This window comes from Phytophthora cinnamomi (assembly GCF_018691715.1).
Source record: "Phytophthora cinnamomi strain GKB4 chromosome Unknown Contig120, whole genome shotgun sequence".
Classification (NCBI taxonomy): domain Eukaryota; phylum Oomycota; class Peronosporomycetes; order Peronosporales; family Peronosporaceae; genus Phytophthora; species Phytophthora cinnamomi.
Genome location: NW_027151053.1, coordinates 563514 through 696974, shown reverse-complemented (window position 1 = coordinate 696974; position 133461 = coordinate 563514). Strand labels below are relative to the sequence as shown.

Genomic DNA, 133461 nt, shown 5'->3' with positions numbered 1-133461 from the left:
CACGAACGCCCCCCCCCAAGTAACGAAAAGTATGTTGATATGATTATCATCTACTCTAGAACGCAGAACAAAATCTCCGATCGACAAATTCACCAATGTTTTTATTCACCAATGTTTTTATACACGGGCGTTCTTTTTGTTCTGCAAAGTATGTTTTTCTCTGGCACTAGTGACAGCTCGATGCATGTTTTAAACGCTAGCACCCAGTTGAGCAAGTGAGCCCTCATTTTTTTCAGAACTACCAGCCTCAATTAACGCGTCTTGCCCCGGTCGGTGTACAAATCCATGAGCAAATGGTGACGGTGACGATAGTTCCGTAAATAATTCCAGTGGGGACTTGTAGGCTAGTGAGTGCAGGGGAGTGCGGTTCAAGCTAGACTGAACTACTGATATTAGCGATACCCAGTCGCGATAATCTTGTTTATTCGGCTCGAAAAACTTGTAAAATGTCTCTGATAATCCGCTGATTGACCCGTTAATCCACTGACAATGTGCCAGGTAAAAATCACGATCGCACTTCCCTTAGCGTAGGGTGTCAATCACTTCACTTATAAAATGAATACTCTTGTCACTAATACATAGTTTAGGTACACAAAAACATAAATGGCATTGTAGAATTGCTTCAACAACTACGACACTAGTCGGTAACTCGCAAACGACTAATTCACAAACATGGTTTGCGTCATCTCTCAACGCTAAGAGATGCTGGCTCTCTCCAAAATATTCACCGAGATACACAAAGTCAAAACGCGTCATTTCGCGTCTTGCTTCTGTATGTTTCACCCCAGGGACTCGGAATATTGTTCACTCCGTTTAGCTGCATACAAAACAAGCACATGGCAAGAAAACGGTCGACGTGTATTTGTAAACGTTCAATTGAGAACACGTTAGCAAGTTTGGTCATCATCGCGTGTCCGCCGCGACTTAAATGAGGTCCACAACACGATATAATCAACAGCCGACGGAGTAATGACTGCTCTTCTGTTTAGGAATCCATAGTAGGTCATCCTGAAGTACAAACGATAAAGTCACGGCTAGATCATGACCCAAAGACCTGTATTTCGAGATACCAGCCGACTTTTGGCGTGTTACCTGCAGATACCAGCCGTTGGGTCATGACCTAAATACTGCGCAGCCATTGTCGAATTGCTGCAGGACAGGGTTGTTAATCGCGCCATTCGTTGCGTTCGTCGCCGTTTTATGGTGCTCAAGCTGACGTTGTTGCCCTAGTACACGAGCGCGGACATCGGTGTGTACCCCAACTGCATCGTCCTCACGCAAGGGCTGTTGCGGCGTCAGTACACGAACGAGTGGATGCTGGACGGCCCGCCACTGCTTCCGCTCAGTCACGTCGCTGTCACTGTGGACAGCGATGTGCTCATGACCAGCATCGCGCCCATGTTCTCGCCTTCAGTGATGCTCGGTGATGCTCTTTCAGAGACTCAGCGGCTCCGCAACCGGTGTGCGCTGCACGTCTACTTTTCATTGTGGCCGAATGTAACTACGACGGAGTGGACCTTCTCGATGACGACGTGGTTCGCCGCCATGCTGTACCGATGCAACGTTGCTGTTCGTGGACCACATCCACTTCCTGTACAACATCGTGCCGATCGTGCGGAGCATCCTGTCTACGACCAAGTTCCGCCCGCAGGAGAATCGGCACAGCGCTGAATTCTAGGGGATGTCGATAAGGCGACTGTGTGTGTGGCTCATCGATTGCAAATGAGAGCTTGTCTCTGGTATGTTGAAGATGAGAGTACGCCGCGGCGACTGAAACACTAACTGGTTTTGTTTGGATGTTGTGATTTCTTCGAAATAGATCATTACCAGCAAGACCAACAACAGTAGCGTGAAAATGGTAATGGACAAGAAGGTGGCATAATTTAATCCTGATGTTATTATATGTATATGCATTGAACATTTGATTAATATTGGTTCTTGCTACTTAATTTCTGCGAGAATGCGTCGATGCTTCTACTTGCTCTCTCTGTTTCGACTTTGTCGAGCGCTCGGTGGACACACCTCTGCTCGTCGAATATTAAAATATATCACTACCGTTAGAAGACCGAAGACCTTCAGAAACCAAGCGAACCAGATTGTTCGTCCACAGGCACCGAGGTGAAGTCGCTCCTGGTAGCATTTTCCACAGGTGTAAGACGAAATGACATTTCCCCGCTTAACAGTGATGTGAGACTGTTGTTATCCCCAGTCAAAAGCTCCACAATCTTAGTGTGGCGTGTGTGCAACCCTTGTGTAATCTCTGCGTGTTGGTTAGCTATTTGCTCAGACAACATGGACATTGCCACCTGTAGTTGCATTTCAATCGGGGACTTCACATGTGCAGCTCCAGTTAGTGCTTGCGCACAGAGCGTTGAAACAATTCGCCAATATCTGGTGGTGGCGACAGCGAGTGGGGAGGCAGTCAAATAAAGCTGCACAGTCGTGCAGAGGTACTACACGAAGGTACAAAAATAAATCTAGAAATCCACGTGGAGCCACCCCCCCCCCCAGGTGGAAATATGTTCTTGACAATTTTCAATTTCAGGAAAGACTAGGCGTTGTAACTCAGGAAGTGGATCGACCGACGCACGCTCTAGAAAATAAGATCGTAAAAGAGGTGGGTGTCCAGATAGTGCACGCATCACGCCATTGCTTCACGGGCAGGGGGAGCTGAGTATACGGCTTCGCATGCATCCATTCCCCATCTACCGTGACGGCAAATCGGTGATATGTCGACGTCCGCGCTCTCCAACTGTCGAACGCCTTGTCGGCGATTGATGTGAGTATTTTGTTGAACGTATGACCACAATGACAGCTTCGTTGCTCTTCTTCAGCGAATATGATTTCATTGGACAAAGGAGGATCCGAAGTGATGTGCTTTTTGTCGCAGAAAAACTGACTCCGTTTCGCCCCCTCAATCAGATAGTGTAACGTGCTGTGCGCCCAAACGATTGGCACCGGTGCGAAGGAGGCCACGAGCTAGAGGTGTGCCATGCGTTCTCGCACCAACATCTTTCGGCCAGTTCTAGAAGTAGAACTAGAACTAGAATAGAACTTGGCCGAAAGGTTGTGCGAGAACGTTTGCGAGATAAGTCTTATGCAATAACATTTCTAAGGTATCCCACATAGCTAACATGTTTCTCTTCTTCTTAGTCTGTGCTGTATTTCCTTTTGCGAAGGCAGATCCTATGCTTCATGTGGGCTGGAATGGCAGTACCGTTCACCCAGGTGTCATGCAATATCTGGTCACCCGTGGACTTGTTTCCGGTCTCCTTCTGACGAACGCAGTTGCAGAGCGGCACATACCCGCCGTGGACGTCGGTACAGCGCTGACAATAATGCCTGTTTCAAATCATTTAGTTTAAGGTAGCGCCAAGGCGGAGTACACCTTGCATAGGTGCTGGCGACGTTTGTGCTAGCCGTTACTGTTGTAGTTTTCCTGGGTTTTCAGCTGGTGTTCGCTTGTAGCAATTGGTGTGGATAGTAAGTCTTCAGCGTTCATATTGCTGCGTAAACTCTTGTACGTGACACTCATGAGCTCGGTGTGGAGTCGGCGCATGTACTCCGCGTGTGTTTGTACCCGCTTGCCCTCCTTCATGATCAATTTGTGGAAAATAAAGCCGTTTACGACGGCCATGTCGAGGAAGCCGAGAAATAGTTGCCGATAATACTTTTTGAATGCCACGCAACGCTGGATTGAGTACCTATGCAACCTGAGTTGATCATGGTATGCTACACCTCCCATGCCGCCACGATAGTCTGGTACCAACTGTGGACACGGCACTCGGTGAGGAACTGTGGATCCCTTCTCCTTTCTGGTGACTAATGCACCTGTAGTACCACATCCAGTAGCCATCATGATAACCGGCTTTGAGTCCATCCACGAAAGTGAAATCAGCGACGTGTGCGCTCTGTTTTGCGCGATACGGTGGGTTCCACGCGCTATTCTCTTGGGTCGTTTTGCATGGGTGACGGCAAATTGTGCCGGCCAGCCAAGCCGGTCAGTGCGATCCGTACCAACATAGTAGAAGCCTTGACCCACAAGTGGAATTGTACACATGACGTACCAGCAATAATCACTCGCTTTCCTGGCTGTCCGGGTAATGCTTTTGATACGTTGCGAATCACTGCCTTCTGAGCAACCCCCTTAGCTTTTGAGTTGGCCATTTTTCGTTGAGCACTGATTTGTCCTGTCTTGGAGTCCTGGGATACACCCATATACACCTCAATTCTGTATCGTACAGAACACGATACAGAATAAAGTAGACACTACTTAGATTTGTCTGTAGGAGACAGAATATCCTATTCAACACTATACACAATAAAGCAATTTACCGTGAACAGTATCCGGAATCAGCGCAGCACATCATGTACACCTTCGTTCCGTACTTGTGTGGCTTGTCCTCATTGTACGCACTGACAGGATTGTACTTACTTCGGTTTGGGAGGGTTCCCTCGTCGAAGCTAATGCGTGCTCCCATGCGATATCCACGCCGATATGTTGCCTCCAGTGCTGGAAGAACTGGGCGTAGTTTCCAGGCCTTGTCTTCAGTCGATGCTCCGTTGGAATTGCTGTAAAAGTGAAGATACCGCGAGATAGTGTTGAATCTGTCGCGGCCCATATATCGATCAAAGGTGCCACAAGGAATCGCTCCATCTTCTTGGGTCTGCCAGTGCTTGTCAAAGTCGTCCGTGTGGCAGCACAGCGATCGAGCTATCAAAAAGCCGATTGCATGCCGTATCTCGTGTGCTCAGGTAGGCTTGGTTTTCTTCAGCTTTGTAGTCAGTTCCTCAAGTGTTTGCACAGTTATCATCTCGTCTTTCGCTTGCACTTCAAGCTGATTTGCACGCTGCTTCTCGGCAACACTCGTGATACACTCCAGCCAGTAACCTTCTGACTCCTTCGCAATATGATATCATCGTTTCTTTGGTAGGAAGTAAAAGAGCATGCCCAGCGGCGACTCAGCATACGCTGCTGCTGATCTGGTTTCACTCCCTGTTCCACTGTACAGATCATCAGCTCCTCGGAGTTGTAGATCACCTAAACTCAAGATAATAATAATAGTTTTATGTTAGGATTGTCCTTATTCCGACCTACAGAATACACCAAATGCGACCATGTCTATTCTGTAGACTACAGACTTGTCAGAATGGTTTTCATCATATACATCCCAGCCAGCGTTTGCTGTGAGACGCATTACATCATCGTCCTGCTCGAACAGATTGCTGTCGTCCTCGAACTCGCTATCGGAAGACGTCATTATCATAGTCGTCTGGCGGACCTGTAGCAGTATCGACAGGATCGCTGAGGGACTCAGCTGCGTCTTCTGGGTGCAGCGGATACCCTCATATGTTCACATCTTCTACTGGAGCAGCGCCAAGTAGTGTTTCAGACACCACTGCATCCATGAGCGCCTCGGGATCGAAAACGTCGATGCCCAACTCGAGGGCGTCGGATGTTGCTATGACGACAGGATCCTCATCCTTCTCTTCATCGGACCCTCGTTGAAGTCGCTGTCGATGCAGCACAAGGTGTATCGGATTGATCAACGTCTACGTCATGATCATGCTCGATCTCAGGTTCAGCAGCACGAGATGGAGTCAATGCACTTGGCGCAGTAGGAGGAAGAGATGTAGAGGCTGCAGCAGATGATCGAGGTCTTCTGCTGAAGATGTTGGAGTTGCATCTGAAGCTGGCGGGCTAGTCCGTCGAGCCGGTTTGTGAGACGGAACCGGCACTATTACCAGAGCTAGAATCGGAGGGCAGATGCAGATACTGGTTGAGGTTGTGCTGGCGATGATGGAGGGGGCGTGGGGGCGTTGGCCAAACTTACGCCCAATAGCCATCAATTCTCCCTCTCCTATTTTACAACAGTGTTAGTTATTGCAAACAAATTCACCGTTGAGAACGCAAAACGCACCAACAAAGAAATCAATCCCTTGGCGCGAGTTGTCCAGGCGGCCTTTCACGCTCGGTTTCACATAGCGGTAATGACGGCACATGCCATAGGGCAGGCGTGACTTCCTTCCAGCAGCCCTCAGCTCGCGCAAAAACTGCGCGAAGGTCTTCTTGTCCGGTGCGTTCATCGTCCTCGTTTCGAAATGAACGGTGGGGAAGGCGGGAAAATATGGACCTCTCGCTGATGTATAATGCATTTTCTCGCAACACACGGTTATCCCTGCCTATCTTCCCCTAACGGATCCTGCACGAGGAAAACCCCAATCCCCTCTCAATACAATTTCTTATGCGGTGTTTAGAAGAACTGACAAGTAAGGCTGGATATTATATCCTGTTAGATCATTTATTCTGTATGATACAGAATCTCGTTCTACGAGGGTTAAGAGCACGAGGGCTATACATGGTGGATAGCTTTCACCAATCCAACTTCTGTTAAAACATGTCAGCAAACTTGAAGTCCCGAACGTTTTCACCACAAAAGTCCAAAGTGAGAAAGCAGGAAAGCAGCATGTCCTCGTAGGTTGTCAAGTGTTAAAGTTTTTCTCAAATTTACTGGAATTGTTATGTGGAGTTGGAGCCATCCAGCAAAGATGTCTTCGTAGCTTTTTTCTTGGCTTCGGTATGGATGGTCTTGATAAGTTGTTTCACTGCAGTCTTTCGCGGGTGCGGGTTTGAATTTGTACGAAGGGTGACCTGCTTGTTGTATAAATCGACAAGTGCGTTCAACTATCCGCACAGAGTGGAACCACCAACTGTCTTTTCGCTGTTCTTCTTTGCTTGTGCCGTATCACCGTACTAAAGAGAACGAGATGAAGTTTTTCCACCTGCCACAGTATCGCGGTCGCGAAACGCACGAGCTGCATACCAGGCAACAAATTCTCGTTGATAGCCTACATATTTCCGCTTCGTGTTAGCCGGTCGTGAGATGAGTGTTGATTGTATCGTTGATCGCGCATTTTCGTTAATCTCATTCTGCATATCAACTCCACTAGCTTCGAACCTCTCACCCACCAATTCAGCCGACATAGCGGCTGCGCATGAGCGAATGGACATCCCCGAGCGTCGTCCCATGTTGTTGCCTTCGACGCATCTCCAGTCGACGCTTGACGCAAATCGGTTAATGTTATCTTCGCAACAAAAGCAGATTTTTGGTTAGGTCCGAAAATTGGCGTTGACTCGGGTAAGGACCCATACCAGACACTACATGATACTCATTAACTAACAAGCCATCGCCACGCTCTGTCAGCCAAGACGGCAAAGTCTGCGGTGCTTGTCGCTTCTGGGCGCGTGCCACTTTCTCAAGTGTTGGCCACATAAAATCTCTATCATCAAGAGGGCGCGGCATGATCTGCTGTTGTTATTGTTTGTAGCGGGGTACTATACGTCGAATCTGAATAGGCCCCGAGGGCTGACAGGCCCACCGACTTAACATATTCGCCCCTTGCATTGGCTGTTCCCGCAATATGATTGATAGCATATCGAAACCGGCTTAGCTTCAGTGCCCATCGTAGCAACTTCCCTCGAATATGCTTCTTTACACTTTCCCCAGGGGTGAAAACGTGAATTAGATTCCTTTAATCGCAAATCATGCAAATTACCCTTCGTCGCATTAGTACATATGACAGCTTCTCACATGCTGAGACGAGAGAAAACGCCTCTTTTACGAGCACACTCCTGCTCGTGTAAAAGAGCCACTTAAACAGGACAAGAGTCAGTGAGACTGCTCACCAACGGTCTTAGTAGGATCATATATCTCTACTTCAGTCACTATAATGCTCCAGCCTTTGTCAGAGGCATCAGTCACCAACATCATTTCTCCATCCGGGCTGGGATGATACAGCGTGGCTGAAGTAGTCAACGAATCTTGGGCTTTGTCGGAAGTTGCCACTGTGGGGTAAATGCTACCAGGACAGCTGCTGTGGCTCACGTCGACTTTCTTTTGAGTGTCAGCGCGCTGTCTGAGCAGTCCTGTAAGGGATTCACCGCCTCCGCATAGCCTATTATACTCTCGCGTGGCCAGTTGATCGAACACAGAAACTGCTGTAGATCTGCAGCTGTGTTTGGGCATGGCATCTCACGTAGAGATCTAATTCGCTCAGGATCATATGCTACTCCATTACTGTTGATAAGCTTCCCACACCACTGCACACTCTCCTGATAAAAACGTGACTTCATCACACGGAGCTTCAAGCCAAACTCATCCACCAAACAGAAAAATATTTGCTGTTTCTCGAGGCACTCATCAATATTGCTAGTATAAAGGAGGAGGTTATCTACACGCACTACAAAATGCTTGTACAACATTTCCTCAAAATAATTTTCCATGATACGTCGGATGTGGATTGGGGAATCGCTGCATCCTTGCGGCACACGCGTAGGAGTGTACGCTTTGCTATCGGTCATGTACATCAAAAATGCTTGGTACTCCTTCGCCAACGGGAGCTGCCCGAATCCCTTCAAAAAAAGCAATTAGTCCAAAACGTGGTATGCCACGAACATGTTCAGCAACAACACGTAGGATAGGCATTACCCCCAGATGCGGCTTTTGTTTCCGCTTTCACCGCGGGATAACCACGTGTCTGCCTGTATTCTCCTGAGCCTGGCTTGCGCATGTGGCTGACCCCACCGATGTTGTGGGGTTTCATATACCCGCCCCATGCACTCTAGTTCAGCATTAAAATCCCATAAAAACGCTCCGTGTGTGGTGGATACTGACGCGCCTTGCACTTCTGAGGTTTAATACCACCCCTCAGCTTAACGAGAAGTGGGGTTACCTGGGCGGGTGAGTCTCAGTCGCCAGATGTCATACATCAAAGCAATCTTAAGTAGTTCCTCGCGTCGCCCACACGGGAGCCCAGCTTCGATCGCCTTATCCAATGCTTCTGAACTGTTGCTCTATATCAACAGCGCACTCCACACCAAAATCAGTATCATCGTCGCAATCGATAGGGTCTTCGTCCTCAGTGACCCCACGTGCCACAAGCTGGTCTAGCTGACGATCAACATAAAATCATAGAATAGCCCATACATCCTTGCCAATGATAAACACATCTTCGTGTTCACCAATTGTCAGGTACTTCACAGGTACCGTGAGACACGCAGGTCCTGTCGCTGAATTCATGTGCGACATCACTTCAACGTAGGCTCTAGTGCTGAGGATATGTCCACCTGCTGTCTCCACACCCACCTCCTCATCTAATTCCACCGGTCTTAGCACCGCATCCTTCGCCGCCAGCACTGCAAGCTTCGCATTGCTCACAACGATTATGTCTGCTCCTGAATCAGCGCAATAGGGCATTGAGTGCACCCCATTTAGCTCATCCATTTCACAGGTCCAGGTAAACACGTTTTCATGCGATTCAGTCTTCAAACTGCTCGATCGTTTTACGCTCATCCTTCTCGCGACTACGGTGCTCGTACTGCTGTGTGAGCAAGTTCGTCTTCTCCTCATGTGTCGCGACCAGGTCTCTTGCAATCCAGTAGTCGCCCTTGCACGCCAAACACCTGCCGTCAGGTATGACCGAGACTGTCCTCGATTTTTCATGCTGGGGCTGTCTGTGATGTTTTCCACCACTACTGGTACCAGGTGGTGAGCTGGTCTTCGTGTAGAGAATTCCTTTTTGCCCGCATCTCTTTCTTCGATTGTTCAAGGTCTTGCACGTTTTCACTACTCTCAACAGTGCCGGTCTGATTCCGCTGCCGCTTTCGCCACTGAATGTCCCTTTCATGCTCAAGGTCTTTCTCCAAAGTAATGTTGAAGAGCACGTTTCATCAGAAGGAGCAACATGATTCTGATACGCAAAGATACCTCGTTCTCTTCGCGCAATGCCTGCGACTCGATCGAAGCAACGGACAATTGCACATCAATGGCGACCAACCATGTGCCTCTACCACCTGTCTGCCTGACCTGAGAAATTGCACCATTCGCTCACGCACATCACCCTTCTGCAGGTTCATCCGGACAGTCACCTTGAACTCCACCTCCACGTTGTGAACTGCATTGTTCTTGTGGCGGAGCCCTTCAGATAAAAACTAGTGAACTACCACACGTGTCCTGCCACACTACTACGGGGTGGGGGTGGGTGGGTGGTGGGGGGCTCTGCACGCCAACACACCAAACTCCCAGAGATCCTCTGGAACTCCGGGCTTCACCTTGAGTACCCTTGTAGCAAGACGCGGATCTTTATCTAGCGTAATTCCTAGAAGATGTGCCATATAAGGTGGTGAGTATGGTGTGTTTGTGTACTCGCGGGCAGAGACTTAAGTCACTATGTCGCGGGCACTCTTGTAAAGTCAGGTAAATCTCTCCACTGCACGAGAACTTGTTGTGCAATATGTACGAGATCTACTAGAAATCTCCTACCGCAGCTACTCCGCGGGACCAAACCAAAGTGCGAGACGCATGCCAATACCTTACTAAACCGTTTAGAGTGTCCTACCGTCAAACACTGATAACTGATCTCTTGAGGCCAGACAATATGACACACTACGCTTCCGGGGAGACCAAATAAATACAAAGCCCCAAGTACACGTCACAGGTAGATAGGAAACCGTCACAATGCACACACAGGCGCTAACCGCACAACACAAAGATTGATATGAGGAAGCACCTTGTCTTGATGTCGGAAATTCTGAACTGAATTGTCCTGTCTGTCTGCGGCTCTTCCACCGCCCAACCACTCCTAAACTGCCTCGCATGTACGTTATGACGTCATTTTGATGACCTGTGTGACATCATCACCTTGTTTATGGTCCTCCGATTGTGTATCTCCGCAAATACCACGCTGATCTCCACATTTCTTCTCAGCACGGGACACTTGATCTGGGATCTCCGTAAATATTGGAACCCATATTCGTGCAACCTTCGTACAACCTTACGATCGGTTTCTTTCGATTTTCGACCCACAATACCACATTCTTCATCATCGAGATGATCGATTTTGCCCAGTATGAGCTCGTTAATCAGGTGGTATTGCAAATTCCCCACACCTGGTCGCACAGAACTTCAAGCAAGCCCGGCTCGAGCGAGCCGCGGATGTCCGTTGTCGTCGCCAAAATCTTCTCTGGGTCATGGGAGCAGCGCAAGGTTACTTCCTGCTCGTACTCCTTACGACGCCGCGTCCACCCGCCAACGCTGCGTGCGAGGTGTCCTCAATCATGGGCGCGACGAGCGGAACGAACAGAGATATGGCAGCCGATGCCTTTGTTTTGACCTTGGTAGCATGCTTGTCCAGTTATTAAAGTTGTCGTTGTGGTGGCTTTCTTACAAGAACACCAATTGGGGGAGCCGGTGCTCTTTAAAGCTTCTTGCCTGGTGTATTTGCTGGTAAAACTGAAATTGACTCTTACTATTGCTACTTACTCTACTGTCAGCTCGGGCAACAAGCCTACGATCGTCGTGCCATCAACTCGATGGTAGGCAGTGGCAAGCCGCCACTGCCAATCTGAAGATCAGCCTGCCGCTCGCTGCAGGGTCAACCTAAAACCCACGGCACCATTGTGGCGTGATCTATTACATCTACGAGCTGCGAACGCGTATGGGCTTAACGAAAGGGGTCAAGTGTGAACGCTTCATGCCAAAGGGGATCACAGGTGGGTATGCGGCTGCATTTGAGTTCTTACTCTTGCTCTACAGATATCGGCGGACATGCTGGGCAGACAGTGAATGGTGGGCAACAACAAATTGTTGAAGCGATTTGCAAAGGGAAATAACAGAGACCACTTCAGTGGGCAGTGCAGCACAGAATGCGATGGAGTGCATTTTAGAATGCAATGGAGGTGCGAAAGACGACATGTAGGACCTGAGAAATACTATGGAGATACCATCCAGTGTCGGACATTTTGGGGCGGTAAACGAGAAGAGTGATGGAAGGATATCACTTGGCCAGCGGTTTGCTTTAGGAAACGCAGTTCAGCGAGACCACATGGAGATCGCTAAGTATTTGTAAACTTAGAACAGATGGGATGTTTATTTCCTCTACTGGATCTTTGTAAAAGCAGCCGGACTGAAGTTACTTGAAATGGTCGAGTGTTTTTACGATGAAAAATAGCTAACGGATGATTCGTTAGGAGATGCATTTTTATCCGCTGCAAGCGAAGGCCACCTGCGCACATGAAATTCATCCAAGCGACGCCTGGTTTAATCGCCGACGCTGCTAACATGGATAGGGCCTTTTCGAAGCGAAACCATTCGGAATTTCTGCAGTTTATGTATGCAATTGAAAGGTAGTAAACTACTCCTGAAGTATTTGACACCAGATGCAGGTACCCAGACAAATAGATATTAAAAACAATCTATTTATATAATTTGGTGATAAATATTTTATTTTAGTTTGAACAATAAAATCATTTAATATTTCCTGGTAGCCAACAGCTTCAAACCGACCACTTTACCCAGATACTCTCGGCTCCAAACGACCAGCGCTCTCACCTTACGGCTTCACCTGCTGGCCTCAGCTCCAAACGACCAATACTTTCCTTAAAATTAGTATTTTCTTGAGGCGTTGCTATTAATACTATGGATGCTTGCTTTAGGACAACTACATACTATAATACTACACCATTTCCCAATCAAGTTGCCAAGTTTCCCAGCCAGGCTGCAAAATGGCCCGTCCGTGGGGTACCTAATTCAAGGCTGTGTGGCGACATACAAATTTGGAGACATGTTTTTGTTTTATTGATCAACCGCGGGACACGTCAACTTTTGGATCAACTTTTTAATCAAGGAATTAGAGTAATATGTAGCGAATACTCTAATTCCCAGATAGGTTTTGATCCAAAAGTTGATCCATTTCGCGGGACTTCTACGTTTAGAATATTATAAAAATGATAACTTATATTATTTTTTAAGCTCAGTTGAGAAAAAAATGGCTCGCCGCTCCAAGACTTGCCCCAAATGGAGGGAGCGTTTCGCGGCGCATGGAAACATGAAACGCCACCACAGCAAGGTGCTCGCGTGCGGTGCGCTGTTTGTTAAGCAGCGCAAAGAAATGGCTAAACAAAAGACAGCCTACCGTAATTCCTCAAGCACTTGGGCCGTCTACACGAGTACCAAGGTCCCCTCCCACCCTTCGACGCTCCCCAACCAGCTAAGACACCGGCCCCTCGGTGGTCGGCACGTCGCGCAACCACCACCGTGGAACCTTCGGGTAACGTGTCGACAAGCGTCGGCCCCACAACTGTGCATGTCCATTATTACACGGACCGCCACATTGGCGAAGATTTCTACGATTAGAATTACTTTTCTAAGCGATAGCCTTTAGAAATAAATTTCTAAATCCAAATACAGGATTTTCTCAACATTTCTTCACTGAACAGATGCCGAATTGTTCCATCTGTATGCTTAATTTTGCCAAAATGTATCTGAAACTTATCGATTCGAGTCTTAATTGCCGTTTTGGTGCTGACCAACGTAGCTATACTCAGCTGCGGTAAGGAAAGAGTTACACCAATTGAAGCGAAAGTGGATATATTGTTAAAAATCACGTAATGCGTACTAAATTCCCTGCTGGGCACATGATTTAGTACTCAGGTGATAGCGACCTGTCCGATGCCACTTTTTCCTCGTCGCTGGGACTGCCTTCATCCCTCTCGGCTGGGGTCGAGGTTAGGCTTGGCCTTACGCGCCGAGGTGTACGCACCCTGCGGTTGGCCACATCCGACAACGTGTCGACAAACCTCTGCCTTCTCTCGAGAGAGCAACAACAAACTTACCAATGTTCGGATTAGCCTCACCCATGGCGCGATTCAAGGTGCGATTGTACCGTTACAAAGGATTGTTGATGCGGTTCACGACATCTTCTTGCACTCCGTAAACATTCCAGTCCTCAGGGTAGTACTTTTTAATCCACGTATTGACGAAATATTTCCAAAATGCGCGCCAACTCTCAGTAGAGTACGCAACATTCTTGTAACGAGGTTACACGCACAAGTGGCTTGTAGCCACTTGTGATTTTTAACAGATAAAATATCTGTTAAAAGTTTTAGATACTTCCTCACCTTGGTGTAAGTCACACCAATGGATACATTGAAGTGGACCACCACAATGAATGGTCCAGACCTACCCAACAACCCTATTGGTAGAAGCAGCATCTTTCTACCAATTAGAGACGTGCATATTGGCGGGGCTCTGACAGCCAGCCGCTGTCAACCCCTTTCATAGATGATAAACAGTTTTAGCAGATTTAGGAGGAAGATCAATTTACAAACAATACAGTTCTCATTTTACCTAAACTGAGTCACTTGGAGTCTTTATTTGATTTATATTATACTTGTGTACTCAAGTATAATTAACTCAAGTTATTACTAAGTACCTACGCTTCCTCATACACGTAGTGCAACGTGTAAGCTAAAGTAGTGAGTCAAGTTAGACCTACTACAGACGTGGATGCCGCATGGCATTCACATAAAACGGTGTATGCCCGATCGAAGCATGCACTGAGTAGTTGATGGCAAACTTTGCCATCGATAAACACTCGCTCCAGTATTGGAACGAGTGAGCGTAGGTCTTCAAAATGGCGACGAGCACGCGATTCACGCGCTCGGTTTTACCGTCCGTCTGCGGATGATCCGCAGTCGACATGGAAAGCTGGCTCCCAAGAAGTGTAAACACTTCTTGCCACAGGTGCGCTGTGTAGCGCGGGTCTCTGTCCGACAAGATGTCGGTTGGCATGCCGTGGTGTTTGAACAACACCATGTCGACGAACAGACGGGCCGTCTGCTTCGCGGTCACCTCTGCCGGCACCGCAGCAAGATGGTACATCTTGCTGAAGCGGTCGACGAAGACCACAACACCGGTATTCCCTCCGCTGTCCGGGGGAAGACCAAAGATGAAGTCCAAAGACATGGACTTCCAACACTCCGACGGAGTCGATAGTGATTTCAAAGGAGCCTGCACGAATGGTGCAGGCGTTACGCGTTGGCATACCTCGCAAGCACGGATGTACTTGCGCACCCACTTCTACTGGTGGTGCCAGTAGAAGTCGCGCGTGAGAAGGACGTATGTCTTCTCACGTCCGAGATGTCCCGCAGTCGGGGCATCATGATACTAATACATGATCCTGAGTCGCAGGTCATGATCGTTCGGTACGACAACGCGATCCGCGTTGTCGTCGACTGCATTATAAAGCAGTAGTCCGTCGTGCACCCGATAGCGGTGTGCACGCGCACGGAGATGTTTTGGCAACTTCTGACGAGCCTTGTCAGAAGGTGTTGTGCCATAGGCCAGCAAGAGCTTCGTGTCCGCGTCGTGCGCGTACGCGGCCTTCCGGTCGTCCAACAGAGACGACGTGGGTGTGCGAAGAATGAGAGCCACCTCGCCACACTTTGTGATATGTGTGGTGACTTACTGCAGTGCGCAGTGATGCATGGTCGGTGTAGACCACAAACGGTCTACTTCCAAGCAAATACAGTCGGGACTTTGCGAGTGCGTACTTCATGGCAAGGCGTTCCTTGCTATGCACCGGGTAGTTGCGCTCAGCTGGCTTCAGCTGACGCGATTGGTAGTAGACGACACGATCACGGCCCTCGTGATCGTGCTGCATTAACGCGCATCCGATCGCGAAATCGGATGCGTCACACACTACGTGAAATGGGCGATCTTGGTCAGCCACTGCCAAGACCGGCGCCTCAGTCAAGCCCCGCTTGACTGCATCGAATGCCTTTTGACAATCGGCTGTCCAATTCCACACAGCTTCCTTCTTGAGGATCTGTGACAACGGGCGAATCTTGCCCGCGTAGTCCTCCACATACTTGTGCAAGTATGTGGCCAAGCCAAGGAACTGCCTCAGTTCCTTGACACTTGAAGGCGTTGGCCATTCATTGATCACTCTGACCTTTTCCGGGTCAGGATGAACACCATTCTTTCCTGCGAGACACCCGAGGACGGGTATCTCGCTCGCCCCGAATATGCACTTCTTCATGTTCGCGTAGAGCTTATGCTTTCGCATAAGCTCAAGTAGCTTCCGGAGATGCACCCTGGGCATCTCTACGTCGGTCTTCCCGTCCACAGCCCGGCTGTGGATGAATACATCATCGAAGTAGCTCGGCGCGGAGTCGAGCACCGAGTGCAACAAGTGCGTCACGCGCCTGTTGAAAGTCGCAGGGGCGTTCTTGAGTCCCTGTGGCATTACCAGCCACTCCCAGAGCATGCCGCTTGGCGTGCTCACTGCCGTGAGAGGGATATCGCTCCCACGCATTAGGATTTGATAGAATCCATCTCGCAAGTCGAGAGCACTGTAAACGGTGCTCCCGGCCATCGAATCGATGATGACATCTTTTCGCGGTATCGGCGTCTGCGCCGGTACCGTCGCATCGTTCAGCTTGTTGTAGGCATGAACGATGCGCCATCCGCCCTGTGGCTTCTTGACACAGAACGTCGGAGCACTGTGCGGGGACTTTGATTCCCGCACTTGTCCCGCTTTGCGACGACTTTCAAAGAAGTCGTCGATTGCTTTTACTTGCTCTCGCGGCAGTGGCCACTGCCGCGTGACACAGTACTTCGTGCCCGGCACGAGATCTATCTCGTGCTGAATGCCCTTATCCTTCGGAAGCTCCGCAGGAATGTCTTCCGGGAGTACGTCTTTGTACGCCCTGAACAATTCGTAATAGGGACTCGACTTCAGCGAGTCCCAACCTTGTTCCTCGAAGCGCTCTCGCTTCGTCTTCGCACTGAGAGTGCCTTCACCCTCAGTGGTACTTCCTATGAAGAGCTGCCTCAGCTCTTCGCTCTCCGTTCTTTCGCTGTTCGAAAGAACGCAGACCTGCTCGATTCGTCCATCGTGCAAGTCGCGCGTAAAGCGCTTCCAGCTCATGACTGGAAGCGAAGTCAACTCCGACGCCGTCTTCGGAGGATTAGCGAGCTCCATTTCGTGACACTGGAATCCAGTATCGGTGCGCGTCAAGACGCTTAGCGTCTCGACGTCCGGCGTCACCGCTTCCGTCTGCCCAGCAGACTTTTCTCGTGGCGTCTCGGTCTCGGACAGAGACTTGCGCAGCGTTCTTCGCATGCGCCGTCTTCTTGTTGTGCGGAGCCCAGCTCCGCACAGTTGTTCTTCTGGTCCAGGCCCGGCCGTGGACAGTTGTTCGCCGGCAGACCCTGTCTGCGGGCGGGCGATATCAAGCCCGGCTTGATCGCATGGCGCTTCGTTGTGCAGCCCAGCTGCACGACAGCATGCAAATTGCGTCAGTGCGGTACGTTTGCAACCGTCCGCACTGTTTGCAGCGTCACCTCCTGGAGTTGACACGCCTTCGTCACCTCGACGCCATTCATTGGCAGAGCCCCTCATCACCGAGGGTGCGTCGACTCCCGGAGCCGATGCGTCGCCGTCGACCTGACCTCTTCGGGTCAGGGACTGTCCTTTACACACTTGAACGTGGGCGTTGGTTCCCGGAACCAGCACATCTTTTTCTTCTGACGTTGGCTGCATTGCCGACGTTGGTCTCACTTGTGCGCGCCCTCGCGCAATTCCTGGGCACTCCGGGACAGCACCATTAAGCGCTGTCTCGACTAGCGAACCACGCGCACCTGCTGGTGCGTGCGCTACGGTAACAGGGCCATCGCTCTCTGTTCCGCTGTCGTGACCGAAGCGCACGAGGGTGCGCTTCTTCCAGTCTATCACCGGATCATGCCGTGCAAGCCACGGCATGCCCATTACCACGTCGAACTTATCGTCCAGGTCCAGGACGATAAAGTGTTCGACAAACACTCGTTGTTTGTACGAGAAGAGCACGTTCACGACGCGCTTCTCGGTCTTCACGATGGCACCTGTTGCCAATCGAACTTCCAGAAGACTTCGAGGTACATTTACCTCCTCGAAGTCAAGTCTCGGCAGGCTCCGTAGTCGAACAAAGTTGTTCGACGCGCCTGAATCTACCAAATCTCGAAGAGAGTCACTCGCTCTCTTCGAGTAAACCTTCAAGATGACTAGGTTCGGCCTGTCATCTTGTTTCTTGCAGCGAGAGCTAGTCTCACTGGGGGCTGCAGTCCTTAGTGTCGCGTGCCCGATGTCGGCACGCGTGACTGCATTACCAGTAGGGCGCCCCGCACCTACTGGATGTTTGCGTTTTTTGTTGGTCCGCGGCGATGCCTAGCATCGCCACGACGGCCACCTCCAGGGGGCATGGGAGCTGTGCACTCCCGTGCAAAGTGACCGATTCTTCCGCAACGGAAGCATCGCACGTTGCCTCCCTGCTGCTGGTAGCCAGCAGCTGTTGCGTTCGAGAGGTCCATTGGCTCTGGACCTCCCGTCCTCACTACCGGACGCGGTTGCGGCCTCGGCACGTTCCCATGGAGTTTAGCCTGCCGCAGGCTAAACTCATCTTGCATGTTGCAGCTTCGAGAGTACTCGGGTGTTCTCGGAAGAGATAGGTTTTCACGGGCCCATCGCTAAGTCCCTTCATGACCGTGACGACCTTGGTCGCCTCGTCAATTGGATTCGTCACGATATTTGATACCAAGTATCGTGCGCGCTGCGCGTAAGCATGGACGTCATGCTTACCCAGCCGAAGGTCGAGGAACTCCGCCCTCGACCGGAACTCGTTTTGCGGGGGCTCAAACGCTTGTCTGAGCTCCTATTTGAATACTTCGTACGTGCTGAAGCACGTAGGTTCGGAGAGTCGGCGCCCATACGCCCAACTTCTTGGGTGTCCGCCAAGGCAGGACATGGCGAATGCGATCTTCGACAGCGGGTCGACGATGCGTCAAGCCGCTATGGCTGTATCGAGCTCGACCGAGCCACCGGAGGAGAGGCTCGCCCTGTCTTCCCACGTAATTGCTTACGCTCAATTTCAATGATTGAGCACGCGGTGTCGTCCCTGACGACGCCGTCACTGAGGAAGCAGCATCACGCTGCTCCTTCATGATGAATCCTAGAGCGACACCACGTTGCTCCGTCGGCGATAGCATACGCAGCATCGTAGCTATCGCCACTTCTCCAATGACTGTTGACAGTCGTTGGAGGGCTTCCCACTCTGGATCAGACAGGTGGGGGCAGTCAGCGCGTGCAACATGCGTTGCAGGCGTGTTGGAGCTCTCCATGGGTACCTCCGTGCTCATGTCGTTCTCGGCTCCGCGTTCGTACACCTCCTACGAACGTCAAGTAGTCGGTCGTTGGACGGACTACAAAGTGCTAATAGGTGTAGTGGGTCTATTTTGGCCTACTACTTTAGCTTGCACGTAGCACTACGTGTATGAGGAAGCGTAGGTACTTAGTAATGACTTGGGTTAATTATACTTGAGTACACAAGTATAATATAAATCAAATAAAGACTCCAAGTGATTCAGTTTAGGTAAAATGAGAACTGTATTGTTTGTAAATTGATCTTCCTCCTAAATCTGCTAAAACGCTTTATCATCTATGAGAAGGGTTGACAGCGGCTGCCCCGCCAACATGCACGTCTCTAATTGGTAGAAAGATGCTGCTTTCTACCAATAGGGTCTTTGGGTAGGTCTGGACCACTCATTGTGGTGGTCCACTTCAATGTATCCATTGGTGTGACTTACACCAAGGTGAGGAAGTATCTAAAACTTTAACAGATATTATATCTGTTAAAATCACAAGTGGCTACAAGCCACTTGTGCGTGTAACCCCGTTACAACGTCTGCCGAGTTTACTCGGAGTGGTGGCTGCCACTTTAAGTGGGGGGGGATCTGCGACTGCAATGCAGCAGCCGCAGAAAACCGCTGACACTGCACAGTGTCAGCTGCAACAACGAACAAAACGCATGAGTCTGCGCAGGGCACAGACTCCTCTAGCAACCAGGACAAAGACCACGGGTCTGCGTAGGGCGCAGACACCGCGAAGAACCACGCAGAGGCCGGGCCTCTGGCGGAGAGCGAACTGAATGACTTCAGCTCGGATGCAATCGACTTCCTTACCAAAAGACAAGCCGTGGTTCGGTTTGTCCAAGATGCAATAGCAGCTTCTGCTGATCAACGGAAGCTGAACGCAGACAATGTGGGCAGAGGCAACACAAATGAATTCAAAGTTAGTTCATTGGTTTTGTTAGCTACTCAAAACCTGCCTAAACATGCAGTTTCGGATTTCGGAGCAAGTCAGCTTGCTCCGCGCTTCATCGGGCCGTTCACTGTGTTGGCACGGCACGGCAACGCTTACACGCTAGACATACCGTCTAACATGCGCCTCCATCCGACCTTTTACGTCGGACGGCTGAAGCCGTACCTGCAGCACGAGCCAAGTAGCTCGGCTGACCTGAAGCCTCGGCAGGAGCCGAGGCAGAAGCGGAGGACTTGGCCTCGGCAACGAGCAGCCTCTCCTCCAGCGCGCGGACGCGCTGGAGCAACTTTTTCATCCGGGTCCCCAACTCGACCTGGATATCCGAGGCGGTCTGCGAGACCGCCGCGACCTGAGCCTTCTGGTTCGCCAGCTCCTGGTTCAGGGCGGCGAACTCAGTGCCCTGCAAACGCTCCACGGCGGTCACCCGGTCGTGGAGAGGCGCGAACTGATCAGCCCGGGACCGATCATACCCGGGGCGTGTTCCCACCCCCGCCACCGCCGATCCGTGACGCCCGCGGCTCAACCCGCTGGATTGTTGAGCGGATTGTTGACCATAGTATCCCGAAAAGAACCCTCAAGGGGCTCGTTTTCGTATTCGTTGGAGAGGATTTCCTCCCCATCAAGATACATGGGAGCCGCGGAACGTCTTGCTAGAGGACGTTCCGGAAATGGTGAGGGCGTACGAGGAGCAGTACGCGCTGGCGCAGCGGAAGTAACGCGAGCGCTGCGATCATCGCCAGCGCCCGAACCCTCACGTGCTAAGAACTTAGCACGGAGCTCTTTGAGACTCTCGGGCACACGGAACGACGTGTACCCGTTCAGGTCGCGGTCGCTCAAGCGCACCGCGCCTGGGAAACACTTCGCGCACTGAAAGCCCTCGGGCACAGCGCACGGCACGTTAGCCTCCTCCGCAGCAACATGGAGTTGCTCCAGCTTTCCACGCTTTGAGTACCTCTCGAAGCGATCACGCGCTTGCTTAATCCGATCACGGTAAGCGTTCGGCTTCTTGTTGAAGTTCTCAACAAAAGCATTCCAACCTTGACAAAGTGCCTGCCACTCGGGCACTTTGCTGCGAGAAGAGGTCTTCTTGCTTTGAAACCATCGGAGCTCATGAAAGAGTCCGATGTAGTAATCGCGCCTTTGATGCGTCTCCGCATTAAAGTGCAGTTCGGCAGCCACAGCGTCATCCTTGATGGCGCTGCATACGTACAACGGCACCTCATTCGGAGGTACCGAGTTCCCATACCGGTCCGAGACCTCGGACGCGGACGGCATCCACGGAGAGCCTTGAGCTTTGGAATCACGCGGAGAACTGAGAGTCCCAGCGGAAGCGAGTAGGGTATCACTCTCAGTTCGCGAACGCTTCGAACTCGAAGCGTCCGATTCGTCCCCTTCACGCGGGCGAACGTTCTTGGCGTGAGGGTCGAGCGATTCGCTCGACACTGAGTCTTTACGCTTTGAGGACGAGTCCTTCTCGTCCTCCATGCCTTCATCATCGTCGCCGAAGTCGACGACGTCGCCATACTTCGCCTTCTGGTGCTCGAAGTAGTCATCGATGGAGAGATGACTCTCCACCGCCTTCGGGTTCTTCTTATCTTGGGGCGCGCTCATCGTTGTATGAGCGCGGGCTTCTTCTCCAAACGTGGAGAATTGACGAATGGTCAATTCAGAGATTGACGTGCGGGGACCCCGCGCGTCTAACCTTAAGGGGGGATGGTGTAACGGGGTTACACGCACAAGTGGCTACAAGCCACTTGTGATTTTAACAGATAAAATATCTGTTAAAAGTTTTAGATACTTCCTCACCTTGGTGTAAGTCACACCAATGGATACATTGAAGTGGACCACCACAATGAGTGGTCCAGACCTACCCAAAGATCCTATTGGTAGAAAGCAGCATCTTTCTACCAATTAGAGACGTGCATATTGGCGGGGCAGCCGCTGTCAACCTTTTCATAGATGATAAAGAGTTTTAGCAGATTTAGGAGGAAGATCAATTTACAAACAATACAGTTCTCATTTTACCTAAACTGAGTCACTTGGAGTCTTTATTTGATTTATATTATACTTGTGTACTCAAGTATAATTAACTCAAGTCCAATAATCTTCGAGCGCGGAAACTGGTGATTGACTGCGTTCATGATTGCTTGTTCATAGTCACACGAAACATACACCGGATCCATACAAATGTCGACCGTAGCGTTGGTGTGGTGCAGCACGAAATCGTAAAATTTTGTCGTTTTACCAGTTGTTAGTGCATAGCAACTGTGAATGTACAAATTCGAGATCGCGTCATAGACCATGACGATAACCAGCTGGTAGAATATTGACGGCACAGACCTGAACGTGCCATCAACAAAAAGCGAAGTTTGCCGAGACTTTAGTCGATCCAGCTAAGCGGGATGTCCCCAAATAATGAAATTGTGAAGCACCGGTCCTTCATAGTATGAGCCGTGATACTGGAAAAACTTGAGGTCATTGTTTTCCAGACCATTGCACAATGGTTCGGTCTTTATCGCAACGAAAATGTCGTTTCCGAAGCTTTTCATCTTCGTACGGTAAAACCGGTCTTGAACTTGAGGCTTGTTGATACAACTTGCCAATGCGTTTGTGTTTCTGTAGAATCTACCCCGGATAATCTCCCAAACTGCAGTCAGTTGGAGAGTCAGTTGGCAAACAGCGAGCTCGTTAATTGCTTCCAGAATATCTGCCGCTAAAATTGACGTATTTGGAATTAAGTGGCGCGTACTATGTTTCGGTTACAGGTCGCCTTGTGAGTACCTTTCTGAGTGACAACCCCGTCTGCCCGTACGTAGAGCTTGGCCTTGCACTTGGTCCGCTTGTAAGATCTAGTGCGGAAGTTTGTGGTCGTTGTCGTCGTGTAATATTTTGCGTAGAAAACCCCTCTGAAAACAACCGGACCGGAACTTGGTATGTACTCTTCGTTCAATCTTGACTCGACGTACTCTTCTTCCTTCGTTTTATCTTCCTCATGCTTCGTTTCTTCTTCGTCTATGTTGCGGTTGTAGTGGTCTGTTGAAGTGCCTGTACTATCGCTTGAACAATCCGACCAGACTTCCGTGTCTCCAGACTCTTGAGATGAACGCGACGACGCGGGGCGTAGAAACTCCACAGCAGACGAGGTTGGACGGAAGGAAGGATAGTTTGTAGTTTGATAGAAACAGTGAAAGTGTGTGCACGAAAGTGAAATAAACACCACGAGAACAGGCGCCTCTGACAATATTGATGCAACTAGTAATAAAGATACGAATGGCGACATTAAACTGGTTTTATTGACTTCAGTGATGTTATTAGCACAATATACAAGCTCCCATATTTGCATATTCACTATATATAATTTGTCTGGGATAAGAACAACAGCCCATAATGTACACGTCCATGAATAGACCTTTCTTTAAAAACGATTTTCTTGGATTCCAATTTTGATCCAAAAAACATTTTTGATCCTATTTTGATCCCCAAAACTTGATCCAAAATTTGATCCGTCTCGCGACAAAATTTGATCCAAATTTGACCTGTCCCTCGGTTGATCCGAAAAAAGATATATCACAAATTTTAATTCTAGGCTACAGAAAGTGGCTATTTTCAAGAAAACGGCGCTTTTCCCAGTCTTGCAAAAATCGCCCGATCGTCATCCCACCAAGTTGCAAAACTCACCAAAAGCATGACCGCCTTGTGGTATTGCATACATACTCCACTGGCATGTGGTTGCTGGCCAAACGATTGGTATATATGCTAAAAACAGCTAATATGCCGTAATACGGTAATGTCTACAGCAACGGACAGAATGCAACTGCCGACAACCTAACTGCCACCTGTCACTGCTATGAACAGAGCCGTAGTAGAATCGATAGACTCCCACGCCTTGATGGCACGCTTGATGGTCCTCTCGTACGCGAAGATGCTCTCCTAGTCCTTCCTCCAGTCGTTCAGAGTCCAGCGCGGGATTCCCTCGGACCGAGCAGCCTCTCGTTCAGTCTTGCCCTTTGTTGCCTGCAGTACAGCCCGTTTCTTCTTGATGGTGTAGTGCTTACGATGTCGCTTCGTCAGCACTACACCTGCCGATATCAGTTCCGATACAGCTACAAGCTGCGAGGGCGAGGCATTAGCCGTGTCCGGGGCTCCTCCGTCGTGCTGGCTGCCTCCATTTTACTGACTGGTCTCCACAAATTTACATTTTTCAAGACCAACGACTATTGGTTAAAAATATTATTTAGGAATCATTTCATTGGCTAAATATTTTGTTGCGCTGTATCTTACGAGGGCTTTTAACCCCTTAAACGCGACAGCCTGGACCGTACATGTTACCAGAAAATCCTTAACGTGTACGGTCCACGTTAAGGATTTTTGACTTGAAATTAGTAAGCCCGTATACAAATTTTAAGTCAATGTGGGGTAGGTGGCGTACCCTTTCCCTCCCGACGAGTACTTACGGTTTGGCATAGATAGTACGAACTTCAAGTATAAGAAACAACAGGTACAGTGATGGTGCATGCTCATCTTTATTTCTTCTCAGAGGTGAGTGCAGCCGCCACTCATTTGTATCCCTCAGTTTCAGAATCGCCGGCTGCAGCACAGATGGCATTTCAGGCACGATGGCGCCAGCTCACCAAAGCTGGCTGGAGAAGCAGCAAGGCCACCGGCTTATCGGACAGCTTCACGTACGTCGTGTCTGGGAAGAAGAAAAAGGGGGGCGTGCGCGGGCAGGACTACGTCGTGGGCGAGGAGGAACTAATGAATTATCTCGACCGTATTGACTGGGGTAAGTTTGCGCGGCCCTGCATATTACAGCGCTTCCTAACGTCCTCCCTGTCGTGCATGTCCTAGAACTAACTGCAAAGGCCCAAGATGTTGCTTCACCCACGGGACTTCCTCATGGCTCGAGTGATACTTCAGCGACCACGGCGACCAACACGAAAAGCCCACCCCCGAAAAAGTCCAGGAGAAGCACCGGGAAACGAAAGCGGATCAAAAGAAGCAAGCAACAGCGGCGGGCAAGCGTCGAAGCAAGCAGCTCTGAAGCCAGCGAAGGTCCGACAACGGCATTGTATGATACACGTTTTGATTATCGCTTAACCTGTACTACGCTAGTATCTTGTACTGATTCGGCGGAGCCTGATGGAGATGCAGCAACGATGACACTCAGTGTGTCTAATTATCTTGTATTTCTTTGTTATCGTGTAGCCGCATCGCTTCAAACCCGCCGCCGCTTGGACGACGAATTCGTTGGTGCAGTCGCGACTGTTGCTGAGAGTGATGTTACTCCTCGCTTCGATGAACGAGCGATGATACTTGATGAGGAAATGAAAGAAGAAGTTGAGGTTGAGCGAGGTGAGCCGAAGATGTATATACACGATAAGTGACGTTGCTAATATGTATATACATGCTAACAAACCGACAGAGAGCGAAACAGACGGCAATGTGAAGTACTCAACACTCGACTCGGACGGTGAAAACGACGAAGGCACTGGCTGGGGTGATGATGCGCTTACTGAAGACGGCGAACCGTGTGTGAATCTTGACGAGGACGGCCCTGCACAACCAGAACTGCGGTACGACCCAGCTATCATGTTTGACCCGGAGCTACTTATAGCTGCCGGAGGTGCTGATCAGCTTGCTGGTAGTAATGTGCCCAAGGAGCTGCTCGAGACGATTACCAAACGTGGCCGGAAGCCGCTCATCCAGCAAACCCCGTACGACTATCTCATGGAGCCATACGAGCCCCGCCCAGCCAACTCAATGCAGACATACTACCCTAGGCTGTATGATGGAGAATATGGACCTACTTCTCGATCGTTGATAGCTGCATCTACACCGTCTGGTGCGTTCTTTTTCTTTGCTCAGCCAACGCTTTGGGAGGACATAGCAACTACGAGCAACGGCAACTTTAGGGAGAAGATGGAGGAAAGGATTGAAGGCAAATGCGCTAAGCAGGAAGCCCGCAAGAAGAAGCACCCCGACTTCAAGCCGAAGACACAAGACCAGATAAGAGAAGAGCTCCAAAAGACTGAAGACATCACTGCCCGAGACCTGTGTGTGACAAACTATCTGGCCAACAATCCGATGTTGCTTGTCCACGAGTGCTGAAGGATTACCAAACACTAATGGGCGGCGTGGACGTGCACGATCAACTTCGTCTGCAGCGGCAACTACTGATATCCTGTATGTACATCTTATCAAATATGCTAATCATGTATGTACATGCCAAACAGGTATTCATTGCAGCTTGCCATCAAATACAAGAAGTATTACAAGTTTCTTTTCTTGGGGCTCGTAGATCTCGCTATAATCAACGCCTACATTGTGTACAACGCGCGGCGAGCGGCGGACGGATTGAAGAAGATGAGCCACGTCAAGTTCCGGAAGAAGCTGCACTTGGAACTCTGTCAGCTGACGGAGGACGACTGGGAGGGGGTGTTGAGTGCTGAGGACGCCCAAGCAACGCCGTCGAAGGCCCCAGCGCAGCCACGAAATGGAGGACATGTTCCTGTTCCAAATGACGAGTGGCGCCCAGGCAACAACCAAGCAGGCCGAAAGCGGCGGACGCGAGCTTGCAAGGTGTGCTCGTTGCTGAAGGGCACCGATGACGCAAAAGGCGGCGACTCGTCGCTCTATTGCAGCGACTGCAAGTTGAAGACCTCCTCGAAGAAGCCGATGGCTTGGCGCGTGTTCCTCTGCGATAAAGTTCGCCACAAGCACAACGGAGCAGCCATGTCGTGCTTCGAGATATGGCATAAAGCGTGGCGGAACGGAACCCTTCTGTCGAAGAGAGCGAGGAAGCGCAACATTCGAGCTCGGACGCCGGCGGTGCTGTCTGTTGAGGGCGCTGCAGAAGAAGAGGATGCGGCTTCCGACGAAGGGTCGACAACGGGCGGCCCCCGCCAGTAAAAGCGAGCACGCACTGCTAGCACCGCGGAGTAAGCAAAGAGTATGTCCTTGATTCTGTCCCTTTTCAATACATATTGCTCTGTCACAACGTCCGGTGCAAACATCTGGGTATTTTTATTGCGACTTTGCACAGCTTTGGTACAGCTTTGTTCCTGTCCATCCTGGTTTTATCGCCGAAATGGACTTATTTTGTCTTGGTACATACAAGTTACACGTTAAACGCGTATCATTAGCGGGGCGATACATGATAAGCGAGGAGCCGGATTTGTAGGAGTAGGTTTACGGTGTGCCTATCCAATATACACGATACCAAAACATCTTGGTTTCATTATAGTAACCGCACCCCTTGACATGCACGATAATTCGACCGATGGGGGCGCTGAAAAGGCTTCGCGTTCAAGGGGTTAACAAAGCCCTTCTAACTAACTTTTAGCAAAATATAGCTGCCTCCTTATTTTGCTTTAATTCGAATCATAATTTTTAGGATTGTCAAATCTTGAAAGAAACATTTTAACCAATAGGGTTCAATGCACTTTCGTCACTGTTCAACCAAGGCTGGCAGTTACATTCTGTCCGTTGCTGTACGTGAATTAACCACGATTTACACGATTCAGGGTCATTATGCTGAGCAAGTGCCCTCCACCAATGTATGCAATATCACAGGTCGATCATGCATCTGGTGAGTTTTGCAATTTGGTGGGATGACGATAGGGAAGTCTGGGAAAACCGCCGTTTTCCCACTTTCTGTCGCCTAAATTAAAATTTGTGTGTCGTTGAATTAGGTACCCCACAAACGGCAGCCTGGCTGGGAAACTTGGCATCTTGATTGGGAAATAGTGTACAGTAGCGCATAGTAACCTTGACTTGAGGTGTTTTTTATTGTAGCATGTTATCTTATTCAGTTATTTATTTTTTCACCACGAAGTAGGTCAAACACTAAATATTTTCCTTGATCAGTTTCTGTTGATTTATATTGTATTTTCGTGATCCCTGGCTGGATGTCTTGCGGCTGCCAAAACTGGGAACCTGGGGGTTGTTGATCCTAGATGGAAAAATCGTTAAATCTCCGGATTTATTCGTCAAAGCTTTTATAAACGTGCAGCGTCAAGTGTGTGGTCGACGACAACCAAGTCGGAGTGTTACAGTTCTTGTATTCGAAGGAATGCTTCGGCCCCGAGTTGTTCAGCCATGATTTCCTGGAAACCGCGGTCTGCAGCTCCGCTGAAGCGGTGGAATTTCTGTACGAGAAGGCGGCATATCACCCGATTTTGTTGACGCAGTATTTCAGTGCGCGTTACGTGGGAACAGTGCGGATATCCTCGACTTTCTCTATAAGACTGGGCCGAATCGGTCGAGGGTGCTTTACTGCGTGCAGCGAATCTCGGAGATGTGTATTGCATGCTTAGCTGCGGCTGTACCAGTCGGTCTGTGCTGAAATTCCTTCATTAGGGCAAACAGACTTTTGTCGCGTGCTTACAAGTCGCTGCACCGAAGGAAGGCTAGATAGGACCGCTTCACTATCAGCAGCGCGGTCAGAAGCGTGGCTTCGTTTGCACACTGTATGCTTCAAAGTTAACTTTTTTATTTTTCGTCACGAGCAACCCGATGTTCGGTCGTTTGCAAACGCGTGACGCAACCGAAGACCGAGCTGCCGACGGTCGCAACGGAGACCGCCACGCAGCGTCGCGTCGCGCCAACCACCATTGTCGTCGATAATGTGCGGTGTTACATAAGTAGTTGAAGTGCTCGTGACCATCGTGACGGAACTCTGTCGACGGTAGCACTGTGCCCCATCGTGACCTTTAGGTACCGTACACTCATCAGAGCCCCCAGCATCCATCGATCTCGGGCGTGCTTTTTGTTGGTACCACTAAGAAAAGCAAGCGAAATACTGTAAACAAATGAAAAATACCAGCACGAGACTCTAGCCGCTTCCAGCCGGCACCTGCACGCCGAACACCGCAGCAGCACTAGAGAGGTTGACTCACCACCAGACCACCGACGGGATAGGCACTTGCATGCGTGCCTTCTATGCTGAATTCCGCCCATCCCCGCTAAGTCCGATTTAATTCCTTCGTGAGACAGGGGACTCCCTGCTCTGTCCAGTATCAAGCGCCCCAAAAGTTGACAACCTCCGACTTGACTTCACTTTCTAATTCGCCACCTCGAGCGCACGTGGCTTCCTGCAGTCCCCTGCCACCGCCCAAGTCCAAGCTTAGCAGCCCAGCGCCTGCCCCCTCCACCCCCGCCGCGTTCTCACCCGCTTATGGCCTCCGAAGCATGCGAGTACCTGTCGCCATCATGTGACCCCACGTCGTTCTGGATGTACCTCTGCGTCTGCCTGCTGCTCGTGTGCGCGGCAGGCCTGATGGCCGGCCTGACCATGGGCCTCGTGTCGCTCGACATGCTCAACGTGCGCATCCTGGAACTGGAGGGCTCGGAGCTCGAGAAGCAGTGCGCGCGCAAGGTGCGCCCCGTGCTGGAGCGCCACCACCTGCTGCTGGTCACGCTGCTGGTCGTGAATGCCACCGCCAACGAGGCACTGCCCATCTTCCTGGACAAGCTCGTGCCCGAGGGCGTGTCCATCGTGCTGTCGGTCACGTGCGTGCTCATGTTCGGCGAGATCATCCCGTCCGCCATCTTCACGGGCCCCAGCCAGCTGCGCATCGCCGCGGCGCTCACGCCCGGCGTCAAGGTGCTCATGGCCGTGGTGTTCCCCATCGCCTACCCCATCAGCAAGCTGCTGGACTGGTGGATTGGCGCCGACCACAACGCCGCGCAGTACAAGCGCAACGAGCTCAAGGCGCTCGTGGCGCTGCAGAGAGAGAGCGAGGCCATGCGCCAGAGCTTCGTCGAATCGCGCCTCTGCGACTACGAGATGGAGTCGTCCCGCACCAGCAGCGCTCGCAGCAGCGTGCTCATGTCGCCGAACTCTATGCGCCAGCAGCCGCTTCTCAACCCCGAGCCGGAGGCGGAGATCGACGTGGATGTCCAAGTCGAGACGCCGAATCAGCGCAAGCGCCGTCGCCAACAGGCCATGGCCACGGGCACCAAGCTGAACGTGGACGAAGTGACTATCATCCACGGCGCCCTGGATCTGTCGTCCAAGACCGTGACGGAGGTCATGTTGCCCATGAGCCAGATCTACATGCTCGAGATCGACACCAGGCTCGACCGGGATACTCTGGCGGACATTTTGGCCTCTGGCCACAGCCGTATCCCTGTGTACGAGACCCGCAAATCCAATATCGTGGGTCTGCTGATTGTTAAGAAGCTCATCGTGCTGGACCCGGACGATGCTCGCCCGATTAGGGACCTGGTGCTCCGTAAGCCCATCCTGGTGTCGCCTAGTGGTTCATGCTACTCGATCCTGAACGAGTTTCAGAAGGGCCGCTCCCATATCGCACTGGTCACCAAGGAGACGGAGCTGGTGGCCTCCTGCTGGCGTAATAGCCAACCCATTCCGCCGCACGTCGTGTTTGAGGGCATCGCCTCGCTTGAAGACGTTTTGGAGGAGCTCCTACAGGAAGAAATTGAAGACGAGAGCGACAAGTACGTGCACGACATCGTCGACGTTTGGAACTCGAAGGCCCAGCAGTCGCGTCTTCAAGCCGTGGCAGCCAAGGCCTTCATCACCAAGAAGCTCAAAATGCTCGCGGACCGTGCTCGTCAGCGAGTCAGGAATCGCCACGAGGCCCAACAGCAAGCACCCATCCAAATCACTGTTGTCCCCAGCAGTCCGTCTATGGCGAACTAAAAGCCTCGTATCGCCTGCTTTAGGTAGTTTTGATTCGACGATGACCGTGAAAGACCATTCACCAGTTAATGACATTGAATATCGACTAACTACCGTACTTCACTACAAGAATGCTTTTGGACATTTGAAAACCGCACTCGTCTTTTAACATTTTTAAATGTTAAGATGAGTAAAGACTGCGTTTAAAAACGCAGTCTTTTACAGCTAGCGGCAGGTATGGCTGCTGGAGTGCCCTCAAACGATTAAACTGGGAACACCAGAAGAATGATACTCCCATCTCGCAGCAGATGTGCGTGGGTGCGCTGGAACAATGGGCATCTACTTGGACAACTGAATCTTGGTTAGCAACTTAAATGTGATCTTGCAACACGAGTTACAAAAAACTAGGCGCGCTACCCCGCGAAGCCCTAGCTTTGCTTAAAAATGATACAGAAGAAGCGGCTGAACGATGCTGGAATCTCGCAGGATGACTCGGCTACTCTTGGAATTTACCTGTCGTGTGAAGTTGGAAATTGTCCGGTCCCTAAACTGCTCGGCTAAATGGTCAGGCGAACAGGTCTTAATGCCACATCAACCACCTCACGAAATTATTCATCAATGTATGTATACTTGCAAATTCATATCTCTTCCATTTCCTCCGCGAGTGAGAACTAAAACGGGACGTAGTTAGTGTCAATCGCCTTCCGCAGACGCTCCAACGGCACTGAAATGGGCGGCAGGTCATCCGAGAACGAGTGGCGACTTGTCTTGGGCGGGAAAAGTTCATCGGACAGCGACATGTCGATCACCTCCTGCTTCGTGAGCGAGTCTCGGCCGCACTTCGGCCAGACGTCCACTGTAATCGTGTCGTCCTCCAGGTAGTCCACCAATACCACCGGTACGCATTCCAGCTCGAGCTGCAGCCCCACATTGTAGCGGTGGTGGCCGTCCAGGATGGCACCCGTTGCTCTGTCGACAAGCAGCGGTTCTAGGTAAGCATTCCAGCGCACAGTAGCGCGACGCAGCCCATCGACGCGGTCCCAGCTCACGACATGCTCGTGCGCCTTCAGCCAGCGCAGCGACGCAACATGCACCACCAGCTTCTTCGGCTGACGCTGCGGACGAGCGTCGAAATGATACTTGTAGAAGTACGACGTGGGGTCTGCAATACGGGTCAAGAAAAACTTTTGGCGCCGCTCCTTATCGTCCGACAGAAGGTCCTCCAACGTTGCGGCCTTCTGTCGGCAGAAGCTCGACGTCGGGTCGTTTTCACGGATAGCATTGAAGAAGTCCTTCGGGTCGTATGATGGTCGCCTCATCAAGTCCATCTGGGTCGACTCGCGGACGCGGTCAATGGAGCGCAGCCGTCCCCGGAAAAGGCTCTTAGTCACCGACGTCGCCAGGTTCTGCGCGCCACAGATCAAGCGGATCGACACTTGCTGCAGACTGGGTTTGCGCTGCAGCGAGCGCAGTGTCTCCGTCTGCATCGCATCGCTGGACACGGGTGCGGTAGCCTGCGTGATCTCCTCGATCGGAGTAGGCGGCTGACGCAGCACCGAGAGCGGGATGGAAATGGGCGGCAGGCTCTCCGTGAACCTGTGGCGACTCGTCTTGGGCGGGAACACGTCGGGCGACAGCGACATGGCGATCACCTCCTCCTTGGTCAGCTGCGAGCGTCCACATCCGGGCCAGACGTCCACGTGAATGGTGTTGTCGCCCAAGTAGTCCACCAGCACAGCAGGCACCTGTTTGAGACGCAGCTGCAACGCCACATTGTAGCGGTGGTGGCCGTCCAGGATGGCGCCGGTCTTGACGTCCACCAGCAGCGGCTCCGTGTACGCGTCCCAGGACAGCGTGGCCTTGCGCAGGCCGTTGACGCGCTCCCAGCTCACGATCTGCTCGTGCGGCTTGAGCCACTGCACGTCCACGAGCTGCACCTCGGCCTTCTGCGGGGCCAGGTGGTGGTAGTCGTCGTAGTGGAAGCGGTAGAAGTACGAGGTGGGGTCCGTGACGCGCGAGAGGAAGAACTCCTGCACGGCCGACTGGTCCCGGCCGCTCTGCGCCGCCCCCTTGTGCGGGCTCGTGGTGGAGACCAGCAGCGCCGAGTCGTCCTGCGTCTTGGGCAGCCACAGGTGCTTGCGCGTCTTGCGCGAGTTGCGGATCTCGTGCTCCAGACTCGACTGCGCGTGGCCGCAGACCTGCTCGGCGTCGGCCAGACGCGCGGGCGCCACGTTGCGCAGCACGTCGTCGGCCACGTGCTTGCCCTTGAGGTACAGGCGCATGGACACCTGGCGCAGCACGTCGCGCTTGCGCCGCAGCGCGGGCGACGGCGCCACGGCCACGGCCTGCGCGGCCGCCGCGGGCTTGTCCGGGTGGTCCACCACGTAGCGCTCGGCGGAGCGCAGCGCCAGCGCCGCGCCCGGGTCCGTGTCCACGTGCAGCAGCAGCGGGCCGCCCTTGGCCGCCACGCGCAGCAGCACGTCGTCCTCGTGGGGGGCGGGCTGCTCCGCGTCAGACGCGCGCTTCATCGTCGCTTCCTGTCTGCACACACACACAAATTAAGCGTCAGTTATGGTACGTGGCGGGGGGAGAAACGCCGGCGCAAAACGGCCGTGCGCCTACCCGAAGTGCGGGGGCATCGCTCGCTTGAGGCAGGAAGAGGCAGGAAGGAGGAGGCTTGCTCACCACGCGGCGGTTCTGAGACTGAGCCGCGTGGGCGTCCGGTCTTTGGCGAAACAGCCGCGAAAAAAAAGAACCGCGGCGGGTGTGAATGAGCACTTGGGTGAGCTGCACCGGCAAGATATCGGTCGCCGCTGACCTCTCGGGAGTCTGCCGCGGAGGCTTGCCCGCCCTCCGTTGACCGCGCTGCTCTGCGCCTCGGATCTGGTGGTGTATGGGTTTTGGATGGATCGGCTTATTTATACTAGTAGCTGCCATCTATTTGCGATGGATGGCTACGGAGTGCGGGCGTGTTCAAGCTGTTCGTCTACGGGGCAAGCACCTACCTACATGCGCGTACAGTACCGCGCGGACCTGTTTCTACCGAACACGCGCGGCAACTACAGCACGCTGCTGGCGTCCTTGTCGCTGGTGTCCTCGGAGGTGGAGCCGAACACGGGGCCGACCAGGAAGTGCAGCACCAAGCCCAGACACGCAGGCCCCACGCACTGCAGCGTCGGCTGCGCGGCGTCCAAGACGAACATGGCTGCCATCGCAGCCGCCAGACCAAAGAGATAGAGCAGCAGGTTCAAGCGGAAGGATGGAGTGGGGAACGCGGCCACACTGCTGACCACGTTGGCGTGGTGCGCGTCGTACCGGATCGAGAGCGACAAGATGGCGCTGGGGAGCAAGACTGAGAGCGCTGGCTCGCTGTAGCTCAGCAACACGTTGCAGACCAGCACGACACTCGTCTCGAGGCTGCCGACAGCCAGCAACATCGTGCACTTGGCGATCAGCAGGATCAAGAAGGCATTGTCCAGCAGATAGTGCTTGGTCGACAACCAGGCGACTGCGAAGACTGAGGCCAGTGCGAACGAAAGCATCCAGGCCGTGGATAGCTCCAGCTTGTACACGCCGTAGAACGGCAGCTTGACGATGTGCGTGTACGCGTTGGTACTGCCTTTGAAGAGCAGATTGGCCAGCAGTGGGCTCGCGGCTTCCGCGATTGTGTAGACGCCGACGATCGCGAGGTATGGCGTGGATACTAGCTTCACCGGATCCTTGTCAAGCAACGTGAAGAAAGCGCAGAGCAGCAGCTGGAGGCCCGCAACCTGCAGCGGGAACAGGAAGGTGCCCTTGCCCTTGATGATCACGGTATCCTCGCCGGTTGCCAATTTCAGCTTGACCGCCAGGCTTAGCGTTGAAGTGATGAACATGACCACGACAGCAGCCGAGACGACTTGCACAGACACTGGCACTACGACCAGCTGGGGGGCCAGTATGAACGCAAGCAAAGCTGCGTAGCAACCATTCTGCACGAAGTTAGCCATGGTGAGCGACTTGGCGGGTGGAGGTTAATTCGACTGTGAGAGACCTGACCTGCAAGCACTACGTGCTTGTTGGAGCGGGAAATGTACCCACATCGCATGGATACATGCCCAACACCGCAGTTCTATGGCTCACAGCTGATCGACACAAAGTAGCTTCACTGCAAACATGGATTCTTCATCAGAGCAGGCTTGCATCTTGCAGGCCTTCCTGCCTGAGATATCCCGATATCATCGCCAAAAATCGGCTGACCCAAAGCCGACATCAGCATCCGAAATGGGAGATATTTCCGATCCGAAGTCAAGGTGAATCGCTTACCTGTACGTATGCCGCAAAGGGCATACCGGTAAGCGAGAGTTCGACGTATTCGTCTACCAACTGCAAGCGGAACATGTATATGTACCGCGAAGACCTTTTTCTGCCGTGCCAAACACGTACAGCACCGGAATGTAAACTGAAGCGGAATCAAGACGATCACATTACGATAGCTCTACCAAATGTCGGTTCGACTGTCTTATTTGGACTTCTTGTCCTCCTTGTCGTCCTTCTTGTCGTCCTTGTCACTGTCCTCCTCCTCCTCTTCCTCCTCCGAGTACGCGAGTAGCTCCTTGAACTCGCCGCGCACAAGCGCAGTCACGAGCGCCGAGCCCAGACACGCTGGCACCAGGTACAGCAGCGCCGGCTGCGCGGCGTTGAAGATAAACATGACGGCGACCGTAGCCACCAGGCCCAGGACGTAGAACACCAGGTTCACGTGGAAGAACGGCTTGGGGAAGCTCTGCTCGCTGCTGGTCACGTTGGCGCGGTGCGCGTCGTAGCGCAGCAGCAGCGCCACGAAGATGCCGGGGATGACAATGTCACCCAGACCGAGGATCGAGTTCTTTTGCTTCTCCGTCTCTGTGGCGAACTCGCGCGGGAAGATGAGCTTAATGGGGGCGTCGAAGGACGTGGCCACCGTGACCATGACGTCCGTGCCGAAGACCCAGAAGATGTCGTAGAAGAAGAGGCCGCAGAGCAGGATGGCGCCCACCTTGAAGCTGCCGAGTGACAGCGACTCAATGCCCTTGATGGACAGCGAGATGCCGAAGATGTTGTTGAGCAGGTAGTGCTTCGTCTGGAACCAGGCAGCGGCGAAGGCGGCGGCGAACACGAAGGTGAGCATCCAGGCCGTGGACAGCTCCAGCTTGTACACGCCGTAGAACGGCACCTTCATGTTGTGCGTGAAGACCTTGGGGCTGCCCTTGAAGAGCAGGCGCGAGATCAGCGGGCTGAAGGCCTCCGTGAGGCTGTAGGCGCCGATGAGCGCGAAGTACGAGGTCAGCAGCAGGTTCACCAGGTCCTTGTCGAACACCTTGAAGAGGATGTAGAGCCCCAGCAGCACGCCAGACCCCAGCAGCGGGAACATGTAGGCGTCCTCGGCCTTCATCACCTCCTCGTTCTTCTCGCCGCTGGCCTCGCGCGCGTGCTTGAGCTTGAGCGACAGCGTCGAGCCGATGTACACGATGGCGGCGGCCGACGTGATGAGCTGCACGGGCACGGGGATCAGCACGAAGTTGGACGCCAGCATGAGCGAGATCAGCGCCGCGTAGCAGCCGCTCTGCACCGAGTCGATCATGGTCACGCGCGCGGTGGAAGGCAGCTCGGAAGCTCGGACCGAAGAGGAAATGACGCGGCACTGGTGCAAGCAAGCCCAAGGTTGAACTGCCACGTGGTGGACTCCGTACCGCGGATAGTGCCAGGTCATTGAATCGGGGAGATAGGTTTCGACCAATGACGGACGGGAAGCGACGCGGTTGGACGAAAAAGAGAGGGCTATGTTTAGTGCATCGGGACCAAATTTAGTCCTGTTTTAGTCCCCGTTGTTGCTGTCGTCAATGCGCTTTCTCGGCGTTAGCGCGGCACGGTGTCGCCAGTAACGGGGATGACCGCGCTGGCGACATGTCCGGCGAGGAATATCAGCGCCCGTGAACACACGAAAGTTTTCGGGGCTAACGCTCGCGTTGGTTGCTGTTGGCAACCACCGGCGTGAGTAAGTGAGCTGTTGCCCTGCCGCCCGCGACGGGCGCGCTGGCGTCGTCGTTGGCGCGGCACGCGGCCGGGATTGGAGCGGTGAGAAAAATCGTTCTCGCCGCCTGGAGCACTGCTTCGTCTGGGGCCCAGCCCGAGGAGAGGCATCGCCGGCGGCGTCGTCAACAACAACAACGCTGGCGCTGGCTCGACGGCGCGCTAGCCAAGCAACGCGCCCTATTCTTATGCACGCTGTTGCAGCTGCAACGGGTCGGTAATCACCACTCGGCGCAGGCAGCGGAAAGACGCGGCGCTGAGGCTGGTCCTGCCCATCCGAGGCTAGCCGCAGGTGAAGGTGGCCGTGGGCTCCCACCAGTGTTGGATAAAGCCGCGGCTTTATTTTCGGCTTTTCGGCTTTATCGATTTTTTAGCCGATCGGCTTTATAATTTAGCCGCGGCTTTATCGATAAAGCCGCGGCTTTATTTGTGGGGCAAGTGGCGGCCAATATCCGGACATTACCGGACAAATCGTACCTAATTGGGCTTGTTATATTTTGTAGATTACACAGCGGAAAGAAGGAGAATCGCGCCACCACCGAGCTCTTGCGGGAGGCCGGCGGCTCCTACGCGGGCCACACCGCGCTGGAGAACAAGTTCCACCTGGTGCTCTCGGGCATCCTGAACCCGAACGTTTTCTGAATCATCGGCAACGGACGGCCTCCAACTCAAACCACGGCCACGGTGTCTCAAGCGTGTTGCGCTCCATCTCGTTGAGCGCTGCTCGACCTCATTTCTCATTTCCACCTCGCGGGACTAACTCTGGCGCACTTGCTCAGGCGTCTGAGTGTGACGTTCAAGAGGGGGCACATCTTGAACTAGCTCTTGGGTCGGAGTTGCTCCCGTGTGGACTCGCTGACGGTTTCTGCCGGCATCACGCTGGGCCTGCCCAAGACCGGCGCCACCATCGAGTTCGTGAGCACCTCGAGGTTCAGCACACTGGAGTGGGAGGGTCCGCTGGTGCGCGTGAGCGGCGCGGACCTGACGGTCAAGGGCTCCGGCGTCCTGGATGGCCAGGGCTCGTGGTACTGGGAGCAGGGTTAGTCGATCGCGCGGCCGGTGTTATTCAAACTGAAGAACGCCATCAGCTCGATGGTGTCGGGCTTCACCACCGAGAAGATGCCGTTCCGCACATCCAGCATCGTGACATCCAAGGACATGATGTTGAGGGGCTTGACCATCGACAACCGCACCGGCAACGGCATCTCTAAGAACACGGACAGCTTCGACCTGACCAAGAACACCCACGTCACCATCACAGGAAACAAGATCTACAACCAGGACGACTACCTGGCCATGCAGTCGAGCGCTAACACGGTCTTCAGCAACAGCTACTGTTGCGTCGGCACGGCATCTCCATCGGCTCGCTGGGCGGCAACGCTGTGGACCAGTCTACGACCGTGCAGGTCCTGTCGGTGCAGATCGAGAACAGCGACAACGGCATTCGCATCAAGACCATCATCGGCCTGAAGGGGCTGGTGCCGGACGCCAAGTACGTGCAGAACACGTTGTCGAACGTGAAGAACGCCACCGTGATACACTCGGACTCCAGCAAGGCTAAGGGCGGCTACACGGACTCCCCCACGACCCGGATGGCGATCAAGGGCGTGGATGTGAACGAATTCAGATTGCTGCACTACTACTGGACAGTTCTCCGTTTTGTGGCGTTGATCAAGTACTGCTTTTATTCAAATCTAGTTACGTAAGGGGCTAACCCAAATGTTTTCTCTGTGGGAAACAATGTTGACAGGCTAAACGTTTGCCCCCTAAGGCCAGTCAACTTTGTTTCGGACGGGAACGTCTTCACATTCGTATTAGGGAACTCTGTTGTATCTGCCTCCGGAATGTCCTCTTCATATCCATTGTATACGGTTTGTTCAATATCCTTAGGAGGTGTTAGTGGGTCCTCACCCGCCGTAGATTCTTCATTGCCGGCATCAGGTCTTCTGGTGATTTCTTCCGAATCCAGAACATCGAAGATGTCCTGCCAATACTCTGGTGTCTCTGAACTGGGCGTTTCCTGGTGCTGAATCACCTGACTTTCCTCTATCTCCGCCAACGTCAATGCAGGAACAGAGTCACAGTTGCCGATACGTTTTCTCTCTGCTGCAACAACAATGCGTTTGATAGTCATGAACTCATTCACCGCATCTTCAGCTTTGTCGAGTTCCCTAACTGCTTTCCGCACAAGCGACAGCTTGCGTGCCTTGTCAACTTTCATCCTATTCTTGATAGCAGTATGTATACTTGCAAGTTCGCTAAAATACCGCTCGCAGGTAGCTGTATTTACAGCAATTGAGAGAATGACTGCTGCTAGGTCGGGCAGCTTCGAAGTAGGTCTCAAATCAGATGCAAAGCTCCAGTACTGTGCAACATCGCCGTTGAAGCGGACAATAGCTTCATCAACGAATTTGCCGCGGTACCACGCATGCAAATCTGCAGCCAAGTATTTTATTTCATCAAGACCATCAATTTCGAAGTACCGTCGATAGTAATAAATACCATAGCCACACAGCCGCTCAAGAAAGCGTAGTGGAGGGGCTTCCTTATGAATTGCCACAGCCAATCGTACATGCCGCGGGTGTAGGAATAATGCAAGCAGCATTAATGGCTGCTCACATCGGTTCCACCTTTTCTCTAGAAGGGAAACCAGACCCAGGTTATCAAAATCATTCAAAAACCCGCGATAAATATCACGATAGGATTCAACAACGTCGGCGAGCGTATTTTCATCACGCTGCAATTTGTAGGAGACATTTGAGAGCGGACGAATGACCTCTTCTGCAGCAGTCAGGTTACTCCAAAAGCTTGATTCGCGAAAAATTTTCAGTGGCTCCGGAAATTCTACATCATCAATGTATCTAAGTGTAAATTGCTGTAGTGCATTTCGAACACGCAAAAGCGATGCGAAGCATCCTTGCATACTGTTCCAACGAGTTTCACAAAGGTTTATAAAACCGAGAGGTTTTCCGTACGTTTCTGTAACTATAGCTTGTGCGCGAACCAACCACTTAGACGACGATGCGTTTAGCGTTACTGTAGCTAATGATGCCTGCTTGGTGAGCTTGCGGTATGCTGAATTCAAGACTGCCTTTACCAAGTTATTAATGTCGTGAGCAAAGCAGTGAATAAACGCCACTCGAGGGTGACGAAGCGCTAAAATGCGTCGCGCGCGGCCGCATTGACCCGCATCATCTGTCACGACTCCTCCAATTTTCCAGCCCTTAGCCTCCACAGTTTTCATCACTTTCTCCATTTCCTGGGCAATCGCAATACCATCGTGTCGTGCTCCAGTTGGATACAGTCCAAACGTAGCTACAATTCCAAACAATGCGAGCTGACATCCTAACAAATGAGCTTTGGCAATGTTTTGCCACACATCAGATAAAAAATTAACTCGCCCCCCACTGTACTTTTGTCTTGTCCGTAGCTTGCTGAGTTCATCTTCTTCTGCAACCGTGCTGTATTTATCCAGAATACGCCCTCCCAATTCACGCCGCTTTGGAAGAGCTTTGAGACAGGCCTTGTTTAGAAAGATGAACAGACGGCGCGTGGACTTTCGTTCAATGAAACGGTCGGGTAAGCAGTTGTCCGCTTGAAAATGGATAAGTAGTCGTTCAAACTCAGCAAGATCATCATCTGTAAATACATTGTCAAAAAACTCGCGAATATAGCGCTGACGTTTGTCGGAGCTGGCCGTGGAAACTCCAGCCGTCGAAACACTATCACTGACGTCATCCCCCCGATGTCGGGTCCTCGCCACATTGGGTCTGGGTATAGGCCGCAGGGCGCTGCGCATCAACGCTTCGTGAAGAGTAACACATTCAAAGGGAGGAGGGGCAACCTTGCTCAGTGTGACTGCCTCAAGGAAGTACTCACAACGCTTGAGGTGGCTCACATAGTTGGTATCTCGCCCTATGACGATCTTGGGCGCGGGTGCAGGATCAGATCTTTGTTCGTCGCCGTAAGCTACATGACAATGCTTGCACCAAAGCTGGAGCCTGTCGCCCTTCTTCGGTAAGCCCGTCTCAATGAACTGCTGCCGCTCGTAGCCCTGGAGGCGCCCCATCGTGCCAGGGTAGGCTTGTATGAGTAGGCTGGCTGTATACTGATTTGGACGGGAACTTGAGCAGTGTGGATAAAGCCGCACCCTTGCGGCTTTATTTCGTCCAGGGCTCTGTCGCGATTTGCTAGATAAAGCCGCAAGCAAATTCAAAAAGCCGAATAGAGCCGGCCCTATAAAGCCGAAGATAACTCCGCGAGATTGGCTATACAACGGTATACGAGAGGCTATACCTACTTGTATACTCGGCTAATTTGTGTGGGGTTTGTGTTTCGGAAAGTTCCTGCTCAGGTGAGCACCACAAGACAACCCCCCTCAAGTTCCCGTCCAAATCAGTATACAGCCAGCCTACTCATACAACAAGCCTACCCTGGCACGATGGGGCGCCTCCAGGGCTACGAGCGGCAGCAGTTCATTGAGACGGGCTTACCGAAGAAGGGCGACAGGCTCCAGCTTTGGTGCAAGCATTGTCATGTAGCTTACGGCGACGAACAAAGATCTGATCCTGCACCCGCGCCCAAGATCGTCATAGGGCGAGATACCAACTATGTGAGCCACCTCAAGCGTTGTGAGTACTTCCTTGAGGCAGTCACACTGAGCAAGGTTGCCCCTCCTCCCTTTGAATGTGTTACTCTTCACGAAGCGTTGATGCGCAGCGCCCTGCGGCCTATACCCAGGCCCAATGTGGCGAGGACCCGACATCGGGGGGATGACGTCAGTGATAGTGTTTCGACGGCTGGAGTTTCCACGGCCAGCTCCGACAGCCCAATTAGGTACGATTTGTCCGGTAATGTCCGGATATTGGCCGCCACTTGCCCCACAAATAAAGCCGCGGCTTTATCGATAAAGCCGCGGCTAAATTATAAAGCCGATCGGCTAAAAAATCGATAAAGCCGAAAAGCCGAAAATAAAGCCGCGGCTTTATCCAACACTGACTTGAGGGGGGGTTGTGTTGTGGTGCTCACCTGAGCAGGAACTTTCCGAAACACAAACCTCACACAAATTAGCCGAGTATACAAGTAGGTATAGCCTCTCGTATACCGTTGTATAGCCAATCTCGCGGAGTTATCTTCGGCTTTATAGGGTCGGCTCTATTCGGCTTTTTGAATTTGCTTGCGGCTTTATCTAGCAAATCGCGACAGAGCCCTGGACGAAATAAAGCCGCAAGAGTGCGGCTTTATCCACACTGCTCCCACCGCAGTGCGCAGCGCAGCGCAGTGCAGCCCCATCGGGCGCATCAGGCTCGTTCCGCCCCAAGGGCCCAACATGCCATTTACAGGTCAACCGCCGATACCGAGAAAGACCGGCCAGCCGTTACGCGGGAAGTACCGGATTCGTGGTACTTCCCTAGCCCTGGTCTGCTCACTTCAAACGCGGTCGCCAGAAGCGGGGGGCCACACTCGGTCTCTCTATAGCGTGACAGGCGCAGGCGCCCCGTCTCGCGCACACAGGTGCACCTGCGATCAAAAACTGACCCGACCGCGTACCCATCCTGGCAGACTGCAGGCAGGACGCCATGCATACCGGTATTCCCTCTCGAGAGACCCGCGCACCTCCGTCCATGGGGGTCACGAAGATGCCGCCGCCGCCCCCGCGGCCGACGCGGCGCCTGCCCGTGAACGAGGAGAGCAGCGACGACAACCAGAGCGCCGAGGACTGGGCGCTGGGCGACGCGGACAGCGACTGGCGCACGTCCAGCTCGTCCGAGCCGCGCTTCTCGCTGCTGGCGCTGCCCGCCAAGGTGCGCAGCTCCGTGTTCCGCAGGCCCAAGCCCAAGACCAAGGCGCGCTCGGGCACGGCCGACACCACCCGCACGTCCTCCGCGTCCTCCACGCCCAGAGACTCGGCGGCGCTGCTGGTGGCGAGCAGCCCGCAGCCGCCGCCAGACTGCGAGAAGTTCCGCGTGTTCTGGGACGAGAAGCTGCGCAGCGCCATGGACCGCCTCGCAGGCAGCAGAGGCTCAGCACAGACAGCAGACGACCACAGACGCGAGCAGGAGGACGCGTTCCACCTGCTGCTCAAGCTCTACGCGCACCAGGACGTGGTGGCGCAGCTCTACAGCAGCTACGACGCCAACGCGGCCGAGCTCGAGTTCTACATCCCGCAGCTCTGCACCTTCCTGCTGCACGGCAACTACGCCAAGCAGCACCAGCTCGAGTGCTTCCTCATGTCGCGCAGCGGCGACTCGCTGCCGTTTGCCCACCGGCTCACGTGGTTCCTCCGCTCCTTCTGCGACGACGCCAGGGAGTACCAGTCCGAGTACCTGAGCGTCACGGCGGCGCAGGACCAGGAGAACTCCGACCTGCTCACGGCCATCGGCAGGCGCGCGGGCGTGCCGGCGCTGCTGATGAACAGTGGACTTTGCGTAGAGGAGGTGTCGGCCGCCAAGCCCGACAACTTGCAGCGCAGGAGATCCACCGTCTTCCCGTCGGACAACGAGCTGGACTCGGCCGCGCTCGACACGGACGAGTCGTTTGCGGGACACCTGCTCAGCAAGAGGAACTCGATCCAGGACGAGGCCCGCACGGACGAGGGGAACTTACAGCAGATCGAGCTCTACAGACAGACGCCCAAGTTCGTCGAGGCACTCACGGATCTGGCGGAGCAGCTCATCCCCGCGCCCAGGCCGCAGAGGAACGCAGAGCTACGCAAGGGATTGAGCGAGATTCAGGAGCAGATGCTGCCGTCCGACGTGATTTATCTACCGATCGGCAACTCCTACCACCGCGTAAAGGGCATCCAGGTGGACGAATGCTTCACGTTTTCCACCAAGGAGCGCGTGCCCTACTTCCTCTGTGTAGAGGTGCTGGACTACTCGGCCCAGTCGCCTAAGGCAGGGTCGAAGAAGCAGCGGAAGCGGAGGAAGTCGAAGGCCAGCCGCAACCAGTCCCGAGTCTTCTCGCTCAAGCTTCCGTTCACAAACTCCGACGCGGATCTGCATTTGCCACTGGATGATTCTCCCATGTCAAGCAGCACGTCGCCTGAAAGCGAGTTGAGCTTCGTGCCGTCGCCGAGCGTGGCATCCCCGCTACCTGAAATCGAAGAGGAAATCGCCCCAACACCTGTGGAATCGTCGATTGCACTACAAGAAGATGGCGACGTACCAACGGATGATGTATTGGATGGTGAAGATGGTGACGACGAGAAAGAGGAAGCCGGTCGAAAACCCAGAAAGAGCGTTCAGGAAGACGAGGATCTGCACAGAGCAGAAGAAGAGCAGCAGGATCGGCTGGGTCAATGGAACTTGCCGAGGCCCCGCCGCCGCAGCATCAAAGACTATTCTTCGAGCGCGTCGGCTCGATCTGGTGGACAGTTTGACAGCTTTTACTCATCGTGGTTCTCGAAGAAGGCACAATATGAGGCTGATGAAGAGTGCAATACTGTTCAGGCCCAGGAGCTCACGTCAGCGAAAGTTGCGGAAAAGGGTGGGCTGGAGCAAACCAAGGACAGGGCTAAGAAAGAAGCTGTTGCAGATGAGGCCGAGGACGGTGAACCAACTAGCATTGATACTCATACTGAGGCGGCTGCTGAAGTTAGCAAAGTGGTACCGACACTGGAGAGCGATGAAGTGGAATGGCATGAATGCAGCGATGATATCGAACAGAATGCAGGGAGCAAATTGGAAGCCGACGAGACTGAGTCTACGGAGTCAGCGGACTCAGCGGACTCAGCCTTACCGACATCAGAAGCAGCTGTTGTACCCAGTGCAAATGGTGGTATCTTTTCGTCGATCTTTTCCAGGAAGCCGAAGGCCGAACTCGATACTCCCCAGGTTCAGATGCCCGCTTCTTCAGGATCAAGTGAAAAGCAGGATGGATCGGCTGCAGATACCGAGGGTGCACCTGCTAGCTCTGAGGAACGCAAGGATTTGATATCGGAAAAGTCTGCTCCTTCATCAGTTCCTGCTCAGAGCAGCGGAATATTCTCCTCATTGTTTTCGAAAAAGCCTGCTGATGCGTCAGAGCCAGCTAAGCTCTCAGTAACGGTTAAGGACGACCTGAAACTGAGCGAGGCCACCGAATTGAACAGCGAAGAATGTGCAGGAACAATTGAGGGTGGAGCGGCAAAGCCTGTGGCTACTGAATCAGTTGGTATTTTCGGGTCTCTCTTTGCGAAGAAACCTCAATCCAACATCGAAGCGGATACTGTAAATGTCGATGGATCGACTTCCTCGCTTGAGCCTAGCGAAGATGGAACTTCAGACGATCTTGAGGCTGATGAAGCCGACGGAGAAGAGTCGGAGTCGAAGGAGGCGCTTCCTTCCGACGACGACCCCGCAGATGGAACGACTGAGTCTGTGTCTTCGCTTGAGTCAAGTGAAGGGGGCCTCACGGATGACCCTGTTGCTGAGGACGCCGATGGCGAGGATACAGACTCCAACGATGGACTCTTTTCTGACAACGAAAGTGTTGTATACGAGCCTGAACGTTCGCCTGTGGAGAAGCCGACAGAAAAACCGACCTCGTTTGTGTCTTGGTTCTCTCGCAAGCCCACCACTGCACCGGTAGAGCAGCCTCCTGTGGATCAGGAGGAGAATGTCTTGAACCCTACTGCTGCCAGCAATGACAACCCTTTGTTTCCCGCCAATGACAGCGCCGAAGTTGCAGGAATTCCAGAACCCTTAGCCATTTCTGTCAACGAGAGTGAAGTCATCTCTCAGGAAGAGGTTCTACCTCAGCAACGACCGCGTGATTTGAGTGTAAGCCTCGACTTTGCCGACCCTACCGCTTGGAAAGAAAAGTTCGATCTTGAAGATGGTCTCACTGATGACGAGCCTGATGCGGAAGCGGCTGACACGGATGCACTAGAGGCAGATGCCGAGGAGGAATTAGAGGTGTCTGATGACGATGAAAAACCGATGATCGTGTTCCGTGAGCGCTGGAGCGAGAAGGAAGCGCGCATTCGTCGTGAATCACCATTCGGTGATCACCCTGGCTGGAGACTTCTATCCGTGATCGTCAAGAGCAACGACGACCTGCGCCAGGAGCAGTTTGCAGCGCAACTCATTGCGCAGTGCGACCGGATTTTCCGCGAGTACTCCCTTCCTCTTTCGCTGAGGTGAGTTTCAGTTCGCACTTGCAGTTTATTTGAGCAGCTAAGCATTGACTTTTGTTCATCGCACGTAGGCCATATAACGTGATCGCCACGTCAGCTAAGACTGGTCTCATCGAAGCAGTTCCTGACACCGTGTCACTCGACTCTCTCAAGCGCAACGACCCTGGATATACTACACTCCTGTAAGTCGTTCAATGATCGCGACTTTGCTATGAATGCTGGACTAATTATGCTTCATGTTATCACTTTAGGGACTTCTACACCCGTCTTCATGGTGAAAAGGAAACCACGGGCTTTGCTCGAGCACAGCGAAACTTTATCGAAAGCCTTGCAGCCTATTCGATCGTCTGCTACGTTTTCCAGATCAAGGATCGCCACAACGGCAACATCTTGGTGGACACGGACGGTCATGTGATCCACATCGACTTTGGCTTCTTGCTCACCAACAGCCCTGGCAGCAACTGGAACTTCGAGCGGGCACCGTTCAAGCTCACGGACGAGTTCGTTGAGCTGATGGGCGGTCCGCGCAGTTCGTCGTTCCGCTACTTCCGGACTCTGTGCATCCGTGCATACCTGGCCTTGCGTCGCAATATGGACCAGATCGTGCTGCTAGTGGAGATGATGCTTGTGGGCAACGCTGACTTACCATGCTTTGCTGGCGGGAAGAAGGCGGTGATCGAGGGTCTTCGCGCGCGACTCAAGCCTGGCGCCCGTACGAGCACCTGCCAAGTGTTCGTGAACCAGCTGATCGACCAATCCATTAACAATTGGCGGACGCGCTGGTACGACAAGTATCAACGAGCTTGTCTCGGAATCCTCTAGGTGGTGTGACGTTCGACAAAGAAGCCTCCGATTTTGGTTTTGGTAGCTATAGCGTAGGTAGCGTAGTAAAGATTTGATTTATAAACGAGTTAGCTGCGGAGGCATTTAAACCCTGCTCTCTTGACGAAGTCCATTGATCATGAACACTCTCCAAAACATTGTTGGACACTTACCGGCGTGAATATAGGCGTGATAAAGTAGAATTTGCAGAAGAATGCCATTACATGTACATGCAATTACCGAATTTGACTATGGTGTCCCGCCAAGTATCTACTCTCATGGTGCTAAGTCCCTGCGGTGAATCGATATTTTATATAGTGCCTGGGGTGCACCAAATCAACAGGTTAAACGACAGTGCCGGCGGTGCCCTTCAACACAACTTGCTCTGACGGCGAGCAAGTGTCCACGGCGTGATCTTCTCGAATTGTGCCGGAGTGTTCATCATCATCGTCATCCTCCTGCTCAGTATGAGCTGGCGTGCTGAAGTCCAGCTTGTCGATAATCTCTTGAGGATCCGTGGATGGGATCAGGAAGAGGAAGAAGATCGGCACGACCTTGAGCACGCTGCGGATTACAATTGCCAGCCACAACATCTCGTACTTGTCTTGGGTGATGCCCATCCAGTCACACACAAATGCGCCCCAAAACTCGCTCACACTGTAGGAAAGATTGGAAATGGACATCAGCAGTGCAAACAGCGTGCCCTCGATTCCCCTGGGGCACAGTTTGGCGCACAGAACCATGATCGGCATCGTTTTCAGACGGCCAATAACGTCTGCGACCACGTGGTCACCCAGCACGAAAGCCTTGTCCGGAATACCAAGCTTCAGGTTGGTCCGAGTCACCAACACGACGTCTACCAGCGAGATAAGAGCGAGACAGAGCTGCGCGGCCATGAAGATCCGCCGGAACGACACGTTGGTGAAGAACATGTTGTACATCATCGTCCCGACCATCAGGAAAATGAAGCCGATGGCCGCCACGGTTCCCAAAAACTCCGGTGTGAAGTGCAGCACATCCGTCGCGAAGAAAAACAGAACCTGCGTGTACGCAGGACTGATGGCGTGCGAGATAAACACCCACAGCGCACACATCCAGACCACGGGAGTACAAATGGCAGTTTTGAGCTGTCGAAGCTGCTTGGACGCTGAAGATACGAAGTCGCGCTTGCTCAGCGTGCTCTTGGATTCCTCCATGGTCATGGAGAACAGCAACGTAGTAACCGGACCCAAGGCGGCAGCCAAGAAAACCCCACGCACGCCTAGATCGTCCGTCGCGGGCCCAGACAGGAAGGCACCGAGCATGCCACCCAACGATGTTGCTATCCACGACAAGGACTGGAGATCATTTGGGCCGTTGATCGGGTCCAGTCTCGAGATCTCCACAACTCGAGCATCGATGACCACATCGATAACAGCTACCGACAAGCTTTGCAGCATGAGCATTAACACTGCAATCGCTGGCGTCGTGACCAGATCCGGCACCGCCATAGTAAGTGTAGCGGCCGTTTGTAAGACACTACACAGCATCATGTAGGACTTGCGGTGGTAGCCGAAGAGCGGCAAACTGTCCGAGAGAATGCCATACACAGGCTTGACTCTCCACGGCACCTTGATCAGCATCTGTAACAACTGCGACTCGGTCGGCCGCAGGTGCAAATGGTCCTTGAAGAAATAGTTGACGGCCAGCGCCGTGAAGCTCGAGAAGCCTTGCACCACGTACACGACGGTGATCAGCACCAGAAACGCAGTACCGAAGGTGTCGCGCAGGTGCTGCACCCAGTTCAGGAACTGTCGACCTTTGGACAGCTCTCGGTTGTCCACTGGTTCTTCCTGGACATGAAGTTTCTCGTCGAGCTGCTTTGGAGATGATTGCGCCTGGGTCTTGGTCGTGTCCTGTGTGTCTGACGTGGCACCATTCCGAGCGGAAGAGTTGACGGTCGGCTCGATGTGTTCGTCCAAGTTGAGCCGAGGCAAACGCTCGGAGGGGGAACAGGCGCGCTCGAGCGCCATCGTGTACGTGTTCGGGTGGGGTAGAGCTCAACGGCGGCGCGAAACGTACAACTAAACAGCCGAGTAGGCCACATGTCACCACCATGATAGCAAAGCGGATAGGAAGACCTGCTTTGGCCAATCATCGATTCTGGCTTGTTCGTTCGTAGCTGAAGCTGCAGTCACCGAGGCGATTCTTCTAGCGCTGCGGGCATGCTGAGGATGAGTGTCTTTACCTGAACGAACGGCCATGCTTAGCGTTGGAGCCATTTGCCTTAAAACTACAGTACCACTTCAACTAGAACATGCAAAAAAACGCTATCCTAGAACCTCGATTTGGTAAGTGGCTTCTTATTATCTTGCTCGGCCAATGATGCGAGTACACGATAGGGAAAACACTCGAGTTTGAGAATTGTCTTCGACAACATTTAGGAACTCCACGCTTGACTCGCTCTATAATGCATTCTTGTCATACTTCGATTCAAGATGGCGAGGACTACTCGCAATGAAGATGCTTCCAATTTGCCTTCGGCGAAGCGCAGCAGGACGAACAACGATCCGTCACCGTTCCACGTGTCCTTCACGTTACCCAGCAGCCAGCACCAGCAAGGCGGAGATGGCGACCGGTTGGCTTTGTAGCGCGAAAAACTGCAGCTGGGCAAGCAGCGTATCGAGATGGAGAAGGAGAAGCATCGCATGAAAAAGAAGAAGCATCAGACTGAGCAGCAGGTCCATAAGGCTAAGCTGGCGAAAGCGCAGACGGAGACGGCCTTCGCGAGGGCATCACTTGCTGCCTCCAAGTTCCAAACGATATGGATCATGCTGGAACGCAAAATATCTCGTGACGACCTACCGATTATGTACGAGCACTTTGCACAGGTTGAGGACAAGCAGTGCTGCTGCGTGCAACGAGAACAGTATAACTAGCCAGCCCCCGTTCAACGGATAGTATCATAGGAGGTACGATCTCTCACTTGGATTGCCTACAGCATGTTTTTGTTTGAATGAAGCTCATTTAGAACAACACCCTCCTAGCAGTTGACTACCTGTCCATGTACTCGTATCTTAGCTATGGTCGGCTTGGGTGAGAACTCCACTCTGCATTTCTCTCTCTCTAAACTCAAGTGCCGACATTCTATCAAGATTTTCTTTAGTACCTCATCTGTTGGATCTTGGATCTCAAGTAATAGCACCTATGGTGATGCTAGAAGATATGTACATGGAGATGCCGGTCGTGAACGACCCATGCTGTTCCAGTGAGCATGGGGAAGGGGGCCCCTCAAGCGAAGTCGACAGACCAAGAAGCACCCCGATAACGCTTGAAATGGCCTTCGACGTTCTTTGGCACGACGACAAGCACGCGACAGACATGAAGAAGATCATCTTCTCCATCATTTCCTTCGTCTTCTTCGCCATTGTGATGTTCCTTCACATCCCGACCTCGAGAATGCATTACCAACACCACGGGATTTCTGCGGCTCTTTCAACGTCAGGCGGTGACAGCTCTACGGACAATTCGTTTTTCGAAATTGAGACCATCCCCGACATCTTCAACTGGTTGAACGATATTTTCATCCCGCAGATTTTCGTGTCCACCGACTACAACGGAGATACATTGTCCGAGCAACAGAAGGGCCGCATCGCAGCCTTCAACAAGGTGCTTGGTGCTGTTCACTTCGAAGTGACCAGTATGGAGGAAACACCGTGTGACACCCCAGCATTCCTCACCAATATATACTCAAGCTGCTACGATTCTTCAAGAACGACGACGGATAATCTGCTCATCGGCTTGGACACGAATGCCTCTTACGCGCTTGCAATACTTAATGCCAAGAAAGAAGTGGAGCTTGGCTCGATTTATCAACACAGCGACTGACCATCGAGATTATTACTGTGAACGGCGAGCTCCGTGGATATGCTGTCACGAGGTTGCTGTTTGACTTCAATGCTGGTGGCTATGTTAAGCCTAGTGCGTCTACCACATCAGCGCCATTGAACCAGTTTTCGTCGGTGACTCCGATTGTGGTAGATGCTCTCGCGGTTTTATGGTTCTCTCCACTGGTTTTCATTTTCAACGTGGTATCGTATGTTAGAGCATACATGTCCGCGAAAACGAAAGGAGGCACAGCCACTGACGATTGGAAAATGGTTGCCAAGCCACTTGCGAATATCAAAGCGCGAGTATTTCCAGACATCTGGTTCGTGGTCGACTTTTTCAGAGGGCCGATGGTAGTATGTTTTTACGTTGTAGTGCTTATCACGCAGCGTGCTACAATGGATTTCGCTTTCCAGCAGAAGCTCATCGCGTTAGGACAAGGGGGTCAATCTGACGAAGAGACAAGAAACGATCTTGCGTGTGTGAGTAAATCGTTGCGCCGAGTTACCAACCTTACTGTGCTGCTTCGTCTGGTCGCCGCTGCTGCAATTCTGATCCTCGGGCTTCGAATCCTCAACACGTTTCGCCACCACGTTGGCTTGAGTATTTTGACACGAACAATGAAGAGTGCTTTTCGATCGTTCAGGGCCTTCGCCGTCATATTTGTTGTGGCCTTCGTAGCATTCGCAATCGCAGGTACAGTACTTTTCGGGTACAGCGTGGAGGAGTTTTCGACGTTTCTCAATTCCATGAAGAGCTGCGCCAGCATGATATATGGCGACTTTGATTTTGACTGTCTCAAGGATATTGACTACTCTGTTGCCTATTACTGGGTTTTCATGGGGATGGAAACGTTCGTGTTGTTAAATCTCGTGCTTGCAATTGTGGTGGATGCTTACGGGGACGAAAAAAACTTGAAAGACCAAAACAACTGCTGGCACTTTCGCCGAGTAGCAAATAACGTTGTTCGACAATGTCTAGCGAGGGTGCACGACGTGTTATGGTTTCGATGTTGCCGTAGTCGAAATTGCCGCCATCACGTTGTGTTCTGGGGACGAATACGACCACTTGTTTTGTGTGAAGCGCTGGAGCAGCTCAAGGATACTGAGACCATGCATGCCCTGCTTACAGTCTCTTACCTCAAGGAGCTCTTTCCTATGGCGCGCGAGGAAGAATGTGAGGCCATATTGGAGTACCTGGTGGTCGAGCATCAACACAAATCGTCTCATATTGTACAGGAGGAAGGAACCCAGATCACTACCGCTTACTCGAGAGACACGATGAAAGAAGACAGCTTTCGATCAACCGAACTATCATCGATTTATGACAGCGACCGCTCTCTGACAAACTACGAAGCACAACGTAGAGACGGTCTTCCTCACATGCTGGAGATTGTAGCGCGCCTTGATATGCTAGAGAGCAGATTGGATATACTGGGCACCATTGAGCAGAAGTTGGACGTTCTGACCGATAAAAACAAAAACGCAGGTCGTGCACGACATTAGGGAGACATTAATGAGCAGACTGAGATCCATGTTTTGTTTTACAACTCGCTCCCCGAGATACGTGAAGCTAAGGAAAATGTTGGCAATTTGCAAATCCATGATATATAATTTATCATTCGGTGTTTCCACCTCTTACTGTTCGCTGTTTTTTACCAGACCCTGTGCGAATTGCTCATAGAAGTTGGTGACTCGGCTCTTCTGGAATTGTTCTTCACTATTTTTTCGCCAAGACGAAGGGGAAGGACCCCCTTGCCAACTCCATCGTTGCGATTATCGCTCGAATGGGAATATACCAGCCAAATAGTGCGCAGTGCGATAGGAAAAACGGATGAATATGGTGGCGTTGTATTCCCCCTACGAGTGCTAGGTGGGCTGGGCGTTGGGGTGGCTCAAAACGCCCTGCTGTAATTCGTCGTTGATAAAGCTTCGGTGAGGACGAACGAGAAGTTGCTGAGTTCACCGGATCTTATGCAAATACGAAGAAGTAGTTTGGAAGCGGGTCATCAATGCCAACATCAATGGTCTTTTCGATACTGTGTCAACCGTGTTTAAGAAAGTAGATCCGGGCTTGCTAGGACCTACCGTGAAATCATTGATGCAGAATGTGGAAGCTCTGAGGGGGATGGTGACAAATTTGATGTTCTTGCATGTCTTGTTGGTATGAGGATCCAGTGGCTGAGAATCAAGATTTTCGCACACAAGACAAACCGTTTAGATGCCCCGCGCTGAGTTTCGGAATGTGAGGCGATCCAGACATTTCTGCGAGGTCCTGATACCACCATTGCCACTCAGGGTATCTGTGGTTCAGGACGCGCAAAACTTCGCGGCAAAATGGAAGCGAAAGGATGCCATTAATCAGTCCACAGAGGCTATAGCCGCAACCGGTAACAGCAACAACAGCACTGCGACACTGTGTGAACCTGAAACTTCCAGTCAACCGCCAGGATACCGAAGTTCAAGTCTTCGAGAGCCGTACTGCATGTTGAGAGTTTAAGCATCCTCTATATGTGCTACTTTCCATGTCGAAATGGTCCATGCTGAGGTGGCCAAAAATCAATCACGGGACCAGTGAACCCAAGCAGTGCCCACAACTCGCATCTCCATGTCGCTCCAACACAAACCTGACTTCAAAAAACCAGTGAATGAACGCTCTCTCTTCCTCGGTTCGTTTACAAAACACCTCGGCAGAAAGTTGCAGTCCTAAACGCACGACCGATTACAACCCCCTAAAAACATCCGATCGCGAAAAAGAAAAAACCGATACAGAACAACCCTTCCGTAGTCATGGCGTCTGAAACCCACTTTTTATTCGTAGATGAGGGTATCCCTGTCATGGGGTGTGGAGTCATCGCGATGTCCATGCGGGAGCAATTAATATTCACTCCAACACAGTGAAGTGTGATGGGCGAGCCCACCGATAAAGTATATGGTGGTAAACCTTGACTGTGTAAGTTCTACAACGTAGTACGGATTCTGAGCAAGGACGTTGCGGTTCAAACTGGAATTTGGCCCTGATGACGTTCACCCATGTCTGCAGAGGGCTTCTTGTGGTCGACAACCTCCTAAGTACTTGATCGGATGCTGCAGCATGTCATACTAGCCCGTTTTAAATAATATAGTGAGTATTACAAGAAAAATCGAAGGGGAAATCGGGGACATCTACATAAAATGAGATTTTGCCATAGTTAAGCACCCCATAAACGTCATATAGTGATTCTTATGACAATTAAGGAGTGCGTCCCCGTTTGTATGCCTGTTGTGAGGTTTTTCCACCTCGGGATTCCTCCCGAGGGGATCGTCTGTATCGGTTTTTTCTCTACCTCCCGTCTCCTCTGGCTTTAAACCTCCGGCCCGCCGCTTCTTCCGCCACTTTCAAAACCTCCCGTGAAGCTCCGAAGCCATGGCGTCCATCGCGGCCTCCCCAGGTAGAATCCCCCCCCTCCCCTCCCCCCTGCCCTCCACGCCCCCGTTCTAACGTGTATCCCCCTCCTCCCTCCCCCCTGCAGCAGTGTACCCCGAGGGCCTCAAGAAGCGCTCGCGCCTGGGCGAGTCGTTCGAGCTGTCGCGCAAGAAGCGCCAGCGCCGCGTGGGCGAGCCCGGCGGCGGCGCGGACGACGGCGCGGACGAGGCCGACGTGGCCAAGTACAGCCAGCGCCACGTGGAGTACTTCGAGCAGGTGAAGCAGGCCGAGATGGCGCGGATACGCGCCGAGTACGAGCAGCTGCTGCTGCGCAAGGAGGCCGACTTCCAGCGGCTCGGCCAGGAGCTGCAGCTCGCGCAGCAGCGCGCGGCCCAGCAGGCCGGCGACGTGGCCCGCCTGCAGGGCGAGAACAAGCTGCTGAAGCGCGCCGTGGCCATCCAGAACCAGCAGAAGGAGGACGTGGCGCGCGAGAACGACGCGCTCAAGCTGCTGGCCACGCAGGCCGCCGAGCACATGAAGCGCCTCGAGCAGGCCAACTACACGCTGCGCGTGCACCTGCAGACCAGCACGAGCGCCGGCCTGGGCCACCAGCAGCAGCCGCCCGACGTGTACTAGGCCGCTGCATAGACAACCCAGGCACAGAGCTACTATTCATTATTCTATGGGCTGGCGGCGGAGCGTCGGGAAGACACGAGCGCCAAGGGGGACGCGGCGCCAGGACGGAGGCCTCTCCTGCTTGTCTCGCCGCCCGCCGGCACTGCGTATTCTGCGTATCGACCGATTTTCCTGCTGTTTGGTGGACGCCCTCGACTCGATGTAGGAGTTCCTGCTGCGTGGACTTGGAGACGTGAGGGACTGCACAGGTGAGGTGGACGTCCGTCGCTCGCCTGTGCTGTTTGTTAGCAAGATCTACGGGACGCTCGGGGACCGACACGAGCTACGGCTCTCTGACCGCAGAGGAGAACAAGCTGCCAGCGCTTCCTTGCTTACATTATTCCGCACCAACAGCATAAAACGCCACAAACATGCCATCTCGACTCGGAAGTGTGCTGATGCATTTTCCATTGCATTCATTTCGTGTTGTGCTGTGTTTCTCTAGGCCGACGCCTTCCGCGTGCGTCGTTTGTTCTTTGGTGAGCTCGGCGTTGGCAACGCGCCGTTGGCTTCGTTCGCCTTGGGGGTTTCGTCACCGTCCTCCTCGTCCTGTGCTTGCTGGAAGTCGTGTGTAAGCTGCGAGGCCGACGCCGCGCGCGCCCGAGCGATGTCCTGGAAGCCGAACAGCGCGCGGAGCTCAGCACGGAACACAAACGCGATCAGCAGCAGGATCACGACGGCGATGCCAGCAGCGATCTGGCGGCGTTCTTGAGCGGCGTTGTACTCGTCGATGTGAGCGTAGCGGTTCTTGAGGTGGTACGGCAGCTCGAACTGCGAGCGCTTGGGCCAAATGGACAGGAACAGCTCGTGCAGGATCTGACTCACCGCCGTCGACGGGAACTTCATGTCGTCGTTGATGCACACGAACTTGGTGCGGCGAGCACGCGTGCCCATCATCTGCTTCCACGCGAAGTTGTAGTTGTCGCTCAACATGTGGAACGTCACCTCCGTCTCCGGCATGAGCTCCACCTTCGTCTCGTACCGAACATTCTTCACCAGGGCGTCTCGCACCGAGGGGCATCGCTCGAGGTTCTCCAGCGTAATGTAGGGCGTCAACGTCTCGCTCAGGCGCAGCGTGCCCTCAGCCGTCGGGATCTCACGCACCTTCTCGCGCTTCTCAGGCTGCACACACTCGCGGACTTCTTTAACGAAATCCTCCGGCGGCGCATCACCATGAGCAAGACTCGCAGCCGTCAGAACCTCGTTCTCATCCAGAATGCCATTGCGGTTTGCGTCCAGATACTCGCGCCAGATCTCTTCCAGCGTGTGCGGGTGGATTTTCGCGCGGTTGATCAAGTAGTGGAAGTAAGAAAAACTGAACTGCATGTCTTCTGGGTGTCGGAAGCGGTGGGTCGACGTATCTTGCACCTCCTTTGCCCAGTGATCCTTGATCTCACGAATAATCGACTTCTGCAGCAAGAACGGCATGTGCGACGGCACACGACGTCGATCCGTAGTCTTGGGCTTGCCAAATGCGCGGTTGTACAGTTTATTCACGAAACGCAACGAATCACCGAACGTGTCCTTTGACAGGTGAGCCTGTGCACTCTTCAGTGTCACCGGAGGCTTCTCCTTCTCTTCCTCGGCAGGTCCACACACGTCTGCATACTTGATGTCATCCAGAGTTTCATTCGTTGGGACTACATGTCCAAGCCCCACGGTGGATTTAACGTTTGTGAAGAAACGACTGAGCTTGCCCAGAATCCCCCCACGCGCTTGAGCTTCCAGCTCCTCCTTTTCGCGCTCCTTGCGCTGAGCCAATCGCCGTTTCTGGGCTTCACAAGCCAGTCGACGACCCTCTTCCTCCTTCTTCGCCTTCTCGTCAACATCTTCCTTGACCGGGGGGCGTGGGACTGGGGCTTCATTCGGGTAACAAATCCGTGGCCGAATTCCAATTAGCCGTCTCGATGTATCAATGCAGCGGTCAAGCAGTTCAAGCAGTGCCGGATGGTCTCCCATGTATGGGGTGTAGACGACCTTCGGCTTAGGCGGATGCAGCAACGCCCAAAGAGTCGGCTTGTGCACCACCTCCACCTCTCTCGAGTGGTAGTGGCCCAAGGCTAGAGCGAAGCAATAACGGTATCGCCATGGATCGGAACGGTCCGAGTCGTAGAAGCAGACTTGGCCGTCAGTCACCTGCGGACTTGTTCTCCACTCCGCCATCAGCTTGTTCACTTCGATGCTATCAATACCAGACTCATCGTCCTTCGCAGGTGGGCTGCTTGCCTGGGGTGTTGCGGGGGCTCCAGCCTCGCTCTCTTCTTCCTCGTCAAGGGCTCCAGCAGCCGAAAACACCGTGTGGGCGTGATTCGTCAGAACACGCACGGTAACGATAATGCCGCGGTTATTTTCTGCAAGACGGCACTTGGTGACTCCGGTGTCCTCTTCAGCATCTTCAGCCTTCGTGCTTTCAGTGTTCTGAATCTTATCTTGCACATTATCCTGTTCGTTGCTGGCCGCCTCGACAGTTGCCTTCTCAGTAGAATCTGCGCCGTCCTCAGCAATTGTTTCTCCACTCGAAGAACCTTGGCTGTTGACGTTATCTTTTGTTTCGGTCTCAGCTGCTGGCTCCACCGGTTTCTTCTTTGGAACGTGCAGTTGGCAAACATCATGGTCACTCCAGTCGATATCCTTTTCGTCGTTGTGGAGCGTTAGGTCCAGCCGCCAACCGAGATTTAGAATATCTCCATCCTCGAGCTTCTTTCCAGTAACATTGAAAGGCAAGAAGATCTCAACAACCGGCACCTTTGCAGATAGTTTCTCCGCAAGAGCAGCAATTTGTTCCTCCTTCGATAAGCCCGAAGGAGCCTCCTCAGAATCTTCTGAGCTCTGCTCCACGCCCTCTCTTCTATCGTTGGTTGGGAAGGCATTGCGGAAGGTAGCTTGTCGGAAACCGAAAGGCAGTCGAATGCGGTTCGGCCGGACACTCGTGTTCTGGAACGTAGACACGCCACCAGAAATCTCTTCGATGCCTTCATCCAGTGCAGGACTCGAAGCCGCCTCGATCGTCTTTCTTCCTCTTACCATCGAGAAATCAAGCTGGATGGGAGTTCCCTCAGCATCTTCACCAGTAACTGTGATTTGCACACTGCTCGTCATCGGTCGCGCCTCCGAGTCGCGGCCAAACACGAGCAGCAGCACCATTTCCGTCTCATAGACCGAGGCGAAGCGAATGAGCTCTTCATTGTCGTGTGCGGCGCTCAAGATGCTCCCATTAACGCCAAACGCCTCCGTCAGGTTCAGGTACGTCGCGTTCACATCCAGCGGCACGTGCACGAACGTGTGGTTCGCTTCCACGTCCGCCGACCACAAATCCTTCACCAGCGGCGACATCCCTTCCTCTTCCTCGTCATCATGAACGTACGGGCGGTGTCTGTCGTAGGGCTTCTGCACTCTGCAGTCTCCTCCATCAAAGCCGCAGTTGCTGATATTGCACGAGCGGTCACACACGCCATTGCCCAGGAACGAGTAATGGCACGTCCCGAGACACAAGTGGTTGGCGATCTTCGGGGGTTTGGGCGAGTGCTCCAAGATGTTGGCGATCTTCTCCTGGTCGCAGGTCACGGCCCCGTCCAGCGGGTTCACGTCGCACCCGCAGTCGCCCATGTCGAAGTCGCAGGCCGTGACGTTGCACTCCTTGTCGCAGCGGCCGTTGGCCAGGCTGGACTCCCAGCAGCGGTTGGAGCAGAGCGGGATCTCCCAGGCGAAGTAGGCCTTCTGCACGCCGGCCTGGCTCACGAAGTCCTCGGGCCGCACGGGCGAGCCGAGGAACACGTCGTCGTTGAAGTACAGGAACATGTCGCTCAGGCCCGGGACGTTGTCCAGGCTCCACTCGATGGCCGGGGACGAGAAGACGGGCAGGTGGCTCTCGTTGGCGAAGATGTCGCGGTGCTTGACGATGCTGATGCGCGGCGACTCGATGTCGAGCCACGACGGGATCTGGCCGTCCGTCACCACGAAGATGTGGCGCACCCACGGGGCGTATTTCTCCAGCGAGCGCAGCGAGTAGCGCAGCTCCTCGTTGTCCCGGAAGCGGTTGTCCGAGTTCGAGTCGTCCTTGCCCTTCACGTCGGCCTCCTGGCCCCACACGGGCAGCGGCTGGCCCGTGAGCGACGCGATCCAGTGCTTGTGCCAGAACTCCTTCTCCTGCTTCCAGCGCGGGTCCGTGCCGTTCACCCACGTGTACACGACGTCGATGGGCCCGTACGAGAGGTAGTCCGAGGCCTTCACGCCGCCGATGTTGCTGCGCTCCGCGGGCGTCCCGGACAGCAGGAAGAGCGCGCAGCAGCTGGCCACGACGCCCACAGACAAGAGGGCGGAGAGCAGGCCGCCCGCGCGACCCGCGTCTTCGCGGGCCACGGGCTCCGGCGCGGCGCGTCGAGACCGCGACGACGCCATTACGTGTCGGCTGTTGTGTATCTGAAATGCCATGCATCATGAGAGGTACTTGTGGCGGACTTAATCGGGTACGTGGCGGACGTAAAGTGTACATTGGTGCTATACTGTAGAGGACAGCATAACGGATAAAAGCGTAGGCTGAACAGCTAGATTTCAGGCGCGTTACTCCGTCGAGTTGCTTAATTAAGGGGTCGACACCCAGCAGTGGATCATCCTTCAGCGTTGGGAACAAGAACTGCATCGTGCAATTTTTGACGAAAACGAAATCAGGAGCGGCAGTGGTTGCTTTATAACAGCGCATGGGTCGGTGATTTCGGCGTGGTTGCCTGCTGCTGCGCGTCAGTTCGGCAAAAGTCGCGTGAGTGTTGATAGCAGACTTGTCGGCGTTCTCTAATGCAATAGTTGAAAATCTACATCGCCTACGCGTCCTTGGGCTTGGGCACAGGCTTGAGCTCGAAGTCGTCGAGCTGCAGCTTCTTGGACATCCTCTGCAGTACAGCAACCACACAGCAAACATTAAATTAACAGCTAAGTACAATATAGCAGCGCGTTATCGTCTGCAAACGGCCGCCGCACCTTGTGCTCCTCCTCCAAGTTGAACATGTGCTCCGATTGACTCTTGACCAGGTGGTCTCTCGCCTCGTATTTGCCGCCGACGAACTGTCAGCACCACCATCATCCAAAACGTCAGTCACCTTCCCTATTGCAGTAACTCATCTCCGTTCTACGCTGCTCTACCTGCGTCAGCGCCACGTATCCGCCCACAATGAAGAGCACGAGCGGGAGCCCTGCCGTCGCGAAGTGGTTCTTCTTCTTGCCGTGCTTCTTCGGCCGCGCGGACGGCGGATGCTGCTTGGACGCCGCGGCGGAGAAGCGGCGCACTGCGGTCCGGAGCATGTTTCGCCACTGGTAGGGTAGAACAGGCTGGTAGAGCGGGTAGAGCACTTTGCTATTGCTGCGCGTGTGCAGAAATGCATCAAAAATGCTTCAGCCCCAGGTTTTGCGGTGATCTGATTGGGTGCTGAGATTATTAACCAATCACAAGAGATAGTACAAGTCGAGCATGGCACGGTATCACTCGTGAACGAACGGCGCAGCACACATGGCCAAGGTGACACCCAAGCAGTACTTCGTCCTGTTCAGCGCGACGCTGGGCTCGCTCTTCGCGGGTTCCAGCGCCATGCACGCCGTGCTGCAGCCCGACCTGGTGAGCGGTTAACTAACACCCAAGTTTTACAGTATCGCAGCGGAAAAAAAACTCATTCCGTGGGGTTCTGCATTGCACCAGACCATCCCGGACTTGAGCGACGACGGAGCCAAGCCGCCCAAGAAGAAGTAGACAGAACGGGGACAGACACAGTGATGGAGACAGGAGACACCACGGTGAAGCTTCTAAATAGTAAATTTACCGAATACGCATTTGGGCGATGGCCGCGACAAAACTCAACGATGCTGGTGCTGCTGTCGACGCTGCTTCTGCTGAAGGCGTCGCTCCTGTCAAGTTATAGCAGAAAACACAAGGATGCCAGTGGTTAGTTGTCAGACTAGGGTGGTAGGTTGCAGCCCGGACGCACCTTTTCCTGCTCGCGCAGCTCATTGAGTCGCTCGCGTCGTCTGCGCATGACTTCCTCCTGACGCTTGCGCTCCACAACCTCGGGGAGTTGGTGGTACAGTCGGCGACTGCGCTCCTTCATTTCTCGGTTGGAAATCTTGGCGCGGCTGCCTCTAGCCAAGCGATCAAGAATTTGCTGCTTCTCGGGGGGCAGCGGGTCGGTAGCACCGCGCGAACGAGCGCCTTCTGCGGTGGCGCCACTATCGCGTTTTGTAGCAGCTGGCCTGGACTCAGATTCATGCTGGTTCTGTTGCTGCTTGAGCTCCTGTTCTGGTTTTTGTTGTCGGCCCCTCTGACGCTTCAGCTTATCCCGATAACTTTCGGCGCGTCGGCCGAAGCCTGGGTGGCGTCGTTGAAAAGCTTCTGCAAGTGATATTTCCTTGTCACCTTGATCATCGTCGCTGTCGCCATCGTTGTTATTCTTCTTCACCGGGATAACGATCTTCGCAGCTTTCTGCATGCTTTGGCGCCGCGAACTTACGGAAAAGCTGCTCAGCGACGACGAGGCATCACTGTCGCTGAGAGAATCGCCCAGCTTTCGCTCTTCCTTGCCTTCGTAAGGACGTCGGTCAGGGCGGCGACGCACTTGACTTTGTTCACAGACCTCGTGCTCGGACGACTCAGAGCCTGTTGTGCTTCGATTGAAATTCTGCAGAGGTGCTGGAGGTTGGCTCATGTCGAAGGAGCCAATTGGAGGAGGTGGCAACCTCGATGCCGTTTTTATCAAATCGAATGTCAGCTTTTGCTCTTCCCTACCTTCGCGATGACGCACTTCACTCCGCTCAGAGACCTGGAAACTCGACTCGGACGACGACTCAGATCCTGCTATGCTTCGGTTGAGATTCTGTAGAGGTATTGGAGGCTGGTTCATCTTCAGGGAGTCTAATGGAGGTGGCGGCAGTCTTGACACCCTTTCTTTCATATCGTCGAATGTGAAGTGTATCGCCCGTTGGTCTCCAACGTGTCTTGGCCTCTCGCTGTCGCTGCTGGCACTAGACGCTTTGCTTTGGCAACTGGAAGCAGGAGACTGCTGGTGGGGACTAATTTGTTGAACCGCACTTCGCTCCACGGGTGGCGGAATATGCTGCTCTTCCAGGAGAGATTCGCTCATACTCGAGCTCGAGCGAGCTATGCTTCTTCTATCAGAATGAGAATGTATTTCGAGGTCTTCGTTTGGATCCGCGTCGCTCGCGCTCGCAGCCGAAGACACCCAGTCTAGTGGAGATGGGTGCAGCTTTGATACCCTTTCTTTCATATCGTCGAATGTGAAGTGTATCGCCCGTTGGTCTCCAACGTGTCTTGGCCTCTCACTGTCGCTGCTGGCACTAGACGCTTTGCTTTGGTAACTGGAAGCAGGAGACTGCTGGTGGGGACTAATTTGTTGATCCGCACTTCGCTCCACGGGTGGCGGAATATGCTGCTCTTCCAGGAGAGACTCGCTCATACTCGAGCTCGAGCGAGCTATGCTTCTTCTATCAGAATGAGAATGTATTTCGAGGTCTTCGTTTGGATCTACATCGCCCGCGCTCGCAGCCGAGGACACAGACGATGCTGACCAAGCAATTGGAGCCGGTGGCTTGGTCATATCCTTCTTGCCGTATATCATAGCAGGTAGTCGGAGATGCAGTGGCAACGACTTCCCCACTGCTGACGTCATGTTGACGAGGTAGTTGAAATGAGCATCCATCGAAATGCTTGAACTTGAGGCAAAACTCCGTTCGGAAACGTTGCTCTGATCGTCACGTCCATCATCAGATGCAATCGTTGGAGGTCCTTGTTGGGGAATGCTACGCCTTGACATTGCTCGTTGATCTTGCTCACGATTCTGCTTCCGAGAAATGCCAGCTGCAAGGTTCAGCTGGACCGTAAACCCGAGACTAGAAACACCGGATTCACTTGAGATGTCTGACCGATCATCCACTGCGTTGTTATCGGCCAAGTCGGGCTTGCTCTCTTCTGGTACTTGATGGGCAGACGGTCGTGAACCTGCAGTCGACACTCGTCGATTCTGTTCGATAGTGTCGCGTTGGTGCCGTGTCGACGATTCCTCCACCAAAATATCGGCACTCTTTTCGTCCATGTCATAGTCGAAGGATTCCGAACTACTCGAGCTACTCCACCTCCGTGAAGATGATAACACTCTTTTTTCAGAGCGAGTTGACACAGCACTATCCTTACCGCTCCTGGCTGTGGTTGATTCAGCCTGACTTCGTGAGTGCTCCGTTGCAGAAGCTTGGTGAGCTAAGTGCTGTCTACTTCTACCAAAAGAACTTCGCTGGTCTGCAGTCAACATTCTGCTCATGTTTGGTGCCACCAGTTGAACGTCATACTCCTCCAACGCCTGACTGTCGTCTGCCAAAGATCGTGACGGTTGAGGTTGCGCACCCTTAGGGAATATCGGTACCAGTTCATTCACGAAGCTATCGTCATCGTAGCCAGGGCGCAGCCGATCCAAGCTGTCATCGAATGAAGTTTGCGTGTCCGAAGGTGGAAGGGAATATTGGGCAATGGAAACAGCAGAAATGCTACTTCTCCGTGCTTGATGGTCAATTTGCTGGCGGTACGGGTCATAGTGATTGACGTTCACCGACGGGTGTGCATCGTTACTCCCGATAGATGGACGGTGCAAGTGAGTATCGTCGTCTTCCTCTTCATCACTCTGTCCCTCCGATGAGGACAGCATGTTTTGGTCGATATATCGCTGCTCAAGCGACTTCACTTTAGGAAAACCACCGCTAGCCTTTATAGACGGCTCATCGCCTTTCGAAGTCATGCCATTTTCACCACTACCCCTCGCTGTCTTCAGGTTTTTGAGGTTTTCGCGCTCCAAATCTCTGAATGACGTTGTTTTAGCCGTCTTCTCCAGTGAAACACTATCCATGGAGCCGACACTAGGACGGACGGGTTCAAAATCTTGAAGCGAGTCAAAAGAGTCGTCATGTCTAGCTGTTTTAAGCTTCACTCTCTTGTCTACATCCGCTGCAGCAACCGTGTCCCCACCACCACCCCTCGCTGTCTTCTGTTTTTCGTATTCTTCGCGCTCCAAAACTTTGAATGACGTTGTTTTGGCCGTCTTCTTCAGTGAAACATTATCCTTGGAGCCGGCACTAGGACGGACGGGTTCAAAATCTTGAAGCGGGTCAAAAGAGTCGTCATGTCTAGCTGTTTTAAGCTTCACTCTCTTATCTACGTCCGCTTCAGCAACCGTGTCCCCGTCCGAGTGTTCGTGATCTGTATCTGCTAATCCAACCGACCGGTCATCATCCGTCTCAATCGAAAAAGCCGACAGCTCCACCGAATGTTCGTCTAGTCCAAGCATCCGTGCGAACGCGCTCTCCACCATTCTCTCGCGGTCCCCCTCTGCTCCATCCACATCTCCCGCATCCAACGCAACCTGCTCCTCTCCAAAATCCTGTCCCCGCGCCCGTCGCTCCATCTTATCCACGAGTGCGAGCCACTCCAGCGCCTGTTGTCCTCTCTGTCTCGACGCCACATCTTCCAGCGCATCGTTCCCTCTCTGCGCGGCCATTTCCCCCTGCCGCTCCAGCACCACCCTGTCCCTTTCCCGCCTCCTGTCCATCTCGTCCCTGTACTTCTCAGCCTCCTTCTCTCCACACACAGCCGCCGGGTGCTTGCTGTTGTGCCGAATCACCGTCACCGTCGGCCTGTCCGCCGGCGTCTCCCCCGACGGCGCAACGCAGTGCGTGCGCGTGAACCTGTAGGCCAGCACGTCCTTCGCGCTCGGGCGCGGCGTGACAAACGCCTCCTCGGGGCTCTGCTCCCGTCTGAGCCTCTCGGCCTCCTTCCTGTCCTTGGCTCGCTGCGTCGCCAGCTGCTGCTCCTGGCGCGCACGGGCGCTGGCCTGTTGTCTCTGCTGGGCGGTCATCTCCTTCAGCCTCTGCACGCTCTGCTGCACCTGTCGTTGCCTGCGCGTCCGCTCCTGCTCCTGTATCTGCAGCTGCTCGCGTGCCTCCAGGACTCGCTGCTGGCCTGCCACGTGCGTGTTGAACGCCCACTTGTCGCGCTCGTCGTGCGCCGCCTCCATGAGCTCCAGCAGCTTCCGCCGCGCGCCGCGCTGCGCCGCGCCCATGCTCTGCAGCGAGCTCTGATAGCGTGCGTGCAGCTCCGTGAGCAGCGCACGCTGCTCCGTGCTCAGCTGCGCCCGCGCGCGCCCGCTCTTGCCGCGCTGCAGCCGCTGCAGGTTCTGGCGGTAGCGCTGCGTCACCTGCTGCGCCAGACGCCGCTCCTGGTCGCGCACGGCCAGCAGCCGCCGCCGCCGACGCGCCGCCTCGTCCTGCCGAGAGTACAGCTCGATCTCCCCGGAGCTCAGCGGGATCCGCCCCAGGGACGCGTCGCGCCGCCGCCGCGAAGGAGCGCGCACCGCCATGCTGCTGCTCATGTGGTGGCGGTTCGCGATTTGAATTTTTTAGGAGAGCGGATTGGTGGAAATTGGGGGAGAGAGTTTCGACCAATGGGAGGGCGCGAGTGGGACGACTTCAACAAGTCTTGCTGAAGTCGTCCCACTCGTGTTGAACAAGTACGTCTGGTGGCAACTGCTGATGCTGGTCGGCGATGGATGTGGAGGATCGGTTCCCGCAATTAATCAGGGATCGTGCAGTGTTGCGTCATTACACTTATAGTGTGTGTGTGTGTGTGTGTAGGCAGCCATCTCCGGCTCTACAGTCCGAATCGGAGCGTTTGGTGTTCATTCGGCGATTTTGCCTCTAGGCACCAAGAGCTCAATAGCGACAGTCTGGTGTCCGACGGACCATGCGTCTTCATCTCGTGCTCGTGGTTGTCGGCGCGCTACTTGCGGTTACCAAGGGGGTGGAGGGATCGCCTGACGTGCCGAACTTGAGGGCGCTTGCACCCACTGGACGGTTCTTGGTAAGCGGCGATGATGTGAGCGAGGAGGAACGAAGCAACAGAAGCCGCCGCCGACGTCGCCGCCGACGTTGGTGGTTTGGGCACGACGACGACGACGGAAGCAATGACGATGACGATGATGACGACTCCAGGTAGTCACCATTGACTTGGACGAGGAGTCTTAAGTCGTTTCGAAGACAGCTTTCCTAAAAGTCAGAAAAATGAACGATCACATATTGAGACCCATCAAACATGAGAAATCGAAATCTCAATTTATTTTGCCAAGTTGGCCTACTGCACCATTTAGAATTAGGTATCGACAATAACTCAACAGCAGTAAAGCTGATCTCGTACTAAACCAGACAACAAAGCTACATGTACGTCTCAATTTTGAGCGTCTGAAAATTGAGATAATGTTTTGGAGAAGCGGCCACCGCCCCAATATTTGACATCTCGGAGCTGATAGGGGGAACATGAAAACGCTAAAAGACACTTCTACGGGTATGTGAAATCCGCTGGGAGTGTCGTTCACTGACATTATTTGGCGCCTTTGCGTGGATCGTGGCGCAAAAGCATGTGCCGCTTACAAATTTGTAACAGTGATGCGTGGTTGTCGTCACCACTGTCCGCAAACGTGTTGAAAAAACATAACTTTGTTGTGAACGAAATTCTGCCACAAAAATGCATTTCGAAGAGCTGCTGCCAAGTTTTCTGCGAACGCTTATCCACTAGTTGAAATTCTTAAAGGTTGTATACTCAGGAGAGGGACAGATGCAAACGAAATCCGGTATTCAGTCAGAGACTACGCCGTCGGTGATAGACTCCCGTACCGGAATGGGGGTTGGCTTTGCGGTTGCGTTCGCTGCAGGGGTCGGCGTTGGCGTGTCCTCCTCCTCTTCCTGCTCTTCTCGCGTTTTCTTCCTCCTCTTCTTGCCGAAAAAAGTGAATCTCTCCTCGTCATCTTCGCCTTCGTCAGCTGTGGTCTCAAGGGCACGATCACCCTCATCAACAAGTTTGGCCCGGCCTTCATCGACCGCTAAGATGCGGCTAGTCGACACGATGTTGTCGATCACCTCCGTCGCAGCTCCCTTCAACGCAGACTTCTTGATGGCAAGTCCGTCGATACTCGATAGTAAAGTGGCCGCGATGGCAATTGTTAAAACGACTCGGTAGAGGCGCATTGATATGGCCTGCTGATGAATTTGTTGAGTTGGGACGGACTGTTTTGCTAGGGAGCTAAATGCCAAGTGAAATGCTAGGAAGCAAAGCAAATCGGGCTTCCTGCCTTCCTGAGGGTTGTTCCCGAGACCAGAACCATCGAGCCGGAGACTCCAGCTGACTTTGGAGCCATCACTCCGCGATTCATTGAGGCACACATACTGTACATGTATGGATTCATCGTGCTTCGGATCCTCTCGTTTCCCAACCTTGGGTGAAATTGCTGGAAAACCATCACTTGATGTGGCAACAAAACGCTTCACAAATACTACCGACCATGGCGTGTATATTGTTACATGTAGCTTTCGTTGGCGGCACGCGTTATGCCCGTCCTCGGAATCACATACTTACGTCGTTCTCAACTCCATCCCTGCATCTGGATGTCTGCCTACCTATTTGCTTCAGCCAGCGTACTTCTTGTCATGGATGTTGATAAACTCCATGGACGCCGATAAACTCTGTATCGAGGCTTACAGCGACTTTCCAACCAGAGCCGAACGCATGGCGCTGATCAACACGGGCACAACCTCCGGCTCGGCCAGCGTTGACATGTCGCCCAGAGAGTCCTCCTCGCCGTGCGAGATCTTGCGCAGCACACGACGCACGATCTTGCCACTGCGGGTCTTGGGCAGCTCCGGGACCATGACAATGATATCAGGTGCCGCGAACGCGCCGATCTTCGAGCGGACCTCCAGCACAAGCTGCTTCTCAATTTCCGGGGTAGGCTCGACACCGTCCACCAGCGTAATGTAGCAACAGATACCCTCACCCTTGATGCGGTGCGGGATGCCGATCACAGCAGCTTCAGCAACAGCGCTGTGGCCTACAAGCGTGCTCTCCAGCTCAGCCGTGCCGATACGGTGGCCGGACGTGCACAGCACGTCGTCAATACGGCCCGTGATGAAGTAGTAGCCGTCCTTGTCGCGGCGGCAGCCATCACCCGTGAAGTACAGGCCCTTGTGCGAGGCGGTGTAGACTTGCAAATAGCGGTTGTGGTCGCCGTACACCGTACGGGCCATGCCGGGCCACGGCGAACGGATGCACAACTGACCCTCGATACCATTGCCCTCGATCTCGTTACCGTTCTCATCCGTCACCACGAAGTCAATACCGAAGAACGGCTTCGAGCACGAACCAGGCTTCATGGGAATAGCACCCGGCAGACCCACGCCAATGTGGCCGCCAGTCTCCGTCTGCCAGTACGTGTCCACAATGTAACACTCGCGGTTGCCCACAACCTCGTAGTACCATTTCCATGCCTCGGGGTTGATAGGCTCACCGACACTGCCTAGCACCTTGAGGCTCGACAAGTCGTACTCGCGGATCTTATCATCGCCACGAGCCATAAGCGCACGGATTGCCGTCGGGGCCGTGTAGAACTTGGTCACCTTGTGGCGCTGCACCAAGTCCCAGTAGCGACCGTGGTCCGGGTACATCGGCGTGCTCTCGAACATCACGGTGGTGACACCGTTGGCCAGCGGGCCGTAAACGATGTAGCTGTGGCCCGTGATCCAGCCGCAGTCGGCAACACACGCGAAGACGTCGTCGTCGTGGATGTCGAACGCATACTTGGCCGTCATCATAGCATACAGCAGATATCCCGCCGTGGTGTGGGCGATACCCTTGGGCGTTCCCGTAGATCCCGACGTGTACAGAATGAACATGAGGTCCTCCGCGTTCATGAACTCGGCGGGGCAGTACGGCCGGTGAAGCAGCAGTTCAGCGTCCATGTCCACGTCAATGCTCGGGTTCATGTTCACCTCGGGGTTGTGCGTGCGCTTGAACACGAACACCTTCTTGACGAAGTCCAGGCCGTTGAGGGCGACATCGACCGTCTTCTTGAGCGGCAGCGTGCGGCCACCGCGACGGCCCTCGTCCGCGGTGAACACCCACTTGGTCTTGGCGTCCACGACACGGTCACGGAGAGCGTCAGCGGACAGACCCGCGAAGACCATGCTGTGCGCTGCACCGATACGCGTACAGGCCAGCATGACGAAGATGGTCTCCGGGATCATGGGCATGTAGAGAGCGACGGTGTCGCCCTTCTTGACGCCGGCGTGCTTCATGGCGTTGGCCACGCGGCAGGTCTCCTCCAGCAGCTCCGTGTACGAGATGTTGCGGCCCTCGCCGATCTCGTCGGCCTCCCAGATGATGGCCGTTTTGTTCGGGTGCTTCTTGACATGACGGTCGATGCAGTTGACGCTCACGTTGATCTGGCCGTTGAGGAACCAGGCCACGTCGCCCTTGGCCACGGTGCCCACGACGGTCTGGTCGAAGTCGCGGAACCAGTCGAGGTTCTCGCGGGCCAGCTCGCCCCAGAAGCTCTCCGGGTCCTCGAGCGAGCGCTTGTGCATGGCCTCATACTGCTCGAGGCTGCCGACGTGCGCCGTCTTGGCCAGCTCCGGGTTCACCGGGTACACGCCGTTGAAACTGATGCCTGCGATGTCGCCCATGGTGCTCTTCCGTTTGTGAGGGCCTGCGAGAGCGCAGCGCCGCCGCTCGCCGCGAGGCGATCGCAGCCAGCCACGCCCTTCTTTATTCGGACCTGCACATGCAAAGCCCACCTCGCAGGCCTCCTGTCTATGGCGTCCTGCGTCATCTCGCGCGGCAGTTCCAGTCGGCCGTTCCCAGCCCCAGGACGGCGCCGCCGTCGCGTCACCTCGGCCGGCGTCCATGACGTTGGGCCACCACAGCCCCACACATCGCATCAGGAGGCTGCAGCCGTTGCGTTTCAGCCTGAACAGGGCGCTGCCGTGCAAGCTCTGAACGCCCGCCAAACCTGGAACCTGGACTTTCGCGCGTATCCTCGACCATCAGATCCTGTTAAACGCTGCGGCGGCCAGGACCAGCCCCTCGAAGCTGGAGCCATGCAAACCAGCGCTCGCCGCGGCCTTGTCCAGCCGGGGAAGTGTCTCGCGCGCGTACGACAGGCCCGCGCGATAGAGCGAGGACGCGCGGGCTCGGAAGCCAAGCTCGGAACCACGTCAAACTTGCTGGCTCGGGCCCCCGTGAACCGGAGCCGCACTCATCCAATCCAGCCAGGAAGTGCGATCCTTGCCGCAAGGCGCTCCGTGCCATAGCTTACACATGCAGCATGCATTGCCATGCAATGGCGCATGAGATCGTGTTTCCTCGTCCAGCGTGGCGCTCGATGTCGGGCCGTCACGTTGAGCAGCGAGGGGCACCAATGCTGCTTGGACGCGTCAATTCCGGCTCGCTTCTGAACTTGTGCGACACGCATGACGCCCGATCTTGCAGAGACCGGGCGCAGAGTGACGCGCACTTCAACTTCAGCTTCCAGAGTGCACTTTCAGGCGCGAACTTCCGCCCTGGACCCGCAGAACCGCGAGGTGAGGCAACACGAGGCGAATGGGGCAAACGATCAATTCATTATCGAAAAAGTACGTGCACCAACTCGGTGAGGAGCGGTGCGTTGGTGACGACTACCAATACACAGACGAGCGGGGATTAAAAATTGAGGCGGGCGCGGAGCAATGCGGACACCTTAGAACGACTTGCCCACGAGCGCCGCCTTCGTGTTGGTGATCAGGATCGGCACCACCGACGGATCCGCCAGCGTCGACACGTCGCCCAGCGAGTCCTCCTCGCCGTGCGAGATCTTGCGCAGCACACGACGCATGATCTTGCCACTGCGGGTCTTCGGCAGGCCAGGAACCAGCACGATCAGGTCGGGAGACGCGAACGCGCCGATGTGCGCGCGCACCTGCTGCACCAGCTCCTTCTCGACATCCTTCGAGGGCTTCACGCCTTCGACAAGCGTCACGAAGCAGCAGATACCCTCGCCCTTGATGCGGTGCGGAATGCCGATCACAGCAGCCTCAGCGACGACGCTGTGCGCCACCAGGGTGTTCTCCACTTCGGCCGTGCCGATACGGTGTCCGGAGGTGCAAAGCACGTCGTCGATACGGCCCGTGATGAAGTAGTAGCCGTCCTTGTCGCGACGGCAACCATCGCCCGTGAAATACAGGCCCTTGTGCGTCGCCATGTACGTGAGCAGGTAACGGTTGTGGTTGCCGTACACGGTGCGTGCCATGCCCGGCCAAGGTTTGCGGATACACAGTTGACCTTCAATGTCGTTGCCCTTGATCTCATTGCCGTTCTCATCGGTGACGACAAAGTCGATTCCGAAGAACGGTTTGGTGCACGATCCAGGCTTCATGGGCGTAGCACCGGGGAGACCAACACCAATGTGTCCACCAGTCTCCGTCTGCCAGTACGTGTCGGCGATGTAGCACTGGCGGTTGCCGACAACTTCATAGTACCATTTCCACGCCTCCGGGTTGATCGGCTCACCGACGCTACCAAGGATCTTCAGGGTAGACAGGTCGTACTCCTTGATCTTGTCGTTGCCGCGAGCCATCAGCGCTCGAATAGCAGTCGGAGCGGTGTAGAACTTGGTCACCTTGTGGCGCTGGATCAGATCCCAGTAGCGGCCGTGGTCCGGGTACATCGGCGTGCTCTCGAACATCACGGTAGTGACACCATTCGCCAACGGGCCGTAGAGAATGTAGCTGTGCCCGGTGATCCACCCGGCATCTGCGACGCAGGCGTACACATCATCGTGCTGCAAGTCGAACGTGTACTTGCAGGTGATCATGGCGTACAACAGGTACCCCGCCGTGGTGTGGGCAATGCCCTTGGGTGCACCCGTGGATCCCGACGTGTACAGGATGAACATCAAATCCTCCGCGTTCATGAACTCCGCGGCGCAGTAGGGGCGGTGGCGCTTGATCTCTTCGTCCATGTCGATGTCGATCTTGGGGTTCATCTTCACCTCGGGGTTGTGCGTGCGCTTGAACACGAACACGTTCCTCACAAAGTCCAGGCCGTCCACGGCCACGTCCACGATCTGCTTGAGCGGCAGCGTGCGGCCGCCGCGCTTGCCCTCGTCGGACGTGAACACCCACTGGGTGTTGGCGTCAATGAGGCGGTCGCGCAGCGCATCGGCCGAGAAGCCGGCGAAGACCACGCTGTGCACGGCGCCGATGCGCGTGCAGGCCAGCATGACGAAGGCGATCTCCGGGATCATGGGCATGTAGATGGCCACGGTGTCGCCCTTCTTGACACCCGCGTGCTTCATGGCGTTGGCCACGCGGCAGGTCTCCTCCAGCAGCTCCGTGTAGGTGATCTCTCGGCCCTGGCCGATCTCGTCGGCCTCCCAGATGATGGCCACCTTGTCGGCGTGCTTCTTGACGTGGCGGTCGATGCAGTTGACGCTCACGTTGATCTGGCCGTTGAGGAACCAGGCCACGTCGCCCTTGTTCACGGTGCCCACGACGCTCTGGTCGAAGTCGCGGAACCAGTCGAGGTTCTCGCGGGCCAGCTCGCCCCAGAAGTTCTCCGGGTCCTCGAGCGAGCGCTTGTACATGGCCTCGTACTGCTCGAAGTTCTTGACGTGCGCCGTCTTGGCCAGCTCTTGCAGCGGCGGGTACTCTCCGTTGACGCTCACGCCGGCACTGTCGCCCATGGCTGTGGTGTGTGTGAGAGGGGGTGGGAGGCTTTGGGGCGCTGTGCGCTCGACGGGGCAAATTGAATTGTGAGGCGTGTGCGGAGCGGCGGCACGGAACTGGTGGCCCTCCTTCAGAATCTTGGGGTGACTACTTGCACCCGTTGCAGTTGCAGGTGCCACCGCGAAGAGTGATAGCAGATGTGGAGAGGGTCTGGAAAAAATAATAAACGTTGGTGACGAGATGAATGGTGTCATACTCGAGTTTAGTCATTCCTGGCTTTATTTGCATCTTTGATATATGATGAGCATGACAACGGCGATCAAATTATAGTATGGTTTTATGCAGGAAATTCGTGCGGTTCACACTGACGGCTGCCGATAAGAAGCGGGGGGCGCCAAGTTGAACTTTACGATGAACCCATCTCACTGGATTCAATAAGGACATTGCCAATACAGACTTTTACACTGATTGTGATTCAGCCACCTTGTGATAAGGACGCCCTCATAAAACACGCAGCGCCACCGCCGAAACTTGCGTTTCCAACCCGCTGTTAAAACCAAACAGCTTGGTCTCAGTATGGGCAACCGATTAAGTGCGATTGTGCCTCGCACAGTATTCGACCGACACGCAAGACACATTGCGTCGCTCTGAAAGACCGCCGAAAACAGCAAGTTGCCCTCCGCTTCAACTTGACCCTGGCCCGGCCGGCCGAGTTCCCAGGCTGGAACTCTCTTTTTGCCGGGCTTGCTAGTGCCGCCACTATTGCAATGCAAACTTCAGGGCTGAAGCAGAACACCTGCTGGTGCGCTTCAGGTTCGCTTCAGGCTCATACGGAGGTCGTCATCCTCCGCTGCGGCGGACTGAGGACGGACACGTTGAAGTTCTTGCATTGCGGCCCGCCCAGGCGGCATCGCCATCAGCACAGCCAGCCATCTGACAGCCAGCCTCCTGCTGTGATTATTTTGCGAGCCGTAGACCCACGTTGAAGCCGTTTGACTGGCGCCGTGGGGTATTCACATGAAATGCATGGTAAACCAGCACGACCAATCGACGGGATTATGACTGCCGTGCACGTCGAAGTCAAGTGCAGCTCCAGGCGGCCGACGTTCGTGCATCGGACTGCTTCCTCCGCCGCAAGGATGTTCTCGCGGTCCGCGGATGAGTGACCGAGACTGTCGGCTAGGCCAACACTGCCCAGCCAGCGTTTCACGTGATGACCCGGGCGATGGCCCCGACCAGCGGAAGTTGAAGTTGATCGGGTTTAACACTCGCCCTGGGCTGGCGGCCGGCTGGTGTACCAGCATATCGGCAGCAAGACCCCACCGAGGCCAGCTCGGTCTCCGAGTCTCGGACTGTGGGCCTCGGGCCCCAACCTGTGTGCAGCCATCTGCCCCTGCGATGCTCACGTTGAACTAAACCGTAGACGGGCACAAACGGAGACTCGGCAGAAGGAATCGTCAACGGCCGTACCTGGGTGCTCTGCTGCTCTGCTGGTGCTCGCTCAGAGCGAGCGAAATGAACGAGTCGTTCATTTCGGAATTCGCATCGGCCAGCGCAAGCGTCTCGACTTCCTTCCAACCCTCCGACCAGACCAAGCATGGGAGACAGCGCCGGCGTGAGCTTCAACGGGGTGTACCCGGTGCCCGAGGGTTTCTCCAAGACGGCCCACGTGCAGAGCATGCAGCAGTACGAGACCATGTACGCGCGCTCGCTCGAGGACCCCGAGGGCTTCTGGGGCGACATGGGCCGCCAGCACCTGGACTGGTTCCGCGACTTCGACCAGGCCGTGGTGGGCACCGTGAACAAGGGCGACACGGCCTGGTTCCTCAACGGCGAGACCAACGTGAGCGTCAACTGCATCGACCGCCACGTCAAGAAGCACCCGCACAAGACGGCCATCATCTGGGAGGCCGACGAGATCGGCCAGGGCCGAGAGATCTCGTACACGGAGCTGCTGGAGGAGACCTGCCGCATCGCCAATGCTATGAAGCACGCAGGCGTGCGGCGCGGCGACACCGTGGCCATCTACATGCCCATGATCCCGGAGATCGCCTTCGTCATGCTGGCCTGCACGCGCATCGGGGCCGTGCACAGCGTGGTCTTCGCCGGCTTCTCGGCCGATGCACTGCGCGACCGCGTGGTGGACGCGCGCTCGCAGTGGGTGTTCACGTCCGACGAGGGCAAGCGCGGCGGCCGCACGCTGCCGCTCAAGCAGATCGTGGACGTGGCCGTGGACGGCCTCGACTTTGTGAGGAACGTGTTCGTGTTCAAGCGCACGCACAACCCCGAGGTGAAGATGAACCCCAAGATCGACGTGGACATGGATCAGGAGCTGCTGCGCCACCGGCCCTACTGCCCCGCCGAGTTCATGAACTCGGAGGATTTGATGTTCATCCTGTACACGTCCGGGTCCACTGGAACGCCTAAGGGTATCGCCCACACCACGGCGGGCTATCTGCTGTACGCCATGCTGACGGCCAGATACTCGTTCGACCTGCACGACGACGACATCTTCGCGTGCGTGGCCGACGCGGGCTGGATCACCGGACACAGCTACATCATCTACGGGCCGCTGGCGAATGGTGTCACCACCGTGATGTTCGAGAGTACTCCCATGTACCCGGACCACGGTCGCTACTGGGACTTGGTGCAGCGCCACAAGGTGACCAAGTTCTACACGGCCCCGACGGCCATCCGTGCGCTGATGGCCCGCGGTAACGACAAAATTCGCGAGTATGACCTGTCCAGTCTGAAGATCCTCGGTAGTGTGGGGGAGCCGATCAACCCCGAGGCGTGGAAATGGTACTACGAGATTGTGGGCAATCGCCAATGCTACATCGCCGACACGTACTGGCAGACGGAGACTGGCGGCCACATTGGCGTGGGTCTGCCTGGAGCGACGCCGATGAAGCCTGGTTCGTGCTCGAAGCCGTTCTTCGGTATTGACTTTGTGGTGACGGACGAGCATGGCAATGAGATCAACGGCAATGACATTGAAGGTCAGCTGTGTATCCGTTCGCCGTGGCCCGGCATGGCCCGTACGGTGTACGGCGACCACAACAGGTACTTGAAGGTGTACATGTCGTCGCACAAGGGCTTGTACTTCACGGGTGATGGCTGCCGCCGCGACAAGGACGGCTACTACTTCATCACGGGCCGCATCGACGACGTGCTTTGCACGTCTGGCCACCGTATCGGCACGGCCGAAGTAGAGAGCTCGCTGGTGGCGCACAATTTGGTGGCGGAGGCCGCTGTGATCGGAATCCCGCACCGCATCAAGGGTGAGGGTATCTGCTGCTTCGTGACGCTGGTGGACGGTGTGAAGCCGAGCGTGGAGGTGCAGAAGGAGCTGGTGCAGCAGGTGCGCGCACACATTGGTGCGTTTGCGACGCCCGACTTGATCGTGCTGGTTCCTGGCCTGCCGAAGACCCGTAGTGGCAAGATCATGCGTCGTGTGCTGCGCAAGATCTCGCACGGCGAAGAGGACTCGCTGGGCGACGTGTCGACGCTGGCAGACCCGTCGGTGGTGCCGACTTTGATCAAGAACACGAAGGCGGCCCTCGTGGGCAAGTCCTTCTAAGGAGGCAGTGGCTGCGAATGTGGCGAGACGTCGGCACGGTGTGGATGTCGCCGTTTACGATCTGCATACATTTGAGTGTAGTGGCGTGTAGCATATTTTAATTGCCGTCGACACGATGTCGGCTATCTAATTACTTGAAATTGGAAGTGTGAAGTTTGTTTTCAACTTTCAGTGCTGCATGAGTGCACAGGTGAGCTGATTGAAGCTGTACTGATGAGCTAGTCGATGTGTCATGGACATGATCACTGCACCAAGCAGAAATGCATGTTCAAGTTGTATGTTTACACAACCAGCACACGTCGACCATCAAAACGTCAAATCGGCCGACACGCAACACGAACTTTGCGCAATGGATCATTGCCAATGATGGGAGTTCTTGCGGCGAGTAACTCGACAACGCGGGCAGTGCCCGCCGGGCACACGCCTCGAGGCATCACCAAAGGAGCTGAAAGACCGCCAAAACAGGATGTTGCTGTCGACTTCAACTTCAACTTACTCTGGCGGGCGGTTTAGCTTTCACTTGCTCTGCCAGTGCGACCAGCGCGATGCAAGCAAATTCACAACTGAAATTGAACCATGCTGGCGAGGACGTGACACCGTGTAACTGTATCCATTGTGTCTGCCTCGTGCTTGCCGCGCATCCGACGAAGGCAGGCTGCAGGGGTTGAGTAGCACCGTGGCGAATTCACGTGAAATGCATGCCAAGCCAGCGCATGCTGTTGTTTTCACGTCAGCCAGCGTTTCACGTGATGACCCGGTTGAAGTTGACCGAGTTTAATACACTCTTCTGATGTACATGCATCACTGGAACCTCTGAAGCAAAGTTACGTCCGTCTACCAAACAGCAAGGTACAAGTACACTACACGACAAAAAAGCTAGCGTATTACACGAAATGGTAAAGTGAAGTTGATTCAAGCAAATACGAACATGGAACAGGTACTGTGACGGTAACCGTACGCGTTGGCTACGTGGTGGCGCAGCAAAATCACCTGCGCACCACTACATGTGCATTAGATTCACAGAGACTGCCCAATTAACACCCGACAATTGTGCAAGCACAACCAGCTTGTCGATATGCTCTCACACACGCTCACCAGCACATTCAGCATTGCTGGAGTTGTTTGTCACATGATCAATCGCCACTCTCTCAACCTTGGATCATGATCTGGGTTTTTCGAAGGTGACACGATTGATGCGGCACGGAGCAATCACTGGCAAGCCCGTGTATCATCGTCGGACCGCTTCTTACCGACACTCTTTCGACCGCGCTATCACTTTTTAAAGTACACGTAGGTATGCAAAGTTTGCATGTCGGTACACCTCGGTTGCAGCGAGCCACCAGATCATCATTTGTAAGCGCTCACTGGCTGAGATTGCGATCATACCGGCTTGCAGGCAAAATTCATTGTCAGAGATACCAGCATGTTTGCAAGACCCTAGGTTCGACGCTATGGTGGAAAGAAACTCGGTTCACTCGACAGTAGGCGGCGCCAGGAACGGTGCCATCACCGAATATGTAAGCTCCGCCACTTTCTTTGGAAGTTCAACGCGAGCATCACGCTCCAGTAGGATACCCAACTTGTGCAGCAAAGCAGAAATAAAACGTGGAAATGGCAACCCACCGAGACCACTCCAACCGCAAGTGCACCAGCGACGAGTACGGCCATCGTGGGTTTGCCGATCGTTTCGAAGGTAAGAGCCTGGCGAAACGAAATCGGTCTAACCTCTCTGTTCATGAAGACGTGGATACCATCCATGCAAAGATGTAGGAGAATATCGTCAAAATGCTGTTCCACCGCCACGGTTCAGCCCCATTTTCAACTTTTACGGGGTAATCGAAGCCAGAACTGGAACACCTCCGTTTCATCAAGACGAGAAAAACCTTCGATAGGAGCAGCACACGTATCTCTGTATTCACGGTAGGTCTTCCGGTAGCTAGAAGCGAGAAAAAGTTGCACTGAGTTTGGTTGAAGCATTCAGGAATATATATCCCCCAAAAGCCAAATCTCGAGCCAGGGTTTCAAGCATTTCGTCCAGGTACTTCCATGTCTTCGTCAAATGGGTGTAAATTCACGTATCCCATCGCCGGCTTTGCGATCAAAGGTCTGCTGCTGGTAATAACCTTTTGTAATTCGCTCGGTAAAAATCTTCAACGACGGATCTTCGAAGCGTGGAAGTAGCGGGAACTCAACACACTACAATTCATCGCGTGCTTGTGTCTTCACAGCCGTCGCCAGAAGGCTTTTGGCCGCTCTGTTGGGAGCACTCATAATAACAACTAGCCCGAACGAGCGGAAGACATTTCGCATGAATCTCATCGTTCGAATCCACAAATTATTTTTCCTTCGTCCATGTTGTCTTCGACATGTGGATACTCATCGAGAAAAGAAAAAACAAAGCGTCTGCCATTTGCTTGACGAGTATTTATCGATTCCACAACTTCAGCTCTCGTTCGCGGTCCGGCAAAACAGAGGATGGTTCTCAAATGTGTCCAAATGAACGCGAAGGTATATTTCTCCGAATGCTTTGAGATACCGGTAACTCACGCATCCCCGACATCACGGATTTCTTTCTCGACGCATTGAATGAATGCGAAGAGCGGTAACAAAATGCCTAGGGCACGTCTTGCAGGCCATCTACACACGCGATACAAAATATGTCGATCCTTTCTCAGCCTCACCTGTAGGTCTTGGCCACGAGCAAGCTTCTTGATAATTACAGAGAAAGTCATGCTGCCGTCCCCAACAACCAAATCCCACAGCTTGACCTCGTCGTCTCGCACTTCCTGGCTGCGTCGGAGTTGCTCTTCACAAGTCATTTGGTTGCAAATATTGACGAGAACGTGGGTTTTCCTCTGTCTCAACTTGGCCGCGTCGAAGTGCAGAGAGAGAGAGCTTGTCAACAGGACTAAGCAGCGTCACGCACAGTTTGCCGATCATATCGTCATCCCCTTTCTCAGTGCCTCCACTTCTTCCGTGTCGTAAAGGAGCCAATCTTCGATCAGAGATATAGTTCCAACTAGTCCAGGTCGACATCATCTAGGCAAAGACTAACCTCTCTGACAGCTAGCACGAGAGCTGCAACGTCCTCATTCGGCTTGATGAAGACACCGAACTAGGATCCCACGATCACATACGCTCTTCTCTCTCCGTCTTTGTTTCGCGTACTGAAGAAATATCAATGTGAAGACTGGTGCGTCAGAAAACATCGCAATTTTAAGAAATTATGATGCCTAGTTGTGCTCCTCACAGCCCTTGCTGTTTGCGCGCGAGAGCCGCAAGTCTCCACGTGAAGAACTCGTGGTAATCCTGATACTTGTAGAAGATGATGCGGTAGATCGGGTGCGACTCAACCTGCAGCTTGTTGTAAATGTCCTCTTGGGAGTACCTCCTCTTGAAGAACCAGCGATAGAACTTCTGGTTGCGGTAGGTCGCGTCGTCCAGCATCAAGTCGAATTTCGCAGCGTTGAATTTCCTCTCTTCCTCGTCGACCTTGGCAATATCACGCGACCGCAAGCTTCGCTCAACCTCCTTGCTGTCCTGGCCACCGGCTGCTTCACCGTTCACGAATAAGCCGGCGGCAGTTGCAATCACGAGCAGGAACACGTAGGATCGACGCATACTCCGCTAGTCGTGTCAGGCGGCGGCAAAACTCTGAAATGAAAGCCAGATCTCTCTACACGCACACGCGAGCCAGACAAATCCCGCGCTTCTGTCAGCCTGACTGCCAGTGACTGGCACACTGTCATCGGCAGCAATGTCATTGAGCTGCCGGCGTCAGGCACCAAACACATCTTGGAGTAGGATCCCAGCCCCAAACAAGCAGACGACATGTATCTCCCCTATCGCCCGCACCACAAAGCAATGCATACATGTACAGCACCACGCACGCACATGCCATACATACAAACCATAATGCACTTCACACATTAGTACAGTTATGTACCCGTGTACACGAAATGTCTTGGCCAAACGTGACCTTCACGTGACCTTCAAACGGCAGAAAGTCTCCCCCCACCTCAACTTTCGACCATCGAAACGATGTCCCCCACACCAGCTGTGCTGTACCACTGCTGATGGTACACCCCATCCATCACGCTGGACTTCTACGGTAGGGTCTCCAGTGCCAAGTGCACTGTGTATTATCCGCTCCAGTGACCGCAGCAGGAGCATTGGCCCGATGCTGGCGTCCGCCCCGAAGCGCTGCCGCGCGCCCAGCAGCGACAGCGACGAGTACCTCCCGGCGGCGCACAACTACCAGCTGGCGCCCATGAAGGCGCTGCTTCGCTCGGCGCGGCGCGACTTTTACCTGCAGAGTCTCATCAAGGCGGAGGAGCAGCAGCAGCAGCAACAGGAATTAGCCTCTGTCTCGGTCAAAACGGAGGCTAATTCGGACCCGGAGCTGGACGAGAAGTGCCGCAAACTGGCGGAATTAATCGCCAACTCGAGGCATTTAGTGGCCTTCACGGGCGCGGGCATCAGCACGTCCGTGGGCATCCCGGACTACCGCGGCGAGCACGGAATTCGCACCAAAAACTTTGACAAATCCAAGCTCAAGGCCAAGAAACGGCGTAAAACGGACGATGAGAACGGTGAAGAGGGGAGTGAGGGGGACGAAAATGACGTTAAAAATGAGGCCGCCCGCATTAAAATCCCGGATTTCAACTCGCTCGTGCCGTCCACGACCCACATGGCGCTCTACGAGCTGCACCGCCTCGGGTACTTGAAGCACGTGGTGTCCCAAAACGTCGACAACTTGCACCTAAAAAGCGGCGTGCCGGCCAGCGCGCTCACTGAGGTGCACGGCAATGCCACGCAGGCCAAGTGCGAGACATGCGAGAAGATTTACACCAAGGACTTCCCGTGGACGGGGCTGTGCGACGACCCGGAGTGTGTGAGCACCAAACGGTCGGTGGAGCAGAGGCTCAGAGCACGCACAAGACACGGCAACGGCAGGTTGAAACGGAACGTGGTGGGGTTTGACGAGCCCCTCGGGGACATTGATTTGGCTATTGACGAGTGTGAAGCTGCGGACGTAGCTCTGGTGCTCGGCACCTCACTGCGCGTGGAACCCTTTTCGGAGATGGCGGGCGATTACGCTGGATCGTTGTGCATTGTTAACTTGCAGCCGACTACGACCAAACTGGACCGCCGCGCGGAGGAAACGGGCGTGCGGTTCTTTGAGAAGACGGACGTGGTGATGGAGAAGACCATGCAGTTTTTGATGAAGGACCCTGCGTATCGCGTCCCCAAGTGGGCGGGTGAACACCCGACCTCAGTGTTTGTCCCCGAGCATGAGAGCTCGAATCTCGTGAACGTGCTGGCTGGGCGGATTCTATCATGACAGCCTGCAGGGGGCTAGTGGTTGAGGCCTTTCCTCCCTGCAGTATGAAGGTGAAGGAAACCTCGAAGCTGTTCTGGGCTGTTAATTTATATCGCGAGTTTTCACTTCTTCCCCTACCATGATGACTGTACCGGTAGCACCAGCGCAGGCATCTGCGAAGAAGCACGAAAAAGAAATGAATATATCGACATTCTATGCGTTAAAACATTCTGCATACCATACCAAACTATCTAAGACTCGTTCATGAGTGCCGTGATTTCCTTGTAGTCGGCGATGAGTGCATCCAGTTCTTCCGAGTACTTGGTTGTGACGACGATGTCCTCCATGGGGGCGGCCATGTCGGACGCCTTCTTCAGGCTAATCTTGTACTGCGGGTACGCGCCACTGCAGTACGCAATGTCGGTGTATTCGCAGAAAGCGATCATGGTGCCGTCCCGGCTGAGGAAGTGCATGCCGTAGCCATTGACAGCGATCACGAAGTAGTTCGGCAGCTCGATACCCAGACAGTAGTTCACGCCGTTGCCAGAGCCGTCGCGTTTCGAGCCGCGATTCACCAGCTTCGAAGGGAAGAAGCAGGCACCGTACAACCGGTGGCGCGTCACCTCTTCGATGTAAATGCGCTGCAGTTCGCTCACTGGGAATAGCGCATCTTGCTCGTCCAGAAGGTTGTCCGTGATCATATCCAGTACAAGCTCGGCCCACTCTTCTTCGTCATGCGCCGGACGCCACTCCTGCGGGAGGTAGTCCAATACACCCATCTCGATAACTTCCTCCACAGACAGCGGTGGAACCTCTTCGCAGTCAACGGCGATAGCTAGCGCAGTAAGTCGGAGCAGTGCTTCCTCTTCCAATACAGGCAGGTTGCCCTTCACGATTTCGTCCTGCACCTGGATATACACGAGGCGGTCGTACATTTCGTCCGTGTACTGCAACATGTAAACGGGGTTCAGACGGATCTTGAGCACGAACCGCACGTCACGTCCGCGGATAAGCTCCTTTTCGAAGATATCACCAAGAAACATGTCTGCGTTCAGGAAGGAAGGAGCCGCAATGAACTTGTGGAAATAACTGGACGGGGACGACGAAGAAGTCGTAGATGACGTTGACGTACTAACAGTGAGTACTGGAGGGGGCGGGATCTCTTTTATACCGCCATTCTCGTTGCCATCCGCCGTTGGGTCGTTGCCGTCGTTGTTAGCCGACACGAAAGAGCTGCCAGACGTCGTTGCAGCCGAGCCCGATTGTCCATTCTTACCCATAACCACGCGCTCGGTCATCGACGTCAAGCCTAAGAAATTGACGACGTGGTCTTCCAAACCGAGGAAATTCGAGCAAATTTCAACAAGCTGGGACACTGTAAGCTCTGGCGTGATGGGGAAGGCGTCTGCCAAAGGAGTGCCGTCCAGCAGCTCAATCGTGGCAAGGAATGGAGGTCGTGCTTCGTAGCCTCGGATTTCATCGATACTGGGAATAAAGCCCGTTGCTCCGTTTTCCAGCAAATTCTCCAGTTTCTTGAGCGAGTAGGCCGCAAAGTTGCGCACGAGCCGCCAAAAGCTGTTGGACTCAGCAACTTGAGCCTTGAGGAACATGATCACATATCTCTGGAGAGCTACCGATGGTGGGAAGGATGTAGCACACATCGCAAACAAAGACCAACCTCGAATACTGCTGTCTCTCTTCGGGTTCTTCGTGAGCTGCTTCATGAGCTGTAGGTAGATTTCGTCCACAAGAGACGGCTTCATCAAACCGATCTGAAGAATATACTGCGCTAACATCTCGCGATAGAAAACAATGCGGTCTCGCATATACCCCAGAATACACCGGTTGATGGAGAGCGCCATTTGCCCGGCGGATGCTGAAGAAGCGAGAGATGACACTTCGTCCGGACTGTCATCCAGCACGGAAAGGCTTTGCGAGATGGCACGGCTCTCCCAACACAACTTCTTGGCCAGTGCCCGCTCTGACTGAGCATTAAACCCACGCAGGTTTTCGAAATGATTGAATGCTAGTGCATCTTTTTCGACTCCTTGCTTCGACTTCTTATCACTCGAATTTTCCGCGCCGTCATCCTCACCCATTCCTGGCCACTCCGTCGTATCACAACGTGGTCGCTCGCCTTCATAAAAGCTAGGTTGACTGCTGCTGTCGCTATCGTTGCGAGTGAGCGTACCAGGCCCACGTAGTCGGTCACCAGAAATGACAGACCTCCTTCGTGCCGTCACCATTTTGTCTTCAGCTTTCATCAGAAGTCGCTCATGGACGCCAGCCTCCCTTGCCGCCTGAATGCTAAGCTCCAATGCACCTACTGATGACGCGTCGGTCGGTAGAGCAAGAGTAGCCTCCAGGCGGGCAGCAGCCGCTATTCGAGATTCCAAACTCCGTCGTAAATTTCCTGCTGTAAGAAGAACTTTTTCGCGCTCTGCTTCATCGTATACCACTTCGCTTTCAGAGTTTGACGGAGAAGAAAACTCTTCGATCTCGGTAGATAAGAGCTGCACCGCATCCTCACGGATCTCGGCATTTTCCTCCACTCGACGAGTCAAAAAGTGTATAGCGGCATGTAAGCCGTCCATGATAGCACTGGGATCTGAAGCATCTTCGCCATTAGCGCCATTTCGAAGTTTTGAGTAGCGGTCGAATAGATCGCCAAACAGCGGCGAGCAAAACCCTATGCTAATGGACTGTCCGAGCTCTTGTTCGACGACCTTCGGGTCGTCCGTGTCAAGGGCCTGGCTTAAAGCATTTTCGACGCTAGTCACTTGCTGAAGTCGGGCCGCCTTAGCTTCCAGCACCCCTACCAACTCAGAGGGGACTGACGAACGCAGCTCGTCCAGATCACTGACGCGCTGGGCCTCCCAAATCTGCAAAAATAGTTTAATCGGTGCTGGCTCTGGGACTTTCTTCTCTTTCTTCACTTTCTTCACAGGGGACTTCGGCTTGGGTGATGGTGGCTTCACAGCTGCAACCGGGGCGGGGGGAGGAGGGCTATCCCCAGATTCAGCAGCGGCGAGCAACTTCTCGCGCTCTCTCTCAGCATTTTTAAGATTAAAATCCCATTTCGCCAGACCAACACCAACAGCAGCCTCGATCGCTTCAGTCAGTAACTCGATATCTTGAGACAGCTTGGCCACCGCTAGGAATTTTACCATTTGCTTGCGCTCAGAATGTGTGCTCGCGGGAACGGTTTGTGCTGCCAGCGCACGTTCAGCTTCCACTGTCCGCGGATCGCCTTCGGGAACACCAAGGACTTTCAGTCGGACCAATACTCTCTCCACCGCAATAAAGTTTTCATCGTCCAGAGCTTTCTGGAGAGCTGCCTCTAAGTTTGTGGTGTTAATAGAACCAGACGCAGTTGGAGCAACAGCGTCTTCTTCAATAACTTCCTCTACTTGTTCCTCCTCGTCCTCTTCGTCGTCCTCCTCGTCATCATTATCAAACGAAGAAAGGTCAGCAGGAATCGTGCCGAGTGTATCCACAAGTGTTGGCAGTTTAGCTTCAACACCCAAACTAATGGCTTTAGTTGCAGGTGCCAGCAACTTCTTCAAAATAGCAGTGTCATCATCATCTTCCCCGATAGTGGATAGAGCATGTGTCACAGACTCCACAGCACTTTTCTCCTCTAAAGCACGAATGATCATCATGGTAGCAAGCTTCCTTTCCAAAGACTCTACTGAAGGCTCCTCCAGCGTCGCCAACGATCCCATGAGTGCTTCTGGGTCGTTGGCAATCATCGAAGCACGAAGTTTCTTGTTAACCGCTGCAATCTTCTCCGTTTTCTGCTTTTGAAGAGCAACAATGCTTTTGCTTTTTCTCCGCAAGTGGTCGACGGCTAGCCATGGAGAACTCTTTTCGGCGACACGCACAGCATACTCGATCAAGGCAGGGTGGCCGATTCTGGTCGCATCAGCAATGATGGAATTGACGTATTCTTCCTCATCAAGGCGTGCGATCAGCTGCCGACCTTCGTTCAACACGCGAATATCCTCCGACGCGCGCTTTCCTAAAATTTGTGTACAGTTTGCAAGGTGTTGGATAATATCGTTCTGGTCACGCTGCGCCATAGCTTCACGTAAGCCCCGAATCACATACAACAAGCGGGCAGATTTCTTTCGGAAACCGCCACGAAGCATATTACGCTGGATCATGGTCGCGCAGGCATTGAGGTACAAGAAGCGTGCTTTCTCCAGCTTTTTCCACTGATGGCTCGTCAAATACACTTTCGTTTTTCCAACCACAAACTTCTCTTCTTCCAATACACCGATAGCAGACAGCGAACGTAGTAGTGACTCTAGCGTTCCACGATGACCACATACATTTTTGTAGCGCCGGAAAAAGTGACCGTACGTCAAGTGTACAGTGAAGATAGATCGGCTTGCTTGCATCAGCTCTACCAAGTGGTTATCACGGATTTGCTTCATCACGTAGGCCGAGTCGAATACGCCTTCTTCAAGCTCTTCGTTCGGCTTAATACACACCAGGAAGTTCTTCCCTGTGTGATTCAACGCATGGAGCAAGGCATCAGCTTGGTTGAAAACATCTGTTGCTGCGCTATCACCGGAAGATTTTGATTCCTTGGCGGAGCTCATCGAGTTTCGGAACTTTGATGATGTACTTCTGCGAGCTGCCTGTTTTGCAGCCTTTTCACTGGATGCCGCTGCCATTTGGGCCGCCCCGACGGCATGCAAAACAGCATTCTTGGACGACTGCATGATAGCCGCACATGTTGAAGAAATGCTCAGCGAATTCTTCGACGAAAGCCCCTTGCCGTTGTATGTCACCTTGCCACAGTGATGCTGAACGATGAACAGTAGTCTCCAGTCCTTTGACGGCGCTAGGTATTCATTTGTTGTATCGGCACCCATGTTGGGCCGTGATAGCCCACCTACGGCCTCGTTACCTGAGAACAGTTTATTCACGAAATCCTCGTCGTTGGGAGAGCGAACCTTCCCGTTTTCAGTCAAAAGATCGAAGATGCCGAAGGGTTTGTCCTCGAACAACTGTAGACACTTTTCCTGCTCGCTAGTAATGTCCACATTGGAATGGACGGTCAGGCGGTTCTCCACTTGTTGCGACTCATCTTCGAGATCTGAAAAGTTGATCGCTAATGTGTTTTGCACGTAAAAGTGATGAACCTTTTCACTCCAGTAGTTGAAGCAGAGCTGGTCAAAGCTGTTCTGCGATGGGTCCAAGTTCTCAAAACCAACCATGTCCAGCACGTGGACGCCCTGCGAATTGATTACAATGTTCGATTTCTCGTAGCGGTCGAAAATACCACCCAAAATGCCGTTCAGCGTCTCCACGAGGAAGTTGAAGAGCGATTCGTACAAACTTCGAATAAAGGTGTCCCTTGCCTTGCGTGCTTGGTGCACGGTCACCACTTTCAGTGACGACACTGTCTTGCCGCCATCCTTAGAGAAAAACTGGCGGGTGCGGAAGTAATTGTCAAGCACGACAGGTTCAACCTCAAGAAGTTTAGCCGCAAGCAGGATCTGAGCAGGGTCCTTCAATGCGCACGATTGAGCATCACTGACAGTGGTAGAGTTCGCACCACTAACAGACTTGCCGCCTTCAGGATCTTGAATGAAGTCCACATTTCCTAAATGCAATAATGCTGCCACAATGCGCACAATTTCCACACGCTGGTTCTTTCGGATCCGCAAAGCCGAGAAGCTGGACATCAGGTCTCGGTAGTCGCGAGCATCGAGGGCAAGATTTGTAAGATCTGGGTTTGCTTGTTTCAGCAGGACGAATTCATCCACGCCCTTGTTCATTTCGAGTGAATCACGGAGAGTAGGGTCATGCTGCACGCCTGCAAGAACCTGGTAGAATACTTGGAAGTTCCGCTCATGACTCCGACAGTCAATCACGCGAGATTTCTCGAAATAATGTGTCGTAAATCCACCTCCAATAACGTGGCCATGTTTACTGAACTCCACTGAAATCATCTTTGCGAAGCGAGAAGAGTTTGGATTCTGGGGAGTAGCTGCGTTTCCGAACGCCTCCAGGATCGTGAACGCGTGCAGAATCTGTTGGCCAATGGGGTGCAGCACACCCGAATCACCCTCCGAATCATGTCGAGGCGCGGCGCCGTCTCCGATTTCGCACAAATACTGGACAATCAGCTTGGCCGCCTCGGATTTGCCCGAGCCCATGCCGCCGAGCAGAATCACGGCCTGGTCCTCGCCCGCATCCTGCATGCACCTCAGCGCGTTCTGCGCGAGCGCGAACACGTGCGGCGGCGCGTCGTTCACTGTGTCCTTCTCGTAGAACGGCGTCTGCTCCCTGCTCTTGTTGTACGCCTGCATATGGTCGGGCGTGTAGATCGGCAGCGGCGTGACCGGGTTCACCCCAACCAGCACGCGATCCACCCACGTGTACACCTGCTCCATGCGATACCTGGCGCGTAGCGTGTAGAGCGCCACATTCTCCAACTGCTCCGACGTAAAAATCTCCGTGCGTCCTGTATCGCCCTGTAAAATAAAAATAAAAAACAATCCAAAAAATAAATTACCAAAAAAACAAATTACAAACTATGAAAGAACCCCGACCGCAACATCAAAGGTCTCTCACATTTGTTGCCATGAGCGGCACATTGCTGAGGTCGTGCAGCTCTAGCGGCAGCAGCTGCTTGGGGTGATGACACGTCGGCAGCTTGACCAATGGGCGCCCGCGGATGGCGCGCTCCTCGCCGTCCTCCGTGTGCACCACCGTCACGTGCTGCTCCTGCTCCGACTCCTCGTCGAAGAGGAAGCCCGTGCGCACCACCACGGCGGACGTGCACACGCCGCTCTCGTCGCTCACCCACACGAAGTCGCCCTCTTCGATGGGCGCGGGGCCCGTGGAGGAGGACGACGTGGTGCTGGCGGGGGCAGGCGGCGCCGTCTTCTTGACGCTGGGGCGCGGGGCCTGGCGCGCCGGCTGCGGAGACGCCTGGGCCGCCGCGTACTCGTCGCTGCTGAGGCGCTGGCTGCCGGGCCGCGCCGGGCCGTTGCTGCGGTAGCTGCGGCGCGGTTCCGCGCTCATGGAGCCCCCGTCACTGAGTGCTGCGCTGCGGAGCTCTTGCGCTTTGTCCGGGGAGTGAGTGTCGCCTCGTTGAAGCACGCGATTGGCAGAAAAGGATGAGGTATAAGGTTTGAGGAGGCGCCGGGACAAGATAAGATTTGACGTTCACATGGCTACAGCGAGTAACACGTCGCAGCTTGCTGAGCCAGAGAACATCCCCCATGCTGCCGCGAATGTGGCTGTAACAACCCCGCTGTTCGAACATGGATACAAACACCAACTGACTCAGGCTGACTGTGAACTGAACCCGTGATGTGAAGCAAACAGATCAACAAGTTGAACATATCTCGTCGTCGCAAGCGCGGCATTAGGTATGCCTATCACAATAGTAGCGTTGCATTGCACCGATCCATCCACCCTTGTCCTGCCCTCCATTTTTCCTCTGCGGTATTGATGGCACGCAGCGAAAAGTGCTGCGTTGTGTGGTGCCGACCCAGTCGGAGGTTGCACTTGGGTCGCTGCGATACGTGCCGGTCAATGGTCATCTCGGCGATTGCGCCGACGCCGCGGATTCGCCTAAATTTTGGATCATTTTTTCAGCGAATGGGCAGCCGCAGCGGACGTGCAGGCAGCCAATGGCGGAGCGACCCCGTCTTCGCTCTTTGTCCTACCTGCCCCCATGTCTGACGTGGCCACCCAAACTGAAGCAGCAGAGCTCGACGGACGCCAGTCGCCACGTACTTCAGAATTGCATTTGCAAGCAAGAGCCCAAGCGAGTCCCAAGCGACCAAAGCACATCACTCCACACTACTCCACTACTAGCAGAGCATGCCGATCGAGATCCAGACCCCCGAGGAGTTCAACGCTGCCATCGGCGAGAAGCAGCTGACGGTGGTGCAGTTCTCTGCGCCGTGGTGCGGCGGCTGCAAGATGGTGGCCCCCAAGGTGAATAAGCTGATGGAGAGCGAGTTCTCTGGCGTCAAGTTCCTCAAGGTGAGCGCGGAGGAGCTGGAGGACTTCTGCGAGGAGATCGACGTGGACAGCTTCCCGACGTTCCGCGTGTACAAGAACGGCGAGGTGGCCGCGTCGTACGTGAGCTCCAAGTTCGAGAAGGTGGAGGCGTTCATCCGCGAGAACGTCAACTAAGCGGCGGCTTCTGTTAGCTATCTGCCACTGGTGCTAGCTGCCACTGGTGGTGGCTGAGTCGTGACTGAGTCCGACGATACGCGCGTGGCCGTTTGCGCGTGCGTGCTGCACTTCGCTTGCTGTCGCCATGAAGACGGTTGGAGCGCAGCAGCGTGTGTGCGTGCAACGGATCGAGCGTGTCCTTGGCACCCCGTTTTGACGATGAAGAGGCAAGAGCACCTAAAGTATTGAAATATAAAGCCTTTGCACGATAATGAAAAGACGAGTTTAACTGAAGTGACATATCCAGACACCGATGTTCCTGCGTTAGTGAGTGTACTCGGGGTCACTACATCCAGCCGCCTCCATGAATTTGCTATTGCAATAATGTTCTCGTAGAGTGAAAGATTAAAGTAGCGTTGGTGCCTTCAGTAATCTATATTCCGGAGTTATAGCGCGAGGAACGAGCTCCCTGTTACGCAGTTTAAAGTTGACACGGAAATAGAGGTTATCCTGGAAAAACTCTAAGACGAGTCATTTTCCTCACATAATGAAGGCTTTGTGTCTACCTAACTTGTTTCGTTGACGTGGAGTATGAAGCTCAGTTTGCTTCTATTGCACTGAGTTCTCTTTGGGCCAGAGGCATATACATCTCGTCTTTGTTCTTATCCCCGTCATTTCGAAATAACAAAAGTTGTTCAAGATCTACGAAGACGCGCCTTGATACCTTACTAAACCTGTCGTGGTTATTAGTTTTTCGAGATACCTAGGCTCATCGTAAAAAGGATGGCGATAGACAAGTCCACGATGCCGCACAGTGTCTTCAATTACGAACTAAGCCGTGGTAACACCTCGTATGGAAAGAACAGCAACATTAAAGGCTGATCAACAACCTCCTCGAAAACTACCTTCATTATCGTGCAAAGGCTTTATATTTCAATACATTAGGTGCTCTTGCCTTTTCATCGTCAAAACCGGGTGCCAAGGACACGCTCGATCCGTTGCACGCACACACGCTGCTGCGCTCCAACCGTCTTCATGGCGACAGCAAGCGAAGTGCAGCACGCACGCGCAAACGGCCACGTGCGTATCCTCGGACTCAGTCACGACTCAGCCACCACCAGTGGCAGCTAGCACCAGTGGCAGCTAGCACCAGTGGCAGCTAGCTAACAGAAGCCGCCGCTTAGTTGACGTTCTCGCGGATGAACGCCTCCACCTTCTCGAACTTGGAGCTCACGTACGACGCGGCCACCTCGCCGTTCTTGTACACGCGGAACGTCGGGAAGCTGTCCACGTCGATCTCCTCGCAGAAGTCCTCCAGCTCCTCCGCGCTCACCTTGAGGAACTTGACGCCAGAGAACTCGCTCTCCATCAGCTTATTCACCTTGGGGGCCACCATCTTGCAGCCGCCGCACCACGGCGCAGAGAATTGCACCACCGTCAGCTGCTTCTCGCCGATGGCGGCGTTGAACTCCTCGGGGGTCTGGATCTCGATCGGCATGCTCTGCTAGTAGTGGAGTAGTGTGGAGTGATGTGCTTTGGTCGCTTGGGACTCGCTTGGGCTCTTGCTTGCAAATGCAATTCTGAAGTACGTGGCGACTGGTGTCCGTCGAGCTCTGCTGCTTCAGTTTGGGTGGCCACGTCAGACATGGGGGCAGGTAGGACAAAGAGCGAAGACGGGGTCGCTCCGCCATTGGCTGCCTGCACGTCCGCTGCGGCTGCCCATTCGCTGAAAAAATGATCCAAAATTTAGACGAATCCGCGGCGTCGGCGCAATCGCCGAGATGACCATTGACCGGCACGTATCGCAGCGACCCAAGTGCAACCTTCGACTGGGTCGGCACCGCACAACGCAGCACTTTTCGCTGCGTGCCATCAATACCGCAGAGGGAAAATGGAGGGCAGGACAAGGGTGGATGGGTCGGTGCAATGCAACGCTGCTTTTGTGATAGGCCTACTTAATGTGCAGTTGCCATGCTTGCGACGACGAGAAATACTTTCAACTTGTTGATACTTTGCGGTGTTCCTAGCTTCAAGGGGCTGCGGCACCGTGACCAGCTTGGAGGATGGCCACGAGGTCGTGAAACCCCTTCTGCGCTGCCACTTTGGCCGGCGTGAGGCCATCCTTGTCGGTAGCTTCCATCGCAGCGCCGTGTTGGAGCATCAGCAGCACGCATTCGACGCGGTGCCATTCGACTGCGCAGTGCAGCGGCGATCGGCGGATAGACGCAATGTTTGGGTTTCCGCCGAAGCGCAGCAACACTTGCAGGACGTCAACGTGGCCGTTCGCAGCGGCGTAGTAGAGCGCAGTGCAGCCGTCGATATCCACGAAGTTGACGTCCACGAGCTTCTTCTCCAGCAGCGCTTGCACGAAGTCGGCCTTGCCCTCCACAGCTGCGTAGTGGAACGGGTGTCGTGCCATGACCTTGTCCACCTGCTCCTGTCCGTTTGGATGCAGCGACACGTCGTGCTGGACGAGCAGCTCCAGCATCTCCACGGACCCGTTGCCCGCCGCCTCGTGCCACACCGTGACGCCCATCTTGTCCACGACGTACTTGTTCGCCCCATTGCGCAGCATAAAGTCCACCACGGCCGTAAACCCTCCAGCCACCGCTTCATGGAGCGGCGCATGGTTGGTGCGGTTGCTCAGGTTCACATCTGCCTGCGCCTCTTGCGCCAGAAACCTCAGCATGTCCTCGTGTCCGTCCTGACAGGCAATGTACACCGCCGTGACCCCCATCTCGTTCTGCTCGTCCACGTTGGCGCCCGCCTCCTTCACGAGGTAGCGCGCCAGCTCCACGTAGTTGCCCTTCACGGCGTACATGAGCGGCGTGCGTCCTCTCGTGGTGTGGCAGTCCACCAGCAGTCCGAAGTCCACGAGCAGCCGACAGACCTCCAGGTGCCCGTTGATTGCAGCCTCGTGCAGCGGCGTGCGCGCGTATTTCCTGCGTCCGCCGCCTAGATGCACCTCCCCAGCGCCGAGCTGCAGCAGCGTCCGCACCATTTCACAGTGGCCTTCGCTGGCCGCCAGGTGCAGCGCCGTCGAGCCATTGTGGTCCTGCGTGAGCTGCAAGAATTCCTGCTGCGACTCGAGCTCCGACTCCTCCAGCAGCGCCGCCAACGCGCTGCAATCGCCGGCCTTGGCGTGGTGCAGCAGCTGACTGCCGCGGTCCAGCCGCTTGTTGTCCTTCCACTTGGAGCGGCGCCGTCCCATACGTTAACTGAGCTCCTCGCGCGTGATTGGGTAATCGGAGGACGGGCTCAGATAGTTTTGACTCGGGTCAACGGGATGGCAGGCGGAGCTGGAGCTGGGGTTGGCAACGCCAGACTACTGCGGTTGCAGCAACTGCAACATGTAAGGAGGAGTCGAGGAGTTGTTGAGAGCTGTATACCGGTATTGAAGCGGTGGTTGGGGGTTGGTCGTTGGTTGCAACGCAGGCGATTGCGAACATCAGCGACGGGTTCTTCCAGCTGCGCACTGTGCTGTGCGTTCGGAGTACTGTGCAATACAGTGGTGCAGTATCATTTTACGGACTGGGGGTGTTGCTGCAGTATTCTAGGCCTGGGCAATGCTGCCGATGCTATTGAGATCCTCGCTATTGGGTATATTCTGGCGGTGTACGAAGACAAGGAGGGCATCGTGCTCACTCGAGCCCAGCAGAGTAAGATATGCACTGCTCGACCGTAGCAATTGAGACTAACCCTGAGTTTGCGGCTTTTACAGGTTTGCTGGCGGCTGCTATCTTCGCGGGGATGTTCACTGGAGGACTGCTGTTCGGCGCACTGAGTGACTACATCGGTCGTCGGAAGAGCTTGCTGTACTCGCTGCTGCTGAACGGCGTCTTTGGACTCTTGTCGGCATTGTCGCCGAATGTCTACGCACTGATTGTCTTTCGGACTTGTTCTGGCGTCGGCATTGGAGGCACCGTGCCAGCAATGTTCACTCTGTGCTCGGAACACGTACCCGCGCACCGTCGAGGTTACTACGTCACAATAGTCGCTGCCTACTGGATGGTGGTGAGTCGCGCTTTTGGGACAACGTCGTAGTCTCAACACATCTCTAATGCTTTGTTGCGCTGGTGTTGAGTACAGGGGGCTGTGTGTACAGCGGGGTTAGCATGGTTCATGCTGGGTCGCCCAGAAGCCGTGTACTCGTGGCGTGAATTTGCTGCAATCGTGTCGCTGCCGAGTTTTGCGTGCTGGATTCTCATGTACCGATACGTGCCTGAAAGCGCTCAATTCTTCGTTCGACACCGGTTGCTAACTGCTGCAGAAATGGTGGTTGATACCATTAGAGCTACCAACGGAAACGCCGATGGCCATCTTACGGAGTCTACGTCTCTACTAGCACACCATAACGTTTCGGCTATCAGTAGTCAACCTGAGGCGGATCCTGAAATTGTAGAGGCATCGAGCACAGGGATCCAGATCGAGCAAAGCACGTTGAGCACTTTTGGCCTGCTGTTCGATCGAGTGCTGCGCGGAACGACGATTTCATTGCTGCTATCGTGGTTTTGTTTGAGCTTCGGATCGTATGGCCTCGCAACTTGGATTACGATGCTCTTCAAGCGTATCGGTCTCGAGAATCCGTTTGCGAACGCATTTATCTATGCCGCTGCGAATCTCCCGGGAAACGTGATGACCGCTTTGCTCATGGACCGCCTCGGTGGGCGTCGGATTCTTGCTATTTCCATGTTGCTTTCCGCTGGTTGTGCGACTGGATTCGCTTATGCGAACTCATCTGCTTCGGGTGCGGCAGCTATTGTGCTGCTAGCAAGTGGGTTTAACGCCTTTAGCACGGCCGGCTGGAATGCGATTGATCTCATGTCTGCTGAGTCGTTCCCGACGGACGTGCGCACGACTGGTATGGGTATGCTGTCGGCCGCTGGGAGAGCAGGCTCCGTCACTGCGCAGTTTGTCAATGGTTACCTCATCGGGCCACCTGTTCATGTGACGTTATTATTGGCCATTACGGCCACTATGATGCTTCTCGGCAGTGTGAGCTCGGTGTTTGTCGGCGACTTCAGCAACAAAACGCTTCCGGAATCGGTGGAAGCGATGCGAATCAAAGAGCGCGAAAAGAAAAACAACGTTTAATTGTTCATATACAAAATGAGATGGCGATTAAAGTTTGATGCTGAGATTACATGTATTGCGCGTGCACACGCCGATAGCAGTCCGCTCGGGTGCATATAAAATTCCTGGTTAGCGACAACGAGCGAAGTGTATTGTGCTTAATAAGTCTGAAACCCATCGAAGCGCCGTGTCCCACAATTGATCCGCAAGAAGTTTGCACGTGAAAGCAATACTACATGCACTTGTTTTATCTCATTCCTTTATCGTCCGCGCCCAGCGCAAACGAAACAATCTAGAATCCAGGTTTTACCAAAACATTTCTATCATGCGCCTCATCCATCTCTTTCTGCTCTACGGTGTGGTAACAACACTTCCGAGCACGAGAACTTCTCGAGGAAACGACGGGGATTTCACAAGCTGCGGCCTCTTTCCCAGAAATCGCCTTAGGGTCGAACTCCATCATGCTAGTCCCAGTCCGCTTCAACTTGAAGCTTTTTGCCCCTCTTGACCGACAGTTTGGCGACTAACTGGCAGCTAGATCTCGGATCCCACAACGCAACGAGCCTGAACGAGAACAAGCGCATCGCCAAGACCATGAAGCTCGCAACGCTCGCTGTCGTCGCTGCAGTTGCTGTCGGGACCGTGGCTGCTGCCGATCAACCCGCCCTGCGCACGGCGGACAAGCCGGTCGAAGCGGGTCCTGCTGCTGGAGCCAAGACTCTGGGAGACAAGAAGGAGCAGTGTGGAGGCTGGGGATGGGGAGGAGGCTGTGGCGGAGGCTGGGGCTGGGGAGGTGGCTGTGGCAACGGAATTGGCTGTGGTGGCTGGGGAGGCTGGGGTGGCTGGGGTGGCTGGGGTCGTCCTTGGGGTGGCTGGGGCTGGTAAACGCTGACCAAGAGCGACCAGTGAAGCGTGCATTCGCTTTTCATGACCTGAAATGCTCCGACCTCGAGCAGCAGCTCCAGCTTATTCGGGCGATCATCTATTGAGTTCTAACGATTCAACACGGAACAGTTTGTTGATGACATTGCACGTAGTACTGAAAACATGTTTTTGGACAGGTGATACATGTAGGCTTTTGACTCTCAAAACTATTAAGGCAGAGAGATGTCACGACCCTCAACCAACTTCGCGCAAGCTTCCAGAAGGCATACTTAAGCATCCCGAGTTCGTTTTGCGGGTACGATACCCACCCTTTACTTCCTCGGCCAACTGCAGAGTTTGCCTATTGTTATATGGGTTGGCCTCCATGCGCATTCTTTCCCGCTTCAGATATTTATTGACAATCTTCTTCTTGCCGAGCTTCTTTCGGAAAGCGTTGATTTGCTTGATGATAGGAGACGACCATGATACTTGGGGGACTTGAAAGAAAAACTGTGAGCAAGCTAAACAGGAGGATTTTGGAACTATATGCGTATTTGATCACAGTGCGAAGTTCGAAAGATCGAGCTCCCAATGAACTAGCGCGGGGCTACTCGGAATACGGGGTGAATCTGGGGATACCGCTGGCGCAGGGGCTTTATCTACCTGGATTTCAATGGCTAACGTGTCGGGTAGCATCTGCGTTGACACTGGGACTAGCTGGTGCGGTTCACCACATCTCGTCTGAGGCTCATTGATTGGACCGTCGTGATTGCTCCCTGTGCTGACCGACGTCGCATTTCTTCCGATTCTTTTACTTTTGCCACTGCTGCTTCCTCTACTTCGACTGCTTTTGCTGCTCTTGTCACTAGCTCTGCTACTGCTACTAGAGCTGTTGCTGGCGCTGGAACTGCTGGCACTACTTCGTTTGCTTGTAAATGATGACTGCAATTGCGAAGACCTTTGGCTAGTGATTGAAAGGGGTGAAGACGAGCTCCATGAGGATTCAGATTCAGGTAGTGATCGAGAAGTCATTCGATTTCTTTCGTTTCCCCGATGACTGGCAGCGAGGTCAGCAAGTGTAGGACCAATTGTAATCGGTAGCTCGTTTGGGGTTTCCATATACCACTGATGAGTACTTTGCGGTGGTGAGTGTGCAGGAGTTTGAAAATCAGCGACTCCGAAAGATGCCTCGAGTCTTGGGTATTGAAAGTATTCCTCGGTTTCTGTCGCCTGATCTCGCACTAGTGTCGTGAGTTGTTTGTGCTGATTCGCAGCAACAGAGTGGTGGCTCTGCGCAGACTCTCGTAATTGTTTATCTTCGAACGCTTCCTCTTCTGGCGTAGGTACAGCTTTCCTGGCGTAGAAATGTTGTTGCTTCCTCTCCAGCATATCCTGGAAAAACTCCAAGGTTGTCTCCCCTCTTGGAGATGACGCCGTCGATGATTCGCTGCCTTGGTGACAAGATCGAGATCGACGATAGCGTTCACTTGAACTCTGATGAAGCTGTTTACTCATGTTTCGATCGGGTTCCTGTACTGGGATGTTTACTTTCACTGGACGATGGTACTCGATGGCAGCGTTCAGAGCTACGGTCAGTTCTTCGAGCGTCATCCCGCCTGCCTTCCGTTTGCTACTTGAGCTGCGCGACGACGTCTCCGACCCCCACTCCGAGCTCGAGCCAAACCCATCCTCATCTTCACTTTCGTCCTCGCTGCTTCCGTCAAAGTAGAGCCCCTCGAGATCTTCCAGTACACGTTTCGCTACCTCCCGGTCGTCCTCGACTGAAAATCGCTCGGCACCTCGCCTCTCATCAATCTCTCCGCCGTGGCACGCATCATAACGCCCCCAGGATACGCTATAGCTCGAGCACGATGAGGTCGGCGATTCTTCCCGCCGTCTAGAGGAGACCATGACAACACAATGAAAATGCTTGGGCGACCTTCTGCTGACGTACTTGAAGCTAGGTCGTAACGGACAACGAACCTGATTGGTCGGTTCAAATACGGTACGCTTCTATCATTGGTGGAAAATAACCGAAAGTCTCAGATGGCATCACTATCAGTTTTTCGCCGCCAAACTCTGACCATGAGCTCCACCGCCACCACCAAGGATGCAACCACTCCATCGACCCCACGCCCGGTAATTTACCTCACGGGGGACTCGCTGACCCAGCGAGGAACAGACCCGGACAATGCCGGTTGGGTCGCGTTGATGCAGCACCGCTACAACCGCTCGGCCGATATAGTTCCCCGCGGGCTGTCGGGATACAACACCAAGTGCGTCTCACTGCACTCCCCCGTACCTTGCTACATGCACCATTGGTGGCAATTAACACTGTGCCTTTGTGTCGGAACTGGTGTGACTCTAGGTGGTTCATCGAGTCCGCCCTGCCCGTCATCGAGCGCGAACTTTCCGGTGAAGTGCGTTCACCGGTGCTGATCACGTTGTGGCTCGGCGTGATTGGGTAATCGGAGGACGGGCTCAGATAGTTTTGACTCGGGTCAACGCGATGGCAGGCGGAGCTGGAGCTGGGGTTGGCAACGCCAGACTACTGCGGTTGCAGCAACTGCAACATGTAAGGAGGAGTCGAGGAGTTGTTGAGAGCTGTATACCGGTATTGAAGCGGTGGTTGGGGGTTGGTCGTTGGTTGCAACGCAGGCGATTGCGAACATCAGCGACGGGTTCTTCCAGCTGCGCACTGTGCTGTGCGTTCGGAGTACTGTGCAATACAGTGGTGCAGTATCATTTTACGGACTGGGGGTGTTGCTGCAGTATTCTAGGCCTGGGCAATGCTGCCGATGCTATTGAGATCCTCGCTATTGGGTATATTCTGGCGGTGTACGAAGACAAGGAGGGCATCGTGCTCACTCGAGCCCAGCAGAGTAAGATATGCATGCACTGCTCGGCTGTAGCAATTGAGACTAACCCTGAGTTTGCGGCTTTTACAGGTTTGCTGGCGGCTGCTATCTTCGCGGGGATGTTCACTGGAGGACTGCTGTTCGGCGCACTGAGTGACTACATCGGTCGTCGGAAGAGCTTGCTGTACTCGCTGCTGCTGAACGGCGTCTTTGGACTCTTGTCGGCATTGTCGCCGAATGTCTACGCACTGATTGTCTTTCGGACTTGTTCTGGCGTCGGCATTGGAGGCACCGTGCCAGCAATGTTCACTCTGTGCTCGGAGCACGTACCTGCGCACCGTCGAGGTTACTACGTCACAATAGTCGCTGCCTACTGGATGGTGGTGAGTCGCGCTTTTGGGACAACGTCGTAGTCTCAATACATCTCTAATGCTTTGTTGCGCTGGTGTTGAGTACAGGGGGCTGTGTGTACAGCGGGGTTAGCATGGTTCATGCTGGGTCGCCCAGAAGCCGTGTACTCGTGGCGTGAATTTGCTGCAATCGTGTCGCTGCCGAGTTTTGCGTGCTGGATTCTCATGTACCGATACGTGCCTGAAAGCGCTCAATTCTTCGTTCGACACCGGTTGCTAACTGCTGCAGAAATGGTAGTTGATACCATTAGGGCTACCAACGGAAACGCCGATGGCCATCTTACGGAGTCTACGTCTCTACTAGCACACCATAACGTTTCGGCTACCAGTAGTCAACCTGAGGCGGATCCTGAAATTGTAGAGGCATCGAGCACAGGGATCCAGATCGAGCAAAGCACGTTGAGCACTTTTGGCCTGCTGTTCGATCGAGTGCTGCGCGGAACGACGATTTCATTGCTGCTATCGTGGTTTTGTTTGAGCTTCGGATCGTATGGCCTCGCAACTTGGATTACGATGCTCTTCAAGCGTATCGGTCTCGAGAATCCGTTTGCGAACGCATTTATCTATGCCGCTGCGAATCTCCCGGGAAACGTGATGACCGCTTTGCTCATGGACCGCCTCGGTGGGCGTCGGATTCTTGCTATTTCCATGTTGCTTTCCGCTGGTTGTGCGACTGGATTCGCTTATGCGAACTCATCTGCTTCGGGTGCGGCAGCTATTGTGCAGCTAGCAAGTGGGTTTAACGCCTTTAGCACGGCCGGCTGGAATGCGATTGATCTCATGTCTGCTGAGTCGTTCCCGACGGACGTGCGCACGACTGGTATGGGTATGCTGTCGGCCGCTGGGAGAGCAGGCTCCGTCACTGCGCAGTTTGTCAATGGTTACCTCATCGGGCCACCTGTTCATGTGACGTTATTACTGGTCATTACGGCCACTATGATGCTTCTCGGCAGTGTGAGCTCGGTGTTTGTCGGCGACTTTAGCAACAAAACGCTTCCGGAATCGGTGGAAGCGATGCGAATCAAAGAGCGCGAAAAGAAAAACAACGTTTAATTGTTCATATACAAAATGAGATGGCGATTAAAGTTTGATGCTGAGATTACATGTATTGCGCGTGCACACGCCGATAGCAGTCCGCTCGGGTGCATATAAAATTCCTGGTTAGCGACAACGAGCGAAGTGTATTGTGCTTAATAAGACTGACGCCCATCGATGCGCCGTGTCCCACAATTGATCCGCAAGAAGTTTGCACGTGAAAGCAATACTACATGCACTTATTTTATCTCATTCCTTTTTCAGCGCAAACGGAACAATCTAGAATCCAGGTTTTACCAAAACATTTCTATCATGCGCCTCATCCAGCTCTTTCTGCTCTACGGTGTGGTAACAACACTTCCGAGCTCGAGAACTTCTCGAGGAAACGACGGGAATTTCACAAGCTGCGGCCTCTTTCCCAGAAATCGCCTTAGGGTCGAACTCCATCATGCTCGTCCCAGTCCGCTTCAACTTGAAGCTTTTTGCCCCTCTTGACCGCCAGTTTGGCGACTAACTGACAGCTCGATCTCGGATCCCACAACGCAACTTGCCTGAACGAGAACAAGCGCATCGCCAAGACCATGAAGCTCGCAACGCTCGCTGTCGTCGCTGCAGTTGCTGTCGCGACCGTGGCTGCTGCCGATCAACCCGCCCTGCGCACGGCGGACAAGCCGGTCGAAGCGGTTCCTGCTGCTGGTGCCAAGACTCTGGGAGACAAGAAGGAGCAGTGTGGAGGCTGGGGATGGGGAGGAGGCTGTGGCGGAGGCTGGGGAGGTGGCTGTGGCAACGGAATTGGCTGTGGTGGCTGGGGAGGCTGGGGTGGCTGGGGTGGCTGGGGTCGTCCTTGGGGTGGCTGGGGCTGGTAAACGCAGACCAAGAGCGACCAGTGAAGCGTGCATTCGCTTTTCATGACCTGAAATGCTTCGACCTCGAGCAGCAGCTCCAGCTTATTCGGGCGATCATCTATTGAGTTCTAACGATTCAACACGGAACAGTTTGTTGATGACATTGCACGTAGTACTGAAAACATGTTTTTGGACAGGTGATACATGTAGGCTTCTGACTCTCAAAACTATTAAGGCAGAGAGCTGTCACGATCCCCAACCAACTTCGCGCAAGCTTCCAGAAGGCATACTTAAGCATCCCGAGTTCGTTTTGCGGGTACGATACCCACCCTTTACTTCCTCGGCCAACTGCAGAGCATCCCGAGTTCGTTTTGCGGGTACGATACCCACCCTTTACTTCCTCGGCCAACTGCAGAGTTTGCATATTGTTATATGGGTTGGTTTCCATGCGCATTCTTTCCCGCTTCAGATATTTGTTGACAATCTTCTTCTTGCCGAGCTTCTTTCGGAAAGCGTTGATTTGCTTGATGATAGGAGACGACCATGATACTTGGGGGACTTGAAAAAAAAAAACATGAGCAAGCTAAACAGAACTATATGCGTATTTTGTTCACAGTGCGAAGTTCGAGAGATCGAGCTCCCAATGAACTAGCGCGGGGCTACTCGGAATACGGGGTGAATCTGGGGATACCGCTGGCGCAGGGACTTTATCTACCTGGATTTCAGTGGCTAACGTATCGGGTAGCATCTGCGTTGACACTCGGACTAGCTGGTGCGGTTCACCACATCTCGTCTGAGGTTCATTGATTGGACCGTCGTGATTGCTCCCTGTGCTGACCGACGTCGCATTTCTTCCGATTCTTTTACTTTTGCGACTGCTGCTCTCTCTACTTCGACTGCTTTTGCTGCTCTTGTCGCTAGCTCTGCTACTGCTACTAGAGCTGTTGCTGGCGCTGGAACTGCTGGCACTACTTCGTTTGCTTGTAAATGATGACTGCAATTGCGAAGACCTTTGGCTAGTGATTGAAAGGGGTGAAGACGAGCTCCATGAGGATTCAGATTCAGGTAGTGATCGAGAAGTCATTCGATTTCTTTCGTTTCCCCGATGACTGGCAGCGAGGTCAGCAAGTGTAGGACCAATTGTAATCGGTAGCTCGTTTGGGGTTTCCATATACCGCTGATGAGTACTTTGCGGTGGTGAGTGTGCAGGAGTTTGAAAATCAGCGACTCCGAAAGATGCCTCGAGTCTTGGGTATTGAAAGTATTCCTCGGTTTCTGTCGCCTGATCTCGCACTAGTGTCGTGAGTTGTTTGTGCTGATTCGCAGCAACAGAGTGGTGGCTCTGCGCAGACTCTCGTAATTGTTTATCTTCGAACGCTTCCTCTTCTGGCGTAGGTACAGCTTTCCTGGCGTAGAAATGTTGTTGCTTCCTCTCCAGCATATCCTGGAAAAACTCCAAGGTTGTCTCCCCTCTTGGAGATGACGCCGTCGATGATTCGCTGCCTTGGTGACAAGATCGAGATCGACGATAGCGTTCACTTGAACTCTGATGAAGCTGTTTACTCATGTTTCGATCGGGTTCCTGTACTGGGATGTTTACTTTCACTGGACGATGGTACTCGATGGCAGCGTTCAGAGCTACGGTCAGTTCTTCGAGCGTCATCCCGCCTGCCTTCCGTTTGCTACTTGAGCTGCGCGACGACGTCTCCGACCCCCACTCCGAGCTCGAGCCAAACCCATCCTCATCTTCACTTTCGTCCTCGCTGCTTCCGTCAAAGTAGAGCCCCTCGAGATCTTCCAGTACACGTTTCGCTACCTCCCGGTCGTCCTCGACTGAAAATCGCTCGGCACCTCGCCTCTCATCAATCTCTCCGCCGTGGCACGCATCATAACGCCCCCAGGATACGCTATAGCTCGAGCACGATGAGGTCGGCGATTCTTCCTGCCGTCTAGAGGAGACCATGACAACACAATGAAAATGCTCGGGTGACCTTCTGCTGACGTACTTGAAGCTAGGTCGTAACGGACAACGAACCTGATTGGTCGGTTCAAATACGGTACGCTTCTATCATTGGTGGAAAATAACCGAAAGTCTCAGATGGCATCACTGTCAGTTTTTCGCCGCCAAACTCTGACCATGAGCTCCACCGCCACCACCAAGGATGCAACCACTCCATCGACCCCACGCCCGGTAATTTACCTCACGGGGGACTCGCTGACCCAGCGAGGAACAGACCCGGACAATGCCGGTTGGGTCGCGTTGATGCAGCACCGCTACAACCGCTCGGCCGATATAGTTCCCCGCGGGCTGTCGGGATACAACACCAAGTGCGTCTCACTGCACTCCCCCGTACCTTGCTACATGCACCATTGGTGGCAATTAACACTGTGCCTTTGTGTCGGAACTGGTGTGACTCTAGGTGGTTCATCGAGTCCGCCCTGCCCGTCATCGAGCGCGAACTTTCCGGTGAAGTGCGTTCGCCGGTGCTGATCACGTTGTGGCTCGGCGCCAACGATGCCGCCCTCCCCGACGGCACCGCGGCAGGTCAACACGTACCAGTTGCAAACTACACGAAGAATCTGGTCAAGATCGTGCAGACGTTCCAGGCTAGTGCGCCTAACGCCCAGATCCTGTTGATCACCCCGCCGCACGTCGACGATTCTGTCCGCAAGTCGCGCTCGCCTGCTGGGTGCGCTGAGCGTACCAACCTCGCGGCGGGAGAATACGCGCGGGCCTGTGTGGAGGCTGCTGGTGAGCTGAAGGTGAACGTGGTGGATCTGTACTCGTTCTTCAACGGCATGTCGGAGAGCGAGCGCGCTGCCTGCTTGGACGATGGGCTCCACTTCACCGCGAAGGGTAACCGCTTGGTTGACCAGCAAGTGCACAAGAAGATCAGCGAAGCGTTCCCCGAAGTGGTGAAGCAACTCGAGGCCTGGCAGCTCCCGGACTTCCACATTTGGATTGATGTGTAGATGTGGTCTCCGACGAGTTTTGGTGCTTGGATCGATGAACTATTAGTAGCTAGAGCTCGCAAGTCTGTCTGCTATTGTGCTGCCATCGAATACAGTTCAGCCTGCTCCTGATGCTTTGCCCATGGAGATCGCACCGGTTCTTACCGGTTGTCTACCCATTTGCATCTTCCGTGGCGATGGTATCCGTGCCACGCGTGACGCTCCGCGGCATCGTGCCAATTGCCATCGCCTTTGCTGCAGTCTGCTTCGCTTCGTACTTCGGGGCATGGGAGCAAGCGCTCCAGGTAATTCGCAGCAACTCGACCCAGACTCGCTCGTCATTATTGCTCCTGGGCGACTCGCTCACGGAGCAGGGCGTCGACCCCGACAGGTCTGGATGGGTGGCACTGCTGCAGAATCGCTACCAGCGATCGGCGGATGTCCTGCCCCGTGGACTTTCAGGCTACAACACAAAGTGAGTACTGTAGACTAGTTTGCGAAGATCCAGCCCAATAACTTACGCACTCTTGGCGAGGTGGTTCATTCAATTCGCTCTGCCGGTCATCAAGCGCGAATTGTCCGGCGGTGGTATTTCTCCATCCCTGATCACGCTGTGGCTTGGAGCGAACGACGCTGCGCTCACAGACGGACCTTCGTCACGGCAACACGTTCCAGTGGATACTTACGCCTCGAACCTCGAGGAAATTATCCTCTCCTTGCGCGAAAGCGCTCCGGACGCCGATCTGCTCGTAATCACTCCTCCCCGCGTCGACGATGCTGCTCGACTGCAACGCTCCAAGACCGGGCGCCTCGATCGATCGAACGCCGAGGCGGGCGAGTACGCCAAGTCGTGCGTTGCCACAGCTGAGAGACTTGGTGTTGCAGTGCTGGACTTGCACGCTCTCTTCAACTCGATGCCTGCGCGCGAACAAGCGATGGCCCTGGAGGACGGGCTGCACTTGTCGGCTTGGGGGAATAGACTCGTGGATCGGCTGCTGCGGGCGAAGGTTGCAGACGCGTTTCCTGCATTGGTATCGCGCCTGCAGGTGTCGACCATCCCCAACTGGGACCGGCTCATGTGATCCACGCGATCGAAAGTAGCTACGGTATCCGATGGATGCGGTAAAGTGGATTCTTGAACCGATGCAGCAAAGTCAACGTTGGACAGCTAATCACCACACACGTAAGTATGGCTACAGCCGCTGGAGTCCAGCGTCTCGCAACCCAGGTTGTTTATGTGTAAGTAAGTATACATGTATTACGATGTGGCTTGGCGTCAGCGCTTCAACAGTTATCAAGAACTCGGCTGGCAGCTTTGCTGCTTTGCCAGCGGTGCAATCCTAAAGTGTACGGTGGGCGGCCTATCCGCGAAATAGACCGGCTCAAATGGAGTGCGATTTCCATCTCTGCAAACTTTGCCGTGCAAATGTGTCCTGCACAGCCTCGGTGCCAACCGTTCCTGCCCGCAGTCAAGACTTGACTCAAGCTGCCACGTTGGTCTGCAACGCTGCCCCGTTTCGCTAATAGAGCTCGGGTGCAATTCCTGCTGCATCACGAAGTGTCACACCCGGCTGATACCAATGGTGACCATACCATCGATCAGCGGGATCGCTCGCTGGCAGCGAGCAGTGCTCTCAGAGCGCTCCGTGCAAGCAGTCGCTGTTTGAACAATGATGTTCGCAACGCACCATGCCTAGATACCAAGGACAATTGATTAACCATGCAGAGGCTGCTCGCTCAACTTGCAAAGAGTTTGGTGTCTCCTTCTCTTCTTGTGCAGCGTGGCCTGCCCCACAGGTACACATGTGCATGTACTGTGTACACATGTATATGGTACATGTACAGGACAGATCCCAAGAGAAGCGGGAGGGGGCATCATCAAACGTCAGTGATGGCCGCCGAACGGTCCGATGTCGCGCCTCGCAGGTCACTGCCGAACTTGCGCTCCGCCGGGCCGACAGCCAGCATGATCGCCAGCCCCGTGAAGCCCACGAAGCCGTCTCCTGTGTCCTTCAGCCTCCCGGTCTCCGTTACGAGCCCGTCGGTCAATACCAAGCGCAGCGTGCTCGCCTGCTTCCTCCTGGCCACATACATCGCGTGGTCGCTGGGCGCCTGGGAGGCGATTCTCATCAACAGCGGCCTGCGCCCCAAGCTCCGCCCCGTGCTGCTGCTGGCCGGAGACTCGCTCACTGAAAGGGGCACGAACCCCAAGATCAACGGCTGGGTCACTCTACTGCAGAACGAGTACACCCGCTCGGCCAACGTGGTGCCCCGCGGACTCTCGGGATACAACACCCGATGGTACCTCAAGTATGCCATGCCGGTTCTCCGTGGGGAGATCATGAGCGGCACGTACTCGCCGGCGTTGATCACCTTGTGGCTCGGTGCCAACGACGCCGCGTTACCAACCGGAAGCAACTCGGAGCAACATGTCCCCATTGAGATGTACCGCGACAATTTGATCCGAATTGTCCGTGAATTCCAGGCCATGGCCCCCGATGCCAGGATTGTACTTATCACGCCGCCCCATGTGGATGACAGGGCACGGCAGCGACGTGCTATGAAACGTAAAGGCGACAAGCAGGGTCTGGTGGACCGCACCAACGAAGCGGCCGGCGACTACGCGAAGGTTTGCGTCGCGACCGCGCACAACCTTGGACTCCCCGTGGTGGACCTGTACACGTACTTCAACGACATGCCCAAGTGGAGGCGCAACAACCTGCTCGAGGACGGGCTGCACCTGAACACGAGAGGCAACAAGCTCATGTTCGACCAGCTTCTGGACAAAATCAAGGATAAGTACCCCGATGTCGTGCGCAAACTCGAGCGGTGGCAGCTCCCCAGGTTCGGCAAACTGGTCGAGAGCGACCCGTGGGTGCCGGACGAGGCCAGCAGCACCACACGGAGTCTTCGAAACGATTGAACGCACAGTTAGCTAAGTTATACAATAGATGTCGTTGTAAGCACCAGGGTTTCGGGCGATTTCATTGCAATATGTGCTGCTGGAGACTCATTGTTACGAAGGTGAGCGCAACTTGTGCCTTAGAGTGCCAGTTCTCTTACGATTGCAGCGAGGGTAAACTAAGGCGAATCACCACTTCATGTGCTTGTGGTCTGATGATCCGGAACCTCCGCCGCCAGGCTGGAAGTAATCCTAGCAGCCGGGACTGCATCCCAACGATGGTGAACCAGTGCCATTTGCCATCAGTGCTCAGTGAGCACTGCTCACTGTCGAAATCCCTGTCGTTGGACTTCCTCAGAGGTGAGCTTTGCAGCCGGCTCTTCGACATTGATCACCATGGCCGCTTCTCCCGAAAAGCCCAAGCTGCCATCTCCATTGTCAGTCCCGCCGATGCCACCTCGCAGCTCGGCTGCCAAAAGTAGGCGCAGTCTACTCGCCTTCTTTGCCCTCGCCGCATACATTGCGTGGTCGTTCGGCGCGTGGGAGGCCGTGTTTCAAAGGACCAGCATCCGTCCTCGACTTCGCCCCGTGATACTGCTCGTCGGAGACTCCTTGACCGAGAAGGGGACAATTCCCAAGACGAACGGCTGGGTAACTCTGCTGCAGGACGACTATAGGCGCTCGGTCAATGTTGTGCCGCGTGGACTCTCGGGCTACAACACCAGGTAGGTCACGTGAGACTTGGCGGCGAGGTGGATTTGTCTTAACCTTTCATGGTTGGCTTTCGTAGATGGTATCTGAAGTATGGAGTACCGGTCATCCAGGGAGAAATATCTAGCGGGGCATACATGCCAACTTTGACCACAATTTGGCTGGGGGCCAACGATGCCGCTCTGCCGAACGGAGCTGCAGTGGCGCAGCATGTTCCCGTCGAAGACTACAAGGATAACCTGGTCAAGCTCGTTCATGCTTTCAAAGCGATGGCGCCCGACACGAAAATTCTACTCATCACTCCGCCGTTCGTCGATGACGACGTTCAGCAGAAGAGCGCGGAGAAGTACAAAGGCGCCACGAAAGGTATGGTTGCTCATTCCAACGAGATGGCGGGGATCTATGCTCGAGCTTGTGTGGACACAGCCAACTTGTTGGGGCTTCCCGTGCTAGACTTGCACACATACTTCAACAACATGACCGATGAGACTCGCAAACATATACTCGAAGACGGGCTGCATCTTAACCGCAAGGGCAACAACTACATGTATGAGCAGCTCCGCCTGAAAATCGACTCGGTATTCCCGAACATCTCGCACAAACTCGAACGGTGGCAAATTCCGCGCTATGAAACGTGGGTCGACTCGGATCCGTGGGTCCCGGTAAAAGCAACCACCACAACAGCGAACTAATGAACTTGTCAAATAACTTGCCGTAGCTTAGAACATGATTACATATGATGGAGTAGCGCTTTTTTGGCAGAGAATCTCTACAGTCGATGCTTACAGCGGTGACTCACTTCAACAAGCCGCAAAAGTGAAAATGTTGCACGCCAGACCCACCTTGACAGCTAGCATTCGAAGCATGAGCAAAGGAGTTTAGATATTAGCTCATGCTACCTTAACCGCCAAGCGTTCTTGAAGAATGTTTCTGCATTGGCATGGCTGAAGTGACATGTGAACAGGCTTTCGTGTGTTCGATTGTCCGGAACTCTTCTCCAGCGATGGTGACGGACGCGCAGCGCCAGCGACGTCGCACTCGGAAATCTCACCATTGAGCCTCACTCCACACGGCGCTGCTGGTGGAGCGGTCGCCATGGCGTACTCTCCTGAAATACTGACACTGTCGTCGCCGTCAGAGTCGTCAAGCTCTGCAAATTCCCCACCCTCGTCGTCGGAGTCTTCAGAGCTGTCTCCACTGCCACCGTCAACGTCAATGTCGCGTCCTCCGCCAATGCGTGCAGCCGCTAGGTTCTCCAACGCCAAGCTGACATTATTCGCGTTTTTCGCACTCGGTGCTTTCGTCGCATGGTCATTGGGGGCATGGGAGAGCGTCATGGTCAGGTTCGCCGTTCGTCCTCGCTTGCGGCCCCAGCTGCTGTTTGTCGGGGATTCGCTGACCGAACGAGGATCCATCCCGTCGTCAATGGGGTGGCTCACGTTGCTGGAGAGCGACCACAGACGTTCAGTCGACATTGTGTCTCGTGGACTCTCAGGATACAACACCAAATGGTATCTCAAGTACGCGATGCCCGTTATCCAAGACGAGATCAGGAGTGGAAACTACATGCCATCGCTAGTCACGATCTGGCTTGGTGCCAACGATGCCGCACTACCCGATGGAAGTATGTCGGAGCAACACGTCCCCATGGCAGCGTACCAGAACAATCTAGCCCAGCTCGTGCGGATTTTCAAGGCGGTTGCGCCCGACGCCAGCATTCTACTTGTAACACCGCCACACGTCGACGATGAGGTGCAGAAGACCAATGCCATGAATGAGGAAGGCCGCAAGAAAGGCTTGGTCTCTCGCTCCAACAAAGTGACGGGGGAGTACGCCCGCGCCTGCGTCGAGATAGCAAGTGAGCTCGGCGTCCCAGTGCTCGACTTGTACTCGCATTTCAACGACATGTCCGAGTCGGAGCGCAACGATCTGCTCGTGGACGGACTGCACTTCGACGAGACGGGGAACGACGAGGTGTACCGGCAGCTCCGCGACAAAATCAACTCCGACTTCCCCGAGCTCAGTCGTAAGCTTGACCGGTGGCAGTTCCCACGCTTCGAGGACTGGGTCGAGACCGATCCGTGGACACCGGAAGAAAGCACTACGGTGGACTTCACCAGCGTGCGGATGCGCGGGCGATGACTCGTCGGTTGAAGTCACGTAGCCTGGCTGTCCTAGACAGTCCAGACTTTATCTGCGGATCAGGAGATTCCCCCTTCATGCTGCCGCTCCGCCGTCTCCGATCGCCTCTTGGGGGCCGCTACGTGTCCAGCGTGACATCGATCGGGTCACGGAGGTCCTCGACAACACCGCATCGTCCGAAGATTCTGCTGCTCGGAGACTCGTTGACTCAAGAGGGCACGGATCCAGATCTCGGCGGCTGGGTCTGTCAACTGCAGCACCGCTACACTCGCTCCGCCGACGTGGTGGTGCGGGGTTTGTACGGATACAGCACGGACATCTTCGTCCGCCACGCTCTACCGGGTCTCAAGAGAGACTTGGCCTCCTGGCCCGAACCCCCAGCGTTCGTAGGGATCTGGCTCGGTGGCAATGATTCGGCGCTACCTACGGGCTTCGAGGCCGCGTTGCATGTGCCGATTGCAAGGTATCGCGTCAACCTTCGCGAAATCGTGCAAGGAATTCGAGATGAAGCTCCAGAGGCGGCCATCTTGATGATCACTCCACCGGCAGTGGATGACTCCGCTCGAATGGAGGTGTGGTCCGATGGGGAGCTGGACTTCTCCAATGATGGAGTGGCGGAGTACGCGCGTGCGTGCATTGAAGAAGCGAACGCTTTGGGGGTGCCTGCGTTGGATTTCCACACCATCATGAACGACCTGAGTGACCAGGAGCGCCATGCGTGTCAGTATGACGGACTGCACTTCAACGTCAAGGGCCACGCACTGGTCGCTGAAAAACTTCTCACTACGATTGAGAAGGAATTCCCAACTGTGGCGAAGCGCTTGGATGCTTGGGAACACCCGGACTACTTCGAGCTGATCGCCAAGAACGTAGACAAGAAGAAGAAACAGTAATGCTCGGTCTTATCGTGGATACAAAAATGCTCACGCCTCTCGTGTTAGTGTTTAAATTATTCAGTCTTGGGTTTCGAAGTGCCCAGCTTGTCATCTGACCGCTTCATGTACTTGAGTATCAGGAACCAATCCATGGCAAACAGCACGAGCACAATGACGACAGCGGGGGCTGAGCGCACCGACAGGAGCGCAACGTTCAGCACGGCTGCGAGGCCAAGCTTCCACTCGAGTGGGAGATTCTGCAAATCTGGGAGGCTTCCGATGGCCTCAGTCTCACTTTCCACAAGCGACTGAGTGTTCACGATAGGCTGCACCACTTCAAAATCGTCGCCCTCGTGAAGCTCGTCATCAGAGTCCGATTCCGATTCGTCGTCGTCGTCCGAGTCTTCCTTGTTATCCGACTCATCGTCGTCATCGTCAGACTCTTCAATGGGGCTGAGTGGTCGATCGTGGTCCAGCGATGATTCCATAGTCGCCTCAGCATTGCAATCGGTATCCGGCGCCGCGCCATACCTGGTCGGTGTGTCGTCATCAGACTCGCTGGCATGAGAATCCTTTCGCACTGCCGCCGATTTCGCAGCCTTCAGCATCGCCTTCTTGCTCTTCCGGCCACGACGCGAAAGTTGTGCTGTCAGGATAGCAGTCGAAATGGCGTTCTCCCACTCGTTGTACTCGCTTTGAGAAGGCGCGCAAATCTTCCAGCAATGCTTTTTGGTGCGGATCAAAAACATGTACGGGGTGGGAGCTGCGTCCAAACTCAAACTGCTGGTGATGGCCAACGACGCGTGCTTGTTGGTCAAGTTGAGCTTGGCAAGTGACAGCCCCCGACGAGCAGCAGCTTCGGAATCGTAGTACCGCAGGACACATTTGCGCGGATCCAAAACAAACCATTTTCGGTACCAATTGCGTCCCCGGAACTTCACGCTGCGCTGAATGATCAGCGAGCCCGCTTTAACGGGGGGCATGGCGTGCTCGGTCGTCTGCATTCCATTAGGGATGTTGGCAGTAGGCACGGACGTCCTTCGTGGCAACAAATGACGAGTTTTCCCTGGAGTTGAACCATCTTCATTGCCATTTTTGCCATGCACGAACGGCTTCGATAGCAACGAGATCGACGAGTTCACAATATGTCGGGGATGCATTGAGTTACTCCGAGTGTGCTCAATAAAACCCAACCGGCGATTGTCCAGCTCTGACGCATCCGACATAGCTCCACTACCGGTAGACGCAGCATCACTGCCATCAACCGAGGCAAATTTATCGTGCGCTCCTGGGAGTTGCCCATTATGCTGCGGTGTTCCATTGTGCGACTCCACCTCTGCCCAGTAAATGAGCACTTTTGCTTTACTCCATGTATACGTGTTATCCCACGTAAGTGTACACGTTCCGGGGGCGGTGCACCGATAAAACCCCTTAACCGGTTTCACATCTGCTCCCTCGCGCGAATACGCACGGATCATTTCCCCCTCGAACGTGGCACTGAACCCGATGTTGTGCTTTTTAGTGGTAAATTGCCAGGACGCAACATCTCCAGCAGCGCTGAGCGGCAACGTCACGGAAAAGGACTGGCCGGCCCTCACTGTGACAATTGTGCCGGGGAGTCCTTCCAACATCCTCGACGGCACCAATAGCCCGTCCTCGTCGTCGCTGCTCTCTTCAACTGCACTGGACGCCTCCAGAAAGTCGCGGAGGACATTGGACGCCTTCACTTCGGGGATTTGCATCAACTGGGCCAAGTACGCCGTCAACTGGCCGCGTTTCTCCTCGATGTACTCATTGTCGTATCGCTTGCTGCGCATTGTGGGCAAATCTTTGGGCAAGTTGGACTTGGGATACGTCTTCAACAGCTAAAATGGGTACACACCACACCGAAGTTGCTTTCGGTTAGCACCAGCCAAAATGCAACAGGCAACACTGTTCCCCCACCCCCCATTTAACACCACTTAAAGTTGCCGAGTACGCACTCTAGAATGCAGGGTGCTGAACTGCTTGTAGCTCCGCTGCACTACGTGCCGCCGCTCCGCCGCCTCCTCGTCGTGCTCGCCCTCGAAGTACGCTGCCACCGAAAAGAGCGCGTAGTAGCCGCCGCCGTCGGGCAGGTAGCGCAGCGGGTCCAGCGCCTTCTTCTTGGGCGAGAGGCGCTTCTGGATCTTGTGCGCCTCGATGCGGCACGCCACCAGCTGCTTCTTGCCGCCCTTGGGCGGCGTCCTGTCCCCCGTGTCGACGGCCATCGCAGCGGCGCCTTCCGCGGGCTGCGAGAACGCGTCCATACGTGGAGATAGCAATGCACCGGCCTCTTTCTTACGACACCGCAACTGCCTTTTGTAGGTTGTGTATAGATTGTGTGAACATGAAGTCCAACTTGGGGTGGCGGGCCGATCTTTTTCCCGCCAAAAGGCGCAATGCGATTCGAACCAATCTGACTTGACTGACGTATGTCAAGCGCGAAAAAGAGATCCGGTTGCACCCTTTGCCGCCGACCACTTGGCGTTTGTATGCGGAAAGGCAACGCACCCACCAGCTCCAAGCGCGATCCGGTTCATTCCGCAATTTGCCGCGCGCCGCCCAAGTCAAAGACCGCAACACAAACGTTTGAGTGAAAGATGCTTGCCATCGCCTCGGCCGAAGACTTTCACGCCGCCGTGGCCACCTCCGCCTCGAGCGGCAAGGCGCTCGTGGCCTGCTTCTCGGCGCCCTGGTGCGGCGGCTGCAAGCTGGTGGCGCCCAAGGTGGCGGAGCTGGCGGCGCAGCTGGCGGACGCCGCGGACTTCGTCGGCGTGAGCGCCGAGGAGCTCGAGAAGCTCTGCGAGGAGCTGGAGGTGGACAGCTACCCGCACTTCCGCGTGTACCGCGACGGCAAGCGCGCGGGCGACTACACGAGCTCCAAGTTCGACAAGGTGGACTCCTTCGTGCGCGGCCTCGTGGCGCCCGACTCGCTGCCCGACAAGGCGGAGGAGACGCCGGAGGAGGAAGCGGCGAAGCCTGCGGAGCTGGAGGAGGAGGGAAACTCCAAGAAGCGTCAGGAGCGCGACGAGGAGGAGGCCAGTGACGAGCAGGCGGCCAAGAAGGCCAAGACGGAGGAGGAGGAGGTCTCTGAGGCGCCGAAGGAGGAGGAAGCTGCTGCTGACGAGGCTGCAGAGGAGGCGGACAAGACGGAGGAGACTGTTGAGGTGGTGGAGGATGGAGCGGACGCTGAAGTTGCTGACGACGAGGTGGTTAACGAGGCGGACAAGGAGGCGGAGAAGAACGAGGAGGAGGCTGCGCCTGTGGACAAGTTGCAGGAGAGTGAGGCTGAGCCAGCGAAGGCGGACGCTGCGGCGGCGTAACTTTTTGCTGCGCGTTGAGTTGAAGGTTAGCAGTCTGTGGGGAGCTGACCGCCCGCCTTTATGCTGTGGATGTCCAGCGCAACTTCTTATGGTAAAACAATAAAAACGTACTATTTGGCATGGAGAAGGCGAGTTGCTGGACGGACGTTGTCAGAGCAAGAGTGGCTGTAGTATTTGCTGTGAGCTAGCCACACATGGGTGACCCGCTTATGCGTTCTTGCTTTCGAGGACCGTCAGGTACTGGCCGTACTGCTTGACGACGTTGCTGTACTTGGCGAGCAGGCCCAACGTCTTGAGGCGGCTCTCGATGTCCTCCTTGCTCTGTCCGTTCTGCAACCAGCTGCGGAAGACCTGCTTGGCGTAGGCGTGGTCGCTCTCGATGTTGGCGAGGATCTTGGCGTCGATGATCTTCTGCGCCGCGCGCTCTTCGGCCGCCCGCTCCTCGTCCGCGGCCAGCACGCTCGTGGTTTTGTGGCTTTTCAGAGACCTCGCGTTGTGGTTGTTATCGTTCACGGTGACAAGGTTCGAAGAAGGCGTCGCCGACACAAGGTCGTTGCTGACGAGGAGAGAGGCCACGGCCACCAGCAGAACGAAGCTCACACGCATTTTGAACAGCAGTCCACACGACGAAGCAGGCGAGGCTTGGACTGGGGATGGCGAATTGCAGACTGAATCCCTCCAGTCTATTAAATTAATAACAGCGAAAACGAGACTGCTGGCAGCAAAGCCCAGGATCGAGTGTGCCCGATCTCTTCACGCGAAAGTAGCAGCACGAGTCTTGAACTTCCAGAGCAACTTCATCACTTCAAGCGGCTAGAAGAAGCTCTGGTGAATGGCCAGGCAACAAGGTGAAGGCGAAAAACCTAACTCCTTCCTCGTGTAAGTGTATATCGCTTTAGCATAGAAGTCTACATGCCTTTATGTGCCTCACTTGAGCCGCACGACCTCGACCACCGCGAACTTGTCGCTGTCCTTGATGGCGGCCTTGAACTCCTTCTTGAGCTCCTTGTCGCCCTTGGAGGACAGCGCCTTGTCCTGGATCTGCTTGAGTACCTGCTCCCGCAGCGCGTCCATCTCCAGCTCCTTGCCGGCGTTCTTCAGCGCCGACTTGATCAGCCTGCTCCACTTGACGGGCTTGTCCTCTGTCTTGCTCTTCTTGGCAGCAGTGGCGGCCTCCTCGCTCTCCGTCTCCGCTGGCCGCTTCTTGCTGGCGTTCTCAGCAGTAGGCGTCGCCGCGGGGGTCTCATTGCTCTCGGGCGCCGAGGCCTTGAACGCCGTCTCGTAGAGCGTCCAGGCGCGCTCCACGAGCGCCGCGTCGCGCAGCGCGAGGCTGTTGGACACGAAGTTGACGAACTTGTTCTTCTTGCGGGGCACGTTGTCGTAGCCGGCGATGCGCGTGAGCACGTCCTGCAGCTTGCGGTCCTCGGGGCACGTGGCGGCCTGCACCACGTCCATCCAGCGCTCCTGCGGCGTCTGCTTCTTGCCGGGCTTGCTCTTGTTCTTGTCGCCCTGGAACAGACTCTTCTCGTACTTCTCGGCCTCCGAGATGCAGCTCGTGTGCGCCGCGTAGTCGTTGCCCTCGAACACGACGCTGCAGTCCACGCAGCTCACGGCCCAGCAGTTGCGGCAGCGGCCCGCGTGCGCGTCCACCTTGTTCTTCTTCAGCGTCTCATTGCAGCCCTCGCACACGAAGAACACCATCGCCGCCGCACTCTACACCGTCAGCACCACAGCGCCAAGTACAGTTGTGCCTTTCAAGCGTCGCCAATCAACACTCCTCCTCCACTAAGTATACAATCGATGTAAACTTAATCAGTACAGGATACCTACTCGAGACTTGAACCGGTATATTTGGCGCCAAAGTTCTGATCACCTTCTGATCCCATTCACTTTTCGATTGACCGACTGACCAACCGACGCCGATGGGAGAACTGAGCGACGTCAAGGCAGCCGCCTCTGCTGCTGCTGGAGACGCGAGCGTGGCGGGCAACAAGCGTGAGCGTGAAGAAGAAGACAACGGACAGCAGACGGCAGCCAATGAGGAGGAGGAGGAGCAGGTGGTGACGCTGTCGGAGGTGCTGCAGCACAACGAGCAGCTGACGGAGACGGCGGACGCCGTGCTGGGCGACGCCAGCGACACGCACTGCAGCTACCCCATGGGCTACCTGCGCCAGGCTGTGTACGCCTGCATGACGTGCACGCCCGACGCGCTGCAGAGGCCCGAGGCGCGCGCGGGCGTGTGCCTGGCCTGCACGTACAACTGCCACCAGGACCACGAGCTCGTGGAGCTCTACACCAAGCGCGCCTTCCGCTGCGACTGCGGCAACGGCAAGTTCCCAGCCGGTGCGTTGCAATATGAGGCAATTGCAGCACCGTTAAGTTGCGTATTATTGACAGGGGTTGCGTTGTGTTGTGTTGTGTTGCTCCCAGGCAACCCGTGCAAGCTGGAGACGGACAAGGCCAAGACGAACCCGCGCAACACGTACTCGCAGAACTACGGCGGGCTCTACTGCAACTGCCACCGCCCGTACCCGGACCCGGAGCGCACGACGGAGGAGGTCATGGTGCAGTGCGTCATCTGCGAGGACTGGCTGCACGAAGAGCACATTGCCAAAGACGTGGACGAGAAGCCTGCGAGTGAAGAGGAAGCTGAATCTGCGCCCGCTGCTGAGAACAAGACGTCACAGACTGAGACGGACAAGGAGGCACCTGTTGACGAGGACACTGCTGCTGATGCTGCCTCGGATAGCGGCAACACGGTGTCTCCGGAGAGCTTCGACGAGCTCATTTGCTTTGAGTGCATGAAGAAGCACCCGTTCCTGTTGGCTTACACAGTGGAAAGCCCGGATACTGAGGATAAGGAGGGAGGTAATGCTCCTACTGAAGCAAGTGGGGATGCTGACAAGCTGAAGACAACCGAGTGCGTGCTTAAGTCCAAGCAGAAGCAACTGGAGGCGGAAGGATCGACGACTCTGAGACCAACCTTCTGGTCGAGCGAGTGGCGCAATGAGCTTTGCCAATGCGCGTCGTGCGTGGCACTGTTTGAAAAGCATGGCATTGCATTCCTCCTGGACCCTGAAGACTCGTTGCACGTGTACGAAGCCAGCGCGAGGGAGAAGAAGACAGCGTCTGATGAGGAGATCGCTCAACGTGCGTTCGCGAACAAGCTAACGCACGAGCAGCAAGTTGAAGTTGCCATGGGCTACAGCCTCATGAAGAACAATCTCCAGCAGTACCTCGCAGGCTTCGCGGCTGCCGGCAAGACGGTGCGAGCAGAGGACATCAAGAGTTTCTTTGAGGGGATGAACCAGGCCAAGCGGCAGAAAACAGAGTAAAGTGACAGAAAACCACGGGACAGAGTGGAGGCAGGTAAAGGCTCATGTTGCTGTCGCTGTGATCCCATAATAACGACTACTTCGAAGTGCCAATACTATAAGTTCACTGAGCGTTCATGTTACTGCTGAATCTTACCTAAGAACTCGAACACCTTCGCCGACAGCGTAGCCTCAGCCTTCAGCAGATCCCCAGGCTTGGCCGTCTCGATCGTAGCAGCCAGCCGTGCACCTTGATCGATTGCGCGCTTTGCATCAAGCTCACCGGCCTCATCGGCACCACCAATGCGGAAAACTGAGACCCCTTTCTCCTGCAGCGGCTTCTCGAGCTCGCGCAGAGGTACTTGACCGGCACAAACGATCACGTTGTCCACGTCCAGCACGTGTTTCTGGCCCTTCTTGTCCGTGTAGTGCAGTCCTGCGTCGTCGACCTTGTCATAGGACACACCGCCGATCATCTTCACGTCACGGTGCTTGAGTGACAGTCGGTGGATCCATCCCGTTGTCTTGCCAAGATCCTGGCCGTGCTTTGTCTTCTTACGCTGCATCAGGTAGACCTCACGCGGAGGCGGCGGAATGCTTCCCTTGACGCCAGCCACGCCACCACGCACCGAATTGGTTGTGTCGATGCCCCACTCGCGAGCAAAAGCATCGACACTCGAGCTCGTAGATTCGCCCACGTGAGTGATGAACTCGGCAACGTCGAATCCAATGCCACCAGCACCGATGATGGCAACGTTTTTGCCCACGGGCGCTTTGTTCTTCAGAACGTCAATGTAACTCAGTACCTTCGGGTGGTCCGCGCCAGGAATCTTGAGCTCGCGCGGTAGCACACCCGTAGCGATGACGACCTTGTCAAAGCCTCCTGCAGCCAAATCCGCTGCTTCAACACGTTGACCCAGCTTCACCTTCACACCCTTCAGCTTCAGTTGCTTTTCAAAGTAGCGAAGCGTCTCGTAGAATTCCTCCTTGCCCGGAATTGTCTTGGCCATGTTAAACTGGCCACCGATTGCATCGGCTTGGTCGAACAAGGTCACTTCATGACCGCGAGTTGCTGCTGCCGTCGAGAAGGACAACCCAGCAGGGCCAGCTCCAACTACAGCGACACGCTGCACATCTGTAGCATGGATAATGGGACGGTTAAGTAATGAATCACAAGCTGAGAACTGTAACCTACGGCTTACCTTCAGTTGGCGTGTAGTTTAGCATAGTTTCATAACCTGATCGAGGGTTCACAAGGCAGCTAGCAGTGATTCCCTTGAACGTATGATCTAAGCACGCTTGGTTGCAGCCGATGCACGTGTTGATCTCGTCCACTCGTCCTTCTTCGGTCTTACGAACGAATTCCGGGTCCGCGAGGAATGGTCGTGCCATGGACACCATATCTACACAGCAACACCAGAGCAAATTGATGAGCACATTAACATATCCACTCTCTCTTGCTCAAAAGCAAGAAGTGGACCCACCTGCGTGGCCATCAGCGATAATCTGCTCCGCAACGTCCGGCATATTGATGCGGTTGGTCGTAATAAGCGGGATGGAAACCTCGCCCTTCATCTTTTGCGTGACCCACGAGAATCCGCCGCGGGGCACACTCGTTGCAATCGTTGGGATGCGAGCCTCATGCCAGCCAATGCCCGTGTTGATGATCGTCGCGCCTGCCGCTTCAATCTGCTTGGCAAGCTGGACGATTTCATCCCACGAGCTGCCCTTCTCCACCAGATCCAGCATCGACAGGCGGTAGATGATGATAAAGTCCTTGCCGACCGCAGCACGCACCGCCTTGACGATCTCCACGGGGAAGCGGATGCGGTTCTCGTAGGCGCCGCCCCACTGGTCCGTGCGCTTGTTCGTGTGTTCCACGATGAACTGGTTGATGAGGTATCCCTCCGAGCCCATGATCTCCACGCCGTCGTAGCCAGCTTCACGCGCGCGCGCCGCACAACTGGCGTAGTCTCGGATCGTGCTCTCCACCGCGGAGCTCGAGAGCTCCCGCGGCGTGAACCAGCCGATGGGCGCCTTGATGGCGGACGGCGCCACATTGAACGGGTGGTACCCGTAGCGGCCGCTGTGCAGGATCTGCATTGCGATCTTGCCGTCGTTGTCGTGCACCGCCTGGGTCACCTCCTTGTGCGCGTTCACCTCTCCCTGCGTGGTCAGCTTGGCAGCCAGCGGACTCACGCGACCGGCGCGGTTCGGCGCAATGCCGCCAGTCACGATGAGACCCACGTTGCCCTTGGCTCTGCATTGCAGAGAGCGATATACACATGAGTGCACCACCAGAAGCGGTTGTGCGGTTCGACTACTGCAGTGCTGCTCACCTTTCGGCGAAGAAGGCGGCGAGGCGGGTGAGCGACTTGCCCTCCTCCAGTCCCGTGTGCATGGAGCCCATGAGCACGCGGTTCTTGAGCTGCGTGAAGCCCAGGTCCAGCGGCTGCAGCAGGCGCGGGTACTTGCTCATGGTCTCTGCGGTGGTTTTTGTCGACTGGCACGACCGCTGCAACTGAAGTCGCTCACGTCGGAATCCGACGTGCGCATGGACCATCGGAACGGGATCCTGACGCTAGGGTTGCGTCCACAACACCAACAAGCTGTTGCCGACAAGCTGTGCCTACACACAGGTGGCGAGGATAGGTTCACGTCAAAGGAGACGAGATCGACGTGCGTCCAGCCAAACAAGTCTGCGGATGATGCTGCAGTCGATAGTCCGCTTCAACTGTACATGGCTACATGTACCTGTCACTAAAGACCTCAACGTCACTCAAGTGAAGCACATAGCAATTATCCATTGGCTGAAATCCTTGGTCAGATGCAGCCAATGGGAGGACAACTGATCTTCCTGCCACACCAGTTGCACACGACAGCCCCCCGCCGCACATCCGGGCGCTCGAGGGCCGCAGACTCTTTGAACGGCCAGCAGCTCAGGAACGCGCTCACCCTCTCGACCGCCACCATGACCAAGGAGTACACGCTGGACGAGATCCGCCGCCTGGCCGACACCAACCCGGAGAAGCTGGCGCAGGAGTACCAGGCCTCGCGCGCCGCCACCGCCAACCTGGTGGACCGCGCCCGCGCCGGCATCGCCGCGCGCTCGGCCAACCCGCCCACCAACAAGTTCAACGCCTGGGCGCAGGGCTACGGCAACCGCTTCATCTACAACGGCAGCATCAAGCCGCTCGCGCACATGATGCTCATCGTGGGCGGCGCCGGCTGCGCCGTCGAGTGGTGGTGCCACCACAGTACGTTGGCCATACTGATCAACTATGAGAGAACCCATTTATTTAGAAGGGATCTTTAACTTTATCTTGATTAATTTTGGGCAGGACACGCGTTCGCTGAGAAGAAGGAGGAGGAGCACCACTAAGTGGAGAACCGTTCTCCTTTTTCTTCTGCTGCCGTGTGTGGACACCCGCCGGGTCGGTCTGAAATTATGGGAGGACGCTTTCTCTTTCTCCGTCTTTCATGATAAGATGAGAGAGGACGCCCGGTGAGGGTTTTGCAGACAGCAGCGAAGGCAGGACGAAGCCAGACCAGTTTAGTGCCGACTACGGTAGCGCTAGCGAGCTGGCTGATCCTTGGAGTGAAAAGAAAATTGACGCGGCGCGTAAATAAGAAACCCCACGCCTGAAGCCAAATCGAATCATGAGAGCGCGACCGCAAGTGTGGTGGCTGTGTTGTTGAGCTGCTGGTCTCTCTATTTTGATATCATCGTCTCAATCTCAGCTCTAGCCGTGCAATGCGAACAGGTTCCACTTCAACTAGCGAGCTTCGAGCATTGTTGATTCTATACGACTGAGTTCATTCATTCCTCGCTGTCTTCAGCTGCGGGGAAGCGAAGTTCGCGCGTGGGGATCTTGCCGTAGCCCTGCACGACCAGTTTGTCGTCGAACACGTGCACCAGCGCGTGAGCAGTCTCGGCCGGAGCACACTCGAGGATGGCATCGCACACGACAAAGTGCACGCCTTTGTTGTGCATGCCCTCGTGCGCGTACACGTATCCGTCAGCATGTGAATGGCCGGAGAAGACGACGCGGACGCAGGCGTAGCGTCGGATGAGCTCCAGCACCTCCGGGTAGTTCCACAACAAGCTCGAAGGAGTCGGCGACGTGCTCGGGTGGATCGGGACGTGCGTGAAAATCACCACGTGCTCTCCAGCCTCCGTCGCCTTGACGAGAACCGCCTCCAGCCACTTCATCTGGTCGCGGTCCACAGCTCCGTTGAAGGCCACGAACCTCCGCTGCGCGTCCTCGAGACCCGTCGGAGAGTTGAGGTTCTCGTTCGGGTTCACGCGGCGCAGCAGAGCCAGCGCCTCCTGGTACGCTGGGTCGTTCTTCTCCCTGCCAAGGATCGACAACCCGTAGCAGTCCAGCACCACGAAGCGGAACTTGGGTGCTTCAGCCACTTGGAAGTCGTAGTAACTGCGAGATGGGGCACTCCCCACTGTCTTGGACGGTTGGCACACCAATTCCGTCTGAATGTCCGAGGCCGAGAAGTTGTAGAGCTCGTGGTTGCCGACCAGGTGGTGCACGGGCCCCACTGCGTCTTGGAAGGGCACCCACGCGGCCTTGGTGCTCTCCAGAGCTTGGCGGGACGTGGAGGCAGGTCGGTTCTTGCCGTCGATGAGGTCGCCCAGATTCACGGCGAAGCGGAGTTTCGTGGCCGGACTTGGGCTCTGGGCCACGCGCAGCCACTCGGCCACTACGGCGTGCAATTGTGGCAGCGCATTGCGGTAGTAGCGCTGCGAGATGTGGTGGAAGTCCCAACCGTCCTCCACGTCGGCGTACTGCACGTCGGTCACCAGGCCGAAGGACACAAGCGGAGTCTCACTTTGCGCTGACGTCATTGCGAACTCGATTTTGACTCGGCTCCACTATGCAGCACCATCCGATTGGGGGTGGAGATGGCTTGAGGAAGGAATCTGATAATGGAGAAATGGTGGAGCTAATTATGAAGGTCTGCCGCGTAAATATAGCGAACTCCTTGGTGGCATTCCGAGCCGGCTGAGTCGACAAACAAGCGTTGGAACTGGTGAGCATGAAGTTGCCGGCTTCGACATATCCGGCGACTGAGGAGATGCCAACGAAGCCTAACTTCCGGCAAGTAGGGACGAAGGCAACTGGATCAGTTATGCGGGGTGCTGCAGCGCTCAGACAACCACCACCAGACCCTAGTATGGTACGATTATGAAAGGTGTTGTTGTACTTTGCTTTTGAGAACAAGGCATTTATGGGAAGTTCTTTTTAAAACCTGAGCAGAAAATTTCGTCGATCCCATCCAAGTACGAGACTGTTTTGCATCGTGATCCCAACGAACGCAATGGTTTCGGCAATCGAACGCTGCGTTTCGGTGATTGCGAGGTGCGTTGGATAGTAGCGGCCTTATATCACGATGAAAAAATGGTGCTGATATGTACTACCTGCTGCATTTAATGTAGAACGAGCTGCCCGGGCCAGGACAATACTACAAACAACCAAGCCTTGTACGTTCGACGATCGATTCAGGATCCGTGTCCCGCTTGGGCTATAGTACGGGATTCGTTTCCAAGTCGAAACGATTTAACGAGCAGGTCAAAGTGGTTGTGCCTGGTCCAGGCCAGTACCAGCCAAGCAGGTACTTACGCTCTTGCTGCCGCGACATCATTAAGACGGTTGCTAACTTCCTGTATACAATGGATTCTGCAATAATAGAGACGATCGCAAGACGATGAACAGAAAGCACGGCATGAGCAGTTTTGTTAACACTGTACGTTGTTCCTCTACTCGAATCGCGATCAAAACTAATCAATTTATGTACGTCCAGCCCAAGCGCAGCAACAACCAGAGCCCTAATGTATCGGTCCCGGGTCCTGCAGACTATAATGCGGCACAACCATCGTCAGCGTATGCTCACAACGTCTCAAAGTCCGTATTCTCGTCCAAAACATCCCGAGGTTGGAATATTCCGACAGAGCTTCCTGCACCAGGACAATACGAGAATCCTATTCAGCTCGGTCGATCGTTGCGAGGCAATCGGTCTCCTCATTCAATATTCAAATCGAGCGTAAAGCGCCTAGGATCAGATGCAACTTTCACTCCCGGTCCAGGAGCGTACAACTCTGAAGATGCAGAAAGCGCACTTCGATACGACTGGGTTGCTAGAGCTCATACAAGTGCCGCCTTCCACACTGGCAACACCGATCGGTTTGGCCGTCTACCTGGAAAAGTCGTGACAGACGGAGAGCTAGGTAAGAATGATCGTTGTGTGTATTTGATACTCGCGTCTCACAAAGCGCTTGCCACGTATTGCAGGACCAGGGACGTACGAAACTCCCACGCTAGCTGACAAACTTGCAGAGAAGCAGGGATCAGCTAGTGTTTTCAAGTCCAAGACATCGAGGACAGAAGGGATAGAAGGAACACCGCGAAAGGGAAATGTTCCAGGACCAGCATTCTATCACCCTACTAGTCCTGAGAAACGATCTCATTTACTCAATGCGAACAAGAAGTGGTTGTAAGATACTACACCGCACTGAAGTGTACTTTATTTCAACCCGTTTACTTCAAGTTGCTGCTGATACACTACCGCTCTCATAACTGCGACCCCGAGTACTTTTACAAAACGGAGCACAAATTGGTATGCGGCGTCTGAACGGAAATTGTTATTACAAGTAAACGCGAACTGTTAGGTAAGGGAATATTACCTTTACCCCATGGCAATTGAATGCCCTTTGGGCAAGTTGCTGTACTATTTAAATTATGTGGTGTAACATAACACAAAACAATATTTCATCATTCCATTCCCGTTAAGGAGACCAGCGACCATGAACCCATACGTGGAGGCGCCCGAGACGCAGTTCGACCCGGAGACATACATCCACACGTCCACGGGCAACAAGATCAGCCGCAAGTGCACGCTCTGCGGCGCCCACAACATCCACCTGCGCGGCAAGGTCCGTCCATAGCCTGTAAACCCAAATATTTGGGTCATTTTACATAATGTCGATATTAATATTGTTATTTGCCGCAGACAATTATTGACTCGGGTGCAATTGTGCGTGCGGACTTGGCCAAAGTGTCGCTGGGGAAGCAATGTATCATCCGGGAGAAGTGCGTCGTGAAGCCCCCGACGCGGGTTGTGTCCACGTACGAGGCAACTTGTAGTTGTCAACGTGTTCGCGTGTATCATGGCTAATTGAATGTATAATTTGTTGTGTGCCGCGACTAGTGGGCTGGCCTTCATTCCAGTCAAGATGGGGGACTACGTGTACATCGGGGAGGACACTGTGGTGGAGGCGGCGATGATCGGGTCCTACGTGCAGATCGGCAAGAACTGCGTCATTGTGAGTGCATTTCTGCCCTCCATGTTGAGGTCTAGCGGTGGTGCTGATTAATATGTTGCTGGGGTAATGTCCGTGTAGGGAAAGCGCGCTATCATTCGAGACTGCTGTCGGATTGAGGACAATACGGTCGTACCAGCGGACGCAGTGATTCCCCCGTTCTCACGGATCGGTGGCATTCCAGGTACGCAGGTAGTGTATTTGTTCCCGCTGTGCGGATTACTTACTGCACGTGTGCACAGGCAAACTCATCGAGGACATGCCGGAGGCTACGCAGGAGTTGTGCATTGGACAGGTCAGCCGATACTTTGACAACTTTACGCCTCGTGAGAACTGAGCGTAGTGCTCCGACTATTTTTTTTCTCTAGACAAGAGTGAATACACTTGGTAGGCTTGTTTGTAATCGAATTTTTTTACATGTAGTTCAGAATGAGCACACGGTAAGTCAGGTGAATGTAATAGCCAACTGCGGGTGTCACTCCAAGCTGGCGTCTAGCCATGATACTACGTTTGCTAGCATTTTGACAGTTATCACCCTCCGACAGTGTCGGCGAGATGAAAACCTGATGTCGTGACAACAGTGACAACAAATCCGAGCCGGTGGCAAATTGCGAATCCATTTTCGTGGCGTGCTTGGCACATTATAGGCAATCATCATCAATCGCTTCCCAGCATTTAGTTTCAACTGACAATGATCGATCTTCTTTTTGTTTTCCATACATTTTACTGCGAGAAACCGTGGCACGTCCTACGAAAAAAAATAGATAATGAGCTTGTTACGTGAGCTACTACGTAGTAATAAAGTAAGAGATGCATCAAAGTATTTGCAGTTGCGATGAAACGTAGCGATAGCAGCACCCGCAGCACGCATCAGTCCGCCGACCGACTACGGTTGGTGTTTGCTCCGCTTGGACGGCGACGGGGCCGTGATGCGATCGTCCGGGTGCAGTCGGCGATCTTCGTCCTGTAGCTCCAGGATGCGCTTGCCCTTGTACAGTCCCTTGGCTGCACAGCCCGAGGACAGGCTGGCGCTTCGGTGCAGTGGGCTGTATCCGGCCGGGGTTTGCCTGGCCGGGTCGCTGGAATAGCCACTGTCACACCTTGGGGCTGACGGGTACAGGTCTTCACTGAGGCTGCGCATCCTCAGCGACGCGCTGACTGCCGGCGGGGGCATGGAGGTGTCAATGGCCGGCACGTGCCACGTCTCGGCGAACTTCCGTTTGGCTCCGCAAGCGGACCTGGGGGTGGGGGGCAGTCCCCGACTGGCGCTCACGTGTGGGGACGTGGCCGGTCTCACGCTGTTGCAGTCGAGGTCGTGTCGCCTCGGACTGATGTTGCTGGTGTGTTGCCGCAGCCGGTGGTGCAGCTTCTGCGTGGGGGTGCAGGGCTTGACGCCCGAGAGCGCCGCGCCCTCCTGGAACCTGTGCGAGACGCTGACCGGCAGGGGCCGCGCGATGGGCAGCAGCGTCATGTTCATCTGCACGAAGTTCCACGTCGAGCTGTCGCTGCGCGCGCTGCCGAGCACGGCCTCGTTGGCGCAGAGCTCCATGGGCTTGTCTTGCTTGCTGGGTTCCATGGCTGGGGGAGGGGCGGAGAGTTAGAGAGTCGGAAGAACTCCGAGTGGGTGTGGACTGGTGTGGGCACTCACTCGCTCACCTAGCAGGAGAGAGTTACGTCTAAGAGGCTGCGGCTTTCGCGAGGATATCAGGTGGCCGGACCGAGAACCAGAACTCGCAATTAACGTTAGCAGAGAACGCCGAGGGTCATCGAAAGGCGGCGCGGGGGCTGGCAGTCGACTTGCGGGGCGGCGGGCGCGGCGCGGACTGACTGCCTGGGCTTTGGTGGGGAGGCTGGCTGCAGGGAGGAAGGCGCCCAAGAGGTCGCACGCAGGAAGCGCCTCCTTTTTAGAACGTCCGGCGACCTACCGATTGCTAAAAATGGCGACGAATTAGACGGAAGTGGGCTTTGCCGGCGGGAGACCGACCCCACTTCAAGTATACTATGTTGGTTGTTTTGGGCTTGGCTATCATGGGCCCCGTGACAAGTTGCTGCAGGCGGAGCCATATATGGACAGTGCACGGCCGGCCGTTGAGCGCACATGATGGCGCCTTGAACAGGCTGTCAGCGCCGCCGACGACATCGTGATGGGGCGGAAGTTTTCGCAGGAGTTACTGTCCCAACTCCCATTGCTGCCAGCCTGGCGGCGGGGACTTGAGCGGAACATGCTGATCGACTGCAGGCGGAAACGCACTGCGAGGCAGTTGGCGTTGGAGCGCTCAGCGTTTGAACAACGGCGCGGGTTGCTCGGAAGCAGCGGTTGTACAAGCGTGCGGCGTGGGATCGCAATATCCGTAGTTCGATTGTCCGGGTTCTAGCCTTCACGGCTTGTGAAGCTTCTCGACGCCTGGGAAGGTGTGGGCGTTCGATGCAGGCGAGCAGTACACGGCACAATGCTCGTGCGCTTCGCAACGGAGGGCACTTCTTCTTGCGTCATGCAGCGTTAGTCTGCTATGATATCTTACTCATTTCCTTTTTCGATGGTCTTGCGCTCCTGCTTCCGTTCAGCGGGGATAAGGCAATCAGCCTTAGCCCACAGACGAGTCTTGGCCCGGTGTTATCAGCTCTCGACGCACGCTCACTTGCAGTGGAACTTCGCTGCGGCACTTCCAATTTACAACTTCCGACAGTACGCAGAGAGACTCCATAGAGAGCGGAAGAATCGCACCTACACCTCCGTCGTCGTACATGTGCATGTGCGTGTAGGCTATCGTTCAGTTGTGTGTGTACGCGAGTGTGTGTCCGTATCCAGCCAGCCAGCCAGCGACACATTGCCGAGCTGTAGACGCATTGCGAGCGGCTCGCAAGACAGCAAAAGTGCCTTGCTCAACAGCTCTGTATCTCCGATTTAGGGCTAATTCGCGGGCTAATTCGCCACCCTGTCGTTCGGTTGTACCGGGCGGACGTCCACACCAAATCCCCCTCATTTCCAGATCGGACTTGAAGCAGATACCGACCGAGCAAAGAGACCATGGCTGACGTGGCGGCGATCATCAACCTCGTGAACAAGTTCGCGCTCTCGTACTCGCTGGAGGAGGGCGACAAGTCGGTCAAGTCGCTGCTGGCGCTCTTCACGGAGGACGCCACGTTCTTCGAGGAGCTCGTGGGCGGCCAGTGCGCGGGCACGAGCGAGATCGAGGCGGCGCTGCAGGAGCTGGTGAAGCTCAAGTTCCTGGCCGACACGCGCCACCTGCCCAGCGGCCACGTGGTGGAGCTCTCGGACGCCGAGCACGCCACGGTCACGTCGCACACGACGGTCTTCTGGAAGTGCACGCCCGTCATGGTCGTCACGTGGTCGGACGCCGTCGTCAAGCAGGACGGCGCCTGGAAGTTCCAGAAGCGGGCAGCCGACGCCGTGCAGAAGAACCTCGAGATGATCGGCGAGATGCAGCTGCGCGGCAAGAAGCAGTACTCCCACAAGGACGAGGCCTAAGCGCAGAATTGCTGGCTGTGTAGCTACGGACCTGATTTTTTTTTCTCCCCGCCCTTGACTTGAACAAGCTGAGACGACGGACGACACGTGGCCACGGACCCAGTGCTTGCATTGTGCTGTTTGCTGTGTGCTGTTGCTGCTGTCGGTGGCGCTCGCTTGTTGGACGACTCGTAAAAAGCATAGAAAAAGAACTCGTGATTCTGCCGTCGAGCGCTGCAGGTATTACATGCAGCGACGCAGAAGAATGGAGAATAAATAAATTGCATTGAAGCAGGAAGGAGAAAGTGTTGTTTTCGGGATCGGACGTGTTCTGCAGGGGTGCTGAGCGTTTTGGGTGGAGCAGTTCGTAGGATGTTAATACTTGGATGAAGTGAAGTGACCCTCTAGTTTGCCAGCGGTCGCGAGGTTTCTTGTCGTCATGGGAGGAGCTGTGTCTGAGCTGCGTGGCGAGATCCACACCCACGTGTTGATCGTGCAGCACTATCCGACGTTCCTGGAGCCGGTGCTAGCTGGTACGTCATCTTTGCTTGCGACGGACACCGCTGGTTCTAGTAACCGGCTTCGATGCTTGTTGCAGCGGTGCAGTACTTCCTCCATACTGCTGAGCTCGGTGAAGGCACCAACCGTGCGAATCCACTTGAAGAGATCTCGATGGACGTTGTCATCACAGACAAACAAGTGTATGAAGAGGCTTCGACCGAAGTGGAGGTGCTGTCGGAGAACCCAGCCGTCACGGAAGCCCTGCTGCATGCTGTGCGCAACTATCGTCAGCTGGAGCTCTCGCCCGACATTGACACTTTTAAGCGATGGTATGATCCTCCGTGGCGCAACAATAAGCCTTTCCCGACGTTTGTAGTCGTCCCACCGGATGAAGTCCCGCGTTTTAGAATTGCAGTGCTCCGAACGAGCATTCGCTGCCTCCGCCTGATGATGCTCTGCCACGATGGCAAGCGGCAGCTCGAGGAATCGGGCGGGCCTGCTGTGCTGAACCAGGCAGTGCTGGAAAATCCGCTGGATGACTTCGTGAAAAATGACGTCAAGGCCATCTTCTCCGCTGTTTACGGCGGAGATAACGCAGTCCGGCGTATCGTGATCAGCAATGTGCCTATCGTCGTTGAGATGATGAAGGAAAATCACGACAGTGCCTTTGTTCAGCTCGCAGGTATCCGACGGATATGTTCACTACTCGCAGACGTCCAGGCTCGCCAATACTCACCGTCCCAATCTCCCACGCGCATCGCGAATCCAGGAAATCAATCAGATAAGCAGGAAAAAAGCAAGGCAATTGATCCAGTAGAAGTCGAACGGCTGGCACTGTTCGCAGAGCTGGATACGTTTGCTGTCGTCACGCTGGTCACGGAAACGCTGAACCGGTTCGACGTCGACAAGTATTTGAGCTTGTACGTTCACGCGTGTCGCTTTTTCTCTTTCGTAGCCATCGAAGGTAAGCCGTTGAAAGTATCTCACACCAAGCTTCTTGCGGTCGCTCAATCGTTGTCTGCAATCGTGTGATCTGGCTCAGAGCGAAACGCGAAACTGGTGGGTCAAACGGGAGGCATCGATGGCTCCATTCGCTTGCTGTTTAAAGCACGTGAGATGCAACGTGAGAAAAAGGCCGATGAAAAAGCTGAAGCAGATCGGTTAGTGAAGATAGCACAATCGTCCGAGTCCGCCGAGTGGCTAGGACTACTCACGCAGTCCAAGAAAGTCCCTCCGCCACCACCTGTCGACGCGTCAGGGCAAGCCACATCCATCGCGTCGCTGGCTGTTGTAGACTTCACGCCCACGGAGATCGGGCAGCAAGCGCTGTGGGCGTTGGACTTGCTTGCCACTCTTGACTTCAACGTGTCCATGATGAAGCTGCATAGACTTAAATACTTGCTGGAAGAGATCCGATTAGACCCTGATGGGAAAGAGCTTGGTGCGGTGTTAATCCTTACTCGGAGATTGCGACTCATTCGGTGGGATCAAGTTGGTGCACCGTCACCTGAGAAACCAAAGCGCAAAGCGGACGCATAAATAACGTTAACAATTCAGAAACTATGTGAGATTTTTGTTAACAGGGTGTAGCACACCACAGCACAGGTGAAGCGAGGTCCGCAAGTCTCCAGGGTCTACGACGAAAGAGCCGACACGGCCGCAAGTGCTTCTTTATCCGCAGCCGTCAACTCCGGCATGATCGCCTGGAGGACGCTAGCGTTGGCCGTAATATTCTGCAAAGCCTGAGGAATAGCGCCCTAGAAAAGAAGAAACGAGTCCGGTAAAATTTAATCGAAATTCCATGCAATATCATAGTGCTTACCTTCAGGTCAACCTCATTGAGAGGGTCAAAGTAGGCCTCGAATTCTTCCTCCGGTTCTTCGCCATCATTAGCCGGCGCACCACCGTCGGCATTCAAGCGATCCGACAAAAGTTCGTAGTCCTCTGTAGATACAAATGTTAGTAGAGCGCACGACAACAACAAAAATGATACCATACTGCGCTAATCGCGAACACTCACCCGCAGGAGCAAACACAGAGGAAGCCGCGCCACCACCGGAGATAGCCTCGTCATCACCTTCGCCATCCGACGAGTCATCATCCGACGATTCCCACTCCTCCTCGTCCTCCGCCAAGTTCGACATCGTCTTAGCAAGAATGACAACAAACTTCGTCAAGAAATGCACAGTAGTGTACTGGGTCTTGCCGCTCGCAGGGGTGCTTCGGGCCTTGGACCGAGTCTGGATGCCGTGCGATCCAGACGCACCCGTGTCCTCCGAGTCCACCGCACTTCCAGTCACAGTGATGGAATTGATTCGAGGGTCATTCCACTCGACGACCTTCAACAGAGCACTCATGGTCACCTTGATGCAGTAAAGTCCATAGAAGTCCTGCTGCTTTTCGATCCAAGTGCGGAACACGAAAGTCAGCATGTTCGGGGCCTGAGCCTGGCCTGCCGGTGCAGCCGGAGGTGGCAGCTGCTCCAACACGTTCAGAATCTCAGGACCATGGGAGTGAACAAGTCGAGCGAACACCATGCACAAAGATTGCACCAGCGACGGGAGCTCCGTTGCAGCAAGTCGAGCGCAGACAGCACTGAGAATTGACTGTACGGTGGCCGTTGGCAGGCTTGGGCCCAGTTTCAGCAGGATCTGGGTAATCAAACCGCCAACGCAGGTCGCGCTCGCGTCAGAGACAGCAGGCGACAGCAGCTTCGCGGAGACAGACAGGGTCGTGTCGATACCGTTGCTTCCAGCCGACGTGGTGTATGCCGCCAGCGGGTCGACCGCAAACATCACAAGCCACTTCAAGCACTCGGAGCCGGCGTTGAGCACCTTCTCGTCCTCGACAGCACCAAGCACAGTAACAAGCGGCTCGAACGTCTGCTGAACAACCTGAGCGCCGAGTTGCTGGGTGGCAAGGTCAGCACCGCCGCTCGACAAAGTATCACTTGAAGCGAAGGAGTGGCGCAGCAAAGTCTTCAAAATAGTAAGCGCACTGCCAGCAGTGTAGATGCCATTTCCAGCACCTTCAAGGTCCGACACACTCTGAATGAGCATCGAGCGAACAACAGGCAAGACCTGCTCGTGGAGCTTAGCCGTAATAGCAGCGTTGTCCAGCTGAAGAAGAGCTCCAAACGCACCGTCGATCAACTCGGAAATCAAGGGGTCGTTCAAGTTCTGGCCCCAGTGGTGCAAGAAGCACGCCACAACTCGGTGGGCCGACTCAAGCGCGAGGACTTCCGACTCCTGGAGAACCACGACCAGCGTCTCGAGAGCAATGTGAAGCGTCTCGTGCGTCGACTGCTCTGCAAGACTTGTCAGTCGGTCGATGATAACAGCGTTGGCCTCCTGAAGGTGTGCCTTGCCCGTGTCATTTCGAATAATGGCGCCAATAGCTCGGCAAGCATACATGCGAACGGGCAGGACCTGGCCCTGCTCAAGACCCGAAATGGCCACCTGAAGGAACGCATCCAGCATCTCCTGGTTCATACCCTTAGCAAGACGGCTAGCGCACCACAGAGCTCTCGCACGCAGATAGATCTCCTGGCTGCTTGCGTTCATCACCTTAAACAAAGTCTGCAGGAAAGCGGAAAGGTCCAGCAGCTGGGAGATATCAGCGGCGTTCTTGCTGATGGCATCAAGTGTCGACGTCGCCAAGCTTCCCACGACCAGCAGAGCTGCTTCCTGAAGACGCCAGTTGTTCGGGTTCTCCGCCTTCAGGCGTCTCTGAGCCGCGTCAAGAGCAGCCACCACCGCCTTGCGTCCAAGCACCGCCTCCAACTCCGAGAGGAGGTCCGTCGCCGCGTTGCGGACGTTAAACGCGAGGCTCTCGTCGTCCTCGTCCGCGACGTACTTGTTGGGGTCCTCCTGCCAGGACTCCATCTGGCTCACCGTGATCTGCATGTACCCGATCATGACGAAAACAAAGTCGGCCAGTCCTCCGACGATCAACTGGCGGGTCTTCTTGGTCGGCGCCTGGATCGCGCCGCGCACGAACTCAAAGGCAGCGACGATCATGGCACTCCGGCCAATGAGCGCGCCCTCTCCGTCGCTGTCGTACCCCTCCTCCTCCTCGGCGGCGCTCAGCACCACGTCACGCTCATAGGCGTCAGCGTCGTTGAGCATGAGGCCGTAGACCTGGGGCATGATCTGCGGCATGAGGTCCGTCATCTCCTTGGGCCACTCGCGCACGAAGCTCGCGAGCGTGGCCAGGATCTGGATCTTGATGGAGTAGTCCTTGACGCTCTGCGCGGGCGCCGCGAGCTGCTCCAGGAAGAGCGCGATCCAGTGCGTCGTGTTCTCGTGTAGCAGTTGGCGCGCCGCGGCGTTGCCCACCTGCGCCTCCATGCCCACCATGAGCAGGCTGCTCTGCACGATGCGGGCGATGCGCGAGCGCGTGCCCGCCGGGAACTCGCTCGAGAGCACGAACACGCGGCGCAGGTGCGGGAAGACGGAGGCCACGAGCTCGCAGCAGTTGTCGCTCGAGAAGTGGCCGCCCGCCAGCGACAGGAAGCGCACGGCGAAGTCGATGCGCAGCTTGTCCTGGCCCGAGATCATGGCCATGACGGCCGGCAGGATCTCGGCCCACTGGTCGGGCCAGTCGCGCTCGAAGATGGCCGTGAGGATCAGGCACAGCGCCGTCTGCAGCTTGCTGCCTGCGAAGAGCTCCAGCCGCTGCTGCAGCGCCAGCACGAGCGCCTGCTTCACCTGCGCCTTCTCCTGCTCGGGCACCACGTAGGGCGGCGCGGCGGCGGCCTCGTCCTCCTCGCTGGCCGCCCAGTGGGACGTCACGAGCTTCTTGAGCAGCAGCGCCGCCAGCTGCCGCTGCGCCTCGGACGCCTCCGCCGAGAAGAGGAACTCGCCCAGCTGCAGCGCGAAGCCCGGCGTGCGCAGCAGCGCCGTGAGCTGCGCTTCGCTCTGCGCGCGCACGTCCGTGGCCGCCGACAGGCTGCCCTCCAGTAGCTGCACCAGCTCCATCACTTGCGTCTTGCTCTCGGTTCCCGCGCTTTTTTGGTTGTGAGCGTCAAGAGTGATGGTCGTGAAGCCAAGTGAGGGGAGCATAGTGAAACCGAGTCAAGTTATCCAAATCACGAAGTGGACACAGACAGGCCGAAAAAACTCCTTAGCTTCGAAGCATGAATATTCTAGTAGGCGTTCGGCTGGCAGATTTCTTGAAAGCGGGCTTCAACCGCTCCTTGTATCCGATTGCACACAAGATCAACACATTTGTCATGGAACCGAACTCGATTTCTGTATTCTTCGCTCAGCCCTGAAAACAATTTGTCAAAGTTCTCGTATTCGGCTTCGAGTGCAGCTCTCACGGGTATTCACTCTTGGTCCTGAATTTCCTTTCTGGCGCTTCGCTTCTCTTCATCGAAAAAAATGAGCTCTGCTTGGATGTGTCATCAAAAGTACATTGGGGTCGATGAGTGTGAGTGGAACGTAAAATATCAGCACTTATCAGCTGGTTGATTTCCTGCATCAGTCGCGGACGATCTCTGGGATACGATGCTTCAGTCTCCAGTGAAACATCCTCTCCGTTGTTAGAACCCATGGAGGTTGTGATTGCAGGGAAACCTACACATTCGCTGGAAAACAGACTCAGCCAGATCGCCTAGTGTGGTGCTTTCGCCGAGAATTTACTCCAGCATGTCA

General features: G+C 54.6%; 43 protein-coding genes across 49 annotated transcripts; 23 read left to right on the top strand and 20 right to left on the bottom strand.

Annotated features, from left to right (window-relative positions):
- Nucleotides 1-24573: 24573 nt before the first annotated feature.
- On the top strand, nucleotides 24574-26883 carry IUM83_09035 (Pol protein; the record flags this gene model as incomplete). Its single annotated transcript, XM_067933449.1, has 4 exons — nucleotides 24574-24757; nucleotides 25180-25326; nucleotides 25397-26027; nucleotides 26208-26883. The coding sequence occupies 4 exons, from the start codon at nucleotides 24574-24576 to the stop codon at nucleotides 26881-26883; spliced, it is 1638 nt and encodes a 545-aa protein (XP_067781067.1).
- A 2266-nt stretch (nucleotides 26884-29149) lies between these two features.
- IUM83_09034 (DUF21 domain-containing protein) lies at nucleotides 29150-30640 on the top strand (the record flags this gene model as incomplete). The annotated part of the gene is made up of 1 exon (XM_067933448.1): nucleotides 29150-30640. The coding sequence occupies one exon, from the start codon at nucleotides 29150-29152 to the stop codon at nucleotides 30638-30640; it is 1491 nt and encodes a 496-aa protein (XP_067781008.1).
- Nucleotides 30641-31290: 650 nt separating this feature from the next.
- On the bottom strand, nucleotides 31291-33258 carry IUM83_09033 (transcriptional regulator; the record flags this gene model as incomplete). The annotated part of the gene is made up of 2 exons (XM_067933447.1): nucleotides 31291-33160; nucleotides 33242-33258. 2 exons carry the CDS (start codon nucleotides 33256-33258, stop codon nucleotides 31291-31293), a joined length of 1887 nt encoding a protein of 628 aa, XP_067781131.1.
- Nucleotides 33259-33678: 420 nt separating this feature from the next.
- Nucleotides 33679-34608, bottom strand: IUM83_09032 (Aspartyl protease family A22B; the record flags this gene model as incomplete). The annotated part of the gene is made up of 1 exon (XM_067933446.1): nucleotides 33679-34608. The coding sequence occupies one exon, from the start codon at nucleotides 34606-34608 to the stop codon at nucleotides 33679-33681; it is 930 nt and encodes a 309-aa protein (XP_067781108.1).
- A 512-nt stretch (nucleotides 34609-35120) lies between these two features.
- IUM83_09031 (Aspartyl protease family A22B) lies at nucleotides 35121-36221 on the bottom strand (the record flags this gene model as incomplete). Its single annotated transcript, XM_067933445.1, has 1 exon — nucleotides 35121-36221. The coding sequence occupies one exon, from the start codon at nucleotides 36219-36221 to the stop codon at nucleotides 35121-35123; it is 1101 nt and encodes a 366-aa protein (XP_067781006.1).
- Nucleotides 36222-37495: 1274 nt separating this feature from the next.
- IUM83_09030 (putative polygalacturonase) lies at nucleotides 37496-37714 on the top strand (the record flags this gene model as incomplete). Its single annotated transcript, XM_067933444.1, has 1 exon — nucleotides 37496-37714. One exon carries the CDS (start codon nucleotides 37496-37498, stop codon nucleotides 37712-37714), a length of 219 nt encoding a protein of 72 aa, XP_067781107.1.
- Nucleotides 37715-37762: 48 nt separating this feature from the next.
- On the top strand, nucleotides 37763-38376 carry IUM83_09029 (putative polygalacturonase; the record flags this gene model as incomplete). The annotated part of the gene is made up of 2 exons (XM_067933443.1): nucleotides 37763-38011; nucleotides 38077-38376. 2 exons carry the CDS (start codon nucleotides 37763-37765, stop codon nucleotides 38374-38376), a joined length of 549 nt encoding a protein of 182 aa, XP_067781001.1.
- A 3918-nt stretch (nucleotides 38377-42294) lies between these two features.
- IUM83_09028 (Atypical/PI3K/PI4K protein kinase) lies at nucleotides 42295-46610 on the top strand (the record flags this gene model as incomplete). The annotated part of the gene is made up of 3 exons (XM_067933442.1): nucleotides 42295-45791; nucleotides 45860-45970; nucleotides 46040-46610. 3 exons carry the CDS (start codon nucleotides 42295-42297, stop codon nucleotides 46608-46610), a joined length of 4179 nt encoding a protein of 1392 aa, XP_067780956.1.
- A 344-nt stretch (nucleotides 46611-46954) lies between these two features.
- IUM83_09027 (Folate-Biopterin Transporter (FBT) Family) lies at nucleotides 46955-48622 on the bottom strand (the record flags this gene model as incomplete). Its single annotated transcript, XM_067933441.1, has 2 exons — nucleotides 46955-48493; nucleotides 48548-48622. The coding sequence occupies 2 exons, from the start codon at nucleotides 48620-48622 to the stop codon at nucleotides 46955-46957; spliced, it is 1614 nt and encodes a 537-aa protein (XP_067781004.1).
- Nucleotides 48623-49276: 654 nt separating this feature from the next.
- IUM83_09026 (uncharacterized protein) lies at nucleotides 49277-49528 on the top strand (the record flags this gene model as incomplete). Its single annotated transcript, XM_067933440.1, has 1 exon — nucleotides 49277-49528. One exon carries the CDS (start codon nucleotides 49277-49279, stop codon nucleotides 49526-49528), a length of 252 nt encoding a protein of 83 aa, XP_067781005.1.
- Nucleotides 49529-49970: 442 nt separating this feature from the next.
- Nucleotides 49971-50477, top strand: IUM83_09025 (uncharacterized protein; the record flags this gene model as incomplete). The annotated part of the gene is made up of 1 exon (XM_067933439.1): nucleotides 49971-50477. The coding sequence occupies one exon, from the start codon at nucleotides 49971-49973 to the stop codon at nucleotides 50475-50477; it is 507 nt and encodes a 168-aa protein (XP_067781145.1).
- A 3405-nt stretch (nucleotides 50478-53882) lies between these two features.
- IUM83_09024 (uncharacterized protein) lies at nucleotides 53883-54518 on the top strand (the record flags this gene model as incomplete). Of its 2 annotated transcripts, none has more annotated exons than XM_067933438.1 (2): nucleotides 53883-53907; nucleotides 53992-54518. In XM_067933438.1, 2 exons carry the CDS (start codon nucleotides 53883-53885, stop codon nucleotides 54516-54518), a joined length of 552 nt encoding a protein of 183 aa, XP_067780959.1. The 2 variants fall into 2 exon arrangements, with proteins under 2 accessions (XP_067780959.1, XP_067780958.1); XM_067933437.1 differs by having other exon boundaries at nucleotides 53989-54518.
- A 480-nt stretch (nucleotides 54519-54998) lies between these two features.
- IUM83_09023 lies at nucleotides 54999-58955 on the bottom strand (the record flags this gene model as incomplete). 2 transcript variants are annotated; one of them, XM_067933435.1, is made up of 1 exon in its annotated part: nucleotides 54999-58955. In XM_067933435.1, one exon carries the CDS (start codon nucleotides 58953-58955, stop codon nucleotides 54999-55001), a length of 3957 nt encoding a protein of 1318 aa, XP_067781002.1. The 2 variants fall into 2 exon arrangements, with proteins under 2 accessions (XP_067781002.1, XP_067781003.1); XM_067933436.1 differs by having other exon boundaries at nucleotides 54999-57821.
- Nucleotides 58956-59374: 419 nt separating this feature from the next.
- Nucleotides 59375-59852, bottom strand: IUM83_09022 (cytochrome c oxidase assembly protein cox16; the record flags this gene model as incomplete). Its single annotated transcript, XM_067933434.1, has 3 exons — nucleotides 59375-59443; nucleotides 59532-59615; nucleotides 59694-59852. 3 exons carry the CDS (start codon nucleotides 59850-59852, stop codon nucleotides 59375-59377), a joined length of 312 nt encoding a protein of 103 aa, XP_067781130.1.
- A 546-nt stretch (nucleotides 59853-60398) lies between these two features.
- Nucleotides 60399-61027, bottom strand: IUM83_09021 (uncharacterized protein; the record flags this gene model as incomplete). Its single annotated transcript, XM_067933433.1, has 2 exons — nucleotides 60399-60449; nucleotides 60530-61027. The coding sequence occupies 2 exons, from the start codon at nucleotides 61025-61027 to the stop codon at nucleotides 60399-60401; spliced, it is 549 nt and encodes a 182-aa protein (XP_067780957.1).
- Nucleotides 61028-63518: 2491 nt separating this feature from the next.
- IUM83_09020 (Histone-lysine N-methyltransferase) lies at nucleotides 63519-64966 on the bottom strand (the record flags this gene model as incomplete). Its single annotated transcript, XM_067933432.1, has 2 exons — nucleotides 63519-63537; nucleotides 63822-64966. The coding sequence occupies 2 exons, from the start codon at nucleotides 64964-64966 to the stop codon at nucleotides 63519-63521; spliced, it is 1164 nt and encodes a 387-aa protein (XP_067781144.1).
- A 2155-nt stretch (nucleotides 64967-67121) lies between these two features.
- Nucleotides 67122-69326, bottom strand: IUM83_09019 (Acetate-CoA ligase; the record flags this gene model as incomplete). Its single annotated transcript, XM_067933431.1, has 1 exon — nucleotides 67122-69326. The coding sequence occupies one exon, from the start codon at nucleotides 69324-69326 to the stop codon at nucleotides 67122-67124; it is 2205 nt and encodes a 734-aa protein (XP_067781118.1).
- Nucleotides 69327-70156: 830 nt separating this feature from the next.
- On the bottom strand, nucleotides 70157-72139 carry IUM83_09018 (acetate-CoA ligase; the record flags this gene model as incomplete). The annotated part of the gene is made up of 1 exon (XM_067933430.1): nucleotides 70157-72139. The coding sequence occupies one exon, from the start codon at nucleotides 72137-72139 to the stop codon at nucleotides 70157-70159; it is 1983 nt and encodes a 660-aa protein (XP_067781117.1).
- A 1580-nt stretch (nucleotides 72140-73719) lies between these two features.
- Nucleotides 73720-75702, top strand: IUM83_09017 (Acetyl-coenzyme A synthetase; the record flags this gene model as incomplete). The annotated part of the gene is made up of 1 exon (XM_067933429.1): nucleotides 73720-75702. One exon carries the CDS (start codon nucleotides 73720-73722, stop codon nucleotides 75700-75702), a length of 1983 nt encoding a protein of 660 aa, XP_067781105.1.
- Nucleotides 75703-78948: 3246 nt separating this feature from the next.
- IUM83_09016 (putative secreted RxLR effector protein) lies at nucleotides 78949-79323 on the bottom strand (the record flags this gene model as incomplete). Its single annotated transcript, XM_067933428.1, has 1 exon — nucleotides 78949-79323. One exon carries the CDS (start codon nucleotides 79321-79323, stop codon nucleotides 78949-78951), a length of 375 nt encoding a protein of 124 aa, XP_067781104.1.
- A 559-nt stretch (nucleotides 79324-79882) lies between these two features.
- Nucleotides 79883-81071, top strand: IUM83_09015 (Mono-ADP-ribosyltransferase sirtuin-6-like protein; the record flags this gene model as incomplete). 2 transcript variants are annotated; one of them, XM_067933426.1, is made up of 2 exons in its annotated part: nucleotides 79883-80955; nucleotides 81050-81071. In XM_067933426.1, the coding sequence occupies 2 exons, from the start codon at nucleotides 79883-79885 to the stop codon at nucleotides 81069-81071; spliced, it is 1095 nt and encodes a 364-aa protein (XP_067781115.1). The 2 variants fall into 2 exon arrangements, with proteins under 2 accessions (XP_067781115.1, XP_067781116.1); XM_067933427.1 differs by lacking the exon at nucleotides 81050-81071 and having other exon boundaries at nucleotides 79883-81046.
- A 205-nt stretch (nucleotides 81072-81276) lies between these two features.
- IUM83_09014 (myosin-like protein) lies at nucleotides 81277-88069 on the bottom strand (the record flags this gene model as incomplete). The annotated part of the gene is made up of 2 exons (XM_067933425.1): nucleotides 81277-87516; nucleotides 87617-88069. The coding sequence occupies 2 exons, from the start codon at nucleotides 88067-88069 to the stop codon at nucleotides 81277-81279; spliced, it is 6693 nt and encodes a 2230-aa protein (XP_067781114.1).
- Nucleotides 88070-88876: 807 nt separating this feature from the next.
- On the top strand, nucleotides 88877-89194 carry IUM83_09013 (putative thioredoxin; the record flags this gene model as incomplete). The annotated part of the gene is made up of 1 exon (XM_067933424.1): nucleotides 88877-89194. The coding sequence occupies one exon, from the start codon at nucleotides 88877-88879 to the stop codon at nucleotides 89192-89194; it is 318 nt and encodes a 105-aa protein (XP_067781102.1).
- Nucleotides 89195-90356: 1162 nt separating this feature from the next.
- Nucleotides 90357-90674, bottom strand: IUM83_09012 (putative thioredoxin; the record flags this gene model as incomplete). The annotated part of the gene is made up of 1 exon (XM_067933423.1): nucleotides 90357-90674. The coding sequence occupies one exon, from the start codon at nucleotides 90672-90674 to the stop codon at nucleotides 90357-90359; it is 318 nt and encodes a 105-aa protein (XP_067781112.1).
- Nucleotides 90675-91205: 531 nt separating this feature from the next.
- On the bottom strand, nucleotides 91206-92387 carry IUM83_09011 (ankyrin-like protein; the record flags this gene model as incomplete). The annotated part of the gene is made up of 1 exon (XM_067933422.1): nucleotides 91206-92387. One exon carries the CDS (start codon nucleotides 92385-92387, stop codon nucleotides 91206-91208), a length of 1182 nt encoding a protein of 393 aa, XP_067781103.1.
- A 75-nt stretch (nucleotides 92388-92462) lies between these two features.
- On the top strand, nucleotides 92463-103234 carry IUM83_09010 (putative isoamyl acetate-hydrolyzing esterase 1; the record flags this gene model as incomplete). Its single annotated transcript, XM_067933421.1, has 6 exons — nucleotides 92463-92528; nucleotides 92612-92658; nucleotides 92726-92835; nucleotides 92898-92960; nucleotides 102559-102589; nucleotides 102682-103234. The coding sequence occupies 6 exons, from the start codon at nucleotides 92463-92465 to the stop codon at nucleotides 103232-103234; spliced, it is 870 nt and encodes a 289-aa protein (XP_067781113.1).
- A 176-nt stretch (nucleotides 103235-103410) lies between these two features.
- IUM83_09009 (putative isoamyl acetate-hydrolyzing esterase 1) lies at nucleotides 103411-104295 on the top strand (the record flags this gene model as incomplete). Its single annotated transcript, XM_067933420.1, has 2 exons — nucleotides 103411-103688; nucleotides 103941-104295. 2 exons carry the CDS (start codon nucleotides 103411-103413, stop codon nucleotides 104293-104295), a joined length of 633 nt encoding a protein of 210 aa, XP_067780963.1.
- An 884-nt stretch (nucleotides 104296-105179) lies between these two features.
- IUM83_09008 (Isoamyl acetate-hydrolyzing esterase) lies at nucleotides 105180-107518 on the top strand (the record flags this gene model as incomplete). Its single annotated transcript, XM_067933419.1, has 3 exons — nucleotides 105180-106084; nucleotides 106793-106840; nucleotides 106906-107518. The coding sequence occupies 3 exons, from the start codon at nucleotides 105180-105182 to the stop codon at nucleotides 107516-107518; spliced, it is 1566 nt and encodes a 521-aa protein (XP_067780960.1).
- Nucleotides 107519-108353: 835 nt separating this feature from the next.
- IUM83_09007 (Isoamyl acetate-hydrolyzing esterase 1) lies at nucleotides 108354-108968 on the top strand (the record flags this gene model as incomplete). The annotated part of the gene is made up of 1 exon (XM_067933418.1): nucleotides 108354-108968. One exon carries the CDS (start codon nucleotides 108354-108356, stop codon nucleotides 108966-108968), a length of 615 nt encoding a protein of 204 aa, XP_067780965.1.
- Nucleotides 108969-109534: 566 nt separating this feature from the next.
- On the top strand, nucleotides 109535-109861 carry IUM83_09006 (GDSL esterase/lipase; the record flags this gene model as incomplete). The annotated part of the gene is made up of 1 exon (XM_067933417.1): nucleotides 109535-109861. The coding sequence occupies one exon, from the start codon at nucleotides 109535-109537 to the stop codon at nucleotides 109859-109861; it is 327 nt and encodes a 108-aa protein (XP_067780966.1).
- Nucleotides 109862-109917: 56 nt separating this feature from the next.
- Nucleotides 109918-112131, bottom strand: IUM83_09005 (2,4-dienoyl-CoA reductase; the record flags this gene model as incomplete). The annotated part of the gene is made up of 2 exons (XM_067933416.1): nucleotides 109918-111708; nucleotides 111826-112131. 2 exons carry the CDS (start codon nucleotides 112129-112131, stop codon nucleotides 109918-109920), a joined length of 2097 nt encoding a protein of 698 aa, XP_067781085.1.
- Nucleotides 112132-112464: 333 nt separating this feature from the next.
- On the top strand, nucleotides 112465-113187 carry IUM83_09004 (putative thioredoxin; the record flags this gene model as incomplete). The annotated part of the gene is made up of 1 exon (XM_067933415.1): nucleotides 112465-113187. One exon carries the CDS (start codon nucleotides 112465-112467, stop codon nucleotides 113185-113187), a length of 723 nt encoding a protein of 240 aa, XP_067780964.1.
- A 207-nt stretch (nucleotides 113188-113394) lies between these two features.
- On the bottom strand, nucleotides 113395-114888 carry IUM83_09003 (the record flags this gene model as incomplete). Of its 2 annotated transcripts, XM_067933413.1 has the most annotated exons (2): nucleotides 113395-113743; nucleotides 114119-114888. In XM_067933413.1, 2 exons carry the CDS (start codon nucleotides 114886-114888, stop codon nucleotides 113395-113397), a joined length of 1119 nt encoding a protein of 372 aa, XP_067780970.1. The 2 variants fall into 2 exon arrangements, with proteins under 2 accessions (XP_067780970.1, XP_067780969.1); XM_067933414.1 differs by lacking the exon at nucleotides 114119-114888 and having other exon boundaries at nucleotides 113395-113793.
- A 221-nt stretch (nucleotides 114889-115109) lies between these two features.
- IUM83_09002 (putative E3 ubiquitin-protein ligase UBR7) lies at nucleotides 115110-116522 on the top strand (the record flags this gene model as incomplete). The annotated part of the gene is made up of 2 exons (XM_067933412.1): nucleotides 115110-115530; nucleotides 115618-116522. 2 exons carry the CDS (start codon nucleotides 115110-115112, stop codon nucleotides 116520-116522), a joined length of 1326 nt encoding a protein of 441 aa, XP_067780971.1.
- Nucleotides 116523-116641: 119 nt separating this feature from the next.
- Nucleotides 116642-118980, bottom strand: IUM83_09001 (2,4-dienoyl-CoA reductase; the record flags this gene model as incomplete). Of its 2 annotated transcripts, XM_067933410.1 has the most annotated exons (5): nucleotides 116659-116665; nucleotides 116835-117636; nucleotides 117704-117904; nucleotides 117986-118761; nucleotides 118841-118980. In XM_067933410.1, the coding sequence occupies 5 exons, from the start codon at nucleotides 118978-118980 to the stop codon at nucleotides 116659-116661; spliced, it is 1926 nt and encodes a 641-aa protein (XP_067780967.1). The 2 variants fall into 2 exon arrangements, with proteins under 2 accessions (XP_067780968.1, XP_067780967.1); XM_067933411.1 differs by having other exon boundaries at nucleotides 116642-117636.
- Nucleotides 118981-119472: 492 nt separating this feature from the next.
- On the top strand, nucleotides 119473-119883 carry IUM83_09000 (uncharacterized protein; the record flags this gene model as incomplete). Its single annotated transcript, XM_067933409.1, has 2 exons — nucleotides 119473-119758; nucleotides 119843-119883. 2 exons carry the CDS (start codon nucleotides 119473-119475, stop codon nucleotides 119881-119883), a joined length of 327 nt encoding a protein of 108 aa, XP_067781086.1.
- Nucleotides 119884-120321: 438 nt separating this feature from the next.
- On the bottom strand, nucleotides 120322-121362 carry IUM83_08999 (manganese-dependent adp-ribose cdp-alcohol diphosphatase-like; the record flags this gene model as incomplete). The annotated part of the gene is made up of 1 exon (XM_067933408.1): nucleotides 120322-121362. One exon carries the CDS (start codon nucleotides 121360-121362, stop codon nucleotides 120322-120324), a length of 1041 nt encoding a protein of 346 aa, XP_067781061.1.
- A 329-nt stretch (nucleotides 121363-121691) lies between these two features.
- On the top strand, nucleotides 121692-123012 carry IUM83_08998 (Sperm-tail PG-rich repeat; the record flags this gene model as incomplete). Its single annotated transcript, XM_067933407.1, has 7 exons — nucleotides 121692-121694; nucleotides 121775-121876; nucleotides 121954-122129; nucleotides 122207-122261; nucleotides 122319-122419; nucleotides 122657-122742; nucleotides 122807-123012. The coding sequence occupies 7 exons, from the start codon at nucleotides 121692-121694 to the stop codon at nucleotides 123010-123012; spliced, it is 729 nt and encodes a 242-aa protein (XP_067781060.1).
- Nucleotides 123013-123318: 306 nt separating this feature from the next.
- On the top strand, nucleotides 123319-124171 carry IUM83_08997 (Dynactin subunit 5; the record flags this gene model as incomplete). Its single annotated transcript, XM_067933406.1, has 5 exons — nucleotides 123319-123447; nucleotides 123525-123640; nucleotides 123723-123837; nucleotides 123916-124018; nucleotides 124077-124171. 5 exons carry the CDS (start codon nucleotides 123319-123321, stop codon nucleotides 124169-124171), a joined length of 558 nt encoding a protein of 185 aa, XP_067781059.1.
- Nucleotides 124172-124720: 549 nt separating this feature from the next.
- IUM83_08996 (uncharacterized protein) lies at nucleotides 124721-125497 on the bottom strand (the record flags this gene model as incomplete). The annotated part of the gene is made up of 2 exons (XM_067933405.1): nucleotides 124721-125412; nucleotides 125491-125497. 2 exons carry the CDS (start codon nucleotides 125495-125497, stop codon nucleotides 124721-124723), a joined length of 699 nt encoding a protein of 232 aa, XP_067781058.1.
- A 1365-nt stretch (nucleotides 125498-126862) lies between these two features.
- On the top strand, nucleotides 126863-127324 carry IUM83_08995 (nuclear transport factor 2 family protein; the record flags this gene model as incomplete). Its single annotated transcript, XM_067933404.1, has 1 exon — nucleotides 126863-127324. One exon carries the CDS (start codon nucleotides 126863-126865, stop codon nucleotides 127322-127324), a length of 462 nt encoding a protein of 153 aa, XP_067781057.1.
- A 418-nt stretch (nucleotides 127325-127742) lies between these two features.
- On the top strand, nucleotides 127743-129343 carry IUM83_08994 (Armadillo-type fold; the record flags this gene model as incomplete). The annotated part of the gene is made up of 4 exons (XM_067933403.1): nucleotides 127743-127836; nucleotides 127902-128486; nucleotides 128574-128768; nucleotides 128847-129343. 4 exons carry the CDS (start codon nucleotides 127743-127745, stop codon nucleotides 129341-129343), a joined length of 1371 nt encoding a protein of 456 aa, XP_067781056.1.
- A 95-nt stretch (nucleotides 129344-129438) lies between these two features.
- IUM83_08993 (putative importin) lies at nucleotides 129439-132783 on the bottom strand (the record flags this gene model as incomplete). 2 transcript variants are annotated; one of them, XM_067933402.1, is made up of 3 exons in its annotated part: nucleotides 129439-129561; nucleotides 129627-129748; nucleotides 129825-132783. In XM_067933402.1, 3 exons carry the CDS (start codon nucleotides 132781-132783, stop codon nucleotides 129439-129441), a joined length of 3204 nt encoding a protein of 1067 aa, XP_067781055.1. The 2 variants fall into 2 exon arrangements, with proteins under 2 accessions (XP_067781055.1, XP_067781054.1); XM_067933401.1 differs by having other exon boundaries at nucleotides 129439-129546.
- Nucleotides 132784-133461: the final 678 nt, after the last annotated feature.